The sequence below is a fragment of the Hemiscyllium ocellatum genome, chromosome 20 (assembly GCF_020745735.1).
Source record: "Hemiscyllium ocellatum isolate sHemOce1 chromosome 20, sHemOce1.pat.X.cur, whole genome shotgun sequence".
NCBI classification, from domain to species: Eukaryota; Metazoa; Chordata; class Chondrichthyes; order Orectolobiformes; family Hemiscylliidae; genus Hemiscyllium; species Hemiscyllium ocellatum.
The window spans coordinates 13,287,208-13,431,386 of NC_083420.1; the positions used below are offsets into that span (position 1 = coordinate 13,287,208).

General features: G+C 40.9%; 4 protein-coding genes across 5 annotated transcripts; 1 reads left to right on the forward strand and 3 right to left on the reverse strand.

The window, feature by feature from the left end:
* Positions 1-6,140: 6,140 nt before the first annotated feature.
* Positions 6,141-32,510, reverse strand: LOC132825141 (SPRY domain-containing SOCS box protein 3-like). 2 transcript variants are annotated; one of them, XM_060840151.1, is made up of 8 exons: positions 32,395-32,510; positions 24,545-24,587; positions 14,127-14,272; positions 11,562-11,736; positions 10,481-10,668; positions 8,680-8,782; positions 7,884-8,009; positions 6,141-6,827 (listed from the first exon to the last, which is right to left on the reverse strand). In XM_060840151.1, exons 3-8 carry the CDS (start codon positions 14,256-14,258, stop codon positions 6,481-6,483), a joined length of 1,071 nt encoding a protein of 356 aa, XP_060696134.1. In that variant the 5' UTR covers positions 14,259-14,272; positions 24,545-24,587; positions 32,395-32,510; the 3' UTR covers positions 6,141-6,480. The 2 variants fall into 2 exon arrangements, with proteins under 2 accessions (XP_060696134.1, XP_060696133.1); XM_060840150.1 differs by having other exon boundaries at positions 24,431-24,587.
* Positions 32,511-32,759: 249 nt separating this feature from the next.
* nubp2 (nucleotide binding protein 2 (MinD homolog, E. coli)) lies at positions 32,760-47,293 on the forward strand. Its single transcript, XM_060840152.1, has 7 exons — positions 32,760-32,823; positions 34,926-35,038; positions 38,430-38,628; positions 40,352-40,506; positions 44,388-44,498; positions 45,030-45,099; positions 46,475-47,293. Exons 1-7 carry the CDS (start codon positions 32,781-32,783, stop codon positions 46,627-46,629), a joined length of 846 nt encoding a protein of 281 aa, XP_060696135.1. The 5' UTR covers positions 32,760-32,780; the 3' UTR covers positions 46,630-47,293.
* Positions 47,294-50,900: 3,607 nt separating this feature from the next.
* Positions 50,901-59,463, reverse strand: LOC132825573 (insulin-like growth factor-binding protein complex acid labile subunit). The gene is made up of 2 exons (XM_060840952.1): positions 59,397-59,463; positions 50,901-52,702 (listed from the first exon to the last, which is right to left on the reverse strand). The coding sequence occupies exons 1-2, from the start codon at positions 59,461-59,463 to the stop codon at positions 50,901-50,903; spliced, it is 1,869 nt and encodes a 622-aa protein (XP_060696935.1).
* A 19,026-nt stretch (positions 59,464-78,489) lies between these two features.
* LOC132825574 (WW domain-binding protein 2-like) lies at positions 78,490-107,338 on the reverse strand. Its single transcript, XM_060840953.1, has 7 exons — positions 107,262-107,338; positions 106,354-106,462; positions 106,118-106,256; positions 101,979-102,071; positions 95,714-95,821; positions 91,152-91,193; positions 78,490-78,512 (listed from the first exon to the last, which is right to left on the reverse strand). The coding sequence occupies exons 1-7, from the start codon at positions 107,336-107,338 to the stop codon at positions 78,490-78,492; spliced, it is 591 nt and encodes a 196-aa protein (XP_060696936.1).
* Between the last annotated feature and the right edge of the window lie 36,841 nt (positions 107,339-144,179).

Here is a 144,179-nt window from a genome sequence, read left to right on the forward strand (position 1 = left end):
GAGTCTCAGATTTATGAATTATTATTTAAAAGCCTTGAAAGCTTCCTGTACAATGACATCTGCCCTGAATGTAGAAAAGTGCTCAGATATGTCATGTGCTTAAAATAGACAAATCCAACTTGGCCATTACCACCTGTGTCTACTCTTGACCAAAGTAATGGAAAGGATCATCAACAGTGGTATCAAATGCCAGCTCACAGATGTGCAGTTTGGGTTTTGAGGGGGATCTTTCAGTTCCTGACCCTCCCCCAGGGTCGTGGTTCAAACATGAACAAAATGACTAACTCTGGAGGAGAGCAGAGATGAGTAACTGCTGTCTTATATCAAGGCAGCATTTGACCCTGTTCAGCACCATGGAGCCCTACCAAAAATGACTATAGTAAATTGGGGAAATTCTCCACTGGTTTGATTCATACTGAGCACAAAAGAAAAATAGTTGTGGTTATTGGAGGTTAGTGATTTCAGTCCAAGTACATTACTACATGAGTTCCTTAGGGTCGTGTCCTAACCTCAATTTTTAGCTACTTCAATCATCTTCTGTCCATCATTAAGTTCAGAGGTGGGGGGTGTTTGCCCATGATTGCACAACATTTAAAATTCCTTAGAAACTGACTCATGTCCATATGTAGCAAAACTTGTACAACATTCAGGTTTGGGCTGATAAGTGGCAAGTAATTTTCATGCCAAGCACGAAGCACTGACAATCTCCAATGGGAGGCTTAACCATTATCCTCTGATGTTCGATGGTATTTACACCATTGAACAATCTGAGGGCTGCCATTCACCTGGAAAACAACAGGACCACACAAATAACGTGGCTACAAATTAAAGTTGGAGACTGGGCACTGTGGTAAGCGACTCATGAATCCTCAATGTTGTCTATATACAAAAAGGTACAAGTCAGGATGCGATGAATATTTCTCATTTGCCCAAATGAGTGCTGCTCGAACAGTGTTCAAGAAACTAGACACCATCCAGGACAAAAGCAGCCCACTTGACTGGCACCCATCCACAACTATAATGCAAACTAGCAGTAGCATGTACCATCTACCAGATGCACTACACAACCCTCCTCCAAAATAGTGTGTATATACATATAAAACCATCTGGTTCCCACAGTTTTATAAACTAGTGTGCAAGAAAAATGGTAGCGTGAGCCAGTGTAGACAACAGGCAAAATGGTCTCATTTTATGCAATAGTGAATGAAGTTCTCTAAATCAGTGTCTAGGAGATTAGTTTTGAACTGGAGAGGAAAAGTGTGAGATTGTGATCATAGCAAACAATATTAACAGCTTTCCTTCTAAAATGTCAGACTAAAATCAATCCACCTCAGCTAACAGTTCAAACAATTTAGGAAAAGCCCATTTGATTAGAAGCTGTCTAAGACTTGCTTGAAACACACACCCAATGTTAGCTCAACTTTACTTCAATAAAATATCTCCATTATTCTAGAAAGCCAAACGCTATAAATGTTAGTGAAAAAATTAACATTACAGTTAACTGAAAGTGGCAAATATATTTTAAAAACTAAGTTTTGGTGCATTTATAGCAAAACAGGAACGGATTTTGTTTCTGATCTAGAAAATTGTACTAAGGCAAAAATTGCGAACAATTTAGTGAGAGATTTATGAAATGAGTAAAAATCCATTTAAAATGACAGAAGGTAGTGGAGGCAGATTTAATTCCAGCTTTCTCAAGGAATTGGAATAACACCAACAATAACTTTAAAAATGCAAGGCTGCAGGGAAGGTCCAGCTAAAAATGGCTTGATTGGCCAAATGACAGCACAAATCAGAAGTAGTAACATTAAGATCGAGATTTGATGGAACCATAGATTTTAGCAAAATGAACAGGGTGTTTACTGGAGAGATACAAAATTTTGACTTTTCAGCCTGAGGGGTCTCTTGAAATTACTTTTTGACCTTGATCATTCGTCAATTAATGACAAAACTGCAAATGAAAAAGGTGCATCAATTGTCTGCAGATTAAAACCACAATTACCAAGAAACGTGACATAAAAGCTCAGATTAAATTTGCTAAAGCCATTAAGATTTTTGACTAGTGTCAATTATATCAAGTAGTTTACATAACATCGTTTTTGCATTGTTAATCTTATAATATCAATTAATAGCCTTTAGCACTTTTATATGCATATGAATTGGTACATTAAATGCAGTCTAATTTAGAATAGCCAATGTCATGAACCTCAACTGTAGTATTTTGCAATACAAACAATTGCTATCTATTGAAAAAAAGACTTGAAGAATTGCTTTTAATTTCCAACAAACCTATTGTGCATTAAATACCAACCTCTCCTGGCACCAAGTCTGAGATTGTATTATTCCATTAACACTATGTCAAAAAGTAGAACAGTTTCCTGTTAGCCTCATGGTTAAACAAGCTAAAGCACTACAGTTACATGTCCTTTCTCTCTATTAGGGGAAGATGGGGCAGGTAGTGATATGGAATAATATTGTGATGACACTTCCAAATAATTACAAGGGATGCTTATGCACTTACAATTGGTTTTCCAACATTGATAGTGAGTGATATTGGACCAAAACTTTCAGTAGCAAAGCAACACCACACTGCTGACCTCGCAGAAAGGAATACATTCTCGTGATGGGAGAGTTTGAGGGCAATTTTAATCAGCTACAGGCTGAAGGTGATCTCCAGCAATGATGTCATCAAGCCAGGTAAAGCAGTCCAACACATTTGAAGCACTCAAATTGAAAAGCCTGTTTTTCCCCTTGCCCCCTCAATCCTCCCCAACATAAAGGCAGCTGTTCAGCAGTACCTCGGAAAACTAAACATTAAGGTGTATTTGAATTTTTCCTCAAAAAAAACTAATAAAGGTCAACTGTCAGTCAGTTCTGCAGTTCCAAGAATGGCCTTTGGTGGGCTCTTGAACAGCATGTTCAAGAGTCCACCAAATTCTTGCAAATTAGTTTTACACTGTGCAGACGAATCTAGACAGTACTGCTGGTTTGAGGAGAAGCTACAGCTAATGCTGGAATTGCTAGGAGCAAAACTTTCATTAATGTAACTTTAAATACTTTTTTTTGCAAAATTAAAGTTACATAATGAGAGAGAAAACCCAAGCTCATTGACAGCGTGCGAGACACACCCATTTTAAACAGGAGGAGAGATTAAAAACTAAATATGGTCAAGGAGTCTGGAACTCAATCTACTGGAAGTTTCAAAATCAGAATGCTTATATACAGTTGTCTACAGCAATGTAAATATCTTTCTGAAAACAATTGTTGTTTTGATGTATTCACTTCAGTGCTTGTACGTGATTCCTATAACTTCACATTGTGAAATGCTGTTAGTAACTTTTAATAACTGTACCATTGTATTAATTGGAGTGGTTAAATAAAATTCAGTGAGTGTTGTATCAGTTCAAATCTCAAGTACCCAGTGAGTTTAGACTGTCAATGCCTTCCTACAGTGGTTTTAGCATTACTATAATTCATATATATTAAGTTGTATTGGTCTGCACTTCTGGAGTTACATTTTGCAATCATCCTTTTACACAAGATCAAATTTATACTAGCAATCATAGGAGTCAGTTAGCTGGACAGCTGGTTTGTGACACCAACAGCATGAGTTACATTCCCATAATGGACAAGCTTACCACAAAGGCCCCACCTTCTCAATCCTTCCCAGAGGCATTGGAATTAGATTAGATTACATTCCCTACAGTGTGGAAACAGGCCCTTCGACCAATAAGTCCACACTGACCATCCGAAGAGTAACCCACTCAGACCCATTTCCCTCTGACTAATGCATCCAACTACGGGCAATTTAGCATGTCCAATTCACCTGACGTGCATATCTTTGGATGTGGGAGGAAACCAGAGCACCCGGAGGAAACCCACGCAGACACTGGGAGAATGTACAAACTCCACAGACACAGTCGCCCAAGGCTGGAATCAAACCTGGGACCCTGGTGCTGTGAGGCAGCAGTGCTAACCACTGACCTACCATGCTGCCCAAGGCTCAAGTAATGTTCAAGTTAAACTCCTCACCAATCATTTCTTTCTACAGGGAGAGCAACTCTGTGGTTCTTTGGGACTACAGAGACTTAATATCTCAATTTTAAAATGTATGGTAGTAGTGTCACAGAAAGAGACAACTTGTCCATGCAAACCAAGTTTCCCCTAACTGAAGTAGTCCCACTTGTTTGCGTTTGGCCCATATCCCACTAAACCTTTCCCATTCATGAATCTGTCCAAATGTTTTTTTAAATGTTGCAACTTCACCTGCATCTATCACCTCCTGTAGCAGTTCATTCCATGTATGAACCACACTCAAAGCTCTACTTCTCAGGTTATCTTTCTCCTCTCCTGGCTTTGAACTACTCCATCTGGGGATGCATGCACCTGCCATCGTCTACGCTTATGAATTTTTGAACCTCGAATCATCACCCCACAACCTCCTACACATTCCAGTGAGCCAAGTCCCAGCCCGTCCATATAACAAACTCTCCATTTCCAGCAACACCCCGGTACGTTTTTTCTGAACCCTCTCCAATTTAATATATTCCTATAGCAGGACAACCAGAACTGTACACAGTACTCCAGAAGTGGCCTCACCAGTGTCCTGCACAACCTCAACAGGGCATCCCAAATCCTTTACTCAGTGCTCTTTAAATCTGTCCCTACACCTTTTGTTTCCTCTTAACACACTACTTTAAAAAAAATTCCTTTGGTCGAGCTTTGAGTCATTTCTCCATTACCTCCTTATATGGAGATGTCAAATTTGGTCTTGTAAAGCTCCTGTATGTAAACAAAAGCTGATCGTTCAAGTTATATTTTTTAATTCCGGGAGGAATGAAACCCTGGAGATATGTTAAACAATTAGAATTCTGGGAAAGACAAAAGACAAAAACCTGTACTTAAAAAGTTAAGTAATATTGCCCAGCTACCAGAAGAAAGTTTTTAAAATGACAATTTAGATTAGCAAAGCACAAGACATTCAAAACCAGTTTATTTGCTATGCATTAAAACAGAACCAATGTTTCAAAAGATTCAACTCAATGGGACCTCAATGTACAAAAAACTGACATTGAAAGTTAATGTTCAATGTGCAAAGTTAAACAAGAAAATGGTCCATAGAGTTAAAGTTAATCGATTCTGAATTTTCAAAACACTTAAAGTCACTGACTAAAAAGCACCAGCTTTCTAGAGCAGAGGAAAAAATTGCAAGCAGCAAAACTTTGTTTTTATAAATCATCTAATAGGAAAGACTGATTCAAGTTGCATTCGATAGAGTTATTAGGAACAGACAGAAGCTGGTCATTCCAGTATTTGAAATTTTACTAAATAATGGTGTAGAAAATCCAAAAAGGCAAAAATTGATGCTATTCTGCAATGATTCAACGAGGCCACAAATTAAACTCAAACATGTGGAATGATTCAGTAAAATAATAGGACTAATAAGCGCAATAGAAGTCAGAATGGGGCTTACACTTTATAATATATGCCTATTTATACATATCTTAAACACTATATAAATCTGGAGCCTGAAATGGTCATGAAAACAGGCAATTTGTTTTTGTTTATAAAATGCCTTATGCCCTCCATAACGAGTTGCCTAATAGTAGCTGTAACCAATAGAACAACAAAACTAAATTGGGGACATAATTTCAGAACCATTGCTCAAAGATTTTTTAAAAATGGTCCAATGTGGACAGAATGGATATAGATTGCAAAAAGTATTAATTGCACTAAATTTAAAATGAACTATTCATTACACACAGTTCCCAATCTTACCAGAGTCTTTCAACCAAGTGAATGCAATTACATTCTTGCTGGCACTGACTCCTCAAGGATCATGTACCTACCCGTAGTTTATCTGAAAGAAAAATGAACCTCAATCGTTGCAAGCAAACTATGACCAAGTTAAAAGAACCATCTTCTCAACTGGGAGGTCACATATAGACGCACACTGAAGAATGCAGACCTTCGATTCTGCACTCCTTTCCCCAACCCAGAATGGCCAACTTTGAACACCCTATTTTTATCCAGTTGGAAGCCAACTCACAGACAAGGAATCAATAAAATCTAGATGTCTCATCCAACGAAATAGATCATGAAGCTATTAGGCTGGGAAGAAAAGCAGCATGCAATAAATATTTTAGACAAGCTGAATATTTAATTTGTTTTAAAATGTGAAAGCACTACATGACCTACAAAAAGCAGATTGAGAAGAATTCTTGAAATACACAGGTACTTCTTCTGAAGAGTGTCTTCAGCCATCAATCGAGCATTTCTTGCCAATCCCAGTTCACGAGTCCCCAACAGTTTGGTGCAAGGAGCAAGAAGCATTTAAAAAAAAATGAAGTTGAGAGCTTTGATCATCTTGCCTTTGGCTCATCATGTAGCAGCACTGGTCCATGTCCAAACTAAGTTCCGCAGCTGCAGCAGTTAAAATTGCAGTCATGATTTAAAGAGAAAATCAAACCCATACACGTGTTAAGTCCGCCGGCACCTTTTCCGTTGGCAAGCTTCAGCGTCTACTAAGGAGCTGTCAGAATCACTGCCTGATGAGCTGCACGCAGCCTCTTTGCCACTGCCTTCATGGTTCATGGAAAGGACCCAACCCAATCGATTGCGGAGTATGCGCTTCAGGCCTGGGGGTAGGGGAAGAACCTCCAATTTGTCACTGTGATCAGGTAAGAGTTGTCGCAGCCTTAGGCAGCAGAGATACTGGAGAGAAGTCGGGGAGAAACGTGATCTAATCACTTTCATACTGCTCCTTGCTGCAGTCGAGCAAACCATTGGGAAGAACTTCTTGTTTTGCAGCTTAGTAGCTGCAATTCCTTTGTAAAGAAAAACACTGGTTAATATCAGCTAGGCACAAGTCACCATAATACAGCAATATTTTGGATCTTCTGGAAAAAAGTCGTACCAAATTCAAACAGGCAATATAGCACAATTTGATTTTGCTAGATTAGCTGCATGGCATGAAGAAACAAGATCATTTTAAAATTCACTGATTAAAAATAGTTGCTATTTTAGGAGAAAAATAACGTTAACAGTAACTACATCTACTTTTAAGTATAGATGAATTGCAGATACAATCTGGAAAAATATTGTGTCAAATCTTTCAAATTACACTAACAAGGCAAACTCTTCACTGCTATAATCATAATTACTATTAATACATGGCAAAAAACTGAATTCCACGAAAATAAATTGTGCACAGAATGTTGTTTAATCTTTAATGCTCTGCAGGTGCACATACATCAGCAGTGACAGTATTACAACTTATTGTATTGTTAAAATGAAATTCAAAGACTTGGTTGTTTGCAGATCTGATACAGCGAGATAAAAGTTGAGGAAATGTAAAAACACAGCTTTAGCCAGTGTATTAGGGAGTCCTGGTGGCCATTTGGAATGCTTAGTGGTTAGATTTCTCAGCTACTATATAAAAATCAAGAGCATCACAACAAGTCTGCCATTTGAGGGCAGAAGGAACTTTAAGAGCCTTGTATTTAGAGTGGCAGTGCATTTTTAAAAAGCAAATCCCTAAAAAAATGGTCATGCCTTGCAACTGATTCACTTAATTGCTTATAAAACACTATGACATGTATCGTTTTCTGAGAGAAAAAGTGAGGACTGCAGATGCCGGAGATCAGAGTAGAGTGTATGGTGCTGGAAAAGCACAGCAGGTCAAGTAGCATCCAAGGACAGGAGAATTGGCATTTTGGGCATAAGCCATTCATCAGGAATATATTTTACCCCTCCCCTCATACTTTAATTTGCAATAGTGGATCAGTATCCAAACTGATGATCACCGGGCAACTTTAAAGCGCAATGTTTCAAGGAACACTAGGCAAGGTAAAAGTTTCCACTAGATAAAAACTGCATCGTACCTATGCATTTTCTATTTTTGAAGAATGTCAGGGTACCATGCCAGGTATCCAAATGAACACCTATGATAGAGCCTTGTCCAAATCTTGTTGAGAAGTGAATCTTGGCACCTTTGTGATGTAATACACCTGCAAAACAAATATTTTCAAAGGTTAAAACTTAGTGATCTGTCACATGTAAAATATACAAATAAAGTAGATTCCTTCAAATAGAAAACAAATTCTTACGGAAAATAGAAGTTTAAAAACTTGATGACAAAGTTTAGTCTTTGGTAAGGTTGGAGGTGTGCAAAGTTTTAAGACTTAGTTGGAGGACCCTTTTCATAAAGAGCTTTTTAAAAGTTGCATATGCAAAATATTGCGCATGGAGTTAATCCTGTATGCACAGTAATCCAGGGTGGATTACAAGAACTATTTCACTTTGTTCTTCCAATCTGTCCCTGGCTCTGTGGTCAGTAGTTTTTTTATGCCTATGCATTGTACTAGAGTGTCATTTATTTATCCAAAGCATGGTGGAACAGCACCTCAAAGATTTGAGCAGTTCCAGTGCTCTGTAGTAAGAGACAAACAGTCCCATTCATAGCTCACATGTTTCCATGGCTGGAGCTGAAATGGTGGATGACAGGTTCTAAAAAGAATGCGCCAATGCAGCGACAGCCACTGAATGTACCTGGTCTACAAATCCCATGGACAGCAAAGTAAATTGAAAGAAAAGCAAGGGCTGGTCATGTTTAAATGAAAGATCAAAATTAAAAGGAAGAAAACTTTTTTTTTAGAAACTATTTCACAGGAGTGGTACCTGTATAGGAGAGCCCCCAACTATTTTCATCTTTTCCCAGTAGGCTGCAAAAGGTATGACGAAATTTGTCCAGTTTGACATCAGTTGTTCCTATTCCTACCATCTAAAAATAGTGCACAAAACACAAACAAAATTATGAAGATGCAGATAAATATTCTAGTTACTGTTTTTGGCATTGCTAGTATAAAAAAATTCTAAATATTGCTGCTCAGAACAGAATAGTCACCAGTTTCTCTTGCAGATTTTATTCAATGGAATAATTATACTTGTTTGGTGTAATATGACAACGTTTGGACTTAATATTGCCCAAGAGAATATTGGGAGAAAAGAAAAGCAGATTAATTAGTACAAGCTGGATCATTTTCTCTAGTTAAGATTTTATTTCTGCTTCGAAAGAGCCTAGCAAGCCATTCAGTAACTAAACATGAAGGCCAGCTTTCTGCAATATGATAAACTTTCAGCAGAGTCAGTTCACAATTTTGCACATTAATTTGTATGCATATTCAACTTGATACCAAATGGTTATGTTTGACCAAACCTGCATTGCCCAATAATCAGCTTTCTGAATGGAGTTCAAGGATGCAGTCTCCACTTCAGTTATGACTCAAACTACAAATGTGTCTTTTCAGATGCCAACGAATCTGTTGTACAATACAACCTATGCTGCTTAAAAAAGTGAGCAATAATTTCAAACTGCCATAACAGCACAAAAATCAATTATACCACTCCCATTTCATGCAAAGCATCGTGTATTCAGACAAACATGATTCAGTGAATACTGGAGTAAAATTTCACATATACTTAATCACCTTTAATAGATGGAGTTTACACTACTCAGCAATGATTGCATTAACAAGTTTATGAAATAAATAGCATCTTATGATCCACTTATTCACGTGTACTTAATCTCCTTCACATGGTATGCGGTTACAACTTCAATTGCAATTTGCTAATCTTCATTTAATGAAACTAACACTATTGTTAGGTGAGTAAACACACTAATGGGTGGATAATATGGATTAGTTCCTTTCAATTCACTTGCTGGCTTCTTTGTTTAAAGAGAGAAAGGAAGAACAAATGTTGCTGCAAATAATTTGCAAACCAGCTAGAGAGTAAGCAGATGCACTGTCCTCATTCGGCACCAATAGGAAAAAGTGGAGAACAGGACATGTCCAAGTGAAAGCCTATTTATTGCATTAAGGATTGATACCAATAATAAACACCAAACTATTGCTCAAGATATTAGTAATGGGGGAACTAGAATAAAGCTTTATGTTAATATTAGTGATTGAAGAGCATACACAGTATAAAAATGAATGCTCACAACTATTCACTAACACAATCTTACTTTTTAAATCAAAATATTAAAAAAAGTTTTACAGTATTGTAGCATTCCTTTAAAGGAAATCATTACTTTTCCTGAAAGGATCATTTCCTTCTAAAAGGGAAAAAAGCACTTCCAACTGGAAGGACCAACAGCAGCAGACAGATACATGGGAACACCATTTGATGCAAGTTCTCGAAGCCATTCACCATTCTGACTTGGGAAATAATGTCACCTTTCCTTCAGCATTAGAGCTGAAATCCTGGAATGCCCTCCCCAATAGCAAGGCAATCTACGGCATATAGACTGCAACACGCAAAGCAGCAACTCAGCACCATCTTCAACAGCAACCAGAGATCAGCAATAGATGGTGGACAGCCAGCAATGTCCACATCCCATGAACAAACAACCCTTGTGCAACTTAAACTTCTATCCAAAAGACAGAAAGACAAGGTATTAGATATTTACTGGACCTACCATATCGGTACCATATACGGGGGATGTCATTTTTATTTCCCAGAAGTGCTGACCTTCACTCATTTCCTTATCCCCACGGATTGCTGCTGTTCCACAACTGTAATCCATGTGAAAGTTCACTTCTCTGTTCTCACAGCTCAGCAGGGTCGCAGAGGACTTGGTAGAATCATCCCACATCCACTCAAAATCTGCAGAGATTTCTTTTTATTAGTTTTTTCAAATTCTCACTCGTCACACTGTACGCACATTTTAAATGCTTGTTGGTGGAGATAAACCAATACACTGTCCAAACAAATTTGAACTTGTCACATTTGTTTCAAGTAGTTTAGCACAGTGGAGATAAATACTTTATTCTTAAATTAACAATTATTTGAATATTCTGATATCACCTGTCAATCAATTTGGAAAACCTGCAATGTCTGCACCTCAAATATTAGTCCTTCAAGTGGAGGTTATTCAGCTTCGGTATGCAAAGCCAGAGTATATATAATATGCAGTTAAAGATTATTACAAAATGTTGGCATCATGGGCCCACCAATAGCATTCATGATCTGTCAGATGGCTGGCAGCAATCTGTTGGCTCTAGTCTTGTATGGTTTGGATTTCAGCTCTAAAACGGTCACTAGAACGGAGGGATTAAATTACATCTTGAGACCAAATCACCCATGATTCTCCATTCAGTCCATTTGATCAGATCTAGCATTCAAAGTCAAAATTCAAGTATTGTTCACAATAGCACCAGAAGTGCAAATCTTATTGAGAACAGCTATGCGAGTCTATTGCAACCTAATTTTCATCAAGTTGACTGCTGCACTTCAAATTTGTAATTAATACTGGGACACTGTCAGAAATGGGGATTGCAAATTTAATAATTTGCCAGTGAACTAGTTTAAAACCTTGATGTATACCATATGGAATTCTGAGAAGAGCCAGTGATAAAGCATTGCACCAGGTTTAAACAATTCTATGATCCTTTTATATTTCTCCCCCTGCTCCACCCCCCTCCCGCCCCACAAACTGCTGTTGCATTACACTGCTATCAAATCCCTCAAACAAGAGTGTAATTTTTATTCATCCTTACATTCATCCTCCTCTCCACAGTGACAATCCTTCATGCGATGGAAGCTACGCATACCACCACAATATCGGGTATCACTTTGACTCGCACAGTCACAGTACGACTCTCCCGTCACAGGTAATGCTGTCGGGATTGACGGTGGCAAGTGGAATTCTGGCTCAGAATCAGAGTCACTGTGCTTTAAGGAATGAAATAACACATGACAAAGTTATCAATTTCTAGAATTAATAATTTATTCTTTCATGGTGTAAAGACTAATTTCTTTGTAGTGTGAACTTAACTGGAAAAAGAGGCTTTAAATTAAGTTAAGGGACTGTGGAAGGTGTGACAGTTTTAAGTGAGAATTACTAGGGCTTATTTGACAAGGTTGTCTTCAACACAGATTAGCTTTTCCAGCTGAGATTAGCCGCATTCAGGAATACTTAGTGCATCTAATAAATTCTTGATTGGTTCCCAAGATAGTAGCAGCAACTATACTTGTGCAATGCAGCAGAAACATCCAGACTTTCAGGGAGAAAACATCGCTTATCAATTCAGAAAAAATCCAGAGCAGATTTGCTCTCTGCAAATACCCTACTTAAAAAAGGGAGAAGAAAGAAAACAAAGATCTTCAAAGACACTGATGGGGAAAATCCTTAATGGGAGACTTAGATTCTGTGTTCACAACCTCTCACCCACAGTCAAAAGGACTCCAGGAACTCCAGTTAACCATCTAATGGATTCTGTAATTTAGACTTGAGCCAGAATTGTGCTGTACTATTTCTGGTCTCAAGTGTGGCTTTTTAAAAAAAATGGTTCAAGTCATTCAAAGGTAACTGCTAGCAATTTTGTGTTCTGTTTAAAATCAAATCTGTATGCAATAAATAGCTGTTTTCTCGTTAAGCACAGAAATCTGGTGAGTGCTCTTTAACCTGGTTTCCACAATCAGGTAAACTATCTCAAGTTTCCAGTTTAATTAAATCTTTACACAATTGGGACAAGTCTAGGAACATGGAGCCTGCTTTCCATTGCACTATCCCAAGTGAGTCATGACATCAGAATATTTACTTGTTAATCCAGTATTTACTGCTCAGCCCTAATTGGAAGTGGTAAACTGTCTTCTTGAAGAAGTCCATGTGGTGTAGGCACACCAATTTTGAAACAGCATAAATAGATCTTCTTACAGGCTTTTGCAATTAGAAGATTGAGAATTCAAACAATAGAATTTGTCTTTTTGAATTTAAAACTAAAAATTAAAATTAACCCCCCACAAGCCTCCTCACTCATTTTACTGCTAAAGAGCCAGTGAGAAATGATTTTTCTTAAAGAGACTTTTGAAAGCTGGACACAAGGCTCCAGCTATTTACTTACAAAAAAAAACTAAACACATTAACTCAAGCAGTGCAAAAGGATGAAAGATTTGCATTTTACTGCAGTAACTCTTGGCCAGCTCACATCAACTATAAACAAATATAATCTAGACTTGCCCAACTCAAACTAAATAATTAAACTTTAGGTAGATTGTAATCAGCTTATGCTTTTGGAAAAAAGGATTATGCTCAATTTCACTGGTTAACATTTTTTCCCCCATTGAGTCATGCCCAATATATTAGAGAAAAATAAACAAGTTTGGAACTCAACTGTGAAAATATATTCTGAAAAATTAGCAATAAGAAATGCAGAGCATTATAAAGATGCTGGAAATCCAGAGTAAAGGAAAAAGAAATTCAGCAAAGGCTGGAGAAGTCCAAACAGGTAGTATCTGCACATATGAACATTAACATTTCACATTAGTTACATTTGATTAGCTTTGGTTCAGAGATGGCTTTCATTTAAAAGAGGGGAGAAGATTTACCAACTTGAAACATCACATGTAATGCACCAATATGCTTGATTATGGTACTCCCAGGATTTTGTTGTTAAATTTGCCAAGTTATTTTAAGTGGTGGGATTCTGACAGCTTCGATTTCAAAGCATATTTACATTTAGTTACGCAACAGTTTATTATTTTGATACTGATCCTTTGCAAATGAACAAAAAATATATTTCCATAGCTTCAACTGAAACCAAGTGATTAAGTTTCTAGTCTATAGAGCAAATTTAGTCTTGAAACTGCCTTTAATATATCAAACTAAATATAAAAGTGTCTTGCTATCGAAATTGTAGAACTATCACTGGACACAGACTTAAAATACTGCTATTGAACTCTGAAATAAGTTTCAGAGTTGAAAGTGGCTGAACGCTCAGAATTAAAAAGCAACTGAATCCAGATGAAAAGGCCTTTATTACTTTTGATTTTATCATTAACACTTTAAAATTTAGCTATAGATTATGTAGGATATTACTTTAATCTATACAAAAACAAAAGGCTAGTTTTAAGACAAAAGGAGTCTACTGTCACCAAATGATAGATCATTAGGTCACAAACTAGCAGATAGTGAATTCCTGTCTGTACTGGGTTAATTGCAACGAGCTTCAGCCAAGAGGGATGTCACGTTTGGAAGGAAATGGACATGATTTTACTGATTTGTGGACTACCCAGTCTGTCAAATAGGTTAGCAGCAATGCAATGTTTTTTGAAATACCTACCTGACCATCTGAGTCATAGCCAGGACCAGGACCAACTGACCCATCAGGCATTACTACAGCCACAGCATCAGCATCTCGAATACCACTGTACACATACCGCCAGGCACGATTATTTCTGGTACGGCGAGACATGGTGCTCTTAAAACCTGCAGCAGAGGAATATTTGTACAATAATGAGCCAATAAGGGGGACAGATTTAAAAATCTTAAGAATATTAGCCAATTCTTAAAAACCTGCCCCCTGTTGAGCCTTGACAGCATACTTCATCTACAGAGCTTGAGGTAATTAAAAGCTAAAAAACTGTTAATTTGCAAAATATCGTCCATGTTTAAAACAGGTGCCACAAAACCCACTATTGTAAAAATAGCAGAGGTGTGTTCTGAACAGGTCAGATTCCAGAATAAAATTTGGCTTGATCAATCAAGTTTCTTTAGTTCATTACTATGGCAGATAATCACCGAAGATATTCACGAGGCTGCCAAGTACTTTGAAACAAACAGTTTATTATAGAAAACAAAAAATAAAAATCTATACATGGAAGTCAATGAAGGACTTGCAAACAGCAAAAACAAAAAAAGTAGATTTTTCCCAAAGCTTCAGCACCAATGACAAGAACTGTCACGACAAGTCCAAGTGCTTATTCAGGACTGCCTCACTTCAATGAGGTCTGTACCTCACAGGACCTGACACTGCATCAACCATGTCTCTTAACCATGCAGGGCCATTACTATGGTTCCTACAACAAACTTGTCCACTGAAGTGGTCTCTCTTAAAAAGAGATTTTCAACAAATGCCAGTTCATCGCACCACGTTCCCCCCAACCTGCCTTCAAAGTTTGGACAGCTCTTTTTGCCAGACAATTGGCTGACAGATGGTATGGCATTGTCCTTATTTAAGGAGTACAATTTGACTTTAGGAAATACTCCAATTCCCTGCTGGTGAAACGATAGCCTGTCATCTGGGACCAATACATCTGGGAGCCCACATATTGCATAAGATGCTTGTAGCTTTATTATCAACTCTGTTTGACAAATGAAAATTCCAACCATCTTGATAGGGCATGCCCTATGACAAGAAAGTTGCATCCATGAAAAGGATCACACGTGAACAGAGTCAAGGGTGTACTGATCATTCCCATAAATATGGGGGAAGCTGATGGTAATTCCTTTTCTATTGTTGGCATTCTTGGCACTACTCCACCAATTATGTCTGCACCCAATTTTGGCCACCAGACATTTTCATTTTGGACAGTCCTTGATGACCCTGGAGGAACTCAGCCAACATGTGGCAGCATTTTAAAAAAAACTTGGGACAACCACACTTGCTCCCCATAATGGAATGGTGCCCTCTATTACGATCTGGTCTCTCTGGGTCCAGAGAGGTTTCAATTCCAGGTGCTACGGCCCTTTTGTTTCCTCCATCACCACCAGCTGTTTTACTTTTACTAAGACTAGAACCTTTTGGATCCAGTCGGATATGGTCAGAAACCAGAAGGTTTAAAATCAGAATGGACTCTTCCAGTGGTGGAACCATCAGAAGGCAGCACGAGGTATCCCAGACGTTGTTCAAACTTGTAATAATAAATATTTAGAGAGAGTGTCCCCTGCTGACCTTGACCTGAAGCTAAGGGCAGCAAGGTCTTGACCTCTGCAGTAGTACTAGCAGGGGTCATGGCATGCTACTATTACAGATGCAGGTTTGTGAAAGTATTAGTGGAACTGCCTCAAAATGACCACCAAACTCTTTCCATCCTCAACTGGGCACATCTGTGCTCTGCATTAGCCAGAATCCAGAAGGCACATGGTATCAGCCATTCCTCTCTTTTGGGAGATCTCAGAGACAATACTATTCCAATTCTGAAAAGGGAGGCATTACATGTCAACATCAGATCTCGCTTGAGATCAGAGTATACCAACATCTTAGAAGATAGTTGCTTCAATTTCTTAAAGGCTACGTCGTGGCTCAGACCTTTCTAAGGCTGAAACTTTTTCCACAGATTTAAGGGTGCCAGGATGGAGGCCAGATTATGTATGAACTTCCCATTAAAAGTTTTGCAGCCCAAGGAAAGACACACACACACACACACACCTTTGACTGCATCTATTGGAAGATCTGAGGGCAACCTAGTCTTGTTGACTCGGTAGTCCAAGTCAGTCACTGTGGGTACCTGGAACACACTTTCCCTTTTAAAGGCATATGCCTACCTTGGGGAGACATCTAGGGCCCAAGTTCTTTGCAAGCTGCTTATTGGTTTTTCCTGTTATTAGCATTATCACTTAAGGTTTCACAAATTGGCATGACCAGAGCTACCCATTCTGCAAAGTGGACTAGTTTGATGATTCCTTTACTTTCCAGCCTTCTGATTTTGGCCTCTACTTTTGCATGCAAGGTAAATGGCACTGGGTACACCTTGCAGAATCATGGCACTACTTCCTAGGCAACATGCAAAATAGCCTTGACTCTTTATATTCCCAAGATATTCCTGAAAATCTTCCAGGTAATTATGACTTCACTCAACAGCCATTTTTTTTATTGAAAAGTGTTGCGCCAATCAAGGTGAATTTCTCAACCAAATTCACCCCATCAGGCTTTGGCCACAGCATTTTCATCATTGGTAACAGAACTAGCTGTTTCTCATAAGACCAGAACCAAAGTTGACCTTGAGGTTTGGAGCCCAGAGCGAATTAAAGACTGGTTCTGCAATTACTGATACTGGCACAGCTGTATCAACCTCCATTAGAACTGGGGGGGGGGGCATTTAATCGGAGTTTTGATTGGTTAACACTTAAATCAGAACCAATTTAATTGTTCTGAACCAGCTGTAGGTGGACTTTATAGGAGGTGCGCTCTCCTGGATAGTGGCCTAGGAGTTCTTACTCCATTTACATCTAATAGGACTCTTTTGCTCTCAAGTCCACATACCAGCAGCAACTACAAATCGCTTGCCAGGCCGGATCCTGAAGAAAGTTAACTGTTTGGTTAGGCTTGGCTTTGTTTTGGAGTTTTGCTGTGGGTTGACCCAGAGTCCCTCTCTTCAGGATGTATCCCAAATGAGGCTATGCAATTGCCCTCACCCAAATGGTGTTCCCCAAACTCAGACAGGTGACAGTGTCCATTTCCATCAGAATATCCTGCAACTCGGCCAACCAGTTACCATATTTGCCAATGAAAAAGCCAGTTGTAGTGCCTGTTTGAAGTCCAGTAAAACCAATAGCATCTCAGAATTAGATGCGGCTTGGGGCCAAACATTTCATAACTAAATCTGTCAACTCTTGAAAGATTTCAGCATCTGGTCCCTCAGGGAAAGTTAACCTAATAACTGAAAAAGCTGCAGGTTCGCCAGCCGCTGCCAAGAGTATTATTTAATACTCTGCCTCAAATGTCATTTGCCCACATAAAAAAAAACCACCTTCTGGGCCCAGTCTTCGAAGGCAGGATCGAACAAGTCAAGCTTCCCAAATAATGGCATGATGCCAGAAATGTTTACATTCAGCTCAAACAGGAGTGAGACAGTGAAAGATACAAGGTGCACAAATCTTTATTCAAATTTCCACCACCAGGAAGAAAGGAAACACTGGATTGGCCAGTGGCAAGCAGTGCCCTTCATATCAAAGGGCAATGCTGTGTGATCAAACAGTGAAGGGGAGGACAGGGATCAAATTAAAATAGAGTTGCAGGGGGAAATAATGCACTCCACTCCCTGCAGCACCCACCTCTCCCTGAACAACTCCAGGGTGTTGGTGGACACCACGTGCTCGTTTTCCAGAGACACCTGGGCTCTAACGTAAAACACTCCTGGTTATTTTTTTTTCTTCTTTTCAGATAAGTGTGAGGTGTTGTACTTTGGTAAGACTTTTACAGTTAATGGTAAGGTTCCAAAGAGTGTTGTGGATCAGAGGAACCTAGAGTGCACATACATAGTTCTTTGAAAGCAGCTTCACACGAAGACAGGGTGGTGAAGAAGGCAGTTAGCATGCTGGCCTTCATCAGTCAAGGCACTGAGTACAGGAGTTGGGACGTTGTTACAGTTTTGTAAGGCATTGGTAGGGTTGCACTTGGAGTACTCTGTGCAGTTTTGGTCACTTTGTTATCAGAAAGACATTAAACTGGAAAGAGTCCAAAGAAAATTTACAAGGATGTTGCCAGGACTAGAAGGACGAGTTATAGGGAGATGTTAGCCAAGATATGACTTTATTCCTTGAAACATAGGAGATGGAGGGGTGACCTAACGGAGGTGTATAAAATCATGAGGGGCATCGATAGGATGAATGCATATTAGTCTTTTTCCCAAGGATGGTGAATTGAAAACTAGAGGGCATAGGTTTAAGGTGAGAGGGGAAAGATTTAAGGAGGACCTAAGGGGCAGCGTTTTCACAGAGTGGTGTGTATATGGAATGGACTGCAGGAGAAAGTGATTGAGGCAGATACAACAGCAACATTTAAAAAAACATTTGGGTAGGTACATGTATGGGAAGGGTTGAGAGATATGGACCAAGTGTGGGCAATTGGAACCAACTGACTGGGCACCATAGTCAGCATGAGCTGAAGGGCCTGTTTCCATGCTGTATCACTATGACTGTAGTGAGGAAATTTTTTCAGGATGTATCTCTCATTACCACTGAAATCCAGTATCCCAACACCAAGTCACCCTTCATTAACATATGGAGAGTGCATGACAGTGATCCAGCTCCCTCAGAGAAAGGTGCCTGACCCTCCTGTTTAATTTTTTTTGCATGAATCTTTATTTAGTTTCCATCACCAGGAAGAAAGGAAACACCCGAGTGGCCAGTGACAAACAGTCCCTTCTTAAAGGGCGATGCTGTGAGATCAAACAGTGAAGGGGAGGGCAGGGATCAAACCAAAATAGAGCTGGAGGGGGATATAATGCACTCCACTCCCTGCAGCGTCCACCTCTCCCTGAACAGCTCAAGGTGTTGGAGCACACCGTGTGCTCCCTTTCCAGAGACACCCGGGCACTAATGTAAAACATGTTATTTTATTTTATTAAGCAATTACAAAACACTTTACAAAAAAACATTTACAGCTGTATGCAACAACAAATTTTACAAGGGAGAGGAGCAGCAAAGCTAGGCCCCAAACCCTACTGTTCAACCAGTTTACAGGAAGATGAGGACAAACCACAAATCCCAGTTTCACATATGACGAGACAGTAACAATGACATTTGTACATAAAAAGCTAATCCAGTTACATAAACAGTGCATACAATACAGACCCAGCAAGTCCCCATCCCTCCCAGCTTCCGACCACTCTATGGCAGCCCGCCCCTACCCACCTTCTAGCTCCCAGCCCCTTCCAGTTCTTGGTCCGCCCTGACACACCTTTCAACCACCTCTAGGATAGCCTGCCCCAGTACCCACCCAGGGTGACAGTGGTCAGGACGGCCTACCCACCTTCCAGCTTCACTAACCACCCTCAGCACCTTTCAACCACCTCTGGGGCAGCCCACCCCGGTACCTGCCCGGGGTGACAGCGCTGAGGACAGCCACTCGCCTTCTGGCTCTGTCTGCCCCTACGTACCATTGGGCTCTCACCCTCCCCAATGCACCATCCGGCCAGTGGGCTAACCTGGCACACCTTCCAGCCACCTCCAGGACAACCTTCCAGATCTCAACCTGCCCCTACGCGCCTTCTGACTCTTGACTGCTCTGACACCTTTCAATCACCTCTAGGACAGCCCGTCCCGATCACCCCTTCTCAGGATGACAGCGCTCAGAACAGCCTGTAAAAAATGAGGTCTGCAGATGCTGGAGATCACAGCTGCAAATGTGTTGCTGGTCAAAGCACAGCAGGCCAGGCAGCATCTCAGGAATAGAGAATTCGACGTTTCGAGCATAAGCCCTTCATCAGGAATAAGAGCTCTTATTCCTGATGAAGGGCTTATGCTCGAAACGTCGAATTCTCTATTCCTGAGATGCTGCCTGGCCTGCTGTGCTTTGACCAGCAACACATTTGCAGCTCAGAACAGCCTACCCACCATCTGGCTCTCGGGGCGACTGGCATCAGGGTGGCCTACCCACCCTCCGAACACTCCTGTTTTTTTTTGTATTCTTGTTTTTTTTCTCTACAAGGTGCACGAATCTTTATTCAAATTTCCACCACCAGGAAGAAAAGAAACACCCGAGTGGCCAGTGAATCTGTCAGCTGGGTTCCTTGATTGGACAAGGTTAATAATCCCAACCAGGGAACCCAATCTAATGAGGTCCATTTGGCTGACTGCACTACAATCACTACACACTATCCATGGAAGTTGGCCTTGTCCATGATGTGGTGAGACTGATGTTCAGCCAACCTCCAACTCAATACACTTCATAATTTGAGCTCACTGCCACCTTTAATTGCAATAGATAGCTTTCAGAAGACTAGGGATACCTTTTCTAAATATGGTAGATGATTCTCTTAAAACAAGGAGGGAGAATGCAGATAGAATGCAGCACTTTCACTAGGGCCATCAGAACAGAGGACAGGCCTATCAAGCTTAGTTTTGATTGCTGTGATAGAGTCTTCAGTATACTCCAGATGAAGTGTTGCATTCTACACAAATGGAGCAAGGAGGGATATTACTTTGGCCAAGGAGCTGGAAGAGCAGGAACACAGTCTTCAGAGGAAGACAAGATGACTGATTGGGAGGAACATCATTATAGCATAATTAAATACATAGTCCAGCACAGGCCAGATAACCTATTTCACACCAGCATCCAAGAAATACAAATTGGGTGATGACATCAAGTTTAAAAAAGTCCTTTTTGTTGCAAAGGCAAACAGTCAACAGTAGAAAAATGCAAACAGTCTTACTTTCCTGTTGTGTAATTAGTGTTTCTGCTGACAATGATGAAGTTTTGATAGCATCTTCACTCGAATTTGAATATTGTACACTTTGACAGATTATAGAAGTAGTCGTCAGACAAGGTTTCAACATTGGATGGGCCAAGAAAAATTTGCTTGAGGATAATTTGCTTGAGGAACACTCTGCACAGCTCTCTAGGATCATTATCAGTTTCAGACAGCTAAATCATGCTTAAGTACATTTCATTCCAATTCTATAGTGGAACAGCTGTCCTTAAATTATTCTGGTGGGAAAATATATTGCATGAGGTAGAGTTTGAATGCTAGACGACTGGACATCACCCATCCATCCTTGAATAAGTGTGCACTCACCTGTAAGACACTTTGGTAAAATGAACCTTTATATTCAGAGAAGTGTGTACTCAAATGATCATGTACTGACACATACACAAAGTAACCACACCGTAGGCACAAGTAGGGACCAGGGCCTATTACAAGACATTCAATGAGGAGACTGAGGGCAAAAAAGGTAAAGTGCTGTGTGTCTTGGCTGCAGTTCTGAACTTTAGGGTTAAAAATGCCTAAAATCTGCTACTGTCCACATGCTGCAAATAAAGCAAGCCTAAATATGAGCACAAACCCCCCCAAGTACCTTCCCCTGCAAGTGAAAAAGATGCAAAACCTGCCAGCACAGCACACCCTCAGCTAGGGCTCCAAACAGTCCTTCCAGGTGAGACAGAGGTTCACCTTTCTCTCCTCCAGTCTAGTTTACAATATATGATCCTCCCAATGTGGTCGTTTCTACATCAGGGAGACCAAACGTAAACCCAAGGCACGTTTTACCAAACATCTCAGCTGGGACTGACATGACATAAAGCCAAAGTACAAAAAGAGGTCTGGGAGTGCTAGTCGAGGATTCTCTAAAGGTAAACATGTAGGTTGAGTCCGATTAAGAAAGCAAATGCAATGTTGTCATTTATCTCAAGAGGGTTGGAATATAAAAGCACCGTTGTGCTACTGAGACTTTATAAAGCTCTGGTTAGGCCCCATTTGGAGTACTGTGTCCAGTTTTGGCCCCCACACCTCAGGAAGGACATACTGACACTGGAGCATGTCCAGCAGAGATTCACACATATGATCCCTGGAATGGTAGGTCTAACATACGAGGAACGGCTGAGGATCCTGGGATTGTATTCATTAGAGTTTAGAAGATTAAAGGGAGACCTAATAGAAACTTACAAGATAATACATGGCTTGGAAAGGATGGATGCTAGGATATTGTTTCCGTTAGGCGAGGAGACTAGGACCCGTGAACACAGCCTTAGAATTAGAGGGAGTCAATTCAGAACATAAATGCGGAGACATTCCTTCAGCCAGAGAGTGGTGGGCCTGTGGAATTTATTGCCGCAGAATGCAGTGGAGGCCGGGACGCTAAATGTCTTCAAGGCAGAGATTGATAATTCCTTGTGACATCAAGAATTTAAGGGCTACAGGGAGAATGCGGGTAAGTGGAGTTGAAATATGCAGTCGTGATTGAATGGCGGAGTGGACTCGATGGGCCGAATGGCCGTACTTCCACGCCTATGTCTTATGACCTCAGTCACTGCCCAATCTAATTCCGCTTCCTACTCCCTTTCCGACATGACCATCCTTGGCCTCACCTATTGCTAGTGAATCAAGGCTGCAAATTGGAGGAACACCACCTCACCTTCCACTTGTGAGCTACAGCCTAGAAGGTGGAACATAATTCTCCAATCTTAAATAAACTCCCTTCCTATCCCCTCACTTTCATGCCTCCTTTCTTCCAGCTATCAACTGGGTTCATTCCTCCCAACCACCAACCAGACCACACCCTCTACCTGTGATCACCTATTCCTACCTCACCAACCTGCTCCTGCATCCCCCCCCCCCACCCCTCCCCCTCACCCTCCCAGTCCTGAAGGTTACGCCTAAAACATTGCAGTGTTCTTCCGGACTCCTGCTGGTCTACCCTGGATTCCAGCACTTGCAGTTTTTTTAAAATCACATCCTCCTTGGGAAGCAAGAAATGGCAGCACGGTGGCTCAGTGGTTAGCACTGCTGCCTCAGTCGTCCCAAGTTCAATTCCAGCCTTGGGTGACCGTCTGTGTGGAGTTTGCACATTCTCCTTGTGTCCGCGTGGGTTTCCTCCAGGTGATCCAGTTTCCTTCCACAGTCCAAAGATGTGCAGGTCAGGTGAATTGGCCGTGCTAAATTGGCCATAGTGTTAGGTGCATTAGTCAGAGGGAAATGGTTCTGGGTGGGTTACTCTTTGGAGAGTCAGTATGGACTTTTTGGGCCAAAGCACCTGTTTCCACACTGTAGGGAATCTTAAAACTCTGACATGACAGCCACACAGTTAGGTCCGACAGTTAAAATGACATGTGATGTGATCTAAAAGTACACTTATACTTTTAGATGTGGTGTTTACATATTCACATAGGCTCAGATTTTTTGAATGCTTGCCCTCCCATGACAAAAAGGTGCTATCATGGAATCTTAAGCTGGGATGAAGGCAGGGTGCTCTGTAGTGAAGATTGCTGATTTGGTACAGTTTGCAGACAGTTTTGGACATCTGCAGTTAAAGGGTCCACATGGGCTAAGAGAGCATGCCCTGGTCATGTGCAAATTCAACCTTAGTTGCAATTTCGAGAGTTGGGATAGAAATTGCAGGCTAAGTGGAGCTGAAGGACCTGGCACCTCAAGATAAAAGCATCCCAACAGGAGACTACTGGGAGGGCTGTCTGGGGCTCCTTCTCTGTATGGGTGCCTGTAAGGACTACTGCCTCCTGGCAAGGAAGGGATATCGGAATCCAGTCTTCATTCCTTATCCTGCTTACCTTGATGTGGTGCACCAGTGCTTAAAATGATGTAATCCAGGTCAGCGTGCAAACCTCACCAGATCTAGTTTTTCATAGTAGCAACCAATTTAATCATTGAAACAACCAGACACACCATTCTGGAGAGAGCATGGTATGGTACCAGCATACTCCTGTCGAATAAACCTTCCTGTTGCTTCAAGCAAAACGTACAGCCACAAGTTTTAATTGGTCAACACCATGAAGGGGCCTTGTGCCTGGGGCTGAACAGGTGCTTGATTTACAGCAGTCTTGAGTGTCAAACAGTTGCAGGGACCTGCAGTAACGTGTTCACCTGAACACGCTCCTGAATCTAGACTAGAAAGAGAACCCCCCAGGAGGTGAAAGCCAAAACTAAATGGTGTAGGATTCCCCCTTTGTGGGATCCTTGACACTGCCTTGTGGTGGTTAGGTTCGGAACAGAAAAGGAGGTGGAAGCAGATGTGTAGAGGCCTCTTCAGGTTGGAGGCTGTGGGTGCTGCTGGTGCCTATTTAGGAAAGGTGCAAAAAAAAGTGCTCAATTTGTGTCAGGGAGAGGGGAAGGGGAAGTGTTGGTAAGTGGCAAGCTTGAGCACCATAACATGACATTTGTGGCACTGGGAGAGCAGCATAATGAAGCTTACTTGTTTGCTATGACATGGAGGTCTCGGCATCTCCACATGAGGTCTCAGTCCTGTCTCGCTATTCTAAGGGATCTTCTCATTATGGGGCGAGGTCACAAATGTTGGTCGACTCACCACTGGTCTTTGCTCTGTCAGCCTTGTCGTGTGGCAGCTTGCCCTGCAAAAGAGACAAAAAGGAGGGATTCAGTGGATGAAGAGTTGTTTCAACAGCCAGACTAATGCAGGATGTGGAAAATGAAGTATCTAAAACGAGTAGGAAGTCTAGTGGGTAGAAAGGTTAGTAATTTGGGGAGGAGGATGTGGACAAGACCAAGGGGTGGTGATCCATGTTGTAGTGAATATTAGCTGAAAATGTGTTGCTGGAAAAGCGCAGCAGGTCAGGCAGCATCCAAGGAACAGGAAATTCGACATTTCGGGCATAAGCCCTTCTTCAGGGCTTATGCCCGAAGCGTCGAATTTCCTGTTCCTTGGATACTGCCTGACCTGCTGCGCTTTTCCAGCAACACATTTTCAGCTCTGATCTCCAGCATCTGCAGACCTCACTTTCTCCTGTAATGAATATTAACCAACATTAGCCTTAACAAGAGGTTGAGGTGGTTCTCGTTTACTCCAGATGTTACTACCAGACAAGTCAAATCGCAGTCATTAACCTTGTTTGGTATTTCATTTATAGAGTCCATCATACAGCATAGATTTGTCCAAAACATCTATGCCAATCAAGGTTCCCAAAACTAGTCCCATATACCTCTCAACCTTCCCTATTCATGTGTCTGTCCGAAAGTCTTTTGACTGATGTAATTGTACCTGCGTCTACCTCTTCCTCTAGCAGTTCATTCCATATGTGAACCACCCTTAAAAACTGCCCCTCTGATCCCTTTCAAATCTCAAAAATATGTCCTTTAGTTTTGATCTCTACCCTAGGAAAAGACTTTTGCTATTCACTATCTATATCCCTCATGATCTTATAAACCTGAGGTTAATCCCCAACCTCCTATGCTCCAGTGAAAAATGGTCTCAGCTTATCCTTAGAACTCAAATTCTCCAGTCCTGGCAACATCCTTGATTTAGTTTTATTCTAGTGATTGCTTGCTGAAAAATAAGCATGCAAAATTGCTTACACAAGAAAGTGAAAGTTTATTCTAAAAGGATACTCGTTCTATAAATGGAGATGGAAAGCATCTTTTGTACAGTAATCAAAACACCACTCCTGGTACATTACCCAAAACCACTCACCGATTGTACCAAATCCAGAGCGGCATATTTCAGCAACTCCCAAATCTAAATTGGAAGTACAGCTAACTCCAAGATGGGAGCAATATATTCCGCTTTGTAATTTTTTAGGGTTTTTAAATCCCAGTACTTCAGGTCCAGAAATATTAATTTCTTCACCCCACAGTAATTTAATCTGCTTATGAGCTCAGTTCTACAGTCCTGTTACAAAGTCTTCACAGAACTAACACTATCGAAAAAAAGTGAAAACGAGAAGAGTCTGCTATGGGCATTTCCCCTCAAGCTTTATAAATTTCAGAACTGAGATCTTTGGAACTTTTAGGCCCCATTATTTACCATGTTTGGATATATGTCCATGTGTGCACAAAATCCATTCATTTTACACCCAGGCTTCAAACAGCCGGTTTTAAAGTTCACTTGTTGGATCTTGGCATTATTGGCTGGGCCAAAATTTCCAGTCCTTAGTTGCCATTGAAGGTGGTGGTTCTTGAACAGCTAAAATCTGTATCTGTAGGTTGACTCGAAATGCCATTGAGGGAATTGCAGGATTTTGTTCCGCTAGCAGCAATACATTTCCAAGTCAGGGTGGTGAACGGCTTGGAGGGAAACATATAGGTGGTAGTGTTCTCATTTAACTCTTCTTCGAAATGATTGCAGTCATGGGTTTGGAGGGTGCCAAGGACCTTTGGTGAATTTCTGCAATGCATCTTGTGGATAGTACATGCTGCTGCTACTGAGTAGAAATGGAGGAAAAGGAAGTTTGTTGATGTGGTGCCAATCAAGCAGACTGCTTTGACTTGGACGATGTCATGCTTTGAATATTGTTGGAACAACACTCATCCAGGCAAGTGGGGAGTATTCAAACACATCGACTTGTGTTTTGTAGATGGGCAAGCTTGGAGGTAAGGAGTTACTCACTGCAATATTCCTAGCTTCTGCCCTGCTCTTTACCATTTTCCAATCTGATGGACCATTCCAAAATCCAACAAAATACTAAAACACCAATGCATTAGACATCATCTTAGTATTGTTTTGACTATTGAAGTCTATCTGGAAACTTATCAACCCATAATTAATTTAGGTCATTACCATTTCCCTGGTGACCATAATTTCTCCAAGTACTTCATGTTCAATCTCTATATTTACAGATTTTGTGCAAAATACATTTCTATATCTACAGTGAGGACAGAAGCAAAGTATTTCATTATATTTACTACTTCAATATCAGCAACCGCACCACCCCCTCACTCTAGGAGTGAAACTAAATCACTAAGTCTCTTCCTTTTAAAGACACCTATAGAAACTGTTGTTTTCACACTGAGCTGGCTGTCATGTTGAAATGTATTTATCCCATTTAGTCACTTACTGTGCTCACACCAGTCATCTGTCCCTCTCACTTTTCCATGATTACATGCTTTTTGCATAAATTTGATTCTCTCATCTTTAACCACAGTTGGTAGGTTCTCAAATTTCTTCTTTATTACAAGCATACACATTCTGACACATCCCTTCAATAATCCACCACCGCTTCTCCTCTGATGCACTTCCTACCCTAATATCCCAGTTCATTGCAGGTAATGTTTTTCTCTTCCATTACTCATGGAACATAGGGATCACTGACTGGGCCAGCACTATTCGCAAGTTGCCCTTGTGGTGGTGAGCTGTCTTCTGGAACCACTGCAGTCCACGTAATGTAGGTTGAACTAAAATACCCTCAGGGAAGAAATTCTTGTTAAACATAGTGAAGGGACTGCAATTCATTTCCAACTCAGGATGGGGAGTGGCATGGAGAAGAGTTTTGCAGGTGGTTTTCAAGAATCTGGTGCCCTTGTCTTTCCAGATTGAAGTGGTTGTGCGTTTGAAAGTTACGACAGACCTTTGGCGATCATTTCTGTGGTGCAGGGAGAGGATGTAGTGCCAATCAAGTGGGCTGCTTTGTCCTGGACAGTGCCAACCTTCTAGCATTTGAGTTATACCATCCAGACAAATGGAGAGTATTTCACACACCTGATGTCTGTCCCTATACAGAGGAACCTCGAAGATCCCGATACTCAGCTAAATTGTTATCCAGGACTCTATTATCTGAAAACACTCCCTATCTGAGTTATTCAGATAATAAAAAGGTTCCTCTGTAGTTGCCTTAATTTAGGTTTACAATGCTAGACATAGCCCTGCTCTTTTCAAACTGGACTGCTGTTAAGTGGTGGTGCTTTCTGAAATCTCAAATTTATCTTGACACACTACACAGCACAGCTTGATCTCTGGTCAGTTCCAGAAAGTTGACTTCACCTTCTGATGCTATCTGACTTGCTGTGTTCTTCCAGCCTCCTGCTCGTCTACCTTGCACAACCTTGAAAAGAATTCTATGAACTCTTCAGAGGCTATTAGGCTGAATTTTCTATTTTTTAAAAGATTAAAATTACTCAATTATTGCTGTCCCTTTACACAAGTATCCAGTATTTCTTCTTGCATACTTCTACATTGTGGTCACTGTTCACGTAGAGAACAAGACTTTAACTTTTAGTCTATTTTACAGTGTTAATTTTACCAACTATTTACTTTGCAAGAAATACCAGGGTGTCATGGTAAGTGCAAGGCAAAGCTTTAAGGCAACCTTTCAATGATGTTGGGTTGCTTTTCAGTTAATAGCAAGAAATTAACAACCTAGGTTTCTGCAAGTAATGAATGCCCTGCAGCTTGGGTGCACCTGTTCTTCATGACTGAAAACCAGATTTTTCTGAACCCAACTAAATTTACCAATGGCTCCAATCAAATTGCTTTTCAGCATATCATTTATCACAGCATAAACACTCCAATTAATACCACAGACATCCTGCTAAGACACACTTTCTTTGAACCATTTATTTAGGTCACAGATCCAAAGGACTGGCTGACCTGGTTTAAAAAGTTGCCTTCAGGATTGATTGATTTTCAGTTTCAATCTTAAAACACACAAATTCAGAAGTCGGTCTCTTTTGTCCATTTTTAATTCTGATCCTCAGCATTGTGTTGTGCAAGCCTGTTACTGTCAATGCCCCAATTACCTCCCATTCAAAACAGGATTTTTAGAGTTGATGTAGCATTTCCAGTAGCTCAAAATTTAAAGTACAGGACACCACTGGACCCACTGTCGTCTCTGTTCCTGAGTGCATTTCCATGTTAAAATAGTCTTGAAATGACAACTGGATCTATGCTATAATTTTGCCATCGGAAACAAAGCTCTAATGGGGAGAAAACATCAAGTTCATCTTATAAACTGACACCTGTTCTTTTAAAGTCTTTGCCTGATGTTAAAAAAATTTCAAATAGAATCCCACCTCTTAAATGTTGTCTGATGCCACAGAGTTTAGCTTCTTTACAAGCTGATGAGAAAGTAAAGCATTTAGGTTTAGAGACTATGTTAATACTGAAAACTGCTATACATGACAAGTATACTGCATTGGAGTGTCACATCTGACCGTAATGCTCAAGTGCTGAATTTGGGCTTGAACCTATGCAACTTTCTAGAGTTAAGTGTTAGTAATTGAACCATGATTAACAGAGCAAAAAAAAATTAAACCATGAATAGTGCTTTGGACATTTGCTACTTACATGTAAGGCAACCATATTGATGAATTAAAACAAGCTATTAAAAGCATCACGTGGCAAACCATGTGCGGCAATACACAGAAACAAACTAGATGCATAAATGACCTTGATGCAGAGACGTGTCTCGAATACAAAGACAACACATTTGAATATAAAAGCTCAGTTAAGCCAGTATTGGCATTTTAAACAAGAGCATCAGAAATAGGAGTAGGCCACACGCTTCCTTGAACCTGATACTGAACAAGAAATAAAATCAATTTAAAAAGTGCACCATAGATTTCAGAGCTAGTTATAACAAGATTTAACTTATTACAAATTCACTTATAGTACTGGGTCTATGACTTCTAAGGAGGGAAAGTCAAGATTTTAGTTTGCCAATTAAAAATGGAGATGTTTATTTGGTAACATTATCCAGCTACAAAGTTGTCAGTCTTTGGATGCAAACATTCACATTATAATTCATATCCACCAATCACACTATGCAGTTCCATATGTCATAGCTTACAAGATTGAGGGGTTATTTAAACATTAAGAAGAGAGATAAATTGCAATTGATAGATATGGTTTCCAGTTAGATAGCAATAGGTATAGACAGGTTGCAAACAGATTCTGTTTGCAAGCAAGTCGAAATACGGCATGACAATATAAAGGAGCTATTTGCAAGCACAGCAGATGCCTGTATATGTCAAATCTTCAAAGTTACACCTCTCCACAAGAACATGATCACAAGTGCAACTGGTTGAAAGTTAGACATTCAAATTGGAGAACCCCTATAACAAGACAAATCCATAACTTAGAATATGAATTTAGATCAATTTATTACAGTAATTCGGGAGTTTTACTATCATGCAGCCATTCTTTTAAGTGAGCAAGTAGCACCATTCAGATGTTCAGAACATAGGTGGCCAAACAGAATGGAAATATTAACTGAATCAATGCTTCGTTTGGAAAAGAATAGGCAAGCTTAAGAACCTACTAGTCAGTGGTTTTGCTGTATCATTGTCAAGATGCACTAGTCACTAATTAGTGAGGGCAGGTTTTAATAGAAACAGACTCGGTTCCCCTATATTTTAAATCATGTTTCTGTATTAACTGCAGTCACATTCAGGCAGCCTAGGGCTGTTTCAATGGGTGACCTTTTCAAGCTGCTGAATTTTCAACATATAGCAAAGTTTACAAACTTTAACCTTTATTTTGAAACCATACTAACATCAAGTAGGTACGTGTTTCATTTAATAACCTTTGTAGATTTGCTGGAACATTACCAGTAAACCTTTAGTGTAAAAATACTACTTAGTGTATTTAATTGGTCAGATATCCAATTAAATTGCTGGAAAAACCTCAGTGTCTGGCAAGAGAAAGCAGAATTAATGTTTCAGGTCCAGTGACCATTCTTCAGAATATTCTGCGGAGACCTGCTGAGGTTTATTCCCCCCAGCAATTTTTGATTTTGTTCCTGATGTCCTGCATCTACAGTTTGATTTCTTTTTAAAAACCCAATAAATATCTTTGTACTAGTACTACAACAACCCATAAGTCTAGTAATCAGGCTCAGTGAAAATCTAGTCAGATGATGTAAGGGTTAACAGTATAAAATTATACAATTCTGATACATGCTCAAGAATATACATAGACGTACAATAGAATGCTTTTCAGTTGTTGGCATTATATGGTATCTGCCACTGAAGCATCAGAACCACATTATATACTTGAAAACAAGAAGTGAGGACAGAGTATGCCTTGTGATCAACTAAAATTTGAATCGTTTGATCCCACACCCATTTGATTAATGACATCAAAACAGCCTTCAAAACAAAAGTGGATTTCAAATTTGTGCAAATACAGACGTGAATTAAGAACAGAAGTCTCCATTCAATATCTTGAGCCTGCTTTGCCATTCAGCATAACAGCCAATCTGCTACAATTTAAATATTCCCATCTGCCCTAACCTTAGATTCTTGTTGGGCAACGGAATCTACCACTACCTTAAAAATATTTAAAGGCACCACGTTGTTTGGCAGAGATACCTAAAATTACAACAGTCGGGTTGCCCCGACAGGCAACCATTAACACTGGCCTCGAGTTTTGGGCTCCTCCACAAAAGCAAACGTCTCTTCCACAAAGAAAGCAGCAACAAATCATAGCGCTACCATAACTAGCTGAATTCATGGGCACATTTTGTTCGAGCGCGCAACAATTTCTTGATTAAGCAAGCAACGGATAGGTTTGAAACGACAACCACTTTTTTGAGCAAAAACGTTCACAGTTACTCAAATTAAACGAGACATTGCCTATTAAAAAAACTCTAAAACCGCATTTATCTTCTCCTTCACGTTCTAGGGGAAAAACAGACTTGCATTTCATTGGTAGCAATACCAGAATTGCCAGTAACTTCACAGACTCATCGCTAGACGAACAATGAAGATGGCACACAGCTGCTCACCTGGACCAAGAAAATAATAAAACCTGATAGCTCATCTTCACCGAGCAAATAACATGACCAAGCCAGGCTACGCACTCAACGCATTAACAGACGCATAAAAGAAAGGTGCTCAGTTATCAGTTGCGTACATTTGTTTTAAATGCACAGAGGTTGAGTCGCAAAACAAGAGGGCATAGGCTAGGATTAAAAAATTAATGCAATTGAGGCGTTTGCAATGGCAAGGGTTTATTCATCGCATTTTGAAAAGCGCTGGGGGTGAAGAACTGTATTGCAAACCATGTTGCGTAGTTAATATGCAATTCCTAGCTCTTAGATTTGGATCAACAACAAACATCTCGAGGAAAGGATTCGCCCCCATACTCTGCACCGCACAGACACAAATCTGTTGTCCCCAAAATTGATCGACATCAAGCTCGTAGCTTGATAAAGTGACGGATAAGGACTTGCAATACGACAATGATTTCGATTTAAATAAGCCAGGAAATGATCAGGGAAGTTAAACCAGTAAATCAATGCGGAGAGCGCTCCATAAACGGGTTGGGGGGGGGGGGGGGGGGGAAACGGGGGCTGCAGACGGAGTCCCCCAGACCCGCAGGCCTCAGGCCTACTACTACCACCCCATCAATACACATACATTTAAACCGTAAATACAGCATCAGCAACACAGTCTTAGAAAGCTGTTAATGCTTCACAAACACCGCACCTTGCTCAATACCCAATCGCTGCATTTCTTGCTCTGCGGATGGTCCCTTTTTATTAATCCTCTTGCTTCCAGCCGACTCCGACCAACTCAATTAACGCTCCCGCAACTGCGCATGCTCGTCTTCCCCCCCTATATATATAGAGACGGGGCTTCGCAACCAAACTTGTATGCCTGCCACCCGTCTCCGATACGTCCATCCGATGAAACGTCGTAGGTATCTGCCCGTTGAATGGTTAAGACACACGTCCATCAGATTCCGGTATTGCCCCGCCCACTCGCTGAGCTGAGAGGGTCAGGAGAGCCAAAGGTCCTGTCAGTGGTGCGCATGCGCTTCCCTGGGTCCCGGTTGTGGGGGGAAAAAGGGCGGTGGCGAGTCACGTGACGGCATGACGGTTGCTGGGAACTCAGACAAGATGGCGGCTGCGGGAGGTAAGTGTGGTTTGGAGTTGGAGACGAGTGGAAAGGAGACCTCTGTCCTTTAACGTGTCCTCCCCATCGCATTCCTCTCCTCGCTCTCTTTTCCTCTTACGTCCTCCATCTGTTTTCTCTCCTCCCTCATCAGGTTTTTAAAAGATCAATGAGGAGAAAGTGAGGACTGCAGTTGCTGGAGATCAGAGCTGAAAATGTGTTGCTGGAAAAGTGCAGCAGGTCAGGCAGCATCCAAGGGCTTATGCCTGAAACGTCGAATCTCCTGTTCCTTGGAGGCTGCCTGACCTGCTGCGCTTTTCCAGCAACACATTTTCAGTTTTAAAAGATCAATGCCTTACGTAATAAGGTAACTCACTAGAGAGGTAGGATACTGCGAATTGAGCTCCAATCCAGCTGCTGTTCAATGTACACGTTTGTCAGTTGACTCCATCCGAAGTTTAGGATCGAGCAAATTGGCAGTCCAGATTGTTTAAGGTGTGAATATTTTGTCTAAGTGCAAAATTAAAAATCTCACAACACCAGGTTATGGTCCAACAGGTTTAATTGGAAGCACACTAGCTTTGGAGTGACGCTCCTTCATCAGGCCTATCACCTGATGGAGTGTCGCTCCCAAAGGTAGTGTGCTTCCAATTAAACCTGTTGGACTATAACCTGGTGTTGTGTGATTTTTAACTTTGTGCACCCCAGTCCAACACTGGCATCTCCAAATCTTGTCTAAGTGCAGAAAAGTTGCTCATTCATTTGTTAGTCTGTACATGGGATGGTGTACTAGAGCTGGTTCTTGGGCCCCTCGAAGTCACTCACAATTCCAGCTTCTGCTATCTAAGAACAGGGTACCTTATCATGAACATCAAACTTGGCCATGATACTACTCAATCACAAATAACACAATTTCATAGATTCATAGAATCCCTACAGTGTGGAAACAAGCCCTTTGGCCTGACAAGTTCACAACAACCCTCTGAAGAGTAACCTACCAAAACCCATTCCCTTACCCTATTGCTCTATATTTACCCTTCACTAATGCATCTAACATACTCATCCCTCAACACTATGTGCAATTTAGCATGGCCAATTCTTTTAACGTGCACATCTTTAGATTGTGGGAGGAAACTGGAGCACCCAGAGGAAACCCACGCAGACACAAGGAGAAAATGTGCACACTTCATACAGAATTGAAATTGAATCTGGGTCCCTTGTGCCGTGAGGCAGCAGTGCTAACCACTGAGCCACTGTGCTGCCTGATATGTGAGGGAACCTGGGAGATTTCCTAGTAGACCAAGATACCACAGCTTTGCCAGATTCTGTGACGGGCTACCATCTTCATGAGATAATGTGATAAGATAGAAAAAATTAACACCTGGATATGATGTAAAGGTTACTATAATGTGAGTATTGTTGAGCAGTGTTCCTACGGTAACAACAGTATTGTCGTCTTTTTTACTCTATTTAAAAGCAGATTTGATGTGAAGAACGTGATTGTGTCTCAAATATTTGAACCTTTCTTAGAATATCTGGTATATATTGACACAAAAGTACATTCTCTCTCGAGGGAGGAAGATCTCTTAGATGAGTGTAGCACCTATTCAAAGGACAATAGAAACTTGGCATTACTGCATTTATTAAATATCTAAGGACTTGACTGCACTGAAATGGGCCTACATTTATTTGTCCTGTAAGTTAGATTGTGCCTTGATTATACTTGTGGGTATGTTTGCCAAGGTAGGAAGTTGATTTGCAGACATTTCTCCCCCTGACTAGGTGACATTTTCAGTACTTTGGCGCCTCCTGTGCAGTACTGAGTTGTACTGTGTCTTCTGGAATTTATTTGGTCCCATTCCTGCTGCAAATCTTTATGCAAACCTTGTGTCTTGTTTATGTTTAACCATGATGTGGAAGTGCTGAGATTGGATTGGGGTGGCAAAGTCAGAAGTCTGACAACACTAGGTGATACTCCAGCAGGTTTATTTGAAGTCACAAGCTTTTGTCATTCTGAAAGTTTGTAATTTCAAATAACGTGGTGTTGTGTGGCTTCTGACTTAGCAATGTTTAGGTTGTTGAAATGCACGTGATTTTAATGATGTAACTTTTTTTAACCCAAGACAACCTCGCTGCTGTTGACCACATCCTGCTGGTTCTTTCTGGCAAAGGAGGAGTGGGGAAAAGTACCATAACAACAGAGTTAGCACTTGCACTGAGAAATGCTGGGAAAAGGGTAAGATAAAATAAATGTCACCAAACATGAATATTTCATTAACATTCAAGGAAAAAAATTGTGTTTGTGTGAAGGATATTAATTTTTTTTCTAAAATTCCCTTTTCTGTGGCAGAATGCTAGCTCTGTGATGAATCCATTAAGGCCACAACATGAAAGTACAAAAGAAATTCTATGCAAAACATGCTAATGGTAACAAAAGAAGCAACCATGAGTTCTAGACATGTGACCATATAAGCTATTTATGTTCCTCTTGCCTGTGCAATGTCTGACTCTGCACCAGAGCTTCAGTCTAATTTTGCTTGGCTTTCTGGTCTTGAAGTTGGCAATCGGGGTGTAAATTGTGCTCAATTGCACTGATTTCCTACATCAAAATCTTTTGGCTCAATTAGGGTGAAAGGAAAAGCTGCTATGTATGGGTAATGCTGGATGACTAAAGAAATTGAGGGTTTGGTTAAGAAACAGAAGGAAGCATGTGTCAGGTACAGACAGGATAGAGCGAGGGAATCCTTAGAATATAAAGGCAGTAGGAGTAGACTTGAGGGAAATCAGGAGGGCAAAAAGGGGACATGAGATAGCTTTGGCAAATAGAATTAAAGGGAATCCAAAAGGTTTTTACAAATATATGAAGGTCAAAAGGGTAACTAGGGAGAGAATAGGGCTCCTCAAAGATCAGCAAGGTGGTTTTTGTGTGGAACCGCAGGAAATTGGGGAGGTACTAGATGAGTATTTTGCATCAGTATTCACTGTGGAAAAGGACATGGAAGACATAGAATGTAGGTAAATAGATGGTGACATCTTGGAAAAATGTCCGTATTACAGAGGAGAAAGTGCTGGGTGTCTTGAAATGCATAACCTTGGGTAAATCTCCAGGACCTGACCAGGTGTACCCTAGAACTCTGTGGGAAGCTAGGGAGGTGATTGCTGGGCCTCTTGCTGAGGTATTTGTGTCATCAGAAGTTACAGGTGAGGTGTCAGAAGACTGGAGATTGGCTAACGTGGTGCCACTGTTTAAGAAGGGTGGTAAGGACAAGCCAGGGAACTATCGACCAGTGAGCCTGATGTCGGTGGTGGGCAAATTGTTGGAGGGAATCCTGAGGGACAGGATGTACATGTATTTGGAAAGGCAAGGACTGATTAGGGATAGTCAACATGGCTTTGTGCATGGGAAATCATGTCTTTCAAACTTGATTGAGTTTTTTTGAAGACGTAACAAAGAGGATTGATGAGGATTTAGGGGTAGATGTGATGTATATGGACTTCAGTAAGGCGTTCGACAAGGTTTCCCATGGGAGACTGGTAGCAAGATTAGATCTCGCATAATACAGGGAGAACTAGGCAATTAGTTACAGAACTACCTCAAAGGTAGAAGATGGAGGGTTGTTTTTCAGACTGGAGGCCTGTGACCAGTGGAGTGCCACAAGGATCGGTGCTGGGTCCTCTACTTTTCGTCATTTATATAAATGATTTGGATGTGAGCATTAGAGGTAGGGATAGTAAGTTTGCAAATGACACCAAAATTGGAAGTTAGTGGACAGCAAAGAGGGTTACCTCAGATTACAACGGGATCTTGATCAGATGGGCCAATGGGCTCAGAAGTGGCAGATGGAGTTTAATTCAGATAAATGCGAGGTGCTGCATTTTGGGAAAGCAAATCTTAGCAGGGCTTATACATTTATTGGTAAGGTCCTAGGGAGTGTTGCTGAACAAAGAGACCTTGGAGTGCAGGTTCATAGCTCCTTGAAGGTGGAGTCGCAGGTAGATAGGATAGTGAAGAAGGCGTTTGGTATGCTTTCCTTTGGTCAGAGTATTGAGTACAAGAGTTGGAAGGTCATGTTGCAGCTGTACAGGACATTGGTTAGGCCACTGTTGGAATATTGCGTGCAATTATGGTGGTCTTCCGTTTGGAAAGATATTGTAAAACTTGAAAGGGTTCAGGAAAGGTTTACAAGAATGTTGCCAGGTTGGAGGATTTGAGCTATAGGGAGAGGCTGGAGAGGCTGAACAGGCTGGGGCTGTTTTCCCTGGGGTGTCGGAGGCTGAGGGGTGACCTTATAGAGGTTTGCAAAATCATGAGAGGCATGGATAGGATAAATAGACAAAGTTTTTTTTCCCTTGGATCGGAGAGTGCAGAACTAGAGGGCATAGGTTTAGGGTGAGAGGGGAAAGATATAAAAGAGACCTAAGGGGCAACTGTTTCACGCAGAGGGTTGTATGTGTATGGAATGAGCTGCCAGAGGAAGTGGTGGAGGTTAGCACAATTGCAACATTTAAAAAGCATTTGGATGGGTATATGAATTGGAAGGCTTTGGAGGGATATGGGCCGGATGCTGGCAGGTGGGACTAGATTGGATTTGGATATCTGTTCAACATGGACAGGTTAGACCGAAGGGTCTGTTTCCATGCTGTACATCTCATAAGTGCCTGCTCGCTCATTGACACATGACTGAATATAAAATCTTCTGTAAACCAACCTAGATGGACCAAGTTTTGCCTGAAAATTCTCTATCTTTTTGTCATACTTAAGTTTTGGATGTCTTAAGACATTCAATCCAAAGTTATGATACTGCAAGCAATTCGTCTGTAGTTGATGCATATAATTCCCAGCGGCTCAATTTTTAATACATTCTTTCTCCTCAACGTTGTTCCAATAATCCATACTTTTGAATTCTACACTGCTTCCTAAAACATTATATGTAACTGCTCCTGAATCAAGAAGGTCATAATCAAAACTTTGTGAAAAATTTACTTGAAAGGTTCACTTGAAAATTACATCATTTAAGGCAACCCTTTGTTCTAGCATTCCATCGTGCAACCTGATACAATGCCAACAATGAATACTTCCCGATCGCTGTCATGGACCGTTTTTAGCTTTTTTGCAAAATCTGTCTAAAATTTTGATTGTTTTCATTTTGAAGAAATTCAAAACAAATTTAACAAAGGACATAACTAAGAAAATATTAAATGCTTTAAAGTACTTTTATTTGAAAAGAAAGGCTGTTTGACAGGAACAGACTTCAAATGTTCATTTCTTGTGTTCTTTCCAAATGTTTATTCATGCCACTTTTCAATTAATTTTTATTGTAGAAACCACTTGTGGGTAAAGCATGCCATGTTCTGGCTCTGTGAAAACATTAGAAGTTCTAGTGTCCTTCTATTTTTGTCAATTTTGGAGTGTGATTTGAATTGTTAAGTTTTTCTTTGCATAGTTTCTAAAATCCTTACGTAGTTTTGAAAGTCTCCTTCAAACGCCACCACCTCTTCTATGTTCTCTTTGCATCTAATAGGGTTCTTCAGTCCTCTAGTCCTAGTTGTTGTCATTCTAGTTAATATCTGATGTCAGTTTTTTCCCAGTTGTTTGTTTAATTTATTGTTGAATTGTTTTATTTTAGGTTGGAATTCTCGACATTGATCTGTGTGGTCCAAGCATCCCTCGGATGCTGAACGTTCTGAATAGTGCTGTACATCAATGCGATGCGGGTTGGGTACCAGTTTATGTAGACAAAGATAAAACAATGTGCATAATGTCAATAGGCTTTCTATTGGAGACTCCAGATGATGCTGTGATATGGAGGGGGCCAAAGAAAACCGGTGAGGTCCTATGTCTTTAACTCAAACAACAAAAAATAAAGCACGTGTTGTGGCTTATCAGTAATTAATTACAAGTAATCTGTTATTCTTAGAACATTCCTTTAGCATGTTAATGCCTTTCCAAGCATTGCTCGGGTTACGGTAGAGAAAGAAATTTTAGAACTTAAGAATATGGAGGAGGTGTAACCAATTCAGCCCCTCGAGCTGATCACATCTCAGCACACCAAATGCTGCCTTCACTATCCTATCTACCTGTGACTCCACTTTCAAGGAGCTATGAACCTGCACTCCAAGGTCTCTTTGTTCTGAAACACTCTCTAGGACCTTACCATTAAGTGTATAACTCTTGCTAAGATTTGCTTTCCCAAAATCCAGAACCTCCTGTTTATCTAAATTAAACTCTATCAAACCATTTGCCCATCTGATTAAGATCCCGTTGTAATCTGAGGTAACCTTCTTCACTGTCCACTACACCTCCAATTTTGGTGTCATCTGCAAACTTACTAACTGTACCTCTTATGCTCGCATTCAAATTATTTATATAAATGATGAAAAGTAGTGGACCAATATCTGGTTAATAGACACTTTGTTTTTGAAGTGCTAATGAAATTTTACAAATATTTACGAATATGCAAACTTTGAATAACAAATGATTTTGTGACTTGTGCAGACTGAAATTAGGTTTAATATTTAAAGATAAAGGCTCAATGTAACACATCTGCAACCTAGCAACAGTACGAAATTTTGAGCTACTTGGTGTACTGTTCCTACAACATTTCCTGCAACTGCTCTTTAGCAATACTGGGAATTAATTGATCCAGACAGTGAAATTTCACAGGCATGTTATCCATCTTCCTGACACATTTCAAGTGGGAGATCAGTATAATACCCACAGAAATGACATAATGGATGAAAATGGGCACTTTAAGTCTCTGGTTATTGTAAGAAACTTTGAGAGTTCCTCCTTTCTTTTCAACATCTTCCACTGTTATGAGAGGGTATTTCAAGTTCAATGCAAGGATACATTGGCAGTCTTTTACGTAAATATAGATGTAAAAGTTCAAAGATGATTGCACAGAAATCTAACATCTAGAAATTGCAACTAAAATAGGAAGTGGATTTTGTCTGCACAACACTAGCGATTACTGACAAAGATGAAGTGTCCATTCAAGGCTATCTTGTACACGTGATGTCTGGAACACTTCACACCTTACTTGAGACTATGTAATCATGTGCAGTGGCCAACAGAAACACCCAGCCATGTACTGTACTGTATTTCACCTGGAGGTTGCACTTAGTCACAAATGCTTGTTTGCCGTGGATTGGGAGGTTAAAAAAAATAAAATTGTGACTCAAAGTTAGAATTTTCATTCTTCAATTAACAGGAAGCTTAATCTTTACTGGCATGAATTATTTTGTTTTAGAGTCAGAATTGTATTTAAATAATTTAACGTACCGATTTCAGTTTGAGTCCTATGAAAAGCCCAGAAGGTGAAGATGTATTTTCATAGTGAAATATCATAGATTTAGTCTAACTGGAATTGAATGACTTGTAAGCTTGAGATTTTGACTCTGAATACAATGTTCAAACTACCTTTTTATTAACTTGGCAGCCAAGTTCAACTGTCAGACTTTAATTATCTCTGAACATATGAAATAGCTAAATGTTCTCAAGTTTGCTTTATATTTAAAAAAAACCCTTTTTTTCCCTTTCCTCACTTAGCTCTAATCAAGCAGTTTATTTCCGATGTGGCCTGGGGAGAGCTTGACTATCTCATTGTCGACACTCCGCCTGGGACCTCTGATGAACACATCTCCGTGGTGGAGTGCCTTCGTCAGCATAAACCCGATGGAGCTCTGTTGGTTACAACGCCACAGGTGCGTTTACTGAGAGATTCAACTTCTAAGGTCTTTTCAGCTTTCTTTTGTTTATGCCAGACCGATAAATGCTGATACAGTCAGTTAAGTACACATTATTTGTTTCTGTTGTTAGGTATTTGGATGTTTTAAGTTGCATTATACTGACTTTCATCCAGGCAAAATGCACAGTTTGTATCCCAAATTATTTCAAGTTCTCCTCTTTTTTTTATGGAGGACGGGATCCATGCATACGTGGCTAGATGTTTGACCAAAAGTAGGAAACCTATTGGTCCTTTTATTTCCTGTGATTCTATTTCCTCTGTCGCAGCCCCACCCTCTACAGTTGATTTTGTTTTTTTGACATTTAAACGGTGCATGCCGGGGCATGACAGACCTTTGCAGACCATAATGTGGTTGATGAATCAAATTGCATCATTCTTGCATGTGCCCATCTGTGCCCCCCCCACCCATAGGCTGAAATGTCTGCAAATTTATGCTTCATACCACCAGCACTTGTTGGATGCACCAAAACCCTTGATGGTCTTGGTCCACATTTTGTTTTGCCAATATCAAGGAACCTCAATTATCTGAATATCAATTATCCAAATTTCAGATTATCCGAAGAAGATCTCGACATCCAAGATAGAAACATAACATCAAAGAGGTGTTTCAACACTGATCGTGTCTTTTGTTTTTAAATGATTAAAAATGAACCTGGCTTACTGAAGTTCTGCTGAGAACAGTCCTGGACACTGACGGGAGCCCAAGCAACATATCCAAATGACTGACCGCCTGCCCCCTTCTCCCCTCACACTTGCGCTGGAGTTCTGCGCTGTTCTACCCTGAGCCCCCTTCCCCAGATAATCTCTCCAACATTGTCCTATACAGGGGGTGGGGGTGGGGGGGGGCTGCTGCTGCCTAGTCTCCTGAATAGGGAGTGGACTTAGCAAGTGCTCGCTGCATCAATCCCCTTGAGCTGGTTGGGGTTAGGGTTGGAGGGGAAGGGAGGCTTCAACAATGCTGCAGGTCCCTTACAGACAAGTGCATGTGGGTTCAGAAACAAACCCTGAGACAAAGAGAGGGAGCAAGGCAGGCAGAGCGAGGAAAAAGGAAACTTCAGAAAACTCTGAGCCCCAGGGGAGAGGTTTTGAATCAATTATCTGAACGAAATACTGCCTGCCTATCTTGTTCAAATAATCAAGGTTTCTCTGTATAAAGGCATACAGTAATATATTATAAGTTAGGCTAATTTGAAGGTGGAAATTTATGCTAATTAAGCAGTTCCTTGGTTTACATTTATTATTTGGATAGAATTCTCTCTCTTCCTGGGGGTTATCTTCCATTTTGTCCATGGAATCTGAAAAGTATACAACATAGTGACGTTAAGTAAAAGGCATTTCATGTATGATAAATCAGGAAGAAATGTTCGATTTTGTCATAAACATTTTCCGCTTAATAAGTTATTGCTAGAGTTTGTGTGGGTGAATGGTAAAAAGTCTCAAGTATCAAATAAAAATGTTAGTTACTGGAAATTTGAAGTATAAGAATGCCAGGTAGCATCTGCTAAGGGAAAAATAATCTGTTTTAAGTTGAATATCAATAATGTCATTATCAGTGTCTCTCTCACTTGGGTCAGGCAGCATCTATAGAATTTCCAGTTTTTTCTGTTTGGTCCCCATATAGGGATTGGCATTGCCCTCTAGTATCAGGAATTGGTATTGCAAAGACTACTTAGATGACTATTCATTCTTTTAAATTTTCCATAGCATTGCCATTAACTTGCATTTTCTGAATTAATTACAATTTTGTTTGACATTATAAATACCATACTAGTTGGCTGAATTAAGCGTTGGTTTTTCTCACTCTTAACTGTTCTGTTGTTGTAGTTGTGGAGGGCTGTTTTTCTGACTGGAAGTCTGTGACGTGGTGTTCCATAAGGAACAGTGCAGGCCAATATTGCTTGTAATAAATATGATTGATTTGGATGGAGAGTTAGGGAGTAAGTTTGCAGATTACATAAAAATAGGTGGAGTTGTGGATAGTGAAGTAAGTTGTCAAAGGATGAGCAGCTTATAGATCGTATGGAAAACTGGGTGAAGAAATGGCAGATGGAGTTTAATCTGGACCAGTGAGGACAGACATTTTCATAGGTCAAATGCAAAAGGAAAGTATGAAGTAAATGGTAGGACCCTAATGAACATTGATATTCAGAGGGATCTTGGGTTCAAAGCTTCCTGAAAGTGCCAGCACAAATGGATAAGATGGTATAGAAGGGGTACGGCATACTTGCCTTTATCTGTAAGGACATTGAGTATTGAAGTTGGCAAGTTATGTTGTAGCTGTATAAAACTTTGATCTGCCCACGTTTAGAATATTGTGTGCAGGTCTGGTCACAGCACTCTAGAATCCTTTTCATATAGAAAGAGGCCATTGGCCCAACAAGTCCACACCGACCCTCTGAGTTACTCACCCAGACTCATTCCCCTACCACTGACTAATGCACCTAACTTACACATCCCTGAATGCTATGGGCAATTTCGCATGGCCAATTGATCTAACTTGCACATCCTTGGACTGTGGGAGGAAACCCACACAGACACAAGGAGAATGTGTAAACGCCACACAGATGGTTGTCCGAGGCTGGAATTGAACCTGGGTCCGTGGCGTTGTGAGGCAGCAGTGCTAACCACTGAGCCACTGTGCTGCCCTGTAGTTAGGACATGGAGGCTTTGGAGAGAGTGTAAAAGAGGTTTGCCAGGATGTTGCCTTGATTTGAGTGTGTTAGCTATAAGGAGAGATTGGACAGACTGGAATTTTTTTTTTGCTGGAGTGTTGAAGGCTGAGGAGTGACCTGTTAAAGGAGATGTGTGAGGCAAATATTTTAATGCAGAGTGTGGTAGGTGCCTGAAACAGACGGCTAGTGGACATGGCAGAAGTAGATATGATGGCACCACTTAAAAGTAATTTAGTCAGACTCATGAACATGCAGGCAATTTGTTTATTTGGAGTTGGTTTACAATGGTATCATGGTCGGCACAGGCATGGTGGGCCAAAGGTCCTGTTCCTCTGCTGTCCTATTCTTTGTTCTATAGTCTTTTTTAAAACTCTTCTAAGTGTTATTCTACCTGGTGTAGTCCTTCCTTTCGATGTTGCACTGCAGCATTGTGCAATAATGGCTATTGGTCTGCTTTTTAAAAACTTAGAACTTAACCAAATTAGCCTGTGGTTTGGATATCCCAAGTCAACTTTATTTCCACTTGTAACTTCTATTAGTCCAATATTGGAGATGCTAACTGCTTTATATAGATAAGTATATTTGTTTCCTTATCCTCTAGTTTGGGTAGTTCTTCATCTGATAAATTTAATTTTTCATTTCCCAATAATTCTGTTGCAATTTTCCTTGTTTCTTGAGGTCTCCTCAAACTTGGTCAGGTCAGTGTTACTCTGTGATTTCCTCTCTCCTTTAAACATATATTTTATCTTTCAGACTTCTCTCCTACCTTCTCCCTCAGTTGAATTATGCTACAACCCCATTCAGTCGTTTGTTCATTCACTGAACCTCAACTATGCCAAACTGCTGACTTACCTTTAGTTTTTCTGTTCTCTGACAATCTTAGGAGATTTATTAACTCCAGTTTAGCATTGACTGATGTGTGTAGTGTATAGTGTTTTTTTCAATCTCAACTTCTGTGCTTGAGAAAAAGATTTTTTTCCATCACTCCTGAGAGCTCCTGAATTATAATTCTGTGAGCAGTGATTCATCTACATTGCCTTGTCCAAGTGATCATTATTCATACGTGATACTTAACCATGAAAGTTGACAAGTTTAATTTTGAAACACCTATTATCATTCCTACTCCTTTTGAGTATCATTTCAAAATATTTTGCTTTATTAACAGGCAGTGTCCATTGGAGATGTAAGAAGAGAATTGACATTTTGCAAAAAAACTGGATTGCCAGTGGTGGGAATAATTGAAAACATGAGTGGCTTTGTTTGCCCCAATTGCTCAGTGAGTATTGTAAGCTATTTGAAGCTTGTTATCTCTGGGTTTATGAGACCTGTTTGATCATGTGAAGAAACTTGTGTCAGTTTTTAAAATATGGGTCTATTGCTCGTACCTACTAATGTTTACAATGTGTTAAACTTTTGAAAATTTTGATTTTTAAATGTTACAGATTCAAAAAAATGGGTTTTTAAAAATCTTGACTGGAGGTGAAATGTACTTCTAGCTTTGCGTATTTCTTAATATTAAAGACCAAAAAGCTCTGATCTTTGAGATATTCAAATGAGAGAAAGTAGTATGTTTTTCTTATAAACATCACTAATGACCTAAACCAAACACAATCCAACTGTAAGATTTCCCTTTGAAGCAAGACCTGATCAAATAATTAATGTGAAGTTATAAAAACATGACTGTATCTTGAGACCCATCAAATTAAATTTAATCAAACATATTTACAATTATTCAAACAATGTGACATTTATAGGAAGACAATGATGGTGCTTTAGGTTTTGATGTTGTTGAATTATTCCTTTTCAGGAATGCACTAATATATTTTCCAGTGGAGGAGGCAAGGCACTTGCTGAGCAGTCTCGTGTTCCATTTTTAGGTGAGCATCCTAAATTAAACTAAAGTTCTAATTCTATTGCAAGTTTTGGAGTTCACTTGATCTTGGCCAAGCATCATGGCAGTGCTAATGCAACAAAAGGATTTCTTTATAAAGCACAATCTGTAAAGGTACACTTTATGATTAGTATACAGAGGAACCTCGATTATCTGAAGGACCCGGGCTGGATGTGTTCAGTTCAGTTAATCGAATGCAAGGTAACATCGTTAACCAAGTATCGGGACCATGTGATCTTGTTCGGATGATCCGGAAATTCGGTTAATTGTATGCCAGATATTCAAGGTCCCTCTGTATGTCATGTGTTGGGTTCATTTTGTGGAAGAGCTTTGAACAAAATAAAGTTATAATTTGAGTCGTATGTATTTAGCATTGCATCATTCTAAGGCACCTCATACTTCTGCAGAATGTTTAGGATTGGTGCGTCTGTGGAGGTTGCTTCTTAATGAATGCATATGAAATTTGAATCATTAAGAAAATGGTTACAAATGAAGGATCCTGTTTGAACCATCTAAAAGAAACATACAATTTCCTGTGTCCCATGTGAATTACTGCATTCACCTATCGCTTAAATGATTTCAAGGTGGTATACTACTAGAACCTTTTTTCTGATGTGCAGACCATTTTGACATTGGTCCTAAATGTGCTAGCATGTGGCCACTTGTTCAGCATTGGCACATTGTCTAATGGACCAGGCATGTAAGCAAGATTAACATATGGGGTCGAAGCACTTGGATGCATGAAAAGAAAGAACATTATTATTCTGAAGCGGCTTCATGAAAAATCATTGCACATGGTATTTTTATTAAACAAAAAATATTGCTATAGCAGCATTGAAGAACTACATCTTTTTTTTTAAAATAGAAGAACTCCCTTATGTATACCTTTCAATAGTTTTATTTTGACATTCCCACCTTAGTGACGTGATGGTCAGACGAAATAAAAAGAAAAACTGTGATGTCTGATCCATACATGAATTATATTGATTGTATAAACTGAATACAATATGTGTATTTTTTATACTTGTATGCATTTCTTTTCTTTTAAAAAGCTTTCTCTTAATGAGTGACTGTAAATGTTATAGCTTTAACAGCCTTGAAATTATGGTAAATCGAAGTTGAAAATGTCTGAATGTTTTTAACTGAAGAATGTTAGCCAATGCATGAACTCAACTTTTTAATTTCACCTTGTCATTTCAAGGTTGTAGGAGGTTTCCTCTTCATTTACTGTAGATGTTTGTTGCGGCTTACCCTAGTTTGGATTTATTTTCACAGTCATAAGCCATTGAATTAATTGATTTGTTGGTGATGATTTTTATTTTTAGTTTTTGAAGTACAATTCTTTTTTACATCTCTTACAGGGTGTGTTCCTCTGGATCCTCAATTGTCTCACAGTCTGGAGGAAGGTCGAAATTTCATCCAGGCTTTTCCAAAGAGTGCAGCCTTTGATGCTATTACTAACATAGTGGAAAAAATTTTAAGCAACAATAATGAATCTTCAGCACTTCATACATGAGGTCATTTTTGTATATTCATATCAAACTGCTGAGGTGGTAAATTGCAGAATAGAAGCATAAAGAACTCTTACTCTTGGAATGTAAGAATAAAATAATCAATTTTTTTTCCAGAAATGGAAACACTTGAACATTAATGCCTTTTGTTGTATCTATGGAAATGTGGAATTATAAATCAATTATTTGTACCCAGTTACTTTTATGAAAGTGCCAGAATACTTTCAACATGTGTTTGAAATTAACTGTATTTACAATGCCAGACATTCTGTTCTAGATATTAATGTGATGCTGCATTAAGAGTGGTGGATTTAGGAGGTCATCCACTCTTATTATTTACAACGCTTTGAGGTGGGAACACTTTGCAGAAAGTACTCCAGCCACAAGGCTAACCGAATTTGTGCAATATAGAATGAAACAAAACTTTGGAAAATTAGGGAGAAAAAAAGCCTCCATGTTAGGAATCAATCAAAGATTGGAAATAATTTAATTTAGCAAAAACAAATGTAGAAATAGTTCAGAGTCTGTTTGATTGCCCTGGGTAACTCTGTTTATTAAAGATGTCAACTGCAGCTAAGATGTTCACTTTTGGTGAGTATTGTCATCTGTAAACTTAAAATAAAAGTAAAACTTTTAAAATTATTAAAGAAACTCATTACTATAATCAAACGCTCAAGTGGTTTGCTTCTGAAATTAGGATTCTTAAAAAAAATGTAATTCGCATAAGCAAAACCCTGACACAATCAAACACAGAATTATTAATGTGTGTCATGCCATCAGTAGTAATCTGAAGCTAGCAATGTTATTTTAACTATATTACTTGCTGATTTAAGGTTGTTTAATATCATGATCTCAGTTGGCCTCATGGTAGGGTGTTGCAAAAATAGTGTTATTTGTTAGCCTAGTAACACAAACATTTGTGCTGAGTGACTGATGTGAGGTTTGATTTTGAATTACGTCAAGATTTTCTTGAAAAGCAAATACAAGAGGAATGCTCTGGTGGCATTGTGAGGAGGGACACCACTCCGGATTTGGGTTTGTTCCATCTTCATGCCTGAGTGGATATCGAAGACACAGGAAATGACAAAAATAAAGGAATTGCTTGGCATATTCTGGAATAAGTGGAATTATAATTAAAGAATTAAAGGTGAACCCCCATTTTTAACTTCAGCCCAATACTGTAAATTTCCATCCTTGATTTCTGCTGTGCAAGTTAAAGCTGGGCTGCAGCTTAACTGAATGATCTATTTCTGGTTTATAATGTTATAAAGAGTATCAGTTTTGGATGGCTTGCATTTCTGTGACTTATTTTGTAGGGCAAGTGTATTAATATTAGAAACCTGTTAATATTTTCATGAATCCTATACTTAATTATATGTAATGTGATCATAAAGTTTGAATTCAGATATCCAGAAACCATTGGCTGGAACAGTTGGCTACATCCCATCTCAGAGTCGAAAACGGTGGTAAGGGTGGTGCTGGAAAAAGACAGGAATGTCTTGATGAAGGGCTTATGCCTAAAACATCGATTGTCCTGTTCCTCAGATGCTGCCTGACTTGCTATGCTTTTAAAGCACCACCGTTGTCAACTGACTTTCCAGCATCTGCAGCCCTTACTTTCTCCTACATCCCATCTCATCATATGATGGTGCAAGCATTGGAGTATGTCTAAGCACTTAAGTATTTGAGATTGTTTGCATTATTCTGTTTCATTTGCAATAGGCATCATTTACAGCCAAAATCATTGCTTCCTGGGTATTGTGTGTGTGTCAAAAATTGAAGTAATGCTTTTAAACTCTCATTCAGCTTGAAACAAATCACTGCTTCCTTGTTTGATGTACACATAATTATATTACTTTCCAGAATTCTAGGGAGTCCCGTCAACATGAATAATTGTTCATTGCTGATAGGAAAGGTAAAAAGTCCTTATCTAGTTCAGAAGTGCTACAGAATAGTAGTCATTCCTGAGTTGGCAGCACAATCAAAAACCCTAATTACAAATCCAAATGCTTTTAATCCAATGCACCCCACTTCTTATTCTGTGCTTTTTGTTTTCCTTTCCATCAGCTGCAGTGGCTATTTGAGTACCAAGTATTTAAAAAAAATGTCCATTGCAGCTGCTCTTGCTGATGGATCAATGAAGTCATTTTTAACCAAGTCATTGTTAAACCATCACGGTGGCCATTATGCCAAGTCTGCAGGTGTACGAGAAAGAGTATACGTGTTAGGTATCATGATGTAATTTGCTCAGGAAGGGCACACAGAAACTCGGAACAGGATAGTCAGAAGTTCAACACGTAACAGAGGCTAAGTTAGATCACCTTGGGTCTGTAAGAAACTAGATTGTATAAATTTATTGTGCAACCATAATTGTGATACAATTGGTGTCTTGTGTCATAAAATTGCATTTGGACAGTCTACTCAATTCCTGATGAAGGACTTACGCCTGAAATTAAAATGTGTTGCATCCAAGGAACAGGAATGAGCCATTCCTGATGAAGGGCTCTGGCCCGAAACGTCGAATTTCCTGTTCCTTGGATGCTGCCTAACCTGCTGTGCTTTAACCAGCAACACATTTTCAGCTCTGATCTCCAGCATCTGCAGACCTCACTTTTTACTCTTACTCCTGAAATGTCAATTTTCCTGCTCCTCAGATGCTGCCTGACCTGTGCTTTTCCAGTACCACACTCTTGACAGTCTCAAAGTTTCTGTTACAAATAATTATTTAACTGCACATAAAAGATTCCCTAATAACTGTAAAATGATTCTCTTCCCCTAAGTTATGTTAAATTATATATTTTAGGAAGTTTTTTTATCATCAAGTGAAGGACCTGTTTAAAATGCTACTGATTTAGGTACAGCAGAGCCTGGTAAAACAGCCTACTGTTTTTCCATAACAATATGTCCACCATAACCTCACTATTTTACTCTGTTAATTTGTATGTAATTTTTAGAAATAGAAGTCGATGAGTCTCCACTACAGTTTATTAACATGGTTGGGTGCTTCAATTCCACATGCCTGCCTTGTTACTCACGTCACCAGTGTAGAATAACCCTTTTTAAAATGACCATTTCAGAGTCAGTTTTCAAGTATGAGTCTTCTAAGCTGTGAATGATAAACAATATTGAACTGTGCAACTCTGAAGAGAAACCTTTCTGCTTACAATGGGAGCACTTGCCTATTTAGTCAAGATCAGATTATAGTTAAAAAGCACAGGGTGCCAGTTAATAGCCACCTGGTCCCCATGTTTCTATCCAACTTTGAGCTACAGTGTTGGAGAAATCACAATAAACCATTTCTCCATGTGGAGCAAAAAGCAAGAGATGAGAATGGGATTTGGGGATGCTTAGGAGTAGAGTGTACAGGAGGCAAGAGGAAAAGGTATGGCAAAGGTATTTGAAGTTTTGCAAAAAAAAAATTTGTCATTTTGGAACATGCATTTATTTCAGATCAAACAATGACCATCATTACTTAAAAGGCTAACAATGAAAGGCTATGGACCTATCCCAAAGAAACTGACCTAATATCCCTGTAATGTTCATTGGTAACATGCACTGCATTAAATATACTCAACAAACATTTTGTCATTTGGTAACAGATTACACTTCAGTTATCTGAATTCGTAATAAGGGGCAAAGGTTCTCTATTAATTATTTGTATAGGTTTGAGTGAAATTATTTGTGGCTCAAATGTTCTGAAATAAATTAATCCATATTTACCCTCCCTGTTGCTGAGACGAGTTTGTCATGATTAACTTATTTTGTTTAATTCACAATTTCCTATTACTTCATATAACGTACACAATCACGGAATTGTTATAGCACGGAACACTCAGACCTATTTTCTACCACAGTGACCCTCTCCTCCAACCCCCAGTAGCTTTCACTCTAAAGTGGGAAGGAATTTGTTCCAATCACAGTTTTGGTTATCTGTGATAACTTGTGATATTTTGTAGACATTTTACTAAGGTTAGAGACTAACACTCCAGTCAGTGCTGTTATTATAATTTTAAGACAATGGCCAAACTTTTCATCATAATAGCTTTAGAAACACTTAATAGAACACACTAAGCCAAAACGAATTGTCCTATTCATTGTAAATTTGATTGGTAATATTGGGATCCAAACGAAATAGGCCTGTTTAGCCTTGATTTCATTTGGTATATTTATAATTACATATGAAATGTACACCTGGTTGTCACAGTTAAAATACTAGGGCATTGTTGCTTGAGCAATATACATATGATGATTGCAGGAATGCATCTTGCTCTTGATATTAACAATTACGAAAATAGTCCTCACTAATGTCTCTCAAATCTGTGCTAGCAATAGTTTCTGGGCTTGCACAGGTGATGTTGTTGTAAGTGGGCATGATTGTACCATCTTCTACTGCTGATTCTAAATAACGAGGAACTACGTGGGGATTCCTTAGACAGTAATCTCTGAGTGACTTTAGCAAACAGTCACAGTGCCAATTGTTACCCCCAAGCAGTAGTTGCTCCAGTTGTGTTGCCTGCTCCAAAAGCTGTGGGGGGAAGTGCTTTAAAGAGTTGCTCTTAAGGTTCAGATATTTTAACTTTGTCAAGGGTGTCAGAGTGTAATTATAGAAAAACTCAATGAAGTTCTCGGATAAATCAAGCCACGAGAGGAGGTGTAAAGGTTGAAAGGTGGTTTCAGAAATGTATTGAAGTTCGTTGCATTTTAATAGTAGATACTCCAGATTTGGTACACCAACAAAGGCCTGGATAGATATCTGTGTTAGTTTGTTGTATCTGAAATCCAGTTCCGAAAGCTGTTTTAAGTCACTGAGGCTCTGATTCTCAATAACCGAAATGTAATTGTTTTGCAGGAAGAGTCTTCGAAGGCAAAACAATCCAGAAAATGTGTTTGGTTGAATTCTGGTGAATGCGTTATTTTCTAAATGCAGGCTATGTAGATTAATAAGACCTGTAAATGAATGGTCTGGTAAATTCTTTAAGGAGTTGCTGGATAGATTCAGTACAGCTACCTCACGAAGGCCAACAAACGTTCCTGGTTTGATCTGCTGAATCTGATTATTGTTTAGTGTGAGGACTTCCAATTGTACTAACCCATCAAACACATTCTCAGAAAGACTTATGATTTTGTTGTACCCGAGCTGGAGTTCCTCCAGAAACTGAAGTTCTCTGAATGTCTTGGGCTTCAACTGTGTGATGGAGTTGTTGAGCATTCGAAGCACATGCAGATTTAGAAGGCCAGAGAATGTTTCTTCATGTAGTACTGTAATGCGATTGTGGGACAAGTCTAACCATCTGAGTGATTTCATCCCCATGAACGCTCTTGGTACTATGGTACTGATCTGGTTATGATTCATATAAAGCTTCTGAAGCTTTTGCAGCTTCACAAAGATATTCCCCTTAATGCCTCTCAACAAATTTCCTGATAAATCAAGTTCCTTCAGCTCTGTCAAATGTGTAAACAGTTGGGACTGCAGGTAAGTTAATCTATTTCCTGCCAAAATAAGTTCCTTTAAGTTTGGTAAGTCATGAAAGCCAGTAGCAGGCAAAACTGCCAGATTATTCCATCCCAGATTCAGGTACCAGAGATGAGAGAGGCCAGAAAACAACTCATCTTCAATTTTGCCAAAGTTGTTATTGTTCAGACTGAGTGATCCAAGAGATGGAGTGTGGAGGAATACATTTGGTACTAGGTATTTCAATTTGTTCCTTTCCAAATGGAGGTGAACTAGCACCTTCAAACCGTAGAAGGCATGTTGCTCGACAGTAACTATATAGCTATTCTCCAGGTTCAAGAAATCCAGATTAGACATGTTCCTGAGAGCATGGGATTGAAGAACTGTGAAGTTATTCGAGTCAAACCAAATGGCTTTAGCATTTAACGGTAGATCGTTTGGAATGCTTGTAAAGTTGCGAGAGCTGCAATAGACATTCAGTTCTTCACTGTAATCATCAAAAATGCAGGTGCATACTTCAGGGCAAGTTAAGTTTTCATCAGCTGACCCTTCTAATGGTAGCTCTGGTTCTGTCCCCAGTAGTGGGATATACCATTGACAGACAATTACTGATACAAGGCAAAATTCTAAAAGAAAAACACACACGTCATGCAATTAGAGGATACAACACATTCAGCTGATATTTATAATATAATTGTGCCACTTTGACAGCAAAAAGACCAAAACTATTTAGCATCCAGTGTATTATTCCGTTGTCAGGGTATCCTTGACTATAACTTGGATTGGCCTTTTAAGACCATATGATGTAACAATGCATCATGAGGTTAATACAGAGTCTAATTGCTCTCAGCTGCATACTGAAATAAGTTGCAGCTTTGGAGATACTTTCCTCACACTTTATTTTGAAGCCTGCTTTGTATATGTAATGTTTGAAATGTGAAATGCATTAAGTATAGTTGAGAACTGTTATCTTTCCATAACCTCAAATCTCTGCATTGTTTTTGTTTTGACAATGGGAAAAAAATAATTGCTAAAGATTAATTTTGCTCATATAATACCAATTTTGCATTTTGGGCTCAGTTGAATTGAAATTTTTTTTCAGTTCTCATTAAAGGTTAATTTTCAATTCCTGACTTTCTTAAAAAAAAAATTCCCAGATTTTTTTCATTAAATGCAATCCAAGATTGAGGGTAATGGTCCTGCTATTTGGTTCCACAAAGAACCAAAATGATCAACTTTACCCGTCTGAGTTGCCTTTAAACTTAGTCTTAAAATAAGTAAGATTGTATAGAAGGTTTGAGGTCCTACTGAGACAGTTGGGGTGAATGTTGGAGATCCCATGATGCTTTTCATCTAAGTTGAGGTGAACAGTCTTGACTAACAGCTGGAGATCAGGTGAAAAGGGCCTTTGACTCATTGCTATTTGTGAAGCAGTGTTGATGCAGAATGGTATAAGTGTGACAGCAATGGGATTAGAGGGTAGGTTTAATTGCATGTACCCTTAAGTTACTCAGCAGCCTTTTGCATTATCAGGAATATGTATAGCAAACCCCAATTTATTGATGGAATAACTCTGCATTAATACTTCTGTACGAGTCCCCTGCAAGGTGAAGGTGACTAGAACAGTTCAAAAATACAGTGCAGTGAATAAATGCAGATTTTGTTTCAGTTTGCTGTTGTTGTATACAACAGACATTACAAAGAAGGCTTGTTCTGACACTTGTCTGAGAAGTGGATGGAGATCTTACAAAATTATTCATAGAGTCATATAGCATATGTACAGATTCTTCAGTCTAACCGGCCATGCTGAACATAATCCCAAACCAACCCAGAGTCCCACCTGCCTGCTCCTGGCCCATATCCCTCCAAACATTTCCTAGCCATGTATTTATCTTAGTGTCTTTTAAATGGTGTAACTATGCCCACACCCATTACTTCCTCAGGGAATTCATTCCACACGCGAAACCATCCTCTGTAAAAGAAATTGCCCCTTTTGTCTAAATTGGTTCCAAATTTGCAACAAAAAAAAGAACCATGTCTATGGCTAGGTTCTTAACAACTTTTAGTTGTGTTGTTTCTGAACTCAAGTCGAATGTATGAAATCTTCATGAAGTTGCATTACTGGTGAATCTCTATTTTAGGTAAATACAACAAAATTGCAGGAAGGAGAATAAAATACACATATAGAGATCCATCACATGCTTTATGTTAGAAAACAAGCATTAGCCTTTCCCCTTCTGAAGAAAAAAAATCTTACCCACAGATTTGTGCATTTTGTCAAGAAGCTTTTTCTGCAAACAATAATAACTCCCAGTTGTCTTCTGTTTGGCTCCGGATACAGCCGCAAACTGTATGCAGAATTATCACTTCATTTTACGAAAGTTCAGGATCAATGGGGCAACTTCTTTTCAGTAGCGAGCCAGCCCAACAATGCAAATCTCTAATTTTTCCTTACTACACGAATCTTTAGACTGCACCCTCCCACACGCGTGCACACACACACACACACACACACACACACATCGGTGGATTGCGTGGACAACTAAATGGCAATGAGCCAAAATGGGGTCAGGAGAAAAATAAACAGCTGGCACATGGTAAAGAAGGAATCAATATTGTTTACTTAGTGCAGCCACATGTGGCAATATTTAGCTTCTTTGCAGCCACAAAGCATGCTGCCAACACACTGTCCCTCTGGACACCAGGTACGTTCACTTAAATCTGATAAGTTCACCTTGTCTAGCTAGGGTGACATATTTATTTGAAGCATTATGCAATCTTTACCTCCACTTAGCACCTGGCTAAAATATTCCATTTAAACTGTCGTGACAGTAGTTGTGAATTCATTTGGTGCAATTTATAGGGGGCATTTACCACAAAATAAATCATAGTGTCAGCTTGCATTTTTGTCGCACTTTTCACATCAAAATGCAGGTACCACAAAGTGAGGAGAAAACCTTATTGGTGAGGAATAGTTTAGCATAACGATGGAATGGATTGAAAACAAGCTTTACTCACTAATCCCCCGTATCCCCCATCCAAGACCAACCTGTTTGGAATGATTCATTTCTGAACCAAGCTTTGATGTGCTTATATTATCACTTCAGCATTTCAATTTACTATAACTGTTGGTGTATTTTGGTTATATTTGTAATAACCAGGAGGAATTAGTCTCTAATTGACCTCTGTGTTAATTAGACTATTCAAACTTCAGGGAAAGTCACCTTAGCAGCAGGACAATAAATTCTGCCTTGTATTTCTATGCTTAATTGCACCCTCTGGCTGCAATTAAATAGATTTATATTGAAATGTTAATGTGGATATAATTTTTAAATAAAGTGATCAACCTTATATTTGAATAATTACTGTAATAATTATTAGAAAGAATAGCTGCTTAACATCATCAATAAGTTTGTTTGTGGTCAGGGTGAGTTAGCTTAGTTGGTTGGATGGCTGACATGTATCTAGAGTGATGCCAACAGTGTGGGTTCAATTCCCACACTGGCTAAGGGTACCCTGAAGGACTCTCCATCCTAACCTCATCCCCTTTCCTGAGAAAAGGTGACCTTCAGGTTAAACCACCACCAGTCATCTCTCTCTCAGTGAGAGAGCAGTCCTATGGTCTAGCAACTTTACCTTTATTCTGGGGTTGGACAAAATAGTTAAGTTACTCCATTAGCATCAGCTTGTCAGAAATAAGGGTAGATTAAATACAATAAATACATGAAATACAATATTTTACTTTATAAATTGAGGTGGTTACAGTCATCATGCTTGCTAACGTTACAACAATGTCAAGGAAGAGCAATATATCATTGTGATAAAATTTCATTCTGCATCAAAATTTGCTTCTATGTAGAAGTAATGGGTGCAGGACTTTTGGTATTAAGCAAGTTATCAACTATCCCAAGAGATCATTCACCATATTCCAGTTCCTCCAACACTCTTGAGATAGAGAAGAGGCTCCAAATAAAGTCTGTGCCTTAAAGTCTTCTGTTCATTTCCAACAGTTTTGTTGAAATTTGCGGTAAGCATTAAGATAAATAGATCCTGAAAATGAAACAATTGAAGTTATTAGTATCTTGAGACATTAAATTACATTGTTTTTATTAGATCAATTTTAAATTTTATTTCTATACTAATCCAATTCCTTTAAACTATACTTACTCATTGACCAATTTTACTTAAACGGATCATGTCAATTTGATCTTGCATACTTGACTGAAGTTACCATTTGTATTAACAGAAATTCCAGCTCTGATAAAATTCTGGTGATAATGATTAGTTAATGTTAGAAAAGCATGTCTCTAATGGTCACAGTTAAAAAATCACACAACACCAGGTTATAGTCCAACAGGTTTAATTGGAAGCACACTAGCTTTTGGAGCGACGCTCCATCAGGTGATTGTCACAACCACTTGATGAAGGAACGCCGCTCCGAAAGCTAGTGTGCTTCCAATTAAACCTGTTGGACTATAACCTGGTGTTGTGTGATTTTTAACTGTGTACACCCCAGTCCAACACCGGCATCTCCAAATCATGTCTAATGGTCAAGGCTACTGATGTCAAAAAATGCTGGAAAGATGATAGTGATAACACGGCACATGAGGGGGGTATTGAAAGAGTTATTTTGTTAAATTTAAAAATCTTCCCACCAATTTGGCCCCATTTCTTTCCTCTCTTCACATGCTTGATGAAACCTGTTATTTCTCTGCCTGAGCTCATACAGAGACAGTTGAGAGTCTTTGCAAAAGGGTGCAGTTGGGCTCAAGCCTGATAGCAACTATTCCCACAAACAAGCGCATTCTCCGAGGACATCTGATAGTGACCAGCATTGGGATACCTAATCGAATCTTCTATTTCTTGTGAACAAAGGTAATCAGACCAAATGTGATGCCATGACTGCCCCAGTCAAAATCTGCTAACACAGTCAGAACCTCAAGGATCATCAACTCATCCATCAGGCACTTTATACCCTCACAGACATGATGTTGAGTTGAACAATTTTGCATCATAATTTGGATATTCTTGGACAGCTGGAGATGGGAAACAATTCTGCTGTAGTCACTTACAGCTCCACAGGACTCCATCTTTCGATTTCTTACCGTGAACCCCCCCACCTTTGTCTTGTTCCATCTTGTTTTTACCACTTTATCATTCCTGCCCTCCATTTTGCCACAGTCATCTCTCCCTGTGCCCATTCATGGTTTTCCTTGGCTCTATACTGGATCGTGCACCATTAAATTCCTAATTTGTTTCCAGTTCTGATGAAAGGAGATCAAGATGAAATGTTAATTCTGTCTTCACAGCCTGAGTTGCTGAGTATTTCCAGCGATTTGAGTTTTTCTTCCAGTGAATGAAGAGATTGAGTCCAAGCCATTGTTTATTGAATGAGCTGAACTAATGGTCTCTACAGTTTAATAGCTCACCATGTGATGCATTTACCCACTGAGGCAGGATAGCTTTCAGAAGTCAACTGCATCATTAGAACTCATGTTGAGAATATTACATACACATTCCAGTCAATAAATTTAAAAAAATACACCAAACCAGCGTATGCACTGGTGGTTGTTTGATTGATCATTTTGGCATTTGGAACAATCACTCTGTCACAAATTTCTTTGCAAAAGCTGTCATTTCGAAGACTGAGCAAAACAAAATTCAAAGTACTGCGGAGCTGAGGAAGGGTGACTGAACCCGACCTGTTGACTCTGCTTTCTCTCCACAAATGCTGCCAAACCAGCTAAGTTTTCCCAGCAATCTTTGTTTTGTATTTGCGTCATTTTGAAGTGTGGTTTAATGCAAGAGACACAAAAGCCAATTTGCAAAGAGAAGTCTCACAAATTGCAATGTGATTGGAGCAGGTAATTTATTTAGAGTCATAGAGATGTACGGCATGGAAACAGACCCTTCGGTCCAACCCGTCCATGCCGACCAGATATCCCAACCCAATCTAGTCCCACCTGCCAGCGCACGACCCATATCCCCCCAAACCCTTCCTATTCATATACCCATCCAAATGCCTCTTAAATGTAGCAATTGTACCAGCCTCCACCACATCCTCTGGCGGCTCATTCCACACACGTACCACCCTCTCCGTGAAAATGTTGCCCCTTAGGTCTCTTTTATATCTTTCCTCTCTCACTCTAAACCTATGTCCTCTACTTCTGGACTCCCCGACCCCAGGGAAAAGACTTTGTCTATTTATGCTATTCGTAATTTTGTAAACCTCTATAAGGTCACCCCTCAGCCTCCGACGCTCCAGGGAAAACAGCCCTAGCCTGTTCAGCCTCTCCCTGTAGCTCAGATCCTCCAACCCTGGCAACATCCTTGTAAATCTTTTCTGAACCCTTTCAAGTTTCACAACATATTTGTGTGATGTTAATTGATATTTGGATATTGTTCAGGATGTTTGGAACATCTCCCCTTCACACCTTTTTTTAGCCTAGTTTCCTTTCCCTCAATCACCCCCTCCCCAAAGAAAATGCTGCTAAATTGGCAATTGCCAAATGCCCAGAGTACGTAACTAAAATGAAATTTAACTCTGTTATGTCACTAGTGCTTGAAAGCCCAATTCATCTAAAAAACACCACCATAACCCTCCAGTTTTATGTCCTGAACCTCTACGTATCTGTTTCTTTAAAAGAGACACATTTCTCTTACATTCAAAGAATTTCAATGCTCAAAGATCCCCCATTCTGATATGATCCCAGCTGATGGCACTACTGGGCGTGTCAGATCCCAGAATGGAACACACAGTTTTGTTAATGTGAGCATTAGTCACTGAAGCATGTACACATGAGGCTGCAGACATCCTTTACCAGCAGACTAATTCCTGTGAGAAGATGGCGGAGTAGCAGTGTGTGGGCCAGGTCTTGATCTCAGGGTTTGTCTGCTTTGGCCTGCTTCCTTTTTGTTTCTTCTTCTTTTAAAATTTTGCTCTTTAATTCTGGCAATGGCAGGAGCAGTCCCTGGGAGTGTCAGTAGCAGTGGGACCAGTTCCTTCCTTGAATATCAGCAACAGTAGTAGTGGTCCCCCGGAGTGTCAATGCCAGTGAGTGCAGTTCCTTCCTGGGGAGGGTCAGTCCCAGCAGGAGCAGTTCACTCCTGGAGGGTCAGTACCAGCAGGAGCAGTTCACTCCTGCGGGGGTAAGGGGAGGGGGGCAATACCAGCAGGAACAGTTCACGCCTGTGGGTCAGTATCAGCAGGAGCGTTCACTCTTGGGGGGTCAGTACCAGTAGGAGCAGTTCACTCTTGGAGGGTCAGTCCCAGCAGGAACAGTTCACTCCTGGGGGTTCAGTAGCAGCTTGAGCAGTTACTTCCCAGCAGGCCAGCGGGGGTGGATTCTTTGCTGAAATGGTGGCCCCAGGAGGCATGCAGACTCATGGTAGCGATGATACAGGTGAAGGCAAGATGGCGCTGAAGAATGGTGACATGGTTCCAACGATGTGGCTCCAGGCTGTGGCTGGGCCCAGGTACCTGACGGCAGGGTGGGTGGTGTTCTTGGGGTGTGCAGGGACCCGAGACACCCTCACCGCAGACTGAGGGATGGAGTTTGTGGCTTCATTTTTCTGGCAGTGAGGACTCAGGGCAGAGGCCCGAGCATGATCTGGATGTTTCCTTTTCTTTTATTTCTGCTTCTGTTATTAATTCCGACTTTTGTGCACTAAGATGGCACTGGAGAATGGCGCCTTAGTACACTTTGCACTATACTCCCATATCCCTGTACTCGAGTACACCTGACAATAAAATCTAAATCTAAATAAATTTATTACAAAAGAGTGAATCAAAAATGATATAGCTGTTGGTCTCAGGTTAGAAATATCTTAAACAGAAACAAAAGCTTCAACTTGTTTCCCAATTATTTATTACAGAGACTTGTATTCAAAGAAATTATACTGCTATCCAACACTAACTCCTTCTAGTTTCTTCCTGTTGAATGTGGAGGCAAGTTTACAATTCATTTCTGAGCAGATGGCATGAACCATTTGTGATTCTGATGGCCTAAACATTTTCAATTTACATTCCTGGTGAGACACTAATGTAAAAGCAGCTGGGAGCCAGATCTGTTTCCACCGGGAACTTGCATTAGACTGCGTCTTCTCCACTTAAAGGTTGCATTAAGCCTCGACTTTAACTCCTTCACATCCATTCCCCCATACAATGGCATTGAGGCATCTCAATGTGGAACATGCTCAATGGAGACAAGTTGACTTTTTTTGTTGCAAATTCTGTGATTTTCAAGTCAGACTGTTGTCTAATACAAATTGTGTCATGATGCTCAAAACTGGTGAGTCGTGATGATATAGGAATGAAGGAAAGAGATGACTGAAGCTTGTGCATTTCTCCATGGATCTATGTTCAGTGAGCAACCTACTCTGAGTCAGTTCTTGGAACAAAGCCAATATCTCAGCTGCCTTACCTTAATGGACAAAGTCTAGACATTGGTGGCAAAGTGGCTCAGTGGTCAACTCTGCTGCCTCACAGCATCTGGGACCCAGATTTAATTCCACCCTTGGGTGACTGTGTGGAGTTTTTACGTTCTCCCTGTGTCTGTGTGGGTTTCTTCTGGTTGCTCCGGTTTCCTCCCACAGTCCAAAGGTGGACTGGCCATGCTAAATTACTCATAGTGTCCAGGGATGTGCAGGCAGGTAGATTAACCAATAGAAGTGCTGGGTTAGAGGGTAGGGGTGGGTGGATCTGGATTGGATGCTCTTCAGAGCATTGGTGTAGGCTGAATGGACTGTACCTGCACTGCAGGGATTCTATGATTACTCAAACCAAACACCAGTTTTCTGAGGGAATGGATAATGCAGATAAAGTGTGACTGAAGACCAGAGTGTTCTTCACCCACAAAGCAGTCTTTTTTTAACAGCATAAAATTGATTTTGGTTGAAGCTGTTAATGATCATTTAGTGAGGAGTACACTCAGATTGAGTCCAACAAGTTGCTGCTGATCACCTTCCCATTGCTTGTGTTCAAAGTCACGATGAAGTGAGTGACTGTGTCCGTGTCTCTTTACTCTGTGGTGCAGCAGATGTGATTCACGATTTTACCATTAACATCAACGCTTATCGTGGTCAAAGCAGGATCATTTCTCACATCATAGCATTGTTTAAAGTCAAAAACTTGTCCTATTTTCAGAGCAGGAATGTTACCGCGGTGCCAACAAAGGTCAAATTAACAACAATTTGCAACCTAAAATGGCACTTTGTTTATTACCAAGTGGGAGAATCTGATAATTTGCTTTCAATATCGCAGCCAGCGCAATAGTGCAAGCCAATCCAAATGAGTTGTCAAATTAAATGTGGAAATCCAGAAGTTGCTGTCTGAGATGGGCAATTAATTCACCAGCTCTAAATTATGTTGCTTCAGTAATCATTGTGCTGCCTGTTCCATAATCCTTCAATCCGATTGATTAAAGAGATGTACGGTTGCTTGTTCCATTGACTCGAGTTCCAGCTGTCATTATGCCTCAATGTTAGATTAACTCCAACAATTAAATATGGCACAATTAATATTATTAACAGTTTAAACTTACTGAACCATGAAAGTGCTGACCATGACAGGGAGCTGCTGAAAAAAAGCAAGATTTACTTTTGACAAGACTTTGGCTCCAATCAGCTGCAAAGGTAAATATTTAAAATTTGTTTCTACATTGCTGTTCTTTTGAATTGTTGATTCTAACAGCTTTCAAAACTTAAAAGACCTTAACTCAACTCTGAGCGATGAGATGCTTTTCTACAGAGCAACATTATGCATAGACATTAATTTATGACACATTGTTTCTCAAAGCACACTCCAAAAATATGAAAGTATTGTTAATAGGAACATGGTTGGTTCTCCACTACCCTTTCCAATAGGTTTTCGGATACCTTGGTTTCTCTGTTGCCTCCAGAACTAAGTGAAGAACATCAGAAATTTCTGAAAAATCTCTGCGGATCTGATAGCATCTGTGGAGAGAAATCAGAGCTAACGTATTGGGTCCAGTGACCCTTCCTCAGAACAGTGGGCCTCTCCTTTAAAAGTCAGCAGACCTATTACGGTGTGTGGGTGGACAAGGAAATTAAGGCAGAGCAAATGGGAAGGCTGGTGTTAATGTTGCTGCACTAGCAATCTAAAACTCCCAATCTCATGTTGTGATGACATGATTTCAAATCCCACCACAGCTGATGGTGAAGCCTGAATCCGATGCTTGAAAAATATAAACTATTATCAGAAAAACTCCCTGGTTTGCTCATGTCCTTTTAGGGAAGGAGATTGGTCACACTTACATAGTATGGCCTACATATGACTCCAGACCTACACTGGGCAATTGCCTTCTGGGCAATTAGAGATGTGCAACAAATTCCACAGATGGCAAACAAAACAATCTGAAGTGGAAGGAAGTGTCATTTCAATCTGTAAATAAATCAGATGTTCCAATGGTGAAAAAATTGATGGGAATCAACATTCAGTTAAAAGTGGAAAAACTCCCTAGAATTTGCGTGGGCGGCACGGTGGCACAGTGGTTAGCACTGCTGCCTCACAGCGCCTGAAGACCCGGGTTCAATTCCCGACTCAGGCGACTGACTGTGTGGAGTTTGCACGTTCTCCCCGTGTCTGCGTGGGTTTCCTCCGGGTGCTCCGGTTTCCTCCCACAGTCCAAAGATGTGCGGGTCAGGTGAATTGGCCATGCTAAATTGCCCATAGTGTTAGGTAAGGGGTAATGTAGGGGTATGGGTGGGTTTCGCTTCGGCGGGTCGGTGTGGACTTGTTGGGCCGAAGGGCCTGTTTCCACACTGTAAGTCTAATCTAAAAAAAATTGCTTTGGCCTCTGGAATCTCTTGTTTGTTCAAGCTCTTCTTTATTCGACATCATACAAGACATAAAGTAAATCAAATCTACACAAGATGAAAAAAAAAGCTAATTATTTGAAGTTAGGAGGTTGCCCTCACCTGAAGAAATCGAAAGGTTTGAACAGGTTGACCCATAGATCAGCTAAAAAAAAGTAATGCTAATGAGTGTGGAATTGCTAAATGTGATATCTCAGGATGTGTTTGAATCACCACAACAAGTCAACGATGAGATGGAATTATTTCGACTTTTATTGTTTGCAGTAAAATGTACAGTTTCTTTTTAAAAAAATTTTCCATTCTTAAACTACAAAGCTATTAAAGTATGAGAGATCTTGAAAAATGTGGCAACCGATTTTAACAATTAGCAAGTCATTGTAATAGAAAATAATGCATTTGCAAAATAGTCGAGTAAGTTATGATTAATCAGTAGAGACTCAAAACATTTGCAGTGAAGTTAGTGAATTAATTGCAAGTGTATGTCTTTATGTCCCCACCGCCATTCACCATTTACCTCATGCCATACCCATCCCATTTCTTTTATCATTTCATCCTCTTCACGGTCCCTTCTTCCTATGCCATTTCAATCTCCCATTCCATCATTCCCATGCCATCACATCCTTAACAGTCATACCAACAACCAGCAGAATGATCGTCATATACAAAATACCATGCAAAGATTGCAACAAGCATTACATTGGACAGACGGGTAGGAAACGAGCCCCCAGGATATATGAACACCAACTAGCCACCAAAAGACACGACACATAGACAAAGTGAAACACCAGTTCACCTGGGACAATACATCCATCCTGGAACAGGCTAAACAAAGACACACATGGGAATTCCTAGAGGCCTGGCATTCAAACTGGAACTCCATGAACAAACACATTAACTTACAACTCATTTACCAACACTTTTAACTTTCCAAACATAGACTGGGACTATGATAGTAATAAGGGTTTAGATGAAGAGGAATTTGCTAAGTGAGTACAAGAAAAATTTCTGATTCAGTATGCGGATGTACCTACTGGGGGAGATGGAAAACTTGACCTATCCTTGGGAAATAAGGCAGGGCAGGTGACTGAGGTATCAGTGGGAGAGCACTTTGGGGCCAGTGACCATAATTCTATTGAATTTAAAATAGTGTTGGAAAAGGATAGACTGGATCTAAATGTTAAAGTTCTAAACTGGAGGAAGGCTAATTTTGACAGTATTATACAAGAACTTTCAAAAGCTGACTGGAGGCAGATGTTCGCAGGTAAAGGGATGGCTAGAAAATGGGAAGCCTTCAGAAATGAGATAACGAGAGTCCAGAGACAATATATTCCTGTTAGGGTGAAAGGAAAGGTTGGTAGGTGTAGGGAATCTGGATGACTAGAGAAATTGAGGTTTTGGTTAAGAAAACGAAGGACACATATGTCAGGTATAGACAGCAGAGATCGAGAAAATCCTTAGAAGACTATAAAGGCAGTAGCAGTATACCTAAGAGGGAAATCAGGAGGGCAAAAAAGGGACATGAGATAGCTTTAGCAAATAGGGTTAAGGAGAATCCAAAGGGCTTTTAACAAAGATATTAAGGACAAAAGGGTAACCAGGGAGAGAACAGGGCCCCTCAAAGATCAGCAAAGGCAGCCTTTGTGTTGGGCCACTGGACATGGGGCAGATACTAAATGAGTATTTTGTATCATTGTTTACTGTGGAGAAACAGATGGTGACATCTTGAAAAATGTTCATATTTACAGTGGAGGAGGTGTTGGATGTCTTGAAATGGATAAAAGTGGATAAATCCCCAGGACTTGATCAGGTGTATCATCGAACTCTGTGGGAAGCTAGGGAAGTTATTGCCGGGCCCCTTGCTGTGAAATTTGTATCATCCATTTTCACAGATGAGGTGCCGGAAGACTGGAGCTTGGCTAACATGGTGCCACTGTTTAAGAAAGGTGATAAGGAAAAGCCAGAGATATATAGACTGGTGAGCCTGACATTGATGATGGGCAAGTTGTTGGAGGGAATCCTGATGCTCAGGATTTACATGTATTTGGAAAGGCAAGGGCTGATTAGGGATAGTCAACATGGCTTTCTACGTGGGAAATCATGTCTCACAAACTTGACTGAGTTTTTTGAAGAGGTAACAAAGAGGATTGATGATGGCAGAGCAGTGGATGTGATCTATATGGACTTCAGTAAAGCGTTTGACAAGGTTCCTCATGGGAGACTGATTAGCAAGGTTAGATCTCATGGAATACAGAGAGATCTAGCTATTTGGATACAGAACTGGCTCAAAGGTAGAAGACAGAGGGTGGTGGTAGAGGGTTGTTTTTCAGACTGGAGGCCTGTGACCAGTGGAGTGCCACAAGGATCGGTGCTGGGTCTTCTATTTTTTGTTATTTACATAAATGATTTGGATGTGAGCGTAAGAGGTAGGGATAGTAAGTTTGCAGATGACACCAAAATTGGAGGTGTGTGGACAGCGAAGAAGGTTACCTCAGAGCACAATGGGATCTTGACCAGATGGGCCAATGGGTTGAGAAGTGGCAGATGGAGTTTAATTCAGATATATGCGAGGTGCTGCATTTTGGAAAGGCAATCAGAGCAGGACTTATACACTTAATGGTAAGATTCTGGGGAGTGTTGTTGAACAAAGAGACTTTGGAGTGCATGTACATAGTTTCTTGAACGTGGAGTTGTGGGTAGATAGGATAGTGAAGAAGGCATTTGGTATGCTTTTCTTTATTGGTCAGAGTATTGAGTACAGGAGTTGGGAGGTCATGTTGTGGCTGTACAGGACGTTGGTTCAGCCACTTTTGGAATATTGCATGCAATTCTGGTCTCCTGCCTATCGGAAGGATGTTGTGAAACTTGAAAGGGTTCAGAATGTTGCCAGGGTTGGAGGTTTTGAGCTATAGGAAGACACTGAACAGACTGGGGCTGATTTCCCTGCAGCATTGGAGGCTGAGGGGTGAACTTATAGAGGTTTATAAAATTATGAGGAGCATGGATAGGATAAATAGACAATGTCTTTTCGATGCGGTGGGGAGGTCCAGAACTAGAGGGCATAGGTTTAGGGTGAGAGGGGATAGATATAAAAGGGACCTAAAGGGCAACTGTTTCACAAAGAGGGTGGTACGTGTATGGAATGAACTGCCAGGGGAAGTGGTGGAGGCACTTAGAAGACATTTAAAAGGCATCTGGATGGGCATATGAATAGGAAGAGTTTAGAGAGATATGGGCCAAGTGTTGGCAAATGAGACTAGATTAGATTAGGATATCTGGTCAGCATGAACGAGTTGGACCGAAGGGTCTGTTTGTGTGCTGTATATCTCTATGACTCTCTGACTCTCAAAAAAAAGAACCGGCAGTGAGATTACCAACCACATAAATAACAAGTGGGACAGAGCACCAGCACTTCATTGGAGGCTCACTGAGCATATTACCTAGCATAGCGATGAAAAGTCTGAGAACAAATCCACCAGCTCAGCAAGCAAACGTACAACCTGAGTCACAGAGTCATGGAGGTCTACAGCATGGAAACAAGCCCTTCGGCCAAACTTGTCCATACTGCTCAGCATTCACAATTTAAACTTGTCCCACTTGCCTGCTTTGGTCCATATCCCTCCATACCTATCCCATCTACGTACCTGTCTAAATGTCTCTTAAATTATGAAATTGCACTTGCAACGCGTTCAAGACACTCATCGTCCCCATGACTCTTCTTCTATTTCTTACCCTCTCACCTTAAACCTATGCCTAGACTTGACCACCATGGGGGAAGAATCTATACAGCCATTGCATTCCCCCACCCTATGTCATCAGCTTTCATGCTGTTCCTACCATCCATGCTGCTTGCCAGTTCTGGATTCCCTTTGCCTAGTCAAGGTTGCTTTCTTATGGGGCTCCTCGGACCTCTTGCTGCATTTTTTGTTACACCAGCCCCATCCGACCACTGTTGTCCCCAGTAGTTGGCAACCAAGTACGTGTCATGTCTCCCAGTCCTTGACATGGAGCAGTCTGCACCCTCCGAATCAACACAGATGTCAATCAAACTGCCTCCTGTTATGGTTTCACCTGTTTTCTTTTCTCTGTTGCATGGTTGAGAAATAAAAATTACGAGTCCTGAACTATCGGGTAAATCTAATCTATTACATGGAGCTTGTGAGCAAAAACTTGGAAGACAAACACAGCACAGAAATACCAGTAATAAAACAATCCTGCAAGCCATTTGAAACACACGAGCAAAAAAATCAGCAAGGTTGACCAAGGGTTGATTAAACAGTTGCAAAGTCAACACAGGGCATGTCAGTCGGTGTAGAGTCAGGGCAGTGGCACCAATTCCATTTGAAGACAATTGCTAAAAGAAACTTCAGGGGACAACAAAGAAATAAAGAGCTTCTGAAAATCTGGGAGTGTAATTGGTCATATCCATCAAATGCACCAGGTACAAAAAAAGGTTCGTGAGGAAGGTGGCAAAGGATAATAAAATAATAAAGTCTCGTCCTACATCAACACGATAATTTAAAAGCCACATTCATTATTTGCATTCAACCATTATTTGATCATGAATCCACCCGACGCAGACATTTTAGCTTTGAGGATCGGTGCAGTTTTAATTCGAAGAGTTGCTTTTTCTTTTGCCAGTCGTCTGAAAATATGGATCTGGATTTTCGCTGAGTCAGGATGACTTGGATGTCCTTTAAAAATGGTTCGTTGGACCTGATTCCGAGACTGCGGAATCAACAGCCGGAAACAACAAAATGGCAGAAACTATGAACAAGTTTTAAGCATCTGCTTTCGCAGTAGAGCATACACATTTGATCCTGGAAAAGTGCAGGCAAAAAGAATAGAAAACAATTGTGATTATTCAATAAAGGTACTAAGTAAAGGCTGACAAGTCCCTGGTACTGATAATGGGCATTCTATCGTCCTAAATGACTACAGAGATAGAACTTGCATTGGTCATGACCTTCCAAAATTCCCTTGATCTGGAAAGGTCACAGTGGATTGGATGGTGGTGAATGTAATACCAATTTTCAAGAAAGGAGGGAGATGAGAAGCCAATTGTTCTCACATGAGACTATAAGACCATAAGACAGAGGAGCAGAAATTAGACCATTCAGTCCACTGAGTCTGCACCACCATTCAGTCATGGCTGATAAGTTTCTCAACTCCTTTCTCCCGCTTTCTCCCTGAGATCCCCCTGATACTCAAGAACCTAACTATCCCAGTTCTTAACTATACTCATGACCAGGCCTCTAAAACCTTCTGTGGCAATGCATTCCATGTCTGTCTTTAGCAAATGCATTGCTAAGGGCCATACATTGGCTCAGTGGTTAGCACTGCCATCTCGCAGCACCAGGAACCTGGGTTTGATTCTAGTCTTGGGCTACTGTTTGTGTGGAGTTTGGATGTTCTCTCTGGGGGTTTCCTCTGGGTGCTTCAGTTTCCTCCCAAAGTCCAGGTTAGGTGGATCGGCCATACTAAATTGCCCATTGTATCCAGGGATCTGCAGGTAAGGTGGCATTACAGAGATTGGATTTGGGTGGAATGCTCTTCAGAGGGCCAGTGCAGGCTGAATGGTCTCTGCCTGCATTGTAGGGATTTTATGGTTCTATGAAATAGTAGCTGAAAATGTGTTGCTGGAAAAGAGCAGCAGGTCAGGCAGCATCCAAGGAACATATGCCCGAAATGTCGAATCTCCTGTTCCTTGGATGCTGCCTGACCTGCTGCGCTTTTCCAGCAACAATTTTCAGCTCTGATCTCCAGCATCTGCAGACCTCACTTTCTCCTCTATGAGATAGTAGCAGAGCATTAGAAAATCCTACTACAAAGAGACAGAGTCAATGTGCTTTCGTAAAAGAAAAATCGTGTTTGCCAAATTTATTGGACATCTTTGAGGAAGTAAGACTCAGGGTGGTTAAAGGGGTGCCAGTAATGTTGTATATTTGGATATCCAAAAGGAATACAATAAGGTGTTAGATCAAAGAGAATGTTGGGGTTAATATATTAGAAGGCCCAGTTTTGCACTGTAGCTTGACATGGGTAATCGCAGTCTGGCCTAGCTTTCATTGACAGAGTGAGGAGGACAGATATTGCCATCTTGAGAGATGAACGCAGAATCATGTTCTTGAGAACAATTGTCATTCTTCCAGGGTGACACCTCAGCAATCCTGGTAAACTGGTGGAATTTGGACTGTTGTGAGACCCTAAACACTTTGAATATCCACAGCTTAGGGCCACTGGTATCTGCAGCACTGTGCAGATAACACACTGTGCACAGGCCACATATGAACATACAAGATGGGAACAGAAGTAGACCATTCAGTCCCTTGAGCCTGTTCAACCATTCAATAAGATCATGGCCCGATCTGTTTGTGTCTCAAATTTCACTTTCCCATCTATACCCAATAACTCCTGATATCTCTGCCGAACAAGGATTTTTCAAGCAGGAGTTGGATATAGTTCTTAATGGCTAAAGGGTATGGGGCAAAAACAGGAACAGGGTACTGAATTGGATGATCAGCCGTATAGAATGGCCAACACATTTCTATTTTCTATGTTTCTAATGTCTTCACTTCTGTTTTAAATATTCAATACACCAGATTTCATCATCTTCTGAGGTAGTAGTTTCCAAAGTTACGCAATCCAATGAGTGGAAATCTTTCTCCTCATCTCGATCCTAAAAGGGTGATCCCTAATCTTCCCCCTTAGTTCAGGACTGACCCTCAAGAAGAAAAGTCTGTTCATGTGCAACTTAGGATCTTGGACACAGCAGTCAAGCCACTCACTCTTCCAAACTCCAGTGGAAACAAGCCCATCTGTACAACTACCCTCATGCATACTTATCTGCTCCTATTGCCTTCTCAGAGGTTAGCTATAGATTTTTGCCCCACTATGGGTAGAGCACGTCTCTCATCCTGCCCACTTTCTGCATTAGAGACCTCCAAGTCTGGATGGCTGAGAATCGAGGAACCTATTCTCTGGCATGTTGTGTGATCCCTGTATCTTTCCAAGGTCTTGGCTCTGGAATGACTTGTATTGATTGACCCAAAATGTGCCTCCCCTTCAAGAGGTGCAGCAGTTTGCACTCCCACTCAGGAGTGTGGTCATTCAAAAGGTACGTTTTGATAGCGCCGTTTACAATTGTCTAAATGCCCAGTCTGTGTGATGTTTACCTGCTGTCTGTTTTAGACTCAGGTTCATCATGTATATCAACTGTCAGGCACACGTTTAGGCCGACGCACATTTGTCGCCCTCGTGTTTCGTACTTAGAAATTGAGAAGAGAATTTTTTCGAAGTTTTTTTTGTAATTGCTAAAATTGTTTCTTTAACCTAAGCTTTTGTAAGTTTAATTATTAATTCGCTTTAGATAAAGTGTACCCTGGATATCGAATTGCTAAGAGTTAGCACATTGAGAGACCTTGGCTTAAATCCATCCAAGACCAAGGGATGAAATGTTCTTGCTTCCTGGTCTGTTTGAATCTCAAGTGAAGTGTGTCCATTCGGTTTCAATCCTTGGGTAGTGGGTGACCACTGTGTTTTTTGCCAGGTGGGCCTCCCAATGTTATGTTCTGGATTTAATAGAAAAGTAAAGGTACATTTACGATTCACAATTTGATATAAACATTCATGGATTATTTCCAGTCTCTCATTTGGATTTTGTACTCTGGTCCGGGGTCACTGGACATTTCTGCATTAACCCAATACTGTATACTGCCTCTTCCCTTTGTAACCTCCTGACACAAAGCAGCATGCACATTTTGGTAGTATTAACAGAAGTCAATTCTGTGCTCCTTTTCCTGATTTTTTTTCTCATCTACATTGGCTGTCAGTCAAGGAACATCTTGACTTTGAACGGGTTTGGGTCAATACGTGACTCAGCGGCCTTGGCAGCGTCTGCATTGGTGAGGTGGGCCTAAAGCAGACTTGTGGTGGCAGTGGAGTTGAGTTTGGGCTGGTGAGATCCCTGGCAGCATCAGTGGCATCTGCTTTTGATGAGGTCCAGCAAGGACTCATCGTGGTGAGGGCATTGGTGGAGGTGAGATGGCACCAAAGAGTGGTGACTTTGTTCTAGCAGCGTGGTGAAGGGACTCATGCCTGGCCATCAAGGCCTATGGTCCATGGCCCATGATGGGGCACTTAATAAGCAGGACTGTAGAGTTGGCCACTTGTTCTTTATTTCTTCATTTTCTTGCTGTTATGATGTATGCTTTGGTTTGCTTTTCTGTGTTTTAAGATGGCAACAGAGAGGGACGAGACTATACAATACTTTTCTCTGTATTTTGTAACAAGATACACATGATAATAAATAAAACAAATTACAGACATTACATAAAATCTATCTAAAGCTGAAGTCAAATCAGATTTTGATAGAAAGAGTGTGCAAAGTTATATGGAGAAAGCAGGAATATAACAGTTGATAATTATGTTGATTTGAATAGTTGGTGCAGGCATGAGGGGCTGAATGGCCTCATTTTGCATTGTAACAATTTTGTGATTCTGTCCACCTTCAAGCTATAAATTTTGCCCCTAAGCCAAAATAAATTCCCATACTCTACTACCAGAGGCCTAATTTGCTTGGTCATTAAGCTCTCACAATGAAAGCAAAACCCTCTTATTCTCCAGAAAGTCTCTCATTCTTCTGTGTTTTATCAGACATTACCATGGCTACAGTAATTCTTACAAATTAATTATTCAACCTCTTCATCGACATTGGTCAAACTCACATGCCACTAGTTCAAAATCCAAACTCTAAAAGAAATTATATTAAACTATATATATGTATATATAAATTTATATAAATTTATATTTAATTTGCACACTTGTCTTAAGTTCAGGAGTGCACTAACACAAGTCTGGCTCAATAGTAGAGAAAACCTAGGTGTTGAAAAACTTTGGAGGCAACTTTCAATTTGAGAGCACGTTGGAGGTAATTTTGAATTTGTGTGGAACCGTGCAGTAGGTCATAACTTGACAGCCCTTTGTCTGTTTTACATTATTGCTCATTGCAAAACATATCCCTCTGGGTGGGTGTTGAAGGAAAGTTGTAGAGCTAACCTTCTATTTCATTTCTTTGTTATAATGAGTTGCTAGTGGTTCTGTGCGGAGACCAGCCACTAAGGAAATCCCACAACGAATCAACATTGGGACCTTTCTTCCTTGCAATCTTTATTAATGATTTGCATGAAGGTGTTGGGGGAATTCCACGTAAGTTGATGGGCAGAGATTTGTGTGAATGTCAGATCCGTGGTGGTGAAAAATCAGCCAGATTAAATCTCGCTAGATGGGGGAATTGGGTCTTTATACACGTTATTCAATGTAGATAAATGCAGTGTTTTGTGCGGGGATTAGGTTAATGTCAAGCACATGTATACCATGCAAGATATTGAACTAAAGAGTGCTGATTGTGAAAAGGATTAGGACCAGCTTTCTGCCATGTTGGAAAATCTCCCTGATATGGTTACACGATGGAGGTGGACTAAAATCACAAGTTCCACTCCCAAACATGACATTTCCCATTTCCTTAAGGTAGGAGTGGAGTCAGCTCAGTTTTCACAGCTCTGTGTGGTGTTCATAGAGGAAGCTGGCCACTTAAACAGAAAGCTATATCCACTTAAAACCTGTTTTGAGATGCTGATCTCATTGGGCCCGCAAGACCACCAATGTACTCAATGTATTTTATTTAAATAGGCAGGGTTCCTCTTTGGAGAAAGGTAAAAACAAGGACTGCAGATATTGGAAACCAGAGTCTAGATTAGAGTGGCGCTAGAAAAGCACAGCAGGTCAGGCTGCACCCAAGGAGCAGGAAAATCGACGTTTAAGGCAAAAGCCCTTCATCAGGAATAGAGGCAAGGTGCCTGCAGAGTGGAGAGATAAATAAGAGGTGGGGAGAAAGTAGCATTGAGTACAATATGTGAATGAGGGTGGGGATGGAGGTGATAGGTCAGAGAGGAGGGTGGGGAAGGTAGCAAAGAGTACAATAGGTGAATGGGTGGGGATGAAGTTGATAGATCAGAGAGGAGGGTGGAGTGGGATAGGTGGGAAGGAAGATAGGCAGGTAGTACAGGTCATGGTGCTGAGCTGGAAGATTGGAACTGGGGTGAGGGTGGGGAAGGGGAAATGAGGTGACTGCCTTGGAATTCCTGTGGGTATGATTTCAGGATGCTTTGTGATGGGGGTGACGTATCCTTTGGAGAAAGCATGTAGGTGCCCTTTGGGAGCAAGGTTCAATACCCTTTGGAGGCGGGGGTAGGGTGAGGGTGGGGATCTGCTAGTCAGGTACCATTTGGATTTGTTAACTGCAGAGACAAATTGCATGTATAAGCTGCATAACCCTCCTGGAACTGTCAAACCTATAAAAGACCCGTCAAACATATCAACAAATGTCAAGCCAACAAGGCCTGTCAATAAGTGTTGAAAACTGTTGCGATGCATCAAACATGCCAAGAAGTGTCAAACCTCTCAAGATGTACCAAGATAAGCGGCAGAGCAAAATGTGCAGAGGGCTGTGAAACTTTGCAGAGGAACATAGTTACATGGAATGAGTGGGCAAAAGTCTGGCAGATGGAATACAATATAAATAAATGTGAAGTCATACATTTTGGTATTAGTAATAGTGAGAAGGATTATTACTTAGAGGGTAGAACGTTGCAGCTATGCAGAAGGACCTGGGTGTCATTGTGCATGAACCACAGAAGGGTGGTCTGCAGGTACAACAAGTAATTAGAAAGGCAAATGGAATTTTGTCCTTCATTGCTAAAGGGATTGAGTTTAAAAGCAGGGAGGTTATGTTGCAGCTATACAGGGTGAAGGTGAGGCCACACCTGGAGAACTGTGTACAGTTTTGGTCTCCTTACTTGAGAAATGATGTAGTGGCTCTGGAGGGGGTGCAGAGGAGGTTCACTAGGTTGATTCCAGAGTTGAGAGGGTTGGCTTATCAGGAGAGGCTGATTGGGATTATATTCACTGGAATTTAGAAGATTGAGGGGAGATCTTATAGAAACATAAAATTATGAAGAAAATTGAAGAGATAGAAATAGAGAGGATGTTTCCACTGGCAGGTGAAGCCAAGACAAGAGGGCATAGCCTCAAGATTAGGGGGAGCAAACTTAGGACTGACTTGAGAAGGAATTTCTTCAGTCAAAGGGTTGTTAATCTATGGAATTTCTTGTTCAGTGAAGTAGTTGATGCAATTTCAGTAAACATTTTTAAAGCTAAGGTAGATTTTTTTTGAGCAATAAAGGAATTAAGGGATATGGTGAGAGCGCGGGTAAGTGCATCTGAGTCCACAAAACGAATGGCGGCGCAGGCTCGAAGGGCCAGACGGCCTACTCCTGCTCCTAGTTCTTATGTTCAATGTTCAAAATCTGAAAAGAAATGTCAGATCTGTGATAGGGTTAGGGCTAGGGCTTGTGTTAGGATTACAGTTAGGGTTCAGGCTAGGTTTAGGATTAAGATTAGGCCTAGGGCTAGGGTCGAAGCTATCATAACCCGTTAAAATTTGGTTTTATGGATAAGTGTACTTTTCTCAATGGAATGTACTCTGTGATATAGAATTATAAGCAATAGAACTTTATTTCCTCGCATGTGCATTTTTGTCATGGGGCAAACAGCTATAATCTAGAAGCAATGTGGGTGTTTGGGATGGTGTCTATCCCACTGCTATGGGAAGTTTTAACACTCACTGTTGATTGGAGGCTGAGATGTATGGAATCACAGTGGCTGCAATCTAATGGTCAGGCTGATTGTGCGCCATGAAACAATACATCAGGAGACCCAAAGAACAGCAATGGCCCTACAAATGGCCACAAGCGATGACCTAGTTATTGCTGGATGGTTAATCCAGAGACCCAGGTAATATTGTCAGGACCTGGGTTTGAATCCCACATTGACAGATAGTGAAATTTAAAGTCAATAAAAACCTGGAATTATGAGCCCATTAATCCGCTGTCAAAAAAAAACTGACCTGGCTCACTAAGGTCCTTCAGGGGTAGGTAAATGCCACCTTAGCTGGTCTGGCCTACATGTGACTCCTGACCTACAGAAAAGTGGGTAAGTCCTAACTACCCTCTGTGCAATTAGAGATAGGCAATAAAATGCCGAATGTGTACGTAATGTTCACACGATTGTAAGGTTTAAATTTTATTGTCATGTGTACTCAAATACAGGATATGGGAGTACCGTACAGTGAAAAGAGCATTATAGTGCCATTCTCCAGTGCCATCTTACTGTTCAAAGGTCAGGATGAAAAACAGAAGCAGAAATAAAGGAAATAAAAGGAAACATCCAGATCACGCTCTGGCCTCTGACCTGAGCCCTTGCTGCCAGAAAAGAAATGCCACAAACTCCATTCCTCAGTCTGCGGTGAGGGTGTCTCGGGTCCCTGCACACCCCCACAGCAGGAATACCACCCACCCTGCCGTCAGGTACCTGGGCCCAGACACAGCCTGGAGCCACACTACCATTGCTGGAACCATGTCACTATTCTTCAGCGCCATCCTGCCTTCACACGTGTCATCGCTACCATGAGTCTGCATGCTTCCTGGCTACCATTTCAGCAAAGAATCCACCCCCACTGGCCTGCTGGGAAGGAACTGCTCCTGCTGGTACTGACCCTCCAGGAACGAACTACTCCTGCTGGTACTGACCCTCCTGGAGTGAACTGCTCCTATTGGTACTGACCCTCCTGCGTGAACTGCTCCTGCTGGTACTGACCCCCAGGGGTGAACTGCTCCTGCTGGTACTGACCCTCCTGCGTGAACTACACCTGCTGGTACTGACGCTCCTGGAGTGAACTGCTCCTGCTGGTACTGACCCTCCTGCGTGAACTGCTCCTGCTGGTACTGACCCCCAGGGGTGAACTGCTCCTGCTGGTACTGACCCCCAGGAGTGAACTGCTCCTGCTGGTACTGACCCCCAGGGGTGAACTGCTCCTGCTGGTACTGACCCTCCTGGAGTGAACTGCTCCTGTTGGTACTGACCCTCCTGCGTGAACTGCTCCTGCTGGTACTGACCCCCAGGTGTGAACTGCTCCTGCTGGTACTGACCCCAGGAGTGAACTGCTCCTGCTGGTACTGACCCTCCAGGGAAGGAACTGCTCCTGCTAGTACTGACCCCCAGGAGTGAACTGCCCCTGTTGGTACTGACCCCCAGGAGTGAACTGCTTCTGCTGGTACTGACCCTCCTGGAGTGAACTGCTCCTGTTGGTACTGACCCCAGGAGTGAACTGCTCCTGCTGGTACTGACCCCCTGGAGTAAACTGCTCCTGTTGGTACTGACCCCCAGGAGTGAACTGCTCCTGCTGGGACTGACCCCCAGGAGTGAACTGCTCCTGCTGGGACTGACCCCCAGGAGTGAAATGCTCCTGCTGGTACTGACCCCCTGGAGTGAACTGCTCCTGCTGGTACTGACCCCCTGGAGTGAACTGCTCCTGCTGGGACTGACCCCCAGGAGTGAAATGCTCCTGCTGGTACTGACCCCCAGGAGTGAACTGCTCCTGCTGGTACTGACCCCCAGGAGTGAAATGCTCCTGCTGGTACTGACCCCCTGGAGTGAACTGCTCCTGCTGGTGCCGACACTCTGAAGAAAAGAAAAAGGAGATAAAAAGGAAACAGATGGAAGCAGATGGGCCTCTGAGCTCAGGAACCAGCCTGGACACTGCTAATCTACTACCACCGTCTTCTCACAGGAATATGTCTGTTGTTAAAGAAAATCTGCAGCTTTGTGTGAATATGCTTCCGTGAATAATGCCCACACGAACTAATTTGTAAAAAATTAATGCGTCAAGCCAAGTTTCATTCTGGGATTTGACTTGTCCCATGGTACTGTCAGCTGGGATCAGAACTAAGTGGGGGATCTTTGCAGCATTGAAATTCGTTGAATATAAGAGGAATCATCTGTGGGGGCAAGGGACAATGAGAGGGAGTGTGGGTAAAAGGCTGGAGGAATATTTCACATTTTATTCTTGAATGCTAACTTTTGTAAACAGTGCTGGAGCCTTGAGGCTGACATTTTGAACAGCCCACATCAAGAACTGACAACCTTCTCAGCTTGTTCTGGGTCATCTAGCTCAATTTCTAATCAAACTTGCATTCCAGACTACCGATAAGGAGAGTGGGGTGCCATCTTTAGAGTTTGGGGATTTGCAGAGTTGGGAATTCTCTTACCTGAGCCTAGAATAATTCCAGGACGTAGGTATTATTGGGATCATGGACAGGCTGTCATGATTTTTTAATATAATTTACACCACTGTGAGAATCTTCACGTGTTGGAGATGAAACCTCGCCTACATTTATCAAGCCTGCAAAAATAATTTCCACAGGTATTGAATATATGTTTTATACTTGAAGAAACATTTTTGGCAGATAGGAGGAGATGGATTATAGACTGCGGAACTGTTGAACATGTGATGGACAAGGCTCTCTCTCTCACTCTCTTGGTCTCTCAAGCAGAAAAATATCCAGTGTCAACACTGACTAGAAAGAAACATTAGGAACCCAAGAACTTAAAAGATAACAGCAATATTTGCTACTACTGATGGTTCAATCATGGTCTCGCATTAAAACTTTAGACTTCAAGGGCACCCAATAGACTCTAAATGGCATATGCTTATGTCTTCCTTTTGAGCAAGACCCTGTCCACTTTTACACCTGTAAATGTGTGCTGTCCATAGGTAGCCCTATCCAGAATACTTTGTAAAGTTGACCATTCACAGAATGGGGAATGTTGAGGACGTGGAGACAATCAGAGGGAAAAGCTCTAAACGTTCTTCGCTCCCAGCATAGATTCAGAGAGTTGGATCCTTTAGCTCAAGTAAGGTGTTAACTTTAGGATTATTTAATTGAGTGCTTCAAAATAACTAAATGATTAGACCACGTCTGTGTGGATGTGCTAGTTCATCCTGTTAGGATAGGGAGGGGAGAGGAACATATTACATAAACATAGATCTTTGGTGAGATGGCGCAAGATTTTCTCCTTTACAAAAGGCCATTGACTTTGGAATGCATTGCCTGGTTGTTCAATGATTGGAAGTTGCTGCAAGTGTTCACAAGGGAGCTGAATGAGGACGTAGTAGATAGTTGAGATCTTGGGTGACATTCCTAACTTGTGTTTTTCAGGAAATTATTTGGATGATCTTCAATGGCCGGAGAAAAATTTCCCTGATTTATTTTCCCATGAGTTGGTGGAGAAGTCTTTATTATTTATGTATTTTGCAGGATGTTAGGTGTTTGCTTGTTTCTTTGGGAATCATGAAGCTCAATTACACACTTACTGTAAGGTACAGTGTCGGGAGGGGGGTGCCACTGCTCTCTTTTTATTTGCCTTTATTTTTGGTCTGTGCATGCATACCCATGAAGATAAGGAAATTAGCAGTGAGTTCGAAAATATCCGAGTAGGCGTCAACCTTTAATCATTATCTCAGTATGTCTGTTGTTGCTTGAGATGGGCTGTCTGAGGATACAATTGGTTGTCTGTATCTTGCAGTTTGCACTCTGTTTTTCCAGTTATGGTTTGCTTCACAGGGAATGGTGTAGCTATTGTGCTGCAAGTACACTCTGCCCAGGCTCCGATATATATCAGCTTATGGTTTGGCTGCCCCTTTCCCTGCAAACAAGAGACAGCAGTCATGAAGCACTTTAAACCCAATGACAAGTTCCCTTTGCTGATCCTCTAAGTATATTCTGAAGACTCCAATCTGCTAGCACTCTGAAACTGCACAGGGGTCACTAAATTGCAGGACCTGATATTAATAAAAGAGAATAGAATAGCAAAAGAAAAGTGTTGGATATTCAAGCACATTATAAATCGATCACACAAGATTCCAGAATCATTGAATTAGTGTTCACTTTACAAAGGCTGTATGATGTATGGAAACCCATTGTAACCAAGGTGCTTCAGTTCAAATTATTTTCTTGGAGGGAGAGTTCTTTTTATCATTATGGAGTCTACTGTCTCACCTTACATCTCGTAGCTTCCAGTGCAGATTTTATTCTTTTAAACAGGTTAAACAGTCCCTGATGAAACAGAGGACCAAAAACACAAACTAATGGCTATTGGAAATTTAGAATAGGGGAACAGAAACAGATTAAATCAAAATAACATTCCCCCCCTCCCCAGGTTGATAATGCACCCCAGCCCCTGTGGTGCCCACTAGTTGCTATAGGCCTCTATTGTGCCAGGGAACTCAACATACTCCATCTCCATGGAAACCCTAGCACAGACACATCAGGAGAAGGGGGCAAACAGTTGCATTATGATTACCCCATCAGGGCCCACTGCTTGGACCTATTAATGGCCGCACTGGCCAGACTCCAGGGGCAGACCCACAAGGAGGACCTCCGACTTTGCTGAATTGATCTGTTTGTTCCTGTAATTAATACTAGTGAAAATGAAATGTTGACTTGCCTGTGTTACCCGCTGTTTCAGTGCTCTGACCAGGTTGCTGTGAATCCGAGCTCAATGGAGATGAATAATAATTAGGCAATGAAGTTATGGGGGGATTGAAATCAGCTGGAAAAGAAAACCCAATTGAAAAAAGTGATAATGTAAAGAGATAAGCCAAACCATATTGTCCTTTTCTGCTAAAGTAATACATTTCAAAACCTTCAGTTTAACATTTTGTTAAGAATTATGCGAGCTACCCAGTATATTTTAGGATTAAAAAAATAACATTTTAAAATGAGGATTTAAAATAATGAGTAGAATAATAACTATAAATGGTTAAGATACTAAATGGAAGTTGAGGATGTAACAGGTGATCCATTAGCTTATTTATATAGTTACGGAATACCTCACATCTGTTGTATAGTAAAGTCTTTTCATCCTTGTCTACTCATGTTTAGTGAAACAGAGAGTTTTTTTGGATAGATTTCAGTGTGGTCAGCTTTTTAAAAAGTAAGCAGTTTCAGAAAGTTAGTCTTGTGTAAATCTAATAAGAGAATTCACTGCTGCAGGATAATGTGGCCTATTGCTGATTTTATACTAATCACTAAGTGAATTTGATCATTATCTGAACACTTATAATGAACTGAATTAGGTTCATCATTTTAATGAAGAACTGTGGATGCTGAAAATCTGAAACAAGAACAGAAATTACAGACCGTTCTGCTATAATGCAACATGAATTGGCTATAAAACGATTGAAGAATTTAGACCATTATTTGTAGAACGTGAACTTTCCTTACCTGTATTGGTTACAACGTGGTTTCAGCCCTATTAGTTTAAATATGTGTTTTTCTTATAACACAGGGTTGCATGGGAACAGAACTATCGTGTTATATCAGAACTGACTGCAATAGAGAAACTCAGCAGGTCTGGCAGCTTCTGTGGAAAGAAAGCAGAGTTAGCGTTTCAAGTCCAGTGACCCTTCTTCAGAACTGACAGTAGCTAGGAAAAGTGGTATTTATGCTGACTGCAGGGGTTTGGGGTTGGGGGAAGGAGTGAGAGAATAGGTGGAGATGGAGCCTGGAGAGAGAATAACAGGGAGACAAACGGCAGGACAACAGTCAGCCAGGAGGCAAGAAAAGCTGTTAATGTGTGGAGATGGGCAAAGGACATCGAAGAAGGTGATTGACTTCATAAAATTATTGAACCTGATATTAGGTCAGGAAAACTGCAAGAACGCCAACCAGAAAATGAGATGTATTTCAGCATGCTATCTTCAGCATAAAAAGCATCTTTCCCTAGTTACTATCAGTTCTGAAGAAGGGTCACTGGACCTGAAACATTAATGCTGCTTTCTCTCCACAGCTGCTGTGTGGCCTCCAGCAATGTCTGCTTTTGTTTCAGCTTAACCAATTGTCCCACACATTGACGTACAGATGTAATTTTGTATGCCTTTGGAGACGTTGGCAGAGTACATGGGAGAAACACGTGAATGCTCAGATCAAGTCAGGCAGTTAGAAAAAATTGTAGCAAATTATGAGCCAACGTTCACACAACTAAGACGCTCAGATGGATTTTTAAAAAGTGTTATTTCATGGGATGAAATTTGTTGCTCATTCCTAATTGTCCTTCAACAGAATGGCCTGCTCCCCCATTTTAGAAGGTGGTCAGCTGTCAAACACTTTGCTGTGGGGCTGGAGTCTGTGTTGACCAGACCAGCTCATGATGCAGACCTCGTTTCCTCAGGGATGTTAGCACAGATGTTTACAACAATAAACAGTAGTCACCATGACCGAAACTAGTTTTCAATCCCACCATTGTTAGAACATAGAAAACTACAACATAGAACAGGCCCTTTCACTCACAATGTTGTGCCGAGACTTAATCCTAATGCAAAATATAGTAACTTAACCTACACACCCCTCAACTCACTGCTATCCATGTGCATGTTCAGCAGTCACTTAAATGTCCCCAATGACTTTGCTTCCACCACCTCAATTGGCAACGCATTCCATCCATTCACAACTCTCTGCTTAAAGAACCTACCTTTGATGTCTCCTTTATAGCTTCCTCCTAATATCTTCAAACTATGACTTCTCGTACCAGTCAATCCTGCCCTGGGGAAAAGTCTTTAGCTATTGACTCTATCTATTCCTCTCATTATTTTGTACACCTCGATCAGGTCTCCTCTCTTCCTCCTTCTCTCCAGAGAGAAAAATCCGAGTTTATTCAACCTTTCTTCATAAGGCAAGCCCTCCAGTCCAGGCAGCATCCTGGTAAACCTTCTTTGCTCCCTCTCCAAACCCTCTGTATCTTTCCTTTAGTAGGGCGATCAGAACTGGACACAATATTCCAAGTGTGGTCTCACCAGAGACTTGTAGAGCTGCAGCAAAACCTCGCAGCTCTTAAATTCGATACCTCTGTTAATGAAAGCCAAAACACCATATGCTTTCTTAACAACCCTATCCACTTGGGTGGCAACTTTGAAGGATCTATGTACTTGCACACCCAGATCCCTCTGTCCCTCCACACTGCTAAGAATCCTGTCTTTAATCCTATATTTAGCATTTGAGTTCGACCTTCCAAAATGCATCACTTCGCATTTGTCCAGGTTGAAGTCCATCTGCCATTTCTCAGCCCAGCTCTGCATCCTGTCTATGTCGTGCTGCAGCCTGCAGTAACCCTCTATATTATCGACGACACCAGTAACCTTTGTGTCATCTGCAAATTTACTAACCCACCCCTCAACCTCCTCATCCAAGTCATTTATAAAATCTACAAAGAGCCCAAGAACAGAGCCCTGCGGGACCCCACACAACACTGTCCTCCAGGCAGAATATTTTCCATCAACAACCACTCTCTGCCATCTGTCAGCCAGCCAATTCTGAATCCAGATAGCCAAATATCCCTATATCCCATACTTCCTGATTTTATGAATGAGCCAACCATGGGGAACCCGATCAAGTGCCTTGCTCAAGTCCATATACACCACATCCACTGCTCGACCATCATTGACCTGTTCTTGACACCTCCTCAAAGAACTCAATAAGATTTGTGAGGCATGGCCTGACCCTCACAAAGCCATGCTGACTGCTTTTAATCACACTATGCTTTGCCAAATAGTCATAAATCCTATCCCTCAGAATTCTTTCCAAAGCTTTGCTGACTGGTCTATAATTGCCAGGGATTTCCCTATTACCCTTCTTGAAAAGTGGAACAACATTCGCCTCCTTCCAATCCTCCGGTACAACTCCCATGGAGAGTGAGGAGGCAAATATCCTAGCCAGCGGCTTAGCAATCTCCCCGGAGCAGCCTAGGATAAATCTGGTCTGGCCCTGGGGACTTATCAATCTTAATGTTTTGTAAAGTTTCTAGCACATCAACTTCATTAATCTTGATCTGGTCAAGACTGTACGCCAGCTCTTCTAAGTTTTCATTTACAACAAGTTCCCTTTCCTTGGTGAAAACCAAAACAAAAAACTCATTTAGCAAGCCTGTAATCCTCTAAAGCTGTGCCAAATCCTTGCTTCCTCCACCTTACGTAAGCTGCCTTCTTCCTTTTGATAAGAAGTTCCTCTGTTCTCGGCATCCAAGGTTCCTTAATCTTACCTCTTCTTACCTGTCTCAGAGGAACGAATTTGTGCATCATTTGCAACAACTGCTCCTTAAATAATCTCCACATGTCTGCTGCGCCCTTTCTGTGGATTGTTAATTGAATTAAAATTTCACCAGTTACTGTGGTAGTATCTGAGCCCAAGCCTTCAGAACATTAGGCTCAGCCTTTAGACAACTAGTCTTGTGATTTTACTGCTACACTGTCATCTCCCTCTGACTGCCCTGTAAGAATCTAGAGCAGGCCTAAATTCCTGACAGTCAGCTCCTCTGTTGGAGGAATAAAGTACACATTTCAACAGGACTTTGTAGGCAGGAAAGCTATCGTTGTGGAAGGAGTTAACATTAATACAATACATGCTCAGTCTTGGGTGAAAGTGAGGACTGCAGATGCTGGAGATCAGAGCTGAAGAGTGGAAAGGCACAGCTGATCAGGCAGCATCCGAGCAACAGGAGAATCAACGTTTCGGGCATAAGCTCTTCATCAGGAATGCTCAATCTCGTCTAGTGTTGCTGTATATCTGTGTACAACTGTTCAATGTCAGAAGTAACAAGACACCTGGTTATAGCCCAACAGGTTTATATTAAATCACAACCTTCTGGAATGCTGATCCTTTGTCTCGTGAAAGCTTGTGAATTCAAATAAACCTGTTGAACACTAACCTGAAGTGGTGTGACTTCTGACTTTGACTACCCCAGTCCAACAGCAGTACCTCCACATCATAATGGCTTAACAGGATATCTATGTTGTGTTAGCTAATGTTCTGCTCTTTCGTGCAAAAATGGTCCCCCTGAACATTTCTTTTTCCATTGTAACTTGACATAAAATAGCTAATGTGACATAAAAAATGGTTGCACACTGACATAAAATGAAATTACGGGAGGATAACTTTATTAGGAAGAATTTCAAGCATTTCAGGTTGCCAGGTAACCCCAGATAAGGGTCATAATCAGCTAGAAAAAATGGGAGAGATAAAGAACGATGAATAAAGCTTTTCCATCACTAATCATAATATATCCTTCTTGATAAATGAGCAGCAGAACAGATTGGATTTTAATGCGAGTGCTTAAACCAGTGATAATGAAACTGTAGAAAGTAACATAATTAAATATAGGGGAGTCAGTCTAGGATAATAAGCAAATTACTGAAGGAAAGCAGTTAAGTGAGACTAGAAGCAGAGAGATGTGCTCTTGTAAATCAGATTAGAAGACTCCAACAGTCTTGTGTTATGTTCATGCCCGGGACACACCAGAAGACAAAAAGGAATCATGTGCTAATGCTGCCAGGTATACAGAGTGAGAGCATCCTGGTATGGGATGTATGGATTGGGGACATTATTACCTAAATAATGAGTGTTTGCAGTTGGACCTGAGTGTCCTAGTTCATGGATTGCAAAGGAGAATGTCCAGGTACAGCAAGAACACTATTGGAATGTTTGTGTTCATTGTGAGGGGAATTGAATACAAAAGTTGAGAGACAATGCCTAATATAAAGGGTACTGGTGATACAGGGCTACCCTCCTTATCCGTGGAATCATTTTCTGTGGTTTTAGTTACCTGTGGTTTAACATGGCCCAAACATATTATTAGGAACTTTCCGGAACCAGGGACTAGGGGCTGCTGGGAAGGTAAATTTCCCATTTAAATGAATGGGTTTGCTCCTATCAGTGGTTTCAAGCTTCCACTATAGGTCTTGGAATGTATCCTTTGCGGGTACGGCGGGGGGGGATACTGTACTACGGCTGTGTACAATGTCAGCCTTGATATTTAAGGAAGGATGTAAATGTATTGCAAACAGATCTGTGAGGTTTACTCAAGAGAGGTAATGGCCTAACAGTATTACCAAAACTATTAAGTAGCTAGACTATTAATCCTGAAGTTCACTCAACGTTTTGGGGACTCAGGTTCAAATCCCATGATGGCAGATGGTGGCATTTGAATTCAATTTTTAAAAACCTGGAATTAAGAATCTAATGTTGACCATGAAACCATTGTCGATTGTTGGTAAAACCCATCTGGCTCTCACTAATGTCTTTCAGGAATAAAAATCTGCCATCCTCACATGGCCTGGTCTACATGTGACTCCCCACCTACAACAATTTGATTGAACTCTCAACTGCCCTCTGAAATAATGTTGGAAGCCATTCAGTTGTGTCAATTGCTACTGAGTCTCAACAAATAAATGAAACCGGATGGAATATCTGACGTGGGCACCATAAATAGCAATGCCAAAGGCAACCCTGTCAACCATGCAAAGTTCCTCCTCATTAATATCTGGGAGCGAGTGCCAAAATTGGGAGACCTGTCTCACAGACTAGTCAAATACCACCCTTACATAGTCATACTCATGGAATCATACCTTACAGACAATGTCTCAGACTCTACCATCACCATCCCTTGTATATATCCAGTCCCACTGACAGGACAGACCAGCAGGTGTGTCAGCACAGTAGTACACAGTCGGGAGAGAGTTGCCGTGAGAGTCTTCAACGTTGACTCCAGACCCCATGAAGTCTCATGGCTTCAGGTTAACCATGGATAAGGAAGCGACTTGCTGATTACTATATACTGTTCACCCTTGGCTGATGAATCAGCCCTTCTCCATGTTGAAGAACATCTGGAGGAAGCACTGAGAGTGGCAAAGTCACAAAATTGGGTATAATTGAGGACACTGTACAGATGTTCATCCCCAAGAAAAGAAAGATTATCCGGGGAGGGATTAGACAGCCATGGCCGACAAAGGAAGTCAGGAAATGTATTAAAGAAAAAGAGAGATCCTATAAAGTGGCCAAGAGCAGTGGGAAATCAGAAGATTGGGAAGGCTACAAAAACAAACAGAGGATAACAAAGAGAGAAATAAGGAAGGAGATGATCAAATATGAAGGTAGGCTAGCCAGTAATATTAGAATCAATAGTAAAAGTTTATTTCAATGCATAAGAAACAAATGATAGGCAAAAGTAGACATTGTGGTAAAAACAATGACTGCAGATGCTGGAAACCAGATTCTGGATCAGTGGTGCTGGAAGAGCACAGCAGTTCAGGCAGCATCCAACGAGCAGCGAAATCGACGTTTCGGGCAAAAGCCCTTCATCACCTTCTCTGTCACCTTCATCCACCTATCGCTTTCTCAGCTACCTTACCCCACAACCCCACCCCCTCCCATTTATCTCTCAGTCCTGACCCACAAGTCATATTCCTGATGAAGGGCTTATGTCCTAAACGTCGATTCTCCTGCTCCTTGAATGCTGCCTGACCTGCTTTATTTTTCCAGCAACACACTCTCAACTCTATATCCCAGTGAGCCAAGTATAGAGCTAAGTATATCTCTAGTTAACACTTATTTGTAGGGTTTTATAGTCTACTTGCAGGAATTACAAGGATAGAAAATGGTGGCCAGTGGTGCTTAAACCAAAGAAATAATGAGCAATAAAACCCCCAAACCCCATTTTAACAAGTAAAACCAGACAGGCTTTCTTACATGGTGTTCCTGCAGTGCGAGGAGCTGGATGGTCAGGGCTGGTCAGTGGAGATGAGAAAGCATATGTTTGAGGAGCTGAAGGAAAAGGAAAAAGATAAAAATTTTAAAAAGGAAATATATTGTTGTTTCAGCCTATTGATGCCCTTCATAAAGTGAACTATAACTTCAGATTGGCTTAGTTACTGATTTTCAGCCATTGGGTTCTGGCAGGAATGTCTAGCATATTGTTCAATTCACTCAAACCTCCGAGGTAAATGCTGAACTGGTTTGAGCTGACAACTCCAGTTGAAACAATTTTAGTCAATTGCGGATTTATGGAAGTTACGAGTGGGGATTGTGATAGGAGGATTAGATAATAAAAACAAGTTTTGCTAACATCACTGCAATAGCAGTAGATAAATCTCAAAATGGAGGTATCTCTGTTGAATGAGTTTTATTGAATTGAATTGAATTTATTGTCATGTGTACCAAGGCACAGTGAACAGCTTTTTTATATTAAATTGATTAATTTCTGAAACCTTCATTTTCCTGAAGAGCAATGCCACCAGGTTTTAAAGAAGAGGGCCTTCAAAAAGTATACCATACAGTGGAAGTGTGGGCGGCACGGTGGCACAGTGGTTAGCACTGCTGCCTCACAGCGCCTGAGACCCAGGTTCAATTCCCGACTCAGGCGACAGACTGTGTGGAGTTTGCACGTTCTCCCGTGTCTGCGTGGGTTTCCTCCCGGTGCTCCGGTTTCCTCCCACAGTCCAAAGATGTGCAGGTCAGGTGAATTGGCCATGCTAAATTGCCCGTAGTGTTAGGTGCACAGGGGTCTCTGAAGTAGATAAATCACTAGTTGAACCTTCTTTTGCAATGTAGAAGAGTTTTCTTATCAATGTGGTGCAGCTCTAAAGTTTTAGCATCAATGTTCTAACAAATTTCCACTGTAACAGAATATTAAACAGGCACTTCCTCAATAGCATTGACAAAACTTCTAAATATTTATGCTCAGTTGCTTTCCTCATTTTCAGCATAATAATTCTAAATGTAGTGGTTAATTGTTTACTGATTTTATGCTTCACTTGTACAACACAATTTAACCAATTAAAACTTATAATCGACTCTCATATGCTTTAATTTATCTTCTCACAGAAAATAATAGATTTTTATTTTTGCAGACTTCTGAAATTCATAAGCTATTTAAATTACTTTCCATCCCAATTACACAAGCAATAGATAAGGTGAAATACAAAGGCTTTTTCCCCACTGTAGGGGAGTTCAAAACTTGAGGGCATAGGTTTAAGGTGAGAGGGGAAAGGTTTAAAAGAGATTTGAGGGGCAACTTTTTCACACAGAGATTGTGGCATATATGGAATGAACTGCCAGAGAAAGTGATAGATGCAGGTACAGTTACAACAATTAAAAGACCATTTGGATAGGTACATGAATAGGAAAGGTTTAGAGAGACACAGGCCAAATGCAAGCAAATAGGACTAGCTTAGTTTGGTGAAGCTAGTTAGCATGGATAGGTAGGACTGAAGGGTCTGTTTCTGTGCTGTATGGCTCCAAGACTGTGTTCAGATGAAGCAAGGAATTGTGTAAAAATACAAATAGACTATGTGATAGATTCATGGCCAGATAGCAAAGTACAAAATTTGTATTGATTGTTGGTTTATTTGCAGAACTTAAGAATATAAGAAATAGGAGCAGAAGTCGGCCATTTGGCCCCCTCAAGTCTGTCCCTGCATACTATAAGAGCATGGCTAATCCGCTCCAAGCTTCTTTAGTGTTAATTCCTCATCATCTTCAATTCCACGACAATTTCAAAACTCTATCTATTTCCCTTTTAAAATACTTGCTGCGATCTAGCCTCCGAACTTGTCTTGAGTAGAGAAATGCAGACATTCACAGTTTTCTGAGGAAGCAATTCTTTTGCAATTCAGTTTTAAATTAATTTTTCCTTATGTTGCAACGGTGGTCCCTCCATTTGAGATAGCCCCACCAGTGGTAACATCTTTTCAACATCGATCTTGAAGAGCCCCCCTCAGAATCTTGTATGTTTCTCTAAGATCCTTCCTTATCCTCTAAATTCTAATGAATAGAGGCCTAACCTGTTTAACCATTCTTGAGGAGTCAATTCCTTCATCCCAAGTATCAGTCTGGTGAATCTCTCTTGAACTCCCTCAGTGACAATATATTCTTCCTTAAATGTCGGGACTGTACACTGTATGCCAACCTAACATATTGTAAAAACTTGTCACAAGACCTCTCTGTTTTTAAATTCCAACCTCCAAGCACTAAACCAAAAACATTCCATTTGCTTTCAAAATCCACTTGCACGCTAACATTAAGTGTTTCATGCACAAAAACACCCAGGTCACTCTGTGCTCATTGATTTAAGTCTCTCTTGACTTGAGGAACAGTCTGCCTTTTGATTCTTCCCTATCAAAGTGTATGACTTCACTCACTTTCCTACATTAAACTCCATCTGCTAAGTTTTTGCTCCTTTAGTCGACATCCCCTTGCAGATTCCTACATCCTCATCGTAACTTGCCCTCCCACCTATCTTTGTACCATCAGCAAATATCGATACATTACACTCAGGTCACTAATATAGATAGTAAATAATTGAGGCCCCAGGATTGATCCTTGTGGCACTCCACTAGTTATGTCTTTCCAACCTTAAAAAAAGTAATCCTGACTCTCTGTCTCCTGTGTGCCAACTAATCCTCAATCCATACAAAGCTTGCCCCCAATACTGTGAGCTGCTCTCATGTGTAATAACCCTTTATGTGGCACCTTGTCGAATATCTTCCATAAATGGAAATATAATACATCAACTTGTTCTCTGTTATTATCTCTACTTATTCTCAAAACACACTAGTAGATTTGTCAAACATGAACTCCCTTGCACAAAACCATGTTGACTCTTATGGATTGCACTTAGCTTTTCTAAATTTCCTGCTATTTCTTCCTTAATAATGGACTCTAATTTTAACTCAACGATAAATATTAGGCTAACTGGCCTTTAGTTTCCAGTCTATTGCTTTCATCCCTTCTTGAACAGTGGCATCACATTAATGGCTTTCCAATCTGGCGGAAGTCTCCCAGAATCCAAACAGTCCTGGACTATTTCTACCAATGCCTCAACTGTCTCTATAGCCACTTCCCAGTGGTTAGCACTGCTGCCTCACAGCGCCTGTAGACCCGGGTTCAATTCCCGACTCAGGCGACTGACTGTGTGGAGTTTGCACGTTCTCCCCGTGTCTGCGTGGGTTTCCTCCGGGTGCTCCGGTTTCCTCCCACAGTCCAAAGATGTGCGGGTCAGGTGAATTGGCCAAGCTAAATTGCCCGTAGTGTTAGGTAAGGGGTAAATGTAGGGGTATGGGTGGGTTGCGCTTCGGCGGGTCGGTGTGGACTTGTTGGGCCGAAGGGCCTGTTTCCACACTGTAAGTCTAATCTAATCTAATCTAATACAGGCCTTCAGCTTCTGGTGACTTGCCTGCGTTCGTTCCCATTAGTTTGTTAAATACGTTGTCAAGATACAGACTGCTATAACACTTTTTTTCCCAATAGCACCATACTTATCTGATATCTTTTGAGTGTTTACAATGTCCACTAGCATAAAAATATAGGATTAAATTAGCTACCATCCCCTCTTCTTCATTAATAATTCCCCATGTGCATCCTCAAGCGTCCCAACTGACTTTAGCTACTCTCATTTTTTCATATAACCATAGAAGCTCTTGCGTTTGTTTTTATATCTGTTGTTAATTTACTTTCTGTCTCAATTGTCTCCATGTCTTTAATTACCTGGTATTACTTCCTGAAAAAAAATCTCAATCATCTGATCTTCCACTTGTGCTTGCTGCTGTGTATGGCTTAGTGTTTGATTGGATACTCTCCTTGACTGCCTTCGTCAACCATGGGTGTTCCATGTTTCCCATCAAGTCCTTCTTCTGACTGCTAAGAGGTTTTTGCTGACCTGTTGCACACTCCTCCCACTCTGCTTCACTGTGATGATGACTTGCTCCATGTTACTCCCAGCTCTGCAGCATCATATATGTCTGCTTCATACCTATGAATCTAGTGTTTTAGCAGTCACTCTTTTAACAAGAGCAGTCATCTTATTGTTTTGAATATAATTAATGGTGTTGGTAGAAACATGGTTCACAGCAGATCACCTGTGTAACTCCTTTCAGGAAGGAGCTATCAGGCCAAACATTACCCCCTTAGCCAGCATCATTAAAACAGATTATGTGTTGTGGCCACATTTGTGGGTGGCTCAGTGGTTAGCACTGCTGAACCAGGGACCTGGGTTCAATTCCAGCCTTGGGTGACTGTCTGTGTGGAGTTTGCACATTGTCCCTGTGTCTGTGTGGGTTTCCTCCAGGTGCCCTGGTTTCCTCCCACATGTGCAGGTTAGGTGGATTGGCCATGCTAAATTGTCCAGAGTATTCAGGGGTGTGTAGGTTAGGTGCATTACTCAAGTGGAAATGTAATGTAATAGGGTAGGGGATTTGGTCTGGGTGGGATACTCTTTGGAGGGTTGGTGTGGACTTGTTGGGCCAAATGGCCTGTTTCCACAGTGTAAGGATTCTATGATTTCTGGTTGTGTGACCATGTTGTGGTGAGATTTTGAAAAGTGTGATGTAAAGTTAAGTCTTTCCTTCATTTACTGGATGCAGCACTTTCTTGTTTTCCCTCTCTTATTCCAACTAGTGTTCAGCCTCTAACCTACTTGCCCTGTCTGCATTTGTGAGTGAGGAGAAAGAGCCTTTCCTACCTGGTATTCCAACTGGAGGCATCATAGGGGGCTGTGTGTAGCCTGAATAAAGTGAAAGTGCACAAACGGTTAACATTCACAGGATAAAACAAAGTAGTTCATAACTAGTTCATAGCAGAGTCATTGAGGACATTTAAGCAATTGCTGGGCATGCACATGGATAGCAGTGAGTTGAGGGGTGTGTAGTGAAGAAAACGGAGGATGTTCTTCTGTAATTTTAAAACTTACAGTAGGTTAAGTTATTTTATTTTACATTAGGATTAACCCTCAACACAACATCATGGGCCAAAGGGCCTGTTCTGTGCTGTACTTTTCTATGTTCTATGTTCTAACTTTATTTGCAATAAGCAATATGATGAAGGGCTTTGATCTCCCACTCTCTTAAACATCAGATAATCCAGATCACTCCCTAGTTTACACAGAATCCCATTTATTTAGCATTCTTGCGTTTGTTGATCTATACTGGCTCAGTTATGCAATGCCTTGATTTTAAAATTGTTGTCCTTGTTTTCAAATCCCTGGATGGGTTTCCCCCGTTATCCAAAAGTAGAGTGTTCCTCTGAACGTTTTCATAAGCCATAATGACATAAAGCAAAGAAGCATTAATTAATATGGGAAAAATTTCGCCATTTTCGTAAAAGCGAAAATCCTCTTCGGATTTCCTTCAGTTAGCGAAAATGGATACAACATAAGTCTTTTGTAAAAGTGATTTGGCTTAAAGTGAACTTTCGAAAAGCAATGGTTACCTGTATGGCCTTGTCTCTCTTTATCTTTGTAAGTTCCTGCACCCCTTTCAACCCTCTGAGATATCTGTGGTCCTCTAGTTTTGTTTAAGCATTCCCAATATCATGACAATGGATCTGAATCCTGAAATACTAATGGAACATTTCAATTCTAGCATGTGTTTCTATTTAAAGAGGACTGCTACAGCCAAAGGATGACTGCAGTGACCGGCAAAATGACCCATGAAATAGCACATTTGTACAGTGTCAGGGAAACTTTAAACAGAAAGGCTAAAAAGGAAGAGCCTATCAACAGGGAGCCATTTCCTCTGGGCATGTTTGTATTTTACTGTTCCAGGGATATCCAAAAGGAAGGGTTAAAAGCCAAATACAACTTTTCTGTTCATGTGTTAATGGCCTGCCATTTTAGTGCAGTGTACTGTGAAGATCACAGTGCGAGAATAGCCACTAAGCACCCATGCACTGTAGGTAAAAGAGCAAAGCGATTCTCCCATTGTCTGACAGTCAGCCACCATCAGAAGGAAGCAGGATAGAAAATGTCAGTTAGCCTGCAAATAAGACAAGAATATCCAAAGCAACTGCTGAACCACCAAAGTCAACATTACTGGTGCCACCCCATGTAACAACTGCCATGTTCCAACAGCTACAAATTATTCAAAAACAGTTTCACCCTGTACTTTTTTTGAATTCATCTCTCATTCCCAATTCATGTATTTGTGTGCTGCATCATTATTTCTTCTCACTTCCAGTAATTAATAAATTCAGTCCTTTTAAGAAGGAAATCTGGTCTGGCTGACATGTGACTGCAGATCCATAATAATGTGGTTGAATCTTAACTGCAATGACTAGCATCATTGAACAGTGAGCGTTCATTTAAAAAAGAGCATTTAAAGCTCTACTACAGTGTACAAACAAACTGTGCTGTCCATTCTCACAGAATTACAGAAGGAGGCCATTCAGCCCACTCTGCCTATCTTTGGAATTAGTCTCTCTTCCCTCCTGTTCTTTACCCATTGCTGGATTGGAAAAAATGTGCTCTTCAGTCCTTTATTAAATTTCCTTTTGAAAGTTGCTATTGATTGTTACCAGTACTTGTGCCCAAGTGTTTTCTCTATTGGGATGTGGGTGTGACTGACAAGGCCAGAATTTGTTGCCCAACCCTCATTGCCCTTGAATTGAATGAGTTTGGGAACTCAGCCATTTCATTGGGTAGTGGATCCACATGGCTGTGGATCTGCAATCACATTGAAACAGACTGGTAATGAGAGCAAATTTCCATCCCTAAGGGACATTAGTGAATTAGATGGATTTGTACATCAGTCAATGATAGTTTCATGGAAAACAAAAGATGCTGGAAATCACAAGGTCAGGCAGCATCTTGACTAAGAGTCATCTAAACTAGTCATCAACTTGCTGTTCAAGTAAATGTTATTCCCTTGTTCAAGAAGGTGAGTACAGACAACTCTGGTAATTATAGGCCAGTGAGCCTTACTTCGGTTGTGGGTAAAGTGTTGGAAAAGGTTATAAGAGATAGAATTTATAATCATCTAGAGAGGAATAAGTTGGTTAGGGATATTCAACACGGTTTTGTGAAGGGTAGATCATGCCTCAAAAACCTTATTGAGTGCTTTGAGATGGTGACCAAACAGGTAGATGAGGGTAAAGCAGTTGATGTGGTGTATATGGATTTCAGTAAGGTGTTCGATAAGGTTCCCCACTGAAGGCTATTGAACAAAATACAGAGGCATGGGATTGTGGGTGATTTAGTGGTTTGGATCAGAAATTGACAAGCTGAAAGAAGACAGAGTGTGGTGGTTCATGGGAAATGTTCATTCTAGAGTTCAGTTACTAGTGGTGTACACAAGGAATGTTTTAGGGTCATTGCTGTTTATCATTTTTATAAATGGCCTAGATGAGGGCATAGAAGGATGGATTAGTAAATTTGCAGATGACGCTAAAGTCGGTAGAATTACGGATAATGGTGAAGAATGTTGCAGATTACAGAGGGGCATAGATAAGCTGCAGAGCTGGGCTGAGAGGTGACAAATGGAGTTTAATGCAGAGAAGTGTGAGGTGATTCACTTTGAAAGGAGTAACAGGAATAATGAGTACTGGGATAATGGTAAGATTTTTGGTAGTGTAGAAGAGCAGAGAGCTCTCGATGTCCATGTACATAGATCCCTGAAGGTTGCCACCCAGGTTGATAGGATTGTTAAGAAGGCATATAGGGGGTTAGCATTGATTGGTAGAGGGATTGAGTTTTGGAGCGACAAGGTCATGCTGCAGCTGTACAAAACTCTGGTGCGGCCGCACTTTGAGTATTGCGTACAGTTCTGGTTGCTGCACTACAGGAAGGATGTGGAAGCTTTAGAAAGGGTTCAGAGGAGGTTTACTAGGATGTTGCCTGGTATGGAGGGAAGGTCTTACGAGGAAACGCTGATGGACTTAACGCTATTTTCGTTTAAGGCAAGAAGGTCGAGCGGTGACTTAATTGAGACATATAAGATAATCAGATAGTTAGATAGGGTGGACAGTAAGAGCCTTTTTCCTTGGTGATGACTAGAATGAGGGGACATAGCTTTAAATTGAGGGGTGATAGATATAGGACAGATGTCAGAGACAGCTTCTTTACTCAGAGAGTAGTAGGGGTGTGGAACGCGCTGCCTGCAACAATAGTAGACTCGCCAAGTGTAAGGGTATTTAAATGTTCATCGGATAAGCATATGGATGAAAATGGAATAGTGGGGGGATAGATAAGCTTCAGATTGGTTTCACAGGTTGATACGGCATGAAGGGCTGTAAGGCCTGTACTGCGCTGTAATCTTCTATGTTTTATGTTTTAGACTTGAAATGTTAGCTTGCACTCCCTCCATGGATGCTGCCTGACCTGCTGTGATTTCCAGCAATTTTGTTTTCAATACAGATTCCAGTGTCTGCATCAGAGACTAATGTTCAGTTTCAGATCTTATTAAATGAATTGAAATTCCCCTGCCTGCTGAAACTGAATTTGAACCTGAGTTCCCAAAGCATCTGTACTTCCAGCCCAGTGACATTACAATGACAGCACCATCTTCCCTGTCACAGTGCCTATCATCTACACAATGAACTGCATCAAGGTTCCTTCTCCATCATCTCTCAATTCACCAACATCTACCATTAAGCATCCAGACAATGTAGCTTGATGGATCAAGCACTTGTTACCTTCTCTTCTTAATCATCCTGACTTAGAACTATGATACCATTCCTTCATTGTCACTGGATTGAATTCAGAAAGGTCTCAAGAAGGGTCATTGGAAGTGGAACATTAACTCTGCTTTCTCTCTCTACAGATGCTGCCAGAGTAACTGTGTTTCTCCAGCAGTTTCTGTTTTCGTTTCAGATCTCCAGCATCTATTGCATTATGTGCTTGACTGGATATTGCTACTAATGCACTTGGGATTGTTCAGCAAGTGATCTCTGCTCTTGGAATCACATCCGACTGTGCAGTTGTTATTTTGTTTCGGCAAGAACAGTCTGGCTGACCAGAATCTGTTATAGTAAAAAATGAGGTCTGCAGATGCTGGAGATCACAGCTGCAAATGTGTTGCTGGTCAAAGCACAGCAGGCCAGGCAGCATCTCAGGAATAGAGAATTCGACGTTTCGAGCATAAGCCCTTCATCAGGAATAAGGTTATAAATCACCAAAGGAACATGCTATCAATACCATGATATCCTGAAAGGATTATATGTGGTAACTTGCTTTTTTTTGCAAGTTTTGAACATATCCTTACCGCCCGGCCTGAAATCCGTTATAAACCAACTCCCGAAGAGATTGCTTACCTGATGTTCCAGCTGGAGCATAATTCGGAGGCTGGTGCATTCCAAAATACGCTGGAGGTGGAGATCCATAAGGAGCATACATAGGAGGCACTGGTGTATAGTAACCACCTGCAGGCAAAAACAAAATTAATATTTCAACACTTGAAAGTGACAGTTCAGGTTAACAAAGCACTTTAATAATGCACACGGTATCCTGGGTTTTTGAACTAATGGCATAAAATTAAAGAGAAAGGCAGCTGTGCTAAGCCAAATTAAAACGCCAGCTTGATCCTAGCTGGGGTATTCTATCTAATTCTGGGCTGTGCACTTTATAAAGGAGGTGATGGAGAGGGAGCTTTAGTGGGGTAGTTCCAGTTGTGAAGGATTATAGCCATAGGAATAAGCCAGAGAAGCTCCTTAGAGAACAATGTTCTGAATTCTGCCAGTAGCCAATTCAGCGATTGCAGTCCAATTAATGACAGCGTTCCACCACTAAGACCTGTGGCTCCAATCAATGCCACAGCAGCTCAGCAGTGCCACCATTAGCAGTGGTCATTGCTGAAGCTGCTGCTGGAGGTAAAAGTGCCTCAAAAGCACCTTTGGAGTGAGGGAATGGGATGTGGGTTGGGGAATGCCAGAACAAGTAAAAAATGAGGTCTGCAGATGCTGGAGATCACAGCTGAAAATGTGTTGCTGGTCAAAGCACAGCAGGTTAGGCAGCATCTCAGGAATAGAGAATTCGACGTTTCGAGCATAAGCCCTTCATCAGGAATAAGAGAGAGAGAGCCAAGCAGGCTGAGATAAAAGGTAGGGAGGAGGGACTAGGGGGAGGGGCGATGGAGGTGGGATAGGTGGAAGGAGGTCAAGGTGAGGGTGATAGGCCGGAGTGGGGTGGGGGCGGAGAGGTCAGGAAGAGGATTGCAGGTTAGGAGGGCGGTGCTGAGTTGAGGGAACCGACTGAGAGGCAGGGATGCCAGTGTGATCTGTAAGAGAGGCAGGGAGGGAGTAGGTTGCAAAGTGTAGACAGCATGGTAGTTGCTGGCGCAGTTTCAGGGTTATTTGCCCTTCATACTATCTCACCTCCTCTCACCTGCCTGTAATGCCCCCTAATATACCCCCTGTCTCTCCATCCGGCTGTCAGTTCCAAATGTTTCTGTGAATGCAGTTGCACCCCCCCCCCTCTCAGAAAGTCGAATCAAGAATGCTCAACTGAGCAAATGAACAATAGAGTCAACTTTTTGAATTCATTTGTGGGATGTGAGTATTGCTGGCTGGATCAGCATTTATTGCTCACCCCTGATTGCCCAGAGGGCTGTTAAAAGTCAACCACATTGCTGTGGGTCTAGAGCCACATGTCGGTCAGACTAGGTAAGGTTGGCAAGGGTCAAGTGACCCTTGATCTGATCACCTAAACGGAAATGTTAACTCTACTTTCTCTCCTCAGATGCTGCCAGACCTGCTGAGCCTTTCCAGCAACTCCTGTTTTTGTTTCTGATTTACAGCATCCGCAGTTTTATCAGTGTAATGAGGGAGGGTGAGATATGAGGGCTACAGGGACCAACACCCCTGAATTGAAGTAGATGACTTGCCAATAAACAGTGGCTAGTCTTCTAACGAGGAGTGCCTCGACCATCGTTTCCTCTGTAGCTGCCTCCGGCTTGCCCAAAAGAGGCAGCAGGTTCTGGTTCTGAGTCGTCACATCTCACAAAACTGAAACCACTGTGGGAGAGGGAGGACATGATGGAATCGGGATTTGCAAAATTAGGAAATGGCTCAACTCTCAGCTCCTGATGCTGAGGGGAAGGTCCAACACCTTCATTCCAGTTATTCTCCGCAAGTTGGTATATTTGTGTTGCTTGAGTTGCACTTATGGATCGACTGTGTCTGTATTTGTTCCTTGAATGCAGAATAGGCACATCTTATTGGGAAACAAAGAAGCTGATGATAAATATTACAATGGAGTACATGCAAAACCTGCCAGAAAAGAGCCAGCTGGCCTGTAAAATAGGAAAGTGTTTTGAAAAACAAAATTTAAAAACTTACAATAGCTAATAAAAAATACAATTACTTTTTGTGGGAACAATATTTGTCCTTTTAAAGGCTTGCTTTATATTGAAGACTGAATGTTATTATTCTACGTTCTGATGATCAAAATCTCAGATAAAAGAGTTAATATTACCCGCTGGTGGTGGTGGTCCAGGAACATATGTGTATTGCTGTTGACTTTGTTCTACAACTGGAGTGGTTGATGAAAAAAATCTGCTGCGTCTTGTTGGTATAATACTAATTGTTTCATAGACATATACCACAGGTGTGTACGGTGATGGACCTCTTAATGCTGGAAGGAAGTGTTAAAATTGTAATCAGCAACATGACTAAACATCACATATTACAACATCCCCTGCATTACAATTTGTCATCAGTCCTCGCTGTTTTATGCCAACCATATGTTTTTCTTTTGTAAAGCGGTAATTTTAGTCATCTGGAGTATTTTGAGGTAAATTGTTGGTACTAACTTCCCTCTTGCACGGTTGATGGGTGGGGGTGAGGAGGAAGCAACAAGAGATGAGATAGCCTTTCGATATTTCAGCTTCCCCAGCACCTTCCCCTCAGTGATGACCATGACACTCACCTCTGCCCCCTGATCCTATTGGCGTTCTGGTATGCTGCTGGTGTCTTCCACTGTGAAAACTGATGCAAAGTACCTATTCAGTTCCTCCACCATTTTTTGATCCCCATTATTATTTCTCCAGCCTAATTTTTCAATTTTCCACTATAGCCTCCCCCTTACTTTTTAGATATTTTTTAAAAACTTGCAATTTTCTTTGATTTTCCTTGCCAGCTTACTCTCACATTTCATCTTCTGCCCCCTTATTGTTTTCTTCACTGTCCTCTGCTTGTTTTTAAAAGCTTCACAATCCTCTGACTTTTCTCTGCTGTCTCCATCATCAAAGCATATCAGGGATCAGTGGGACATTTGTCACTGAATGAGCTTCCAGTTACCTGCTGATTCCACACACCACCATGTCCTTTGACCCAGACTTCTGTCATAGGCCTGATGCAGTGTTTCAGTGAACCTCAGCGCATGCTTGAAGAACAACATCTCATTTTCCACTTGGGGACCCTGCAACCTCTAGGACTCAACATTGAGCTCAATCACTTTAGAACCTTTCATGTTTTTTTACCCACCCCCTACACTCCATCCTGTTAAGAGATGGGTTGCCTTTAGCATTGTCACCCATCCTCACCTAATCTTAGGCCTATTATCACATTATAAAGGTCACCGGACTCTGAGTTCACTTCACAGGTGCTGCCAGACCTGCTGAGATTTTCCAGCAACCTCTGCTTTTGTTTCACACTATATGGGCTGCTTTCAATACAGCTCACCTGTTTTCTCTTTTCTCTTAGTTCTTATTATCCCTTCCCCATGGTAGTGGGAATCTAACACCAAAGGACATAGGTTTAAAATGAGCAGGGTCCAAAGGGGACAGCTGCTACACTGGCCCTGCAGCAGGTGGTGAGGAAAAGAGGAAAACAAAAGAGGAAAACAAAATTGACCTCATCCTTATCTATCTGCCAGCTGCAGATGCATCTTTCCATGACAGTATTGGTAACAGTGACCACCGCACAGTCTTTGTAGAGACCTTGTCCACTTTCACATTGAGAATAACCTCCAACATGTCGTGTGACACCATCACCGTGTTAAATTGAGCAACTCAATACTGGGTGTCTATGAGACACTGTGGGCCATAAACAGCAGCAGAATTGTACTCCAACACAATGTGTAATGTTATGGCCCGACATATCCCCCACTCAACCATTACCATCAAACCAGGGGATCAACCCTGGTTCAATGGACAGTGCAGGAGGGCAGTACCAGGCAAACCTGAGGATGAGATGTCAATCTGGTGAAGGTACCAATCAGGACCATGTGCATGGCAAACAGCATAAGCAGAAAGTGATAAACAGAGGTAAGCGATCTCACAATCAACGGATCAGATCTAAGCCCTGCAGTCCTGTCACATCTAGTCGTGAGTGGTCGTGGGCAATTAAACAACTCACTGGAGGAGGAGGCTCCACAAGTAACCACATCCTCAATGATGGGATAGCCCAACACATCAGTGCAAAAGACAAGGCTGAAGCTTTTACAACAATCTTCAGCCAGAAGTGCTGAGTCGATGATCCATCTCAGCCTCCTCCAGTGGTCCCCAGCATCACAGATACCAGTCTTCAGCCAATTCAATTCACTCCACGTGATATCAAGAAATGCTTAAAGACACTGGATGCAGCAAAGGCTGTGGACCTGACAACAATCAGCAATACTACAGAAGATTTGTGCTCCAGAATTTACCACTCCCCTCGCCAAGCTGTTCCAGTAGAGTTACAACATTGGCATCCACCCGACAATGAGGAAAATTGCCCAAGTATGTCCTGTATGTAATAAGCAGGACGAATCCAACCTGGGCCAATTCCTACCCCATCAGTCGACTGTCGATCATCAGTAATGTGATGGAAGATGTCATCAACAGTGCCATGAAGCAACACCTGCTCAGCAATAACCTGCTCAGTGACGCTCAGTTTGGGTTCTGCCAGGCCCAATCAGCTCCTGACCTCATTACAGCTTTGATTCAAACATGGAGCTGAATTCCCCAGGGTAGGTGAGAATGACAGATCTGGACATCAAGGCTGCATCTGACCGAGTATGGCATCAAGGAGCCCTTTCCAAACTGGAATCAATGGGTATCAGGGGTGAACTTTCCAGTGGTTAGAGCCATGCCTAACACATAGGAAGATGGCTATGACTCTGAGAGATCAGTCATTGCAGCTCCAGGACATCTCTGCAGGAGGTGCTCAGGGCAGTGTCCTAAGCCCAACAATCTTCAGCTGTTTCATCAGTGACCTTCCCGCTGTCACACGATCAGAAGTGGGGATGTTCACCGATGATTGCACAATGTTCAGCACCATTCGCAACTCCTTAGATACTGAAGCAGTCCATGTTTAAATGCAACAAGATCTGGGCAATATCCAGGCTTGGACTGACAAGTGGCAAGCAACATTCATGCCACTCAAATGCCAGGCTATGACCATCACAATAAGAAACAATCTAACCGCTGCCACTTGATATTTAGTGGTGTTACCATCACTGAATCTCCCAATATTAGCATTGGCCAGAAACTCAACTGAGCTCACCACATAAACATCGCAGCTATAAGAGCAAATGAGAGATTAGGAAAACTGAGGCATATAACTCACCTCCTGACTCCCCAAAGTCTCTTCATCATCTACAAGGCACATGTCAGGAGTGAGATGTAATACACCCCCTTGCCTGGTTGAGTGCAGCTCCAACAACACCATCCAGAACAAAGCAGCCCACCTGAATGGCACCACATCCACAAACATCCATTCCCTTCCCATTGGTGCTCAATAGCAGCAGTGTGTATTGTCTACAAGACACACTGCAGAAACTCACAAGATCCTCAGACAGCATCTGCCAAACCAATGACCACTTCCATCTAGAAGAACGAGGGCAGCAGATACATATGAACACCTTCAAGTTCCACTCCAAATAACTCACCATCCTGACTTGGAAATATATCAGTGTTCCTTCATTGTTACTGAGTCAAAATCATGGAATTCTTTTCCTAATGGCATTGTGGATCAACGCACAGCAGGTGGACTGCAGCGGTTCAAGGTAGCTCACCCCCACCTTCTCAAGGGGCAACTAGGGACGAGCAATAAATGCTGGCCCAGCTAGTGACACCCACATCCCACAAATGAATTTTAAAAATCTTAAAACAAGAAACCCTGTCCTTCAGTTCCTTCTATAGGCTACTGGGAACTGTGATATTTTTAAGAAGCTATGGGGAATTGTAGCACATTTAACAGTGAGCGTAACCTTTTGTATGAGATTCAAACTCTATTGTATATAATGCATTTGAATAAAGTATTATTTGTACCTGAAAATAACAGAATAATAAAGTGTGAGTGACTGAATTAGAATTTTAAAATATTATGTGCAAGATTATCTATTCAGTATTATAATGGAGCCTCAAAGCTCTTTTAGAAATCATGATGCCATTTTTAATTATGGTTATTTCAGGCTGAGTTCTGTCAGATTTTCTTAATGATAAACTGCAGTTCACACCCTTTGTGGGATAACTGTCAACTAGTTTCTCCATTCCTTTCTGCTTCTCATGGCTTAATTCTGGGGGATTTGGAACCATGATTGGGCCATGGCAATTGGAGAGTATCTTTAAAGGTTCTTACTAACCTTCCCATGACTTACCATGAGAGGCAACTTCTATCATTGCCTTTCCAAAGTCAATGGCTCCTCCTGAATTGAATGACAGTTTGAAAGTTGCTGTTCCTTCCCAGCCACCTGGTTCAGAAGACAAACACTGTGACAGTTGCAAAAACTTTGTCAAGTACACTTGCATTTCGAGTCATTACATTGTTTTTGGCTGTTACTTATCTAAGGTGTTTGTATGCTTAGTGCTTTGCTTAGTTGCTTTACACTTAAACCAAAATTCAGATTGTTAAATAATGTAATATTTAAAAAGTTTCTTGGCTGTTGGAGGTCTGAAATTTCAGCAACCTATGTCTCTTAACCGTCTCCTGGAATAACCCCTGACCCATGAATAACCCATTTAGTGAAAGCTACTCACGTATTATTTGTAAATATTTACAAATACAAAGTGCACTTTATTTTGCTACAGGTAATGCACCAAAACATAAGTTTGATTTTGATTGTTTCATTCAAATGTAAGAAGTAGTCCTTTCATAAAAAATGAATAATCGACTTGTAGACAGATAGGAATAAAGTCATGGTTCAAAAGAAGAGAAAATAACAACAATAACTTATGCTTATATAGCCTCTTTTAGGATATAAAATGTTGCAAAACACTGGTCAAAAGCATTAAAATTCAAAATATGACACTGAGCCATTTAAGAAACTGCACTCACTTGTAAAAGGATAAGAATCAGAAGGCAACAATTTAAAGTGATGCATAAAAGAAGCAAATGTGAGAAAAACCTTTTTCACATCGTGAAAGGTTAGGGTGTAACTTGACCTTTTGCTGAGTACCCCAACCAATGCATTACAGACTCAAATCATAGAGTCATAGAAGTCTACAGCATCGAATTCAGCCCAACTGAACCTGTGCTGGCTAAAAACAAGAACTATTCTAGTCCCAGTTTTCAGCTCTTGGTCCATAGCTGTCTATCCCTTGACATCGAAAGTGTACATCTAAATACTTCTTCAATGTTATGAGGGTTTCTATTTCTACCACCCTCACAGACAGTGAGTTCCAGATTCACACCACCCTCTGGGAGAAAGAATTTTTCCTGATATCCCCTCTAAACGTCCTGCCCTTCACCTTACCTTCCTTAATCTATGCCCCCCTGCCAGCCCTGGTCATTATTCCCCCTTCTGAGGGGAAATGACCCTTCCTGTCTATCCTAGTTATGTGTGGGCCACAGGAAAAGGACCGCAGGTAAGACTGAATATGCACATTCCTAATGAAGGGCTTATGCCTAAAGCATCGATTCTCCTGCTCCTCGGATGCTGCCTGACCTGCTGTGCTCTCCCAGCACCGCACTCTTTGACTGTGGCTCTCCAGCATCTGCAGTCCTCACCTTCTCCTAGCTTATTTATGCCCCTCAAAATTTTATACATCTCAATTGCATTCCCCCTCAGCCTCCTCTACTCCAAGGTAAACAACCCCATTCTATCCAATCTCTCCTCCTAACATCCTGGTAAATCGCCTCTGCACCCTCTCCAGTGCAAACATATTCCTCCTATAATGTGGATTCCACAACTGCACACTGTGTTCTAGCAGGGTCCTAACCAATGCTTATACAGTCCCTGCTCTTAAATTCTATGCCCTCAGCTAAAGTCTCTGTATTTACAACTTGATTTTTTTTTCTTTTTGTGAACAAAGAAGAAGATGCGTACACCCCAAACTGCAGGGAACAGTTATCCCCCAAGCTTTTATTGAAATTTAAGAAAGTCAACTCTGAAGCATTGCCATGGGGAATGCATCAGGAATGGGTTGGTTGCTGTTTAGTTGGAAGAGGAACAATGGCTGGACATGTCCTTCAGGAGGACAGGTCCCTGCCTGTCAACGTCAATCTGAAATGATATCTACATTTCCTGGAAGTAGAAAACTTATTGACTAATTTGTGTTTTAAAATTCCAACTATCTAGCCCTTGGCCATCCATTTATCACAACAGCAATAACACACAACAGTCTCTACAGTTACTGATTTGTTCAACTTATGTTGATTCTATTGTCCACAATAAAGTCTTCACTGTTTCTCACTCCACCCTAGAGCAGGCCTCATCATCACTTCTTTATGTCCAAGAGATGCAAAGAAATGATTTGGCAGGCATCTGCCAGATCTGGCTGGACAAAATACCATCAAATCCTGCCCTTGTCTGCTAAAACTGTGCTCTAATCCAGTATGATCCCTCTCACCTCCATCTGCTTCCCTCCCATCACAAAGTGCTCCTCTCCCCAGCCTCCTTCATCATGACCTCCAGATACGTGTGAGGGCTCAGTTACTTGTTTGTCACTAAGATCAAGCGACAATATGATCAGCTGAGTTCTGAGAAAGAGTCACTCAACCCCCAAAGTTAACTCTGATTTCTCTCCAGGGATGCTGTCAGATCTGCTGAGCTTTTTCAGCAATTTCTGTTTTCACTTTTGAATATGATCAGCTGCCTGTGCTGCATCATTGGCCCACCAAGCTAAATGTTCTCTAAAGCTCACCCTCGCCTAGTCTCGAACGCTTATTTGTCTTCTGTTTCTCTCCTATCTTCCCTATCCAGCTGACCATCAAATGTAACCTCTTGGCCTCCATATTGGCTGATATTATTGATGGTTCTCTCTCTTCTATTGTAGTTCCTCTTATTCTGCTATATTCATCTCCTCACTCCTAAAAAAACCCCTCAACTATACAGTTCTTGCAAATAGTTGTTCCATCTCCAATCTGCCTTCATCCTGGAAAGGCCTTGAACATGTTGTCACTTCTCAAATCCATTCCCATCCTCCATGGGACTTCATGTTTGAATCCCTCCAATTCTCTCATCTGCCACTCTCTCAAATTCACAAATGACGTCCCATGTGATAGATTGAAGCAAGAGTCAGGATTTTAACATTATAGGAAGAAGAAAACTCTGACAAAGATAAGGAATCACAACAGAGCATTATTAAGAGACTGAACCATCCAGGCGGAGTTGGTGGAGGAGCAGAGAGCAGAGTAGGAGCAATAAGAAGGGACCAGTGGCTATTGTAGCATTGACAATATAGGACTCAAATAGAGCTATAGTGTTGGTTGAAAAAGGTGAGAGTGGTGGGGTGTTAGAGGTTTGAGATAAAAGAGCAAACACACAGGCATTTTTCTTATGCCCGACTCCCAAGAACCTCTTTACATTTAGAGTGCCATTCACTTTTGGGAAAGCATCAGTTTTCATAGATTGTTACGAGGAAAAAAACAAAACATCGGGCACAGAAAAATATATCAAGATTTTCTAAAGAATGTTAAAAATCACACAACACTCAGGTTATAGTCCAACAGGTTTATTTGGAAGCACTAACTTTCAGAGCACTGGTGTTGTGTGATTTTTAAATTTGTACACCCCAGTCCAACACCGGTGTCTCCAAATCTAAAGAATGTTATTATTCACAAAGAATGCAGGCATCTTTACCATTAAATTGGGACAATGGGTTCACAGCATTTCTAAGGTAGAAGCTTAAAATAAATGTAAAATTTGCTTTACAATATGAAACAGGATTTTTTAAAAGAAATAAATTCAAGAGATTTGATAATAATTTATCAGAGTGTACTTATAAAATGCAAAACTACATAAAACGTGAGCCTGGTGCTGGAGTTTAGAAAATGTTGATGCTTTGTGGGCAGCACAGTGGCACAGTAGTTAGCACTGCTGCCTCACAGCGCCAGAGACCCAGGTTCAATTCCCGACTCAGGCGACTGTGGAGTTTGCACATTCTCCCCGTGTCTGCATGGGTTTCCTCGAGTGCTCTAGTTTCCTCCCACAGTCCAAAGATGTGCAGGTCAGGTGAATTGGCCATGCTAAATTGCCTGCAGTGTTACGTAAAGGGGTAAATGTAGGGGAATGGGTGGGTGGCGGGTCGGTGTGGCCCTTGAAGGGCCTGATTCTTTACTCATACATCTGGCTTTTCAGTGGCAAGGTAACCTGACTCCGCTTCTAATATGCTACAGTACTAAAGGACTGATGTGGAAGTTAATGAACTTAACCTGGTGCTTCATCTGGTAACTGTGGACCTTGATTAAGCACAATTTTATAAAAACGTTAATGTCTTCCTGAATCGTCTAGAGTTACCTATTTGTGCATTGAACATTTTAACATCTTATTTTTCACACAAGGTAATTGTCACTTACCCCCAGGCTGAGCATGAATTTTACCCTTGATGTAATTGGATACCAAGAAGCCCTGTTCGACAGTACAACTTTCCATGTAATTGAAAGGCATTGAGAAAGACTTCATTGATTTGGACTGATCGCTTGGTATGAATATCACCTGATGAGCAAGCAATCATTTAAAGAGAAGGCAATTTCAAATAAATCAATTTCTTTGCTGGAATTGTATCAAGTAATTTGTTTTAAAATACCCCTACCCTCTGTTGTGTGAGGAAAACCTTTCCTTTCTTCTTGCCTTTGAATGCTTCGGGGATGGTCTTCATGTCTTGCAATGTCAACTGAACATTGCCAAAACTCAACAGAATTCTGATAATGATTAAAGTATTTGGTTACAGTGAAAATTTAAACAGGTTCATATGAGACTTATCTTTATATAGGTTCAATATTGTAATGTTATATGACAAAAAAAATCGAAGTGCTACTAAGTAGGAAAAAATATGAATGCTCATTATACAGTTGTTTACCAAACTTTGTTAGACAGCACCCCACAACCACTTCCATCTAGAAGGACAATGGCAGCAGATACATGGGAACACCACCACCTTCAAATTTCCCTCCAAACCACTCACCATCCTGACTTGGAAATATACAGCTCTCTTTAATCTGTGCTGGGGTCAAGATGCTGGTTACTCTCTTCTGAACAGCTTTATTCACTTTACTTCCACCACTAGGACAACAGGTGTTAAAGAAGGCAGCTCAGAAGAGATGGGAAATAAATGCTGGCTGATCAATGAATGTGAGAACGCATCGAAATAAAACCTCAATGCAAACATCTCCAATGTGATTATTCTTTTCTAATTTTCACCACTTCTTTTGAAATGCCAGTGTTCAGTATGAAGGCAGGCCCTTAGAAGAAAGGCAGGAGGTTGGAAGAACACAACAAGCCAGGCAGCATCAGGAGGGAGAGGAACACAGCAAGGCAGGCAGCATCAGGAGGGAGAGGAACACAGCAAGGCAGGCAGCATCAGGAGGGAAAGGAACACAGCAAGGCAGGCAGCATCAGGAGGTGGAGAAGTCGATGTTTCAGGTGAAATCCTTTTTGAGATCCTTGGCTAACTGCCTGCAGATATTTCTTCCTGAGGTGTTTCTCTTGGCAGTGGTTTACAGTACTCTTTCACTTTCAGGAGACAGCTGGAGCTTGGCTGTATTGCTGACGTTAGTCTGAGATATATGCACAGCCATCTAGGCGATTGCATTAATTCACCACCACCATCCCAGCTCTGCTTCATTATTTCAAATTAAAATGAAGTGGGTAAATTGGCTGCCTACCAATAGTGACTACAATGCAAAGGTATTTCATTAACTGTAATTAACGCTGAGAGCTTCAGGACTTCGAAAAAAAGTCACTGAAGATTTACACTATCAGGAAGCACATTCTGGAAGATGAAGACTTTGACCAGTCATTAGCTAATCTGTTTTTTTCAGCTTCCACCTGAATAGGCCCAGTCAGTTATAGAGTCATAGAGTCATACAGCCCCTTTGGTCCAATTCATCCACACTGACCACACATCGCAAACTGACCTAGTCAGTCTATAAAAACTGATGCTTTCCCAAAAATTAGTGGCATTCTAAATGTAAAGAGGTTCTTGGGAGTAGGACCTAATAAAAATGCTTGTGTGTTTGCTTTTTTATTGCAAACCTCAAACACCCCACTACTCTCACCCTTTCAACCAACACCATAGCACTACTTGAGTCATAGTATCATAGAGTCATAGAGATGTACAGCCTGGAAATAGACCCTTCAGTCCAACTTGTCTACGCTGACCAGATATCCCAACCCAATCTAGTCCCACCTGCCAGCAGTTGGCCCAGATCCATCCAACCCCTTCCTATTCATATACACATCCTGATGGCTTTTAAATGTTGCAATTGTACCAGCGTCCACCACTTCCTCTGGCAGCTCATGACACACACACACCACTCGCTGCATAAAAATGTTGTCCCTTAGGTCCCTTTTAAATCTTTCCCTTCTCATCTTAAACCTATGCCCTCTAATTTGGACTCCCCCATCCCAGGGAAAAAAGCTTGTCTATTCACCTTGTCCATGCCCCTTGTAATTTTATAAACCTCTGTAAGGTCACACCCTCAGCCTCTGACGCTCCAGTGAAAAAAGCCCCAGCCTATCCACCTCTCCCTATAACTCAAACCCTTTACGAGGTGAAAGTCACTTTCTCAAGAAGACTGAATGTTGTTCTCTCAAGAAAGAAAGATGACTGATGGTGAGTTTAACCAGAGAGTGAATACTCCGCAGATGTAGGGCACGGCTACCTCAGCAAGCGAAACTGCACTGTTTGGATCACTTTGAATCGCAAACCAGCTATCCAGTCAACTGAGCTAACCAACACGCTGGCCAACTACGTTGCCATACGTCAATGTCAAGATATCTTGGTGTCCCACTTGATTGTACATTGACCACTCAGCAATACCTCCAAAACACCAGGCACAGATCACGACGAGAATGAATCTCATCCATAAACTAATGTTTAGAAGTGAGCTGCACACGGCCCCAGTAGCACTGATTTACCAAATCCCAGAGTAACACAGTCAACTTGACTCAGGACCCATCACACCAGTGTATCCACCTCCAGGAAGTCATGCAACGCTTTCTGGAACATTGAGGTCAACACAACTCAAATGGCTTCCTGTGCCTACGCATATCGAACCTCCCAAGGTCTGCAGGGAAAATATCCTCCTCAGAGAACACCTCCATCAGCTGACAGCTAACAAAACATTGGCATTGGCATAAGCATTCAATAATAAACTCCACACAGTCATCTGAAGTTGCTTGGTCCTTGCTGGTAGAAACGTCACACTCTCCAAACTGATGAAAATCCTACTTCCTGATGAGGCTTTTCCTGGACATTTGCATACATCAGCAACCACAACCTGGTAACTGATCCAACTGGTTAAGACCCAGGATTCAACTTTCCAATGGAAAATCTGGAGAAACCTAAACAGCTCAAGGATGGGATGGAGATGATGTGTTCCTTAAGTGGAACCAAAGCAGCTCAACTTATGATGTGGTCACCGCAGTTAGCCATTCTCCATGTAAATTAGGTATACAGATTCTGCTTATGTGGAGATCTCAGGTGTGTTTATTTGCAACTAAACTTGTACAGACAGTACAGAGTAATCTCTAGACACATCCTTTGTCTAGGGTGTTACAATACAGAATGATTACGGTCTATTGTCATGTGTTGACACGTACTGGGCCCACCTGTTTCTTACAGAGACATTATTCTTAGTGATATAACAATCTTCTTTTTCCTCTCCAAAGATAGATCTTTTATTCTACCAGTGGAAACATATAGATCATTGGACAATAACAAAAGTAGTTATACAGAGGTAGAAACTATAAAGTGTATGAGTTTTGAAGTCTGAGAAGCCAGGTATCTATTCAGTGGTTTGACAACTCTCCTAGAACTTGGTGTGGTAACCTTCTGGAGAAGCAGATTTAACCCTTGGCTGTTCTCAATTCACAGGCATGTTGCTAATGTGTTGGCTGTCATGCTGTTCTGTCACATTTCTGTCATCTGGGTGTGTTCTTTCATGTTGGAGATGCACAGTTGATATATTGTGCATTTCCTTTAGCTGGCTTCCATTCCTCTTCAACATTTTTGTTGGATGTTGTGACCTCACAAGACCCAGGATTACTGCACATTTGGATACCTTTGCAGTTCATCGTACCCTCATTCTAGGATATGTGACTTGACTTTTTATCCAGGGTTTTTGATGGTACATTACAGTTAAGGCAATAATTATATCTTATTAAACATGCAGTTCAAACATAATAAACTGCTACATGAATTGTAGTGCAACAACATTACTACATTATAAGCTTTAGAAAACTAGGTTGAGTTTCAACTCGATTAATCATTAGAAAAATAGGATACTGACAACTAAATCTTTGGAAATTTGTTAGCTTTTAATGACTTTCTATGACTTGTAATGGCGTAGCTAGAAAACAATGAGGCCTAATCCCATACCAAAGTGCAGGTTTTACTGTTAATGAATTTATATTGGTGAGATACTAGCTTAACGTTTGAAATAAATTTCTGAAATTGCGTGTTCAACAGAAACAGAGGGTTGTATATATACCTGCCAAAGATACTTTATTTCAAATTCATTTTATTTGAAGCATTAAAAATTATATATAAGTGCATGTGGTTGTGGTTCCCAAAGTCTTTTGCCCATATTGTTGTTACATCCAAAACTGAGTCAATGCACTTCCAAACAAGCTAGCCTCACTTTTGAGAAAACATTTCCAAATCGATCCAAAGACTTTGACAGAAAATGCAATCATATTCAAAAGCCTTGTACTTCAGATCATTTCTAATAAACCTGTGAGTACACACCTTTGGAGCTGATAGGACTTGAATCCAGGCCTACCTGTCTCAGGCAGAGATATTGCTATTGTGCCTCAACACCACCCCAGCCTTGTGCTTTACTTTGTTTAAATTTTTTAAGCCTTGCACTTTAAAATAATTATTTCCAGCAGGATCAGATGAGTCCTGGGTTCCCTTCTATTTAGTCCTGTGCCCAAAAGAAATGTCTCTCCTAATGTTTCATACAGGAGAGGTTAGAGGCTTTTCTGGTCTAGTCCACCAGTCATTTGCCAAGGAATGATAGACTCTTTTCCATGGAATTGAGATGTTTTCCTGTGTTAAAGCTGCTATATCAGAAATGTTACTGCTCTAAGCAAGGGAATAGAATCCAACACTTAGTCATTAGTGGTTTCTGATCTTAGTAAATAATCACTGATCCTCAAACGGAATACTAGAACAGACACTAATGAAAAGTCATGCAGACTTGAGATGTTAGCTTGCTTTCTCTCCATGGATGCTGCCTGACCTGCTGTGATCTTCAGCACTTTTTGTTCTCACTAACGACTAAATGTTAACTTGCTAGCCTGAATCCACAGGACAACTCTAATATTAAACTCTGACTCTACCCGGTAGCTAATTCTAATCTTCGGAAATCCCCAACGTAGAAGTTCAAGGGAGTATGAGGCATGGGGTCTTCACCATGCTCATCATGTCTCTCTCCAAGCTATATACCACACTGACCTGGAAACATATTGTCGTTCTTGGGTCTGCTGTTGGGTCAAAATCCTGTAATCCTCTTTCTAACAGCACTGTGGGTGACCTTACACTTGAAGGACTGCAATAGGTCACAAAGATAGTTCCCCACCCAGTTCTCCAAGTCGTTTAGGATGAGCAATAAATGTCGTCCAAGCCAGCAATGCCCACATCCCATGACCAAATTTTAAGAAATCACCAATATTTGGTCCTAGCCTAACCGTAAATCTGAACTCTGTGTTGGCAAAGACAGTTAAGTGATCTGTGCCTAGCTGTAAACTGTGACATGGTCAATGGTACAGGTTGGTTACATTGTCAATGGTTGTAACATGTTTTTAACTCTCCCCAACCCATTCATTCTGAAACAAATTGTTCCAATCTTAATTCTGCCAGTTAATATTATTTAATTATACATCAATCATGGGGCCTTCAAGTAGCTTGGCCAATAACTGAGAAGTGGAAGCAACTTACAACAGTAGTGGAGGTCACCCTACTACTGTTGTAATCCTTTGAATAAGCAGATAATTAACTGCGGAATTAGTGACTAAAAGGTATGGTATTTCATCTCACTTTAGATTTTATCATAAAATACAATTTGGAGTGTAAACAAGGCTTCATCAGTAAAATACTCTTCTGGGAATAAACCTTACTGAGTTGAACCAACATGATTTTTTCTTCTCAAACCTGTTTGAAACCTTGAAATGTAGAAGATGGGAGTGAACATGACTGATAATTGAGCACATACTCTAGTCCTGCTCTTCCCCCATTTCCCTTGAGCCACAAGAGTTATATCTACTTCCTTCTTGAAAGCACATAATGTTTTGACTTTGCAAGATTGGCAGTGTTTGGAGAGATGCATTTCTACATGGTGTGCTGTCTGGCTTGCTATAGCCACGTGACCTCCACTACTGTTGTAAGTTGCTTCCACTTTAGTTTGTGGTGGCCATTAGATCTGCTTAATCTATTAGATAGGCAATTTGAGAACTTAAAACATTATTGGGCTTCTTGTGATTGGTGGTTGTGAGATCATTGCTGAAGTATAATTCAACAATGACAGAAACCATGGTAATAAAGTCCTGACATCATCTGTTTCGATATGCAGTAGCTATTCTGGTGATGTCATGGATGCAAAGTGGAGAGTAGAGCATCTAGACCTTTCGAGTCAATATGTCGAGATATGTTATTGCACACCTCTGAAGCAGTTGGGACTTGTACATGGGCCTTCTAACCCAGAGGTAGGGACATTACCACTGCACTACAAGGTCATCATTGACTAGACTGTCTAAGCTTAGAGAATGAGATGAGTGATATTTAATTGAATTCAATTGATTCAGTTGTCTTGGTCAGATCCCTCAAAGTTGCGACCCAAGTTGATATGGTTGACAAAAAGGCATATGGTGTGTTGGCTTTCATTGGAAGGGGGATTGTGTTTAAGAGCCATAAAGTTATGCTGCAGCTCATTAAAACCCTGGTTAGACCACATTTGGAATACTGTATTTAAATCTGGTCACCTCGTTATAGAAAGGATGTGGAAGCTTTAGAAAGAAGGCAGAGGAGATTTACCAAGATGCTGCCTGAACTAGAGGGCATGTCTTATGAAGAAAGGTCAAGGGAGCTAGGACTTTTCTCATTGGAGGGAAGAAAGATGCGAAGTGACTTGATAGAGGTGTACAAGATGATGAGAGGCATGGGTAGAGTGGATAGCCAGAGACTTTTTCCGAGGGCAGAAATGGCTATCATGGGGGGCATAATTTTAAGGTGATTGGAGGAAGGTTTAGGGGAGATGTCAGAGGTAGGTTGTTTACACAGAGAGTGCTGGGTGTGTGGAATACACCACCAGTAGTGATAGTAGAGTCAGGTACATCAGGGACATTTAAGCGGCTCTTGAATAGTCACATGGAAGATAGTACAATGAAGGGTATGAAGGTTAGTCTGATCTTAGAGTGGGATAAAAGGTCGGCACAACATTGAGGGCCAAAGGGCCTGTACTGTGCTGTACTGTTCTATATTCTATGTTCTATGTTCTATAGACCAGAGACACAGAAAGGATCTTTTGAAGAGTTGATTAAATGATTACATAACACTGCTATTAAGGTAATAAAGCACAGTGTTGTGTTCCCATTGGTGGAAGAGTCAAGGATCAGAGGTCACAGGTTCCAAAGTTTGGCCAAAGAAACAAAGGCGAAAAATGGGAAAACTGCTTTATACAGTGAGCAGTTACAAATTGGAATGCACTGCCTGAAGTGATGGTGGACACTGGATCAATCACGGCTTTCATAAGAGAATTGGAGACATATCTGAAGGGGGAAATGCAGTAGCTCTATGGGGAAAGAACAGAGGAGTGGTACCAGCTGACCTGACCTTATATGACAAGTTAATTCAGGAGATAGCGTCCTTTTATAATTACACAGCTCCTTTTACTGGAGTTTCACTGCCTGAAGTAGAATTTTAGATGAGGTCCAGGTTGGTGAGAATGGAAGTACTGGTTTTATTCATTCATGTGACGTGACCAACGATAACAAAGATGCTTGGTAATAGAGTGATGGATGGATGGCTTTCTGTTTGACCTATCACAGTCCTGTGGTAGTGTTGTTATAATCATGTTCAGGTTGGGTGAGTATAGGCACATTGTGAATGTATTTTTGCATACAAGACCTATCAGTTCGACATTATTAAAATTGGAAATGACCAAACTGAATCAGCTGTGAATGAATGCCATAACTGAGGTAGCAGACTGTGCGGCTCATCTGGTGGTAATGATTTTATCTTCCAGTTTTTTACTGTGTTATTTGGTGCCTGCTGTCGTGTAATGGATTAACTATATCTTTTCTCCAAGAAGGTTACTGAGCCAGTGTGTAAGAAACTATGTCATAATAATTTCAAATCGCATGGAAGTGAGACCTCAGTGTGTAGGGTTGCAAAAGATTTCCTTTCTTCCCCCTGCTGTATATCATGTATTACTTGACCAAGGTTTTAATGTTCACTTGCAAGTGTATGTATAGATATGATGTCACTATACCAGGGATATATTGATAATTGTAAGGAACTAACACGATGTTATTTCTCAGTGTTTGTTTTGATATAAGATAATACAGAGTAGATCAGGAAGCAAAGATCTGAAATGTTAACTCAGTTACAGATACTGCCTGACATGTTGACTGTTCCCAGAAGTTTTAGTTTTTATTTCAGATATCCAGAATTTTTAAAAGGTTGCTTTTGTATTTTCATGACGTGGCTAATGAACACACTCAAATTCAATGAGTAGTTTGAGAAGAATTTTATGCAACTTGACCTGTGTTATGTACTGCAAAATTGTTTGTGTTTCAGTAATTGGGCATTATATAGGGTTGCACTGGAATGTATTATGAATTATGTATTATTCTTGCAAAGTCAAGGTAGAATGCAAATATGTGAAGTTCTATCTAATGCTAGTCTGCTATTGTCCTTTCTCTGCCAATGGGATATAGTGTAAGGGATTGGATGGGCAGGGACAGCCAAAGGCAATGATAGATGGAAAATAGAAAGTGCTTTTTGGGCTGAAGAATTTTTTTTTGAAGAACACAATGCCATTTTGTCATCAATTCCCAGGAAGTATTAAATCTGCGCTGTTTTGTTGAGAGTGGTCAATAATGCAACATCCAGTTCTAAAATTATACTCTAACCTTATTACGACAGCCACCAGAACAATAAGTATTACAGAAGTTAAAACCAGTTTAGTTACAGATTTATGTAACGGGGATGTAATGACACGGGGTAAACCTCCTGCTTAATGTAAAACCAGCAACACAGAAAAGTTTTATCCCATGCAGTAATCTGTAAAAATGCAAGTGGCCAAGAACTATTTAAAGTAAAAATTAACAACTTCATTTTTTAGAGTATAACAGAGAATAATGAACTAATAAATATTTACAATTCTTTCCTCTAACATGCCTTTTATCTTCCCTTCTATAACACTAATCGGATAAAACTCCCAATTAAGATTTGTAGAAAATTCAAATTTTAAACCCAGCCAGCAGTCAAATTTTCTCTTTATCTTTGTTGGTAGATTGGCTCCCTAGGTAAGTGCTGTCATTTTCATCTGTGCAAACTTCATCTATTGTGACAGCTCTCCTCCCAACTCTTCAATTTTCCCCGGTTTTATAACCAAAGCATCTGATTGTGTCATTGTCTTTTAAGATTATCAATATACTCAATTCAAACTTGATTGGAATTTGGTATTTTTTGGGATATAATTTAAACTGATTGGCCAAATTCGAATCTGGTTTTGTTGTTTCCAGGCAACCAGCTACCCCAATAGCTGGACCACATGTTACATTGTGTCTTATTGAGAACTCTTGGTGCTGTCACTGCTAGCTTTTACTCTCCTAAAGGTATAATACACCCACATCTTCATACCATGGGGGAAGAGGCATTGCAGATAATATGGGAATAGTCACAGATGGTAGTGATCCATTCATGTTCCCTGTGACTCCTCACAAGAGCAGTTCATAATGCTGCAACCTTTTGTAGAGTATAAGGTATAAAGGTACTGAGTGGAGACCGGAGACTGAAGCATAGTCAGAAGCTGAGCTAGACTTCATCCAGCTCACTTAAAAATTCCACTTAGTATTCAGAGAGCAGGAATGTTGTTGGTCGCCTAGCTGAAACAGAATTGTGAGGCCCCAGTAGCGAAAGATGGAAATGTCTGTCACTTCCATTGTGATTGGCATGCTTTATGTGGATTTTTTTTTAGTCAATAATGGTTCATGGATGTCATTGGCCAGGTGAGTACTTATTGTCCATCCTTGAATTCCCAGAGGGCAGTTGAGAGTTAACCGTATTGCTATGGGTCTGGGGGTCACATGAAGCCCATTCTGGTTAAAGTGACAGATTCCCTTCCCTAAAGAACATTCATGAACAGATGAGTTCTTCCGACAATCATTGGTCATCATTAGACTCTTAATTCACCAAAGATCCTCAGATAGCACCTTCCAAACCTAACACGACTTCCATCTAGAAGAACAAGGGCAGCAGAGATATGGGAATGCCACCACTTTCAATTTCCCCTCCAAGCCAATCACTATCCTGACTTGGAAATATATCACCGTTCCTTCACTGAGTCAAAATCGTGGAATTCCCTCCCCAGTAGCATTGTGGGTCAACCCGCAGCAGGTGGACTGCAGCAGTTCAAGAAAGCAGCTCACCCCCACCTTCTCAAGGGCAACTAGGGATGGGCAATAGATGCTGACTGGCCTGCAATGGCCACATCTCACAAATGAATAAAAACAATCCCAGACTTTTTACTGAATTCAAATTCAACAGTTTATGAAGGTCGGATTTCAAACTGGGTCCACAGAACATTACCTGGGTATCTGGATTATCAATAGTCCAGTGACAATACCACTAGGCCATCACTGCCCTATTAAAAAAAATTACAGAATTGCATTCCTAGCAAATGAGATTATACATTCCACCTCTGCGCTTTATCGCAAGAAGAAAAAATTCAGCCTTCATTAATATTTTTTGCTGGGAATTATCATGATATTCAGAGAATGATATCAAGTTCATCAAAAGTGTCAGCAGGAACATTGTTGCTATGCCATTCCTGTGATTAGAGGGGTTAACCGCTGAGGAAAGGCTGGACAGGTTAGGCCTCTCCTGATCGTAGTTTGGAAGAATGAAAAGTGATCTTATTGAAACATAAAAGTTGCTGCGTGAATGCTGATGGGACTTTTCCCCTTATGGCAGAGACTAGAGCTAGGGGACACAGTTTAAAGGTAAGGGGACTTCCTATTTAAGGCAGAGATGTGGAGCCTTTTTTTCTGTCTGAGGAGTGTGAGTTTTTGAAACTGTCTTCCCCAGGGAATGGTAGAGGTGGTCTTATGGAGTGTTTTTAACACAGAGATAGATTCTTGACCAACAAGATACTTAAATGGTATTGGGGTGGGTAGGAAGGTGGAGTTCAGACCATAATTAGATTGATCATGATCCTATTGGTTACCTGAGCAGTTTCAAGTCCCTGAATGGCTAACTCGTAATCTATACGTTCCTACTTTTGTCTTTACAAACTTACTGAATAACAATTTAACAGAAGTTATAGGAAAACACAGCGGTGAAAAATAAGTTCAGAAACATTCTTGGAGATCTGCAGGAAGGCTGTTTTTTGTTATTTAGTGAAATGAACTTGGACTACTGATTACTGCCCCTTTGAAGTGTGCATAGGCAAGTTCCTTTTGGCAATTTGGAATTTAAGTTATAAGTTGGGCTAATTCTTTGCCGAACGAACATTCCAATATTTCTCCCATTACTGTAGGAAATGAAGTATTCATTTCTAGAAACTTGGGATCTGACCCAACTCTTAAACTTGATACTACATGTGGGCCACGCAACTTTTAATATGATATCTTTCTGTTTCAATTGCATATTATTGTTATTACAAGATGCAACAATGAGTCTCTACGTGAGACAATTTGTGAATATTAATAACATCTTTTGCACCATTTTGGTATTATTATCTCTACCTTTCTGGATCTTGTAGAGTTGGCACTCCTTTCTGTGATTCCACTGGATTCAGTGCCATTTTCTTTCTCAATTTCTCTCTATGCCCCTCACATCACTGCTGGTGTGAAAATGTTGCCTTTTCTGCATCTTCCTTTCTCTTACTCCTGTCTTATCTTCAATACATTTTCCTTTCCCCTTGCTTCTCTTTTTTTTAAATCTCTAGTTCACCTGCTTTTTCTTTCTCACTCTTTATCTCTTCCTCATTTTCGCCCTCCTTTTTACCCACCCTCTCTGTCTCTCTTGCCTCTTTCTCTTCTTTTTCTCTGCCTCCATCCCCATGTAACATACTGATATGTCACAATCATTGACAAATTTATATGTCACCAGCTATGGGTTTCAATGCCAGATTTATACAAGCAAAGACAGATGGCAATTTCAAAATGTTCAAAGTCAAACGAATGTGCCAAACTCAACATAATCCCTTATGAGCAAACAAAAAGTGAACATGTTCTTGTCAAATGTTATCTGTTCTATTTGATCATGTTCTTTGCTGGAACTATTTGCATCTGATACAAGTTCAGGCTACACATGTAGTAACCGTTAATGCTTATGTTTATTCTAGCTTTGCATGTAATAATAAGGTTATGGAGTAAGAGACACCAAGCTATATAGGGTCCAATGTTTTATTGGAACTCTACCACATGACCATTGAAGTCACAATTACATCAATGCTTACAAGAGAGACTTATTTACATCAAAACCTCTCCCCAAAGTATTTTTCCTGTTCCCAATCAAAGATGCTTCAGACATAGACACAGCGTATATAGGAGAAGGAGTAAGTCATTTGGCCCTGCACCATTCAATATGATCATCGCTAATCAGGCAACGCAGTACCCATTCCCAGCTTCTCCCCAAACCCTTCAGTCTCTTTAGCACAGAGAACAAGTCTAATTCCTTCTTGAAAACTTCAATGTTTTAACCTCAACTGCTTTCTGCAGCAGCAAGTTCGACAGCTCACAAACTTCCAGTGAAAATAATTTTCCTCATCTCAGTCCTAGATGGCCTCGATCCTTAATCTGTAAGACTTAGTTCTGGACTCTCCAGTCGCTGAGGAAGATTCTGTCTCGTCATAGCATCATAGAGTCATACAGCAAAGAAAGAGACCCTTCAGTCCAACTCGCCCATGTCAACCAGTTATCCTAAATCAATCTTGTCCCATTTTGCCAGCATTTGGCCCATATCCCTCTAAACCCTTCCTACTCATCCAGATGTCTCTTAAATGTTGTAATTGTATCAGCCTCCACCACTTCCTCTGGCAATTCAATTCATACATGCACTACCCTCTCCATGAGTGAAAGTTGATTCTTAGGTCCCTTTTATATATTTTCCCTCTCCTTAAACCTGTGCTGTCTAGTTTTGGACTTTCCCGGGGGAAAAGAACTTGTCTATTCACTCTATCCATGCCCATTATGATTTTATAAAGCTTATTAATGGTCACCCCTCAGCGTCCAATGCTCCAGGGTAAACAGCCCCAGCCTATTCAGCCTCTCTCTATAGGTCAAACCGTCCAACTCTGGCAACATCCCTGTAAATCTTTTCTGCATCCTTTCAAGTTTAACAACATCTTCCCTACAGGAAAGAGACCAGAACTGAATGCAGTAATACAAAAATATGACCTTAATAATGTCCTGTACAACCGCAATATTACCTCGCAACTCCTAGACTCAATGCACTGACTAATAAAGGCAAGTGTACCAAACATTACAATTTTACAAGTTTCCATGAGATCCTCCCTCATTCTTCTAAAGCCCAATATAGCCTTAACCGATCCAATCTTTCTTTACACGCCTATGCCTGTTATAGAGATGTACAGCATGGAAACAGATCCTTCGGTCCAACCCGTCCATGTCGACCAGATATCCCAACCCAATCTAGACCCACCTGCCAGCACCTGGCCCATATCCTTCCAAACCCTTCTTATTCATATACCCATCCAAATGCCTTTTAAATGTTGCAATTGTACCAGCCTCCACCACTTCCTCTGGCAGACCATTCCATAAACATACCAGCCTTTGCGTGAAAAAGTTGCCCTTTAGGTCTCTTTTAAATCTTTCCCCTCTCACCCTAAACCTATGCCCTCTAGTTCTGGACTTCCCCACACCAGGGAAAAGACTTTGTCCACTTATCCTATCCATGCCCCTCATTATTTTGTAAACCTCTATAAGGTCACCCCTCAGCCTCCGACACACCAGAGAAAACAGCCCCAGCCTGTTCAGCTTCTCCCTATAGCTCAAATCCTCCAACCCTGGCAACATCCTTGTAAATCTTTTCTGAACTCTTTCAAGTTTCACAACATCTTTCCGATAGGAAGGAGACCAGAATTGCACTCAATATTCCAACAGTGGCCTAACCAATGTCCTGTACAGCCGCAACATGACCTCCCAACTCCTGTACTCAATACTCTGACCAATAAAGGAGAGCATGCCAAATGCCTTATTCACTATCCTATCTACCTGCGACTCCGCTTTCAGGGAACTGTGAACCTGCACTCCAAGGTCTCTTTGTTCAGCAACACTCCCAAGAACCTTACCATTAAGTGTATAAATCCTGCTAAGATTTGCTTTCCCAAAATGCAGTACCTTGCATTTATCTGAATTATATTCCATTTGCCACTTCTCAACCCATTGGCCCATCTGATCAAGATCCTGTTGTAATCTGAGGTAATCTTCTTCGCTGTCCACCACATCTCCAATTTTGGTGTCATCTGCAAACTTACTAACTGTACCTCTTATGCATCCAAATCATTTATATAAATAACAAAAAATAGAGGATCCAGCACCGATCCATTTGGCACTCCACTGGTCACACACATGCACTTTGAAAAACAACCCTCCACCACCATCCTCTGTCTTCTACCTTTGAGCCAGTTCCGTATCCAAATGGCTAGTTCTCCCTGTATTCCGTGAGATCTAACCTTGCTAACCAGTCTCCCATGGGGAACCTTGTCAAATGCCTTACTGAAGTCCATATAGGTCACATCTGCTGCTCTGCCCTCATCAATCCTCTTTGTTACTTCTTCAAAAAATTCAATCATGTTTATGAGACATGATTTGCCATGCACAAAGCCATGTTGACTATCCCTAATCAGTCCTTGCATTTCCAAATACGTGTACATCCTGTCCCTCAGGGTTCCCTCCAACAGCTTGCTCACCACCGACGTCAGGTTCACTGGTCTATAGTTCCCTGGCTTGTCTTACCACCCTTCTTAAGCAGTGGCACCATATTAGCCAATCTCCAGTCTTCCGGCACCTTACCTGTGACTATTGATGATACATATTTCACAGCAAGAGGCCCAGCAATCACTTCTCTAGCTTCTCACAGAGTTCCAGGGTACACCTGATCAGGTCCTGGTGATTTATCCACCTTTATGCATTTCAAGACGTCCAGCACTTCCTCCTCTGTAATCTGGACATTTTTCAAGGTGTCACCATCTATTACCCTACATTCTTTATCTTCTATATCCTTTTCCACAGTAAATACTGATGCAAAATACTCATTTACTATCTACCCCATTTTCTGCGGCTCCACACAAAGGCCGCCTTACTGATCTTTGAGGGGCCCTATTCTCTCCCTAGTTACCCTTTTGTCCTTACTATATTTGTAAAAACCCTTTGAATTCTCCTTAATTCTATTTGCCAAAGGGCAGCACGGTGGCACAATGGTTAGCACTGCTGCCTCACAGCGCCAGGGACCTGGGTTCAATTCCCGCCTCAGGCGACTGACTGTGTGGAGTTTGCACATTCTCCCCATGTCTGCATGGGTTTCCTCCGGGTGCTCCGGTTTCCTCCCACAGTCACAAAGATGTGCGGGTCAGGTGAATTGGCCATGCTAAATTGCCCGTAGTGTCAGGTAAGGGGTAAATGTAGGGGTATGGTGGGTTGTGCTTCGGCGGGTCGGTGTGGACTTGTAGGGCCGAAGGGCCTGTTTCCATACTGTAAGTAATCTAATCTATCTCATGTCCCTGTTTTGCCCTCCTGATTTCCCTCTTAAGTATACTCGTACTTTCTTTGCACTCTTCTAAGGATTCACTCGATCTATCCTGCCTGCACCTGACATATGCTTCCTTCTTTTTCTTAACCAAACCCTCAATTTCTTCAGTCGTCCAGCATTCCCTACTCCTACCAGCCTTTCCTTTCACACTAACAGGAATATACTTTCTCTGGACTCTCGTTATCTCATTTCTGAAGGCTTCCCATTTTCCAGCTGTCCCTTTACCTGTGAACATCTGCCCCCAATTAGCTTTCGAAAGTTCTTGCCTAATACCATCAAAATTGGCCTTTCTCCAATTTAGAACTTCATGTTTAGATCTGGTCTATCCTTTTCCATAATTATTTTAAAACTAATAGAATTATGGTCACTGGCCCCAAAATGCTCCCCCACTGACACCTCAGTCACCTGTCCTGCCTTATTTCCCAAGAGTAGGTCAAGTTTTGCACCTTCTCTTGTAGTTACATTCACATATTGAATCAGAAAATTGTCTTGTACACACTTAACAAATTCCTCTCCATCTAAACCTTTAACACTATGGTAGTCCCAGTCGATGTTTGGAAAGTTAAACTCCCCTACCATAACCACCCTATTATTCTTACAGATAGCTGAGATCTCCTTACAAGTTTGTTTCTCAATTTCCCTCTGACTATTAGGGGGTCTATAATACAATCCCAATAAGGTGATCATCCCTTTCTTATTTCTCAGTTCTACCCAAATAACTTCCCTGGATCACTTTTCTTGACATGAGCGAAAACATTCAACCAAAGACATTCACATTAAATGGATTCAATCCCTTCATCTGTGCCAATGTCAAATTTTCAACTTCAAATGTTGAGAAGATCCCACAATCCTGCTTCAGCTGTTCATGGGGATTGGCTGTAGGACATCATTGATGGGCAAGCTGGAGATTCTGGAGGTTAAACTGTGAGAAATGGATTTGTAACAATATCCCAAAGCTCGTAAAGCTGAGAGGTCAGGTACCCGGTGGACTGTTGCATCCGGACAAAGACAGATGAGCATCATAAGGATGTGGGTTACTTTTTCTTTTTCATGATTCCTTCTAGCAAGGAGAATTACTGAAAATGAAAGACCACTGGATGGTTACAGATATGATGTCACTATACCAGGGATATATTGATAATTGTAAGGAACTAACACGATGTTATTTCTCAGTGTTTGTTTTGATATAAGATAATACAGAGTAGATCAGGAAGCAAAGATCTGAAATGTTAACTCAGTTACAGATACTGCCTGACATGTTGACTGTTCCCAGAAGTTTTAGTTTTTATTTCAGATATCCAGAATTTTTAAAAGGTTGCTTTTGTATTTTCATGACGTGGCTAATGAACACACTCAAATTCAATGAGTAGTTTGAGAAGAATTTTATGCAACTTGACCTGTGTTATGTACTGCAAAATTGTTTGTGTTTCAGTAATTGGGCATTATATAGGGTTGCACTGGAATGTATTATGAATTATGTATTATTCTTGCAAAGTCAAGGTAGAATGCAAATATGTGAAGTTCTATCTAATGCTAGTCTGCTATTGTCCTTTCTCTGCCAATGGGATATAGTGTAAGGGATTGGATGGGCAGGGACAGCCAAAGGCAATGATAGATGGAAAATAGAAAGTGCTTTTTGGGCTGAAGAATTTCTTTTTGAAGAACACAATGCCATTTTGTCATCAATTCCCAGGAAGTATTAAATCTGCGCTGTTTTGTTGAGAGTGGTCAATAATGCAACATCCAGTTCTAAAATTATACTCTAACCTTATTACGACAGCCACCAGAACAATAAGTATTACAGAAGTTAAAACCAGTTTAGTTACAGATTTATGTAACGGGGATGTAATGACACGGGGTAAACCTCCTGCTTAATGTAAAACCAGCAACACAGAAAAGTTTTATCCCATGCAGTAATCTGTAAAAATGCAAGTGGCCAAGAACTATTTAAAGTAAAAATTAACAACTTCATTTTTTAGAGTATAACAGAGAATAATGAACTAATAAATATTTACAATTCTTTCCTCTAACATGCCTTTTATCTTCCCTTCTATAACACTAATCGGATAAAACTCCCAATTAAGATTTGTAGAAAATTCAAATTTTAAACCCAGCCAGCAGTCAAATTTTCTCTTTATCTTTGTTGGTAGATTGGCTCCCTAGGTAAGTGCTGTCATTTTCATCTGTGCAAACTTCATCTATTGTGACAGCTCTCCTCCCAACTCTTCAATTTTCCCCGGTTTTATAACCAAAGCATCTGATTGTGTCATTGTCTTTTAAGATTATCAATATACTCAATTCAAACTTGATTGGAATTTGGTATTTTTTGGGATATAATTTAAACTGATTGGCCAAATTCGAATCTGGTTTTGTTGTTTCCAGGCAACCAGCTACCCCAATAGCTGGACCACATGTTACATTGTGTCTTATTGAGAACTCTTGGTGCTGTCACTGCTAGCTTTTACTCTCCTAAAGGTATAATACACCCACATCTTCATACCATGGGGGAAGAGGCATTGCAGATAATATGGGAATAGTCACAGATGGTAGTGATCCATTCATGTTCCCTGTGACTCCTCACAAGAGCAGTTCATAATGCTGCAACCTTTTGTAGAGTATAAGGTATAAAGGTACTGAGTGGAGACCGGAGACTGAAGCATAGTCAGAAGCTGAGCTAGACTTCATCCAGCTCACTTAAAAATTCCACTTAGTATTCAGAGAGCAGGAATGTTGTTGGTCGCCTAGCTGAAACAGAATTGTGAGGCCCCAATAGCGAAAGATGGAAATGTCTGGCACTTCCATTGTGATTGGCATGCTTTATGTGGATTTTTTTTTAGTCAATAATGGTTCATGGATGTCATTGGCCAGGTGAGTACTTATTGTCCATCCTTGAATTCCCAGAGGGCAGTTGAGAGTTAACCGTATTGCTATGGGTCTGGGGGTCACATGAAGCCCATTCTGGTTAAAGTGACAGATTCCCTTCCCTAAAGAACATTCATGAACAGATGAGTTCTTCCGACAATCATTGGTCATCATTAGACTCTTAATTCACCAAAGATCCTCAGATAGCACCTTCCAAACCTAACACGACTTCCATCTAGAAGAACAAGGGCAGCAGAGATATGGGAATGCCACCACTTTCAATTTCCCCTCCAAGCCAATCACTATCCTGACTTGGAAATATATCACCGTTCCTTCACTGAGTCAAAATCGTGGAATTCCCTCCCCAGTAGCATTGTGGGTCAACCCGCAGCAGGTGGACTGCAGCAGTTCAAGAAAGCAGCTCACCCCCACCTTCTCAAGGGCAACTAGGGATGGGCAATAGATGCTGACTGGCCTGCAATGGCCACATCTCACAAATGAATAAAAACAATCCCAGACTTTTTACTGAATTCAAATTCAACAGTTTATGAAGGTCGGATTTCAAACTGGGTCCACAGAACATTACCTGGGTATCTGGATTATCAATAGTCCAGTGACAATACCACTAGGCCATCACTGCCCTATTAAAAAAAATTACAGAATTGCATTCCTAGCAAATGAGATTATACATTCCACCTCTGCGCTTTATCGCAAGAAGAGAAAATTCAGCCTTCATTAATATTTTTTGCTGGGAATTATCATGAGAGACAGAGAATGATATCAAGTTCATCAAAAGTGTCAGCAGGAACATTGTTGCTATGCCATTCCTGTGATTAGAGGGGTTAACCGCTGAGGAAAGGCTGGACAGGTTAGGCCTCTCCTGATCGTAGTTTGGAAGAATGAAAAGTGATCTTATTGAAACATAAAAGTTGCTGCGTGAATGCTGATGGGACTTTTCCCCTTATGGCAGAGACTAGAGCTAGGGGACACAGTTTAAAGGTAAGGGGACTTCCTATTTAAGGCAGAGATGTGGAGCCTTTTTTTCTGTCTGAGGAGTGTGAGTTTTTGAAACTGTCTTCCCCAGGGAATGGTAGAGGTGGTCTTATGGAGTGTTTTTAACACAGAGATAGATTCTTGACCAACAAGATACTTAAATGGTATTGGGGTGGGTAGGAAGGTGGAGTTCAGACCATAATTAGATTGATCATGATCCTATTGGTTACCTGAGCAGTTTCAAGTCCCTGAATGGCTAACTCGTAATCTATACGTTCCTACTTTTGTCTTTACAAACTTACTGAATAACAATTTAACAGAAGTTATAGGAAAACACAGCGGTGAAAAATAAGTTCAGAAACATTCTTGGAGATCTGCAGGAAGGCTGTTTTTTGTTATTTAGTGAAATGAACTTGGACTACTGATTACTGCCCCTTTGAAGTGTGCATAGGCAAGTTCCTTTTGGCAATTTGGAATTTAAGTTATAAGTTGGGCTAATTCTTTGCCGAACGAACATTCCAATATTTCTCCCATTACTGTAGGAAATGAAGTATTCATTTCTAGAAACTTGGGATCTGACCCAACTCTTAAACTTGATACTGCATGTGGGCCACGCAACTTTTAATATGATATCTTTCTGTTTCAATTGCATATTATTGTTATTACAAGATGCAACAATGAGTCTCTACGTGAGACAATTTGTGAATATTAATAACATCTTTTGCACCATTTTGGTATTATTATCTCTACCTTTCTGGATCTTGTAGAGTTGGCACTCCTTTCTGTGATTCCACTGGATTCAGTGCCATTTTCTTTCTCAATTTCTCTCTATGCCCCTCACATCACTGCTGGTGTGAAAATGTTGCCTTTTCTGCATCTTCCTTTCTCTTACTCCTGTCTTATCTTCAATACATTTTCCTTTCCCCTTGCTTCTCTTTTTTTAAAATCTCTAGTTCACCTGCTTTTTCTTTCTCACTCTTTATCTCTTCCTCATTTTCGCCCTCCTTTTTACCCACCCTCTCTGTCTCTCTTGCCTCTTTCTCTTCTTTTTCTCTGCCTCCATCCCCATGTAACATACTGATATGTCACAATCATTGACAAATTTATATGTCACCAGCTATGGGTTTCAATGCCAGATTTATACAAGCAAAGACAGATGGCAATTTCAAAATGTTCAAAGTCAAACGAATGTGCCAAACTCAACATAATCCCTTATGAGCAAACAAAAAGTGAACATGTTCTTGTCAAATGTTATCTGTTCTATTTGATCATGTTCTTTGCTGGAACTATTTGCATCTGATACAAGTTCAGGCTACACATGTAGTAACCGTTAATGCTTATGTTTATCCTAGCTTTGCATGTAATAGTAAGGTTATGGAGTAAGAGACACCAAGCTATATAGGGTCCAATGTTTTATTGGAACTCTACCACATGACCATTGAAGTCACAATTACATCAATGCTTACAAGAGAGACTTATTTACATCAAAACCTCTCCCCAAAGTATTTTTCCTGTTCCCAATCAAAGATGCTTCAGACATAGACACAGCGTATATAGGAGAAGGAGTAAGTCATTTGGCCCTGCACCATTCAATATGATCATCGCTAATCAGGCAACGCAGTACCCATTCCCAGCTTCTCCCCAAACCCTTCAGTCTCTTTAGCACAGAGAACAAGTCTAATTCCTTCTTGAAAACTTCAATGTTTTAACCTCAACTGCTTTCTGCAGCAGCAAGTTCGACAGCTCACAAACTTCCAGTGAAAATAATTTTCCTCATCTCAGTCCTAGATGGCCTCGATCCTTAATCTGTAAGACTTAGTTCTGGACTCTCCAGTCGCTGAGGAAGATTCTGTCTCGTCATAGCATCATAGAGTCATACAGCAAAGAAAGAGACCCTTCAGTCCAACTCGCCCATGTCAACCAGTTATCCTAAATCAATCTTGTCCCATTTTGCCAGCATTTGGCCCATATCCCTCTAAACCCTTCCTACTCATCCAGATGTCTCTTAAATGTTGTAATTGTATCAGCCTCCACCACTTCCTCTGGCAATTCAATTCATACATGCACTACCCTCTCCATGAGTGAAAGTTGATTCTTAGGTCCCTTTTATATATTTTCCCTCTCCTTAAACCTGTGCTGTCTAGTTTTGGACTTTCCCGGGGGAAAAGAACTTGTCTATTCACTCTATCCATGCCCATTATGATTTTATAAAGCTTATTAATGGTCACCCCTCAGCGTCCAATGCTCCAGGGTAAACAGCCCCAGCCTATTCAGCCTCTCTCTATAGGTCAAACCGTCCAACTCTGGCAACATCCCTGTAAATCTTTTCTGCATCCTTTCAAGTTTAACAACATCTTCCCTACAGGAAAGAGACCAGAACTGAATGCAGTAATACAAAAATATGACCTTAATAATGTCCTGTACAACCGCAATATTACCTCGCAACTCCTAGACTCAATGCACTGACTAATAAAGGCAAGTGTACCAAACATTACAATTTTACAAGTTTCCATGAGATCCTCCCTCATTCTTCTAAAGCCCAATATAGCCTTAACCGATCCAATCTTTCTTTACACGCCTATGCCTGTTATAGAGATGTACAGCATGGAAACAGATCCTTCGGTCCAACCCGTCCATGTCGACCAGATATCCCAACCCAATCTAGACCCACCTGCCAGCACCTGGCCCATATCCTTCCAAACCCTTCTTATTCATATACCCATCCAAATGCCTTTCAAATGTTGCAATTGTACCAGCCTCCACCACTTCCTCTGGCAGACCATTCCATAAACATTCCAGCCTTTGCGTGAAAAAGTTGCCCTTTAGGTCTCTTTTAAATCTTTCCCCTCTCACCCTAAACCTATGCCCTCTAGTTCTGGACTTCCCCACACCAGGGAAAAGACTTTGTCCACTTATCCTATCCATGCCCCTCATTATTTTGTAAACCTCTATAAGGTCACCCCTCAGCCTCCGACACACCAGAGAAAACAGCCCCAGCCTGTTCAGCTTCTCCCTATAGCTCAAATCCTCCAACCCTGGCAACATCCTTGTAAATCTTTTCTGAACTCTTTCAAGTTTCACAACATCTTTCCGATAGGAAGGAGACCAGAATTGCACTCAATATTCCAACAGTGGCCTAACCAATGTCCTGTACAGCCGCAACATGACCTCCCAACTCCTGTACTCAATACTCTGACCAATAAAGGAAAGCATACCAAATGCCTTATTCACTATCCTATCTACCTGCGACTCCGCTTTCAGGGAACTGTGAACCTGCACTCCAAGGTCACTTTGTTCAGCAACACTCCCAAGAACCTTACCATTAAGTGTATAAATCCTGCTAAGATTTGCTTTCCCAAAATGCAGTACCTTGCATTTATCTGAATTATATTCCATTTGCCACTTCTCAACCCATTGGCCCATCTGATCAAGATCCTGTTGTAATCTGAGGTAATCTTCTTCGCTGTCCACCACATCTCCAATTTTGGTGTCATCTGCAAACTTACTAACTGTACCTCTTATGCATCCAAATCATTTATATAAATAACAAAAAATAGAGGATCCAGCACCGATCCATTTGGCACTCCACTGGTCACACACATGCACTTTGAAAAACAACCCTCCACCACCATCCTCTGTCTTCTACCTTTGAGCCAGTTCCGTATCCAAATGGCTAGTTCTCCCTGTATTCCGTGAGATCTAACCTTGCTAACCAGTCTCCCATGGGGAACCTTGTCAAATGCCTTACTGAAGTCCATATAGGTCACATCTGCTGCTCTGCCCTCATCAATCCTCTTTGTTACTTCTTCAAAAAATTCAATCATGTTTATGAGACATGATTTGCCATGCACAAAGCCATGTTGACTATCCCTAATCAGTCCTTGCATTTCCAAATACGTGTACATCCTGTCCCTCAGGGTTCCCTCCAACAGCTTGCTCACCACCGACGTCAGGTTCACTGGTCTATAGTTCCCTGGCTTGTCTTACCACCCTTCTTAAGCAGTGGCACCATATTAGCCAATCTCCAGTCTTCCGGCACCTTACCTGTGACTATTGATGATACATATTTCACAGCAAGAGGCCCAGCAATCACTTCTCTAGCTTCTCACAGAGTTCCAGGGTACACCTGATCAGGTCCTGGTGATTTATCCACCTTTATGCATTTCAAGACGTCCAGCACTTCCTCCTCTGTAATCTGGACATTTTTCAAGGTGTCACCATCTATTACCCTACATTCTTTATCTTCTATATCCTTTTCCACAGTAAATACTGATGCAAAATACTCATTTACTATCTACCCCATTTTCTGCGGCTCCACACAAAGGCCGCCTTACTGATCTTTGAGGGGCCCTATTCTCTCCCTAGTTACCCTTTTGTCCTTACTATATTTGTAAAAACCCTTTGAATTCTCCTTAATTCTATTTGCCAAAGGGCAGCACGGTGGCACAATGGTTAGCACTGCTGCCTCACAGCGCCAGGGACCTGGGTTCAATTCCCGCCTCAGGCGACTGACTGTGTGGAGTTTGCACATTCTCCCCATGTCTGCATGGGTTTCCTCCGGGTGCTCCGGTTTCCTCCCACAGTCACAAAGATGTGCGGGTCAGGTGAATTGGCCATGCTAAATTGCCCGTAGTGTCAGGTAAGGGGTAAATGTAGGGGTATGGTGGGTTGTGCTTCGGCGGGTCGGTGTGGACTTGTAGGGCCGAAGGGCCTGTTTCCATACTGTAAGTAATCTAATCTATCTCATGTCCCTGTTTTGCCCTCCTGATTTCCCTCTTAAGTATACTCGTACTTTCTTTGCACTCTTCTAAGGATTCACTCGATCTATCCTGCCTGCACCTGACATATGCTTCCTTCTTTTTCTTAACCAAACCCTCAATTTCTTCAGTCGTCCAGCATTCCCTACTCCTACCAGCCTTTCCTTTCACACTAACAGGAATATACTTTCTCTGGACTCTCGTTATCTCATTTCTGAAGGCTTCCCATTTTCCAGCTGTCCCTTTACCTGTGAACATCTGCCCCCAATTAGCTTTCGAAAGTTCTTGCCTAATACCATCAAAATTGGCCTTTCTCCAATTTAGAACTTCATGTTTAGATCTGGTCTATCCTTTTCCATAATTATTTTAAAACTAATAGAATTATGGTCACTGGCCCCAAAATGCTCCCCCACTGACACCTCAGTCACCTGTCCTGCCTTATTTCCCAAGAGTAGGTCAAGTTTTGCACCTTCTCTTGTAGTTACATTCACATATTGAATCAGAAAATTGTCTTGTACACACTTAACAAATTCCTCTCCATCTAAACCTTTAACACTATGGTAGTCCCAGTCGATGTTTGGAAAGTTAAACTCCCCTACCATAACCACCCTATTATTCTTACAGATAGCTGAGATCTCCTTACAAGTTTGTTTCTCAATTTCCCTCTGACTATTAGGGGGTCTATAATACAATCCCAATAAGGTGATCATCCCTTTCTTATTTCTCAGTTCTACCCAAATAACTTCCCTGGATCACTTTTCTTGACATGAGCGAAAACATTCAACCAAAGACATTCACATTAAATGGATTCAATCCCTTCATCTGTGCCAATGTCAAATTTTCAACTTCAAATGTTGAGAAGATCCCACAATCCTGCTTCAGCTGTTCATGGGGATTGGCTGTAGGACATCATTGATGGGCAAGCTGGAGATTCTGGAGGTTAAACTGTGAGAAATGGATTTGTAACAATATCCCAAAGCTCGTAAAGCTGAGAGGTCAGGTACCCGGTGGACTGTTGCATCCGGACAAAGACAGATGAGCATCATAAGGATGTGGGTTACTTTTTCTTTTTCATGATTCCTTCTAGCAAGGAGAATTACTGAAAATGAAAGACCACTGGATGGTTACAGATATGATGTCACTATACCAGGGATATATTGATAATTGTAAGGAACTAACACGATGTTATTTCTCAGTGTTTGTTTTGATATAAGATAATACAGAGTAGATCAGGAAGCAAAGATCTGAAATGTTAACTCAGTTACAGATACTGCCTGACATGTTGACTGTTCCCAGAAGTTTTAGTTTTTATTTCAGATATCCAGAATTTTTAAAAGGTTGCTTTTGTATTTTCATGACGTGGCTAATGAACACACTCAAATTCAATGAGTAGTTTGAGAAGAATTTTATGCAACTTGACCTGTGTTATGTACTGCAAAATTGTTTGTGTTTCAGTAATTGGGCATTATATAGGGTTGCACTGGAATGTATTATGAATTATGTATTATTCTTGCAAAGTCAAGGTAGAATGCAAATATGTGAAGTTCTATCTAATGCTAGTCTGCTATTGTCCTTTCTCTGCCAATGGGATATAGTGTAAGGGATTGGATGGGCAGGGACAGCCAAAGGCAATGATAGATGGAAAATAGAAAGTGCTTTTTGGGCTGAAGAATTTTTTTTTGAAGAACACAATGCCATTTTGTCATCAATTCCCAGGAAGTATTAAATCTGCGCTGTTTTGTTGAGAGTGGTCAATAATGCAACATCCAGTTCTAAAATTATACTCTAACCTTATTACGACAGCCACCAGAACAATAAGTATTACAGAAGTTAAAACCAGTTTAGTTACAGATTTATGTAACGGGGATGTAATGACACGGGGTAAACCTCCTGCTTAATGTAAAACCAGCAACACAGAAAAGTTTTATCCCATGCAGTAATCTGTAAAAATGCAAGTGGCCAAGAACTATTTAAAGTAAAAATTAACAACTTCATTTTTTAGAGTATAACAGAGAATAATGAACTAATAAATATTTACAATTCTTTCCTCTAACATGCCTTTTATCTTCCCTTCTATAACACTAATCGGATAAAACTCCCAATTAAGATTTGTAGAAAATTCAAATTTTAAACCCAGCCAGCAGTCAAATTTTCTCTTTATCTTTGTTGGTAGATTGGCTCCCTAGGTAAGTGCTGTCATTTTCATCTGTGCAAACTTCATCTATTGTGACAGCTCTCCTCCCAACTCTTCAATTTTCCCCGGTTTTATAACCAAAGCATCTGATTGTGTCATTGTCTTTTAAGATTATCAATATACTCAATTCAAACTTGATTGGAATTTGGTATTTTTTGGGATATAATTTAAACTGATTGGCCAAATTCGAATCTGGTTTTGTTGTTTCCAGGCAACCAGCTACCCCAATAGCTGGACCACATGTTACATTGTGTCTTATTGAGAACTCTTGGTGCTGTCACTGCTAGCTTTTACTCTCCTAAAGGTATAATACACCCACATCTTCATACCATGGGGGAAGAGGCATTGCAGATAATATGGGAATAGTCACAGATGGTAGTGATCCATTCATGTTCCCTGTGACTCCTCACAAGAGCAGTTCATAATGCTGCAACCTTTTGTAGAGTATAAGGTATAAAGGTACTGAGTGGAGACCGGAGACTGAAGCATAGTCAGAAGCTGAGCTAGACTTCATCCAGCTCACTTAAAAATTCCACTTAGTATTCAGAGAGCAGGAATGTTGTTGGTCGCCTAGCTGAAACAGAATTGTGAGGCCCCAATAGCGAAAGATGGAAATGTCTGGCACTTCCATTGTGATTGGCATGCTTTATGTGGATTTTTTTTTAGTCAATAATGGTTCATGGATGTCATTGGCCAGGTGAGTACTTATTGTCCATCCTTGAATTCCCAGAGGGCAGTTGAGAGTTAACCGTATTGCTATGGGTCTGGGGGTCACATGAAGCCCATTCTGGTTAAAGTGACAGATTCCCTTCCCTAAAGAACATTCATGAACAGATGAGTTCTTCCGACAATCATTGGTCATCATTAGACTCTTAATTCACCAAAGATCCTCAGATAGCACCTTCCAAACCTAACACGACTTCCATCTAGAAGAACAAGGGCAGCAGAGATATGGGAATGCCACCACTTTCAATTTCCCCTCCAAGCCAATCACTATCCTGACTTGGAAATATATCACCGTTCCTTCACTGAGTCAAAATCGTGGAATTCCCTCCCCAGTAGCATTGTGGGTCAACCCGCAGCAGGTGGACTGCAGCAGTTCAAGAAAGCAGCTCACCCCCACCTTCTCAAGGGCAACTAGGGATGGGCAATAGATGCTGACTGGCCTGCAATGGCCACATCTCACAAATGAATAAAAACAATCCCAGACTTTTTACTGAATTCAAATTCAACAGTTTATGAAGGTCGGATTTCAAACTGGGTCCACAGAACATTACCTGGGTATCTGGATTATCAATAGTCCAGTGACAATACCACTAGGCCATCACTGCCCTATTAAAAAAAATTACAGAATTGCATTCCTAGCAAATGAGATTATACATTCCACCTCTGCGCTTTATCGCAAGAAGAGAAAATTCAGCCTTCATTAATATTTTTTGCTGGGAATTATCATGAGAGACAGAGAATGATATCAAGTTCATCAAAAGTGTCAGCAGGAACATTGTTGCTATGCCATTCCTGTGATTAGAGGGGTTAACCGCTGAGGAAAGGCTGGACAGGTTAGGCCTCTCCTGATCGTAGTTTGGAAGAATGAAAAGTGATCTTATTGAAACATAAAAGTTGCTGCGTGAATGCTGATGGGACTTTTCCCCTTATGGCAGAGACTAGAGCTAGGGGACACAGTTTAAAGGTAAGGGGACTTCCTATTTAAGGCAGAGATGTGGAGCCTTTTTTTCTGTCTGAGGAGTGTGAGTTTTTGAAACTGTCTTCCCCAGGGAATGGTAGAGGTGGTCTTATGGAGTGTTTTTAACACAGAGATAGATTCTTGACCAACAAGATACTTAAATGGTATTGGGGTGGGTAGGAAGGTGGAGTTCAGACCATAATTAGATTGATCATGATCCTATTGGTTACCTGAGCAGTTTCAAGTCCCTGAATGGCTAACTCGTAATCTATACGTTCCTACTTTTGTCTTTACAAACTTACTGAATAACAATTTAACAGAAGTTATAGGAAAACACAGCGGTGAAAAATAAGTTCAGAAACATTCTTGGAGATCTGCAGGAAGGCTGTTTTTTGTTATTTAGTGAAATGAACTTGGACTACTGATTACTGCCCCTTTGAAGTGTGCATAGGCAAGTTCCTTTTGGCAATTTGGAATTTAAGTTATAAGTTGGGCTAATTCTTTGCCGAACGAACATTCCAATATTTCTCCCATTACTGTAGGAAATGAAGTATTCATTTCTAGAAACTTGGGATCTGACCCAACTCTTAAACTTGATACTGCATGTGGGCCACGCAACTTTTAATATGATATCTTTCTGTTTCAATTGCATATTATTGTTATTACAAGATGCAACAATGAGTCTCTACGTGAGACAATTTGTGAATATTAATAACATCTTTTGCACCATTTTGGTATTATTATCTCTACCTTTCTGGATCTTGTAGAGTTGGCACTCCTTTCTGTGATTCCACTGGATTCAGTGCCATTTTCTTTCTCAATTTCTCTCTATGCCCCTCACATCACTGCTGGTGTGAAAATGTTGCCTTTTCTGCATCTTCCTTTCTCTTACTCCTGTCTTATCTTCAATACATTTTCCTTTCCCCTTGCTTCTCTTTTTTTAAAATCTCTAGTTCACCTGCTTTTTCTTTCTCACTCTTTATCTCTTCCTCATTTTCGCCCTCCTTTTTACCCACCCTCTCTGTCTCTCTTGCCTCTTTCTCTTCTTTTTCTCTGCCTCCATCCCCATGTAACATACTGATATGTCACAATCATTGACAAATTTATATGTCACCAGCTATGGGTTTCAATGCCAGATTTATACAAGCAAAGACAGATGGCAATTTCAAAATGTTCAAAGTCAAACGAATGTGCCAAACTCAACATAATCCCTTATGAGCAAACAAAAAGTGAACATGTTCTTGTCAAATGTTATCTGTTCTATTTGATCATGTTCTTTGCTGGAACTATTTGCATCTGATACAAGTTCAGGCTACACATGTAGTAACCGTTAATGCTTATGTTTATTCTAGCTTTGCATGTAATAGTAAGGTTATGGAGTAAGAGACACCAAGCTATATAGGGTCCAATGTTTTATTGGAACTCTACCACATGACCATTGAAGTCACAATTACATCAATGCTTACAAGAGAGACTTATTTACATCAAAACCTCTCCCCAAAGTATTTTTCCTGTTCCCAATCAAAGATGCTTCAGACATAGACACAGCGTATATAGGAGAAGGAGTAAGTCATTTGGCCCTGCACCATTCAATATGATCATCGCTAATCAGGCAACGCAGTACCCATTCCCAGCTTCTCCCCAAACCCTTCAGTCTCTTTAGCACAGAGAACAAGTCTAATTCCTTCTTGAAAACTTCAATGTTTTAACCTCAACTGCTTTCTGCAGCAGCAAGTTCGACAGCTCACAAACTTCCAGTGAAAATAATTTTCCTCATCTCAGTCCTAGATGGCCTCGATCCTTAATCTGTAAGACTTAGTTCTGGACTCTCCAGTCGCTGAGGAAGATTCTGTCTCGTCATAGCATCATAGAGTCATACAGCAAAGAAAGAGACCCTTCAGTCCAACTCGCCCATGTCAACCAGTTATCCTAAATCAATCTTGTCCCATTTTGCCAGCATTTGGCCCATATCCCTCTAAACCCTTCCTACTCATCCAGATGTCTCTTAAATGTTGTAATTGTATCAGCCTCCACCACTTCCTCTGGCAATTCAATTCATACATGCACTACCCTCTCCATGAGTGAAAGTTGATTCTTAGGTCCCTTTTATATATTTTCCCTCTCCTTAAACCTGTGCTGTCTAGTTTTGGACTTTCCCGGGGGAAAAGAACTTGTCTATTCACTCTATCCATGCCCATTATGATTTTATAAAGCTTATTAATGGTCACCCCTCAGCGTCCAATGCTCCAGGGTAAACAGCCCCAGCCTATTCAGCCTCTCTCTATAGGTCAAACCGTCCAACTCTGGCAACATCCCTGTAAATCTTTTCTGCATCCTTTCAAGTTTAACAACATCTTCCCTACAGGAAAGAGACCAGAACTGAATGCAGTAATACAAAAATATGACCTTAATAATGTCCTGTACAACCGCAATATTACCTCGCAACTCCTAGACTCAATGCACTGACTAATAAAGGCAAGTGTACCAAACATTACAATTTTACAAGTTTCCATGAGATCCTCCCTCATTCTTCTAAAGCCCAATATAGCCTTAACCGATCCAATCTTTCTTTACACGCCTATGCCTGTTATAGAGATGTACAGCATGGAAACAGATCCTTCGGTCCAACCCGTCCATGTCGACCAGATATCCCAACCCAATCTAGACCCACCTGCCAGCACCTGGCCCATATCCTTCCAAACCCTTCTTATTCATATACCCATCCAAATGCCTTTTAAATGTTGCAATTGTACCAGCCTCCACCACTTCCTCTGGCAGACCATTCCATAAACATACCAGCCTTTGCGTGAAAAAGTTGCCCTTTAGGTCTCTTTTAAATCTTTCCCCTCTCACCCTAAACCTATGCCCTCTAGTTCTGGACTTCCCCACACCAGGGAAAAGACTTTGTCCACTTATCCTATCCATGCCCCTCATTATTTTGTAAACCTCTATAAGGTCACCCCTCAGCCTCCGACACACCAGAGAAAACAGCCCCAGCCTGTTCAGCTTCTCCCTATAGCTCAAATCCTCCAACCCTGGCAACATCCTTGTAAATCTTTTCTGAACTCTTTCAAGTTTCACAACATCTTTCCGATAGGAAGGAGACCAGAATTGCACTCAATATTCCAACAGTGGCCTAACCAATGTCCTGTACAGCCGCAACATGACCTCCCAACTCCTGTACTCAATACTCTGACCAATAAAGGAAAGCATACCAAATGCCTTATTCACTATCCTATCTACCTGCGACTCCGCTTTCAGGGAACTGTGAACCTGCACTCCAAGGTCTCTTTGTTCAGCAACACTCCCAAGAACCTTACCATTAAGTGTATAAATCCTGCTAAGATTTGCTTTCCCAAAATGCAGTACCTTGCATTTATCTGAATTATATTCCATTTGCCACTTCTCAACCCATTGGCCCATCTGATCAAGATCCTGTTGTAATCTGAGGTAATCTTCTTCGCTGTCCACCACATCTCCAATTTTGGTGTCATCTGCAAACTTACTAACTGTACCTCTTATGCATCCAAATCATTTATATAAATAACAAAAAATAGAGGATCCAGCACCGATCCATTTGGCACTCCACTGGTCACACACATGCACTTTGAAAAACAACCCTCCACCACCATCCTCTGTCTTCTACCTTTGAGCCAGTTCCGTATCCAAATGGCTAGTTCTCCCTGTATTCCGTGAGATCTAACCTTGCTAACCAGTCTCCCATGGGGAACCTTGTCAAATGCCTTACTGAAGTCCATATAGGTCACATCTGCTGCTCTGCCCTCATCAATCCTCTTTGTTACTTCTTCAAAAAATTCAATCATGTTTATGAGACATGATTTGCCATGCACAAAGCCATGTTGACTATCCCTAATCAGTCCTTGCATTTCCAAATACGTGTACATCCTGTCCCTCAGGGTTCCCTCCAACAGCTTGCTCACCACCGACGTCAGGTTCACTGGTCTATAGTTCCCTGGCTTGTCTTACCACCCTTCTTAAGCAGTGGCACCATATTAGCCAATCTCCAGTCTTCCGGCACCTTACCTGTGACTATTGATGATACATATTTCACAGCAAGAGGCCCAGCAATCACTTCTCTAGCTTCTCACAGAGTTCCAGGGTACACCTGATCAGGTCCTGGTGATTTATCCACCTTTATGCATTTCAAGACGTCCAGCACTTCCTCCTCTGTAATCTGGACATTTTTCAAGGTGTCACCATCTATTACCCTACATTCTTTATCTTCTATATCCTTTTCCACAGTAAATACTGATGCAAAATACTCATTTACTATCTACCCCATTTTCTGCGGCTCCACACAAAGGCCGCCTTACTGATCTTTGAGGGGCCCTATTCTCTCCCTAGTTACCCTTTTGTCCTTACTATATTTGTAAAAACCCTTTGAATTCTCCTTAATTCTATTTGCCAAAGGGCAGCACGGTGGCACAATGGTTAGCACTGCTGCCTCACAGCGCCAGGGACCTGGGTTCAATTCCCGCCTCAGGCGACTGACTGTGTGGAGTTTGCACATTCTCCCCATGTCTGCATGGGTTTCCTCCGGGTGCTCCGGTTTCCTCCCACAGTCACAAAGATGTGCGGGTCAGGTGAATTGGCCATGCTAAATTGCCCGTAGTGTCAGGTAAGGGGTAAATGTAGGGGTATGGTGGGTTGTGCTTCGGCGGGTCGGTGTGGACTTGTAGGGCCGAAGGGCCTGTTTCCATACTGTAAGTAATCTAATCTATCTCATGTCCCTGTTTTGCCCTCCTGATTTCCCTCTTAAGTATACTCGTACTTTCTTTGCACTCTTCTAAGGATTCACTCGATCTATCCTGCCTGCACCTGACATATGCTTCCTTCTTTTTCTTAACCAAACCCTCAATTTCTTCAGTCGTCCAGCATTCCCTACTCCTACCAGCCTTTCCTTTCACACTAACAGGAATATACTTTCTCTGGACTCTCGTTATCTCATTTCTGAAGGCTTCCCATTTTCCAGCTGTCCCTTTACCTGTGAACATCTGCCCCCAATTAGCTTTCGAAAGTTCTTGCCTAATACCATCAAAATTGGCCTTTCTCCAATTTAGAACTTCATGTTTAGATCTGGTCTATCCTTTTCCATAATTATTTTAAAACTAATAGAATTATGGTCACTGGCCCCAAAATGCTCCCCCACTGACACCTCAGTCACCTGTCCTGCCTTATTTCCCAAGAGTAGGTCAAGTTTTGCACCTTCTCTTGTAGTTACATTCACATATTGAATCAGAAAATTGTCTTGTACACACTTAACAAATTCCTCTCCATCTAAACCTTTAACACTATGGTAGTCCCAGTCGATGTTTGGAAAGTTAAACTCCCCTACCATAACCACCCTATTATTCTTACAGATAGCTGAGATCTCCTTACAAGTTTGTTTCTCAATTTCCCTCTGACTATTAGGGGGTCTATAATACAATCCCAATAAGGTGATCATCCCTTTCTTATTTCTCAGTTCTACCCAAATAACTTCCCTGGATCACTTTTCTTGACATGAGCGAAAACATTCAACCAAAGACATTCACATTAAATGGATTCAATCCCTTCATCTGTGCCAATGTCAAATTTTCAACTTCAAATGTTGAGAAGATCCCACAATCCTGCTTCAGCTGTTCATGGGGATTGGCTGTAGGACATCATTGATGGGCAAGCTGGAGATTCTGGAGGTTAAACTGTGAGAAATGGATTTGTAACAATATCCCAAAGCTCGTAAAGCTGAGAGGTCAGGTACCCGGTGGACTGTTGCATCCGGACAAAGACAGATGAGCATCATAAGGATGTGGGTTACTTTTTCTTTTTCATGATTCCTTCTAGCAAGGAGAATTACTGAAAATGAAAGACCACTGGATGGTTACAGATATGATCTCACTATACCAGGGATATATTGATAATTGTAAGGAACTAACACGATGTTATTTCTCAGTGTTTGTTTTGATATAAGATAATACAGAGTAGATCAGGAAGCAAAGATCTGAAATGTTAACTCAGTTACAGATACTGCCTGACATGTTGACTGTTCCCAGAAGTTTTAGTTTTTATTTCAGATATCCAGAATTTTTAAAAGGTTGCTTTTGTATTTTCATGACGTGGCTAATGAACACACTCAAATTCAATGAGTAGTTTGAGAAGAATTTTATGCAACTTGACCTGTGTTATGTACTGCAAAATTGTTTGTGTTTCAGTAATTGGGCATTATATAGGGTTGCACTGGAATGTATTATGAATTATGTATTATTCTTGCAAAGTCAAGGTAGAATGCAAATATGTGAAGTTCTATCTAATGCTAGTCTGCTATTGTCCTTTCTCTGCCAATGGGATATAGTGTAAGGGATTGGATGGGCAGGGACAGCCAAAGGCAATGATAGATGGAAAATAGAAAGTGCTTTTTGGGCTGAAGAATTTTTTTTTGAAGAACACAATGCCATTTTGTCATCAATTCCCAGGAAGTATTAAATCTGCGCTGTTTTGTTGAGAGTGGTCAATAATGCAACATCCAGTTCTAAAATTATACTCTAACCTTATTACGACAGCCACCAGAACAATAAGTATTACAGAAGTTAAAACCAGTTTAGTTACAGATTTATGTAACGGGGATGTAATGACACGGGGTAAACCTCCTGCTTAATGTAAAACCAGCAACACAGAAAAGTTTTATCCCATGCAGTAATCTGTAAAAATGCAAGTGGCCAAGAACTATTTAAAGTAAAAATTAACAACTTCATTTTTTAGAGTATAACAGAGAATAATGAACTAATAAATATTTACAATTCTTTCCTCTAACATGCCTTTTATCTTCCCTTCTATAACACTAATCGGATAAAACTCCCAATTAAGATTTGTAGAAAATTCAAATTTTAAACCCAGCCAGCAGTCAAATTTTCTCTTTATCTTTGTTGGTAGATTGGCTCCCTAGGTAAGTGCTGTCATTTTCATCTGTGCAAACTTCATCTATTGTGACAGCTCTCCTCCCAACTCTTCAATTTTCCCCGGTTTTATAACCAAAGCATCTGATTGTGTCATTGTCTTTTAAGATTATCAATATACTCAATTCAAACTTGATTGGAATTTGGTATTTTTTGGGATATAATTTAAACTGATTGGCCAAATTCGAATCTGGTTTTGTTGTTTCCAGGCAACCAGCTACCCCAATAGCTGGACCACATGTTACATTGTGTCTTATTGAGAACTCTTGGTGCTGTCACTGCTAGCTTTTACTCTCCTAAAGGTATAATACACCCACATCTTCATACCATGGGGGAAGAGGCATTGCAGATAATATGGGAATAGTCACAGATGGTAGTGATCCATTCATGTTCCCTGTGACTCCTCACAAGAGCAGTTCATAATGCTGCAACCTTTTGTAGAGTATAAGGTATAAAGGTACTGAGTGGAGACCGGAGACTGAAGCATAGTCAGAAGCTGAGCTAGACTTCATCCAGCTCACTTAAAAATTCCACTTAGTATTCAGAGAGCAGGAATGTTGTTGGTCGCCTAGCTGAAACAGAATTGTGAGGCCCCAATAGCGAAAGATGGAAATGTCTGGCACTTCCATTGTGATTGGCATGCTTTATGTGGATTTTTTTTTAGTCAATAATGGTTCATGGATGTCATTGGCCAGGTGAGTACTTATTGTCCATCCTTGAATTCCCAGAGGGCAGTTGAGAGTTAACCGTATTGCTATGGGTCTGGGGGTCACATGAAGCCCATTCTGGTTAAAGTGACAGATTCCCTTCCCTAAAGAACATTCATGAACAGATGAGTTCTTCCGACAATCATTGGTCATCATTAGACTCTTAATTCACCAAAGATCCTCAGATAGCACCTTCCAAACCTAACACGACTTCCATCTAGAAGAACAAGGGCAGCAGAGATATGGGAATGCCACCACTTTCAATTTCCCCTCCAAGCCAATCACTATCCTGACTTGGAAATATATCACCGTTCCTTCACTGAGTCAAAATCGTGGAATTCCCTCCCCAGTAGCATTGTGGGTCAACCCGCAGCAGGTGGACTGCAGCAGTTCAAGAAAGCAGCTCACCCCCACCTTCTCAAGGGCAACTAGGGATGGGCAATAGATGCTGACTGGCCTGCAATGGCCACATCTCACAAATGAATAAAAACAATCCCAGACTTTTTACTGAATTCAAATTCAACAGTTTATGAAGGTCGGATTTCAAACTGGGTCCACAGAACATTACCTGGGTATCTGGATTATCAATAGTCCAGTGACAATACCACTAGGCCATCACTGCCCTATTAAAAAAAATTACAGAATTGCATTCCTAGCAAATGAGATTATACATTCCACCTCTGCGCTTTATCGCAAGAAGAGAAAATTCAGCCTTCATTAATATTTTTTGCTGGGAATTATCATGAGAGACAGAGAATGATATCAAGTTCATCAAAAGTGTCAGCAGGAACATTGTTGCTATGCCATTCCTGTGATTAGAGGGGTTAACCGCTGAGGAAAGGCTGGACAGGTTAGGCCTCTCCTGATCGTAGTTTGGAAGAATGAAAAGTGATCTTATTGAAACATAAAAGTTGCTGCGTGAATGCTGATGGGACTTTTCCCCTTATGGCAGAGACTAGAGCTAGGGGACACAGTTTAAAGGTAAGGGGACTTCCTATTTAAGGCAGAGATGTGGAGCCTTTTTTTCTGTCTGAGGAGTGTGAGTTTTTGAAACTGTCTTCCCCAGGGAATGGTAGAGGTGGTCTTATGGAGTGTTTTTAACACAGAGATAGATTCTTGACCAACAAGATACTTAAATGGTATTGGGGTGGGTAGGAAGGTGGAGTTCAGACCATAATTAGATTGATCATGATCCTATTGGTTACCTGAGCAGTTTCAAGTCCCTGAATGGCTAACTCGTAATCTATACGTTCCTACTTTTGTCTTTACAAACTTACTGAATAACAATTTAACAGAAGTTATAGGAAAACACAGCGGTGAAAAATAAGTTCAGAAACATTCTTGGAGATCTGCAGGAAGGCTGTTTTTTGTTATTTAGTGAAATGAACTTGGACTACTGATTACTGCCCCTTTGAAGTGTGCATAGGCAAGTTCCTTTTGGCAATTTGGAATTTAAGTTATAAGTTGGGCTAATTCTTTGCCGAACGAACATTCCAATATTTCTCCCATTACTGTAGGAAATGAAGTATTCATTTCTAGAAACTTGGGATCTGACCCAACTCTTAAACTTGATACTGCATGTGGGCCACGCAACTTTTAATATGATATCTTTCTGTTTCAATTGCATATTATTGTTATTACAAGATGCAACAATGAGTCTCTACGTGAGACAATTTGTGAATATTAATAACATCTTTTGCACCATTTTGGTATTATTATCTCTACCTTTCTGGATCTTGTAGAGTTGGCACTCCTTTCTGTGATTCCACTGGATTCAGTGCCATTTTCTTTCTCAATTTCTCTCTATGCCCCTCACATCACTGCTGGTGTGAAAATGTTGCCTTTTCTGCATCTTCCTTTCTCTTACTCCTGTCTTATCTTCAATACATTTTCCTTTCCCCTTGCTTCTCTTTTTTTAAAATCTCTAGTTCACCTGCTTTTTCTTTCTCACTCTTTATCTCTTCCTCATTTTCGCCCTCCTTTTTACCCACCCTCTCTGTCTCTCTTGCCTCTTTCTCTTCTTTTTCTCTGCCTCCATCCCCATGTAACATACTGATATGTCACAATCATTGACAAATTTATATGTCACCAGCTATGGGTTTCAATGCCAGATTTATACAAGCAAAGACAGATGGCAATTTCAAAATGTTCAAAGTCAAACGAATGTGCCAAACTCAACATAATCCCTTATGAGCAAACAAAAAGTGAACATGTTCTTGTCAAATGTTATCTGTTCTATTTGATCATGTTCTTTGCTGGAACTAT

Excerpts from the sequence above, each read along its gene's own strand:
- nubp2 (XM_060840152.1), top strand. The coding sequence starts at position 32,781 with ATGACGGTTGCTGGGAACTCAGACAAGATGGCGGCTGCGGGAG. Across the intron at positions 32,824-34,925 it reads CAAGATGGCGGCTGCGGGAG|ACAACCTCGCTGCTGTTGAC; the intron begins GTAAGTGTGGTT and ends TTTTAACCCAAG. Across the intron at positions 38,629-40,351 it reads GAGGGGGCCAAAGAAAACCG|CTCTAATCAAGCAGTTTATT; the intron begins GTGAGGTCCTAT and ends TTCCTCACTTAG.
- LOC132825141 (XM_060840151.1), bottom strand. The coding sequence starts at position 14,258 with ATGTCTCGCCGTACCAGAAATAATCGTGCCTGGCGGTATGTGTACAGT. Across the intron at positions 11,737-14,126 it reads GCTATGACTCAGATGGTCAG|CACAGTGACTCTGATTCTGA; the intron begins GTAGGTATTTCA and ends CATTCCTTAAAG. Across the intron at positions 8,783-10,480 it reads CCGTATATGGTACCGATATG|ATGGTAGGAATAGGAACAAC; the intron begins GTAGGTCCAGTA and ends CACTATTTTTAG.
- LOC132825573 (XM_060840952.1), bottom strand. The coding sequence starts at position 59,463 with ATGAGTCTGCATGCCTCCTGGGGCCACCATTTCAGCAAAGAATCCACC. Across the intron at positions 52,703-59,396 it reads CCCCGCTGGCCTGCTGGGAA|AATTTTGCCTTGTATCAGTA; the intron begins GTAACTGCTCAA and ends TTTTTCTTTTAG.
- LOC132825574 (XM_060840953.1), bottom strand. The coding sequence starts at position 107,338 with ATGGCTGTGCATATATCTCAGACTAACGTCAGCAATACAGCCAAGCTC. Across the intron at positions 91,194-95,713 it reads TGCTCCAGCTGGAACATCAG|GCTACACACAGCCCCCTATG; the intron begins GTAAGCAATCTC and ends CACTTTATTCAG. Across the intron at positions 78,513-91,151 it reads GCCTCCAGTTGGAATACCAG|GGAAAGGGGCAGCCAAACCA; the intron begins GTAGGAAAGGCT and ends TCTTGTTTGCAG.